The following is a 144179-nucleotide window of genomic DNA, read 5'->3' on the forward strand; positions in this document are numbered from 1 at the left end:
ATGTGTGTCTTTACAAAGCTGCACAGAAAATTAGATCAAAGATTCAACACACACAGACACACACCAGCCACATACACAGTGCAACAGAAAAATAGATGCAGTACATTACAGTATTCTACAGATTAAACTGAAAGGTGGGAATATTGCACCTGTTTGCAGAAGATCCTTGAGACAACCAACAGCATGTGTTCACCATTTCTGTTATAGGCTGATCAGTAAACAGTAAAACTGTTGGTTATCTCAAGGTCTAGACTATTAGCTTAGTCCTTGCTCGCTTCTTTTTAAAATAGGCTATTGCATATGAAACTATACACATATGAAATATTGTATGTGCATATACCTTTTGCCATTTTATTTGTATTGTTTAGGCTATTCCCGTAGGCCTAAATCCTGTCTCTCAAAATGTGGTTAATTAATGACTAAACTATTATTTATTAAATATAAATGAATAGTTAGACAAATTGAAACATTTATAAACTAACCCATTACAATTAAGACCTATGCATGATTATTTTTATATCACTGACCCCTTTCCCTTTCAACTGACTCCCTTATATCACTGACCCCTTTCCCTTTCAACTGACTCCCTTATATCACTGACCCCTTTCCCTTTCAACTGACTCCCTTATATCACTGACCCCTTTCCCTTTCAACTGACTCCCTTATATCACTGACCCCTTTCCCTTTCAACTGACCCCTTTCCCTTTCAACACACCTGTTTTATGGACAATGCTGTCATACCATTCGTATGTTAAATTAAAGCACCATTTTAATTTACATGTGCCCAGAATCTCTTTAGTGAATAATGTGATGTGGTTTGTTATTTTATTTTATTTTCACTTTGAAATGCATCTCCTGTAAGAAATATGCTCTATAAATAAAGTTTGATTTATTGATTGTTGAGTGGGAAGGCTTTAAAACATATTTGTGAAGGTATGAATATAAAACTGTTGCAGTTGCTGATCCGTTTTCCTGGAACAACTATGTTGACCAGGACTACTGACAAGAGACCTGAGATTTGATGAGATTTTCTAGATAACTGATTGGGTTTTCTGAATGAGCAACTTCTTGTTTGGGCGGCAGGTAGCTTAGCGGTTAGAGCATTGGGCCAGTAACCGAAACGTCATTGATTCAAATACCAGAGCCAACAAGATGAAAAATCAGTCGATGTGCCCCCGAGCAAGGCAATTAACCATCATTTTCTCCAGGGGTGCCATACTACTATGGCTGACCCTTTGAAACAAAACACTTCACTGCACCTATCCAGTGTATGCGACAATAAAACGTTGTTATTATTATTGTGCAAATTTGTGTCTTTAGTTGTAGTTTTATGGATACTATCTATACTTATACAGTACCATTCAAAAGTTTGGACACACCTACATTCCAGGGTTTTTCTTTATTTTTACTCTTTTCTGCATTGTAGAATAATAGTGAAGACATAAAAACTATGAAATAACACATATGGAATCATGTAGTAACCAAAAAAGTGTTAAACAAATCAAAATATATTTGAGATTTGAGATTTTTCAAAGTAGCCAACCTTTGCCTTGATGACAGCTTTGCACACTCTTGGCATTCTCTCAACCAGCTTCATGAGGTAGTCACCTGGAATGCATTTCAATTAACAGGTGTGCCTTGCTTGTGGGAATTTCTTTCCTTCTTAATGCGTTTGAGCCATTCAGTTGTGTTGTGACAAGGTAGGAGTGGTATACAGAAGATAGTCCTATTTGGTAAAAGTCCATATTATGGCAAGAACCGTTCAAATGAGCAAAGAGAAATGACAGTCCATCATTACTTTAAGACATGAAGGTCAGTCAATGTGGAACATTTCAAGAACTTTTAAAGTTTCTTCAAGTGCAGTCGCAAAAACCATCAAGCGCAATGATGAAATCATGAGGACCACCACAAGAAAGGAAGACCCAGAGGTACCTCTGCTGCAGAGGATAAGTTCACTAGAATTAACTGCACCTCAGATTGCAGCCCAAATAAATGCTTCACAGAGTTCAAGTAACAGACACATCTCAACATCAACTGTTCAGAGGACACAGCATGGATCAGGCCTTCATGGTCGAATTGCTGCAAAGAAACTACTATTAAAGGACACCAATAAGGAGAAGAGACTTGCTTCGGCCAAGAAACATGAGCAATGGACATTAGACCCATGGAAATCTGTTCTTTGGTCTGATGAGTCCAAATTTGAGACTTTTGATTCCAACCACCATGTCTTTGTGAGACGCCGAGTAGATGAACGGATGATCTCCGCATGTGTGGTTCCCACGGTGAAGCATGGAGGAGCAGGTGTGTTGGTGTGGGGGTGCTTTGCTGGTGACACTGTCAGTGATTTATTTGGAATTCAAGTCACACTTAACCAGCATGGCTACTACAGCCTTCTGCAGCGATACGCCATCCCATCTGGTTTGCAGTTAGTTTTTCAAAAGGACAATGACCCAACTCACCTCCAGGCTGTGTAAGGGCTATTTGACCAAGAAGGATAGTGATGGTGTGCTGCATCAGATGACCTGGCCTCTACAATCACCCGACCTCAACACAATTGAGATGGTTTGGGATGAGTTGGACCACAGAGTGAAGGAAAAGCAGCCAACAAGTGCTCAGCATATGTGGGAACTGCTTCAAGACTGTTGGAAAAGTATTCCAGGTGAAGCTGGTTGAGAGAATGCCAAGAGTGTGCAAAGCTGTCATCAAGGCAACGGGTGGCTACTTTGAAGAATCTCAAATAGAACATTTTGATTTGTTTAACACTTTTTTGGTTACTACATGATTCCATATGTGTTATTTCATAGTTTTGATGTCTTCACTATTGTTCCACAATGTAGAAAATAGTAAAAATAAAGAAAACCCTGGAATGAGTAGGTTTGTCCAAACTTTTGACTGGTACCGTACATTGTCTGTAATGTCTATTTTAATGTTTTTAAATGTATGTACATTGTAAAGTATTTTTCTCAGTAATGTCTTTTTCGTTATTTATCGGACCCCAGGAAGACTAGCTGTCACCATTGTCGTCGGCTAATGGGGCTCCTAATAAAATAAAATCAAGCAATTTGATTTATTAAATGTCAAACTTAACCAATTATTACTTTAACTGACAGGCCAAGCTGATGCAAATGTCTTACAGAGATGGTTATAGAGGCATAAATATAGTACATTCATTACAAGTACGCCTAAAGTCTACAGACAACCATCGGAAATGTTGCAAATCTTTCATGAAATGTGGAATTAAATGTTTTCTACAGACATTTTACAATATCTTATGACCAAAATCTCAGTTTTTAAGCAGACTGGGCATGAGCCATGACTACACAGTAAGCTACAGTAGTATTTCAGTGACTATAGTTATGATTGTTGGTGTGTATACTGTAACTAGTACAGTGATTTTAAGATACATTATTGTCAAATGTATTTAATTTGTCATGGGACAAGTTTGTCAATATCCACTCTGACTTTTTAGGACATGCACCATAAATTAATATATAGACATTAACTATTATACTTCTTATTTAAAAAGGTTTCTACTATTGACAAGATACCTATTTATTGTTTGTTTCAATATTCTGTTTTCAGTAGCCATATTGATTTACTTAATTTTTGGGGGGCAAGGTGCAATTCTAACATTGTACAATCAATGACAAATGAGTGGACACGGGGAATGAGTGGACTCTTCAGTGGACACGGGGAGCTCAGAGGAAGAAATGACGAGTCACACAGATATTTCTCAGCTTGCCTACAGTAACCTACACCTGTAGTACTGCATGAGCAGCCTCGTTAAACCAACCAGGGGCCTGAAAAACAGGAAATGCAGGCCCTAGCAGACTTTTCCTGCAGGAGGATAAGTTCAAGGCTGCTTCTGAAAGGTTACTACTTTAGTGAACAATATAGGACATAGGAGGTCATTTCGTGCAACTTCCCCCCTTGTTTACCACAAAAAATGTTCCCCCCCCTTGTACAACACCAGACATGTTTTCCTCCCATGCAGAGTGAATGTAAGTCCACTTCATCATTCTTCATCATTCTGGCAGTAGTACTAACATGCCCAGCCGCTTTAAACTGACTGACTCATGTTTTGCACTTAAATACATGATCATTTTGATCCTATTGTAGGGCAAGACACAACAACCCCGTTGACCCTAGCAGTGACATCGAGAGACAAGATTTAATGAGATTACCAAGGCAGAGTGTGACAGTCTGTTGGTGACGTCTTTTATCAGATTCCGCATTCAGGCAGCCATTCAGCCCCCTGGTCATGTGACGAGATCACTGAGGTTAGGAGAGGGGGATTACTTGGCGGGCCGGGGTGATCGGGTTCGCCAAGCCTGGGACTCAGGGCAGAGTTACGTGCTCTGTATAAAGAAAGATTGTAAGGACTTACAGAGCTAGAGGTTCTGAAAGGAACACACTGTCTCTCTGTGTTTGTAATGAAATACTAATACATGGGAATCAACAGTTCACATCGCTTTTGGATCATTCCAATATTGCAATTCCTGATGCTCTTGTAAAATCCTTTGTTGATAGCTATGCTTTTTCTTAGAACTGCATGAATGTGTCTTAAGTTAGTCAGGTTGTTGTTGATGTGCTCAGGGTGGGAAGGAGCACATTGCAGGGTGGGTGCAACAGCCCTGTAGTGGTGTGACCGGGAAGAAACACTGGGGCGTCTCTTCATCACTGGTCAGGATTAAGAGGTCTCCCAGACCTAAAGCCCTGTAGTCGTAGTCTTAGCCTATGCTGCATGTTATCCAGGAACAGATGTGGTGGGAGAAAGCATGGATTTACGGAGTGCTGACACAGGCTCCACAGGGAAAGTCTACTTTGGAAGCTCCACAAGGCTTTACTTTGCCCCACCATGCGCCCGCCCACCCCACAGCCGCTCCGGCTCCCTGCTTCCAATACAGCCATGGAGCCATCCGGAAGAATAAAGACAACTGTGGAGCGTCTTGTCAAACCAAGGCACTGCTGTCAACAGGACATGCTGCTGCACATTCAGGAGATTCCAGCTGTACATCAATACGTCTGCCTTAATGTCAGTTTATTTCACTGTTAAGCCTTGTAGTCAATGTTGCAGGAGCGAATGAACGACAAGTACGGAACAAAATGAAAGGGGATGGAGATCTAAAATTTCCACCTTGTTGATTTCCTTGATGTTGAAATAGAATTAAATGTGAATTTAGACCTAATCCATATTTGTTATGGTTGAATAGAAAGCCTGTTTTTATAATGCATGGACACATGCTTCCCTTAGCCCCATGTGCTGTGCAGCTCTAACTATAGACAATGAGCTTCTTATACGGCCTAATCAACAGGTCAGACAACACTCTTGCATATCAAAATACAAAACCACTAGATATTTAGTTTAAGGATTACAACTTACCTGGTATTCATGTCACTCATGTGAACACCAACTCTGAGAAGTGGTGAGGTCTATTTTTAACTGTGGTGAGATGTTTGCCTTAATTACCGCTTGACCCCAGACTGTCTGGAGGCTCTATACACAAGTCACACTAAGCCATACTTATTTGTAAAGTTCTCCATGGCTTCCCCTTGTAAAGGAGATTATTGACAGGGCCACAAGTACAAAGTTACCACTCTCTATTGAGTTTGGGCTCTCTGTCTGCTGCTTACTACTAACCAGTATAAGTGATGAAGGCTGAAATTGTGTTTCTTTAGTAACTCTGACATTCGCATGAATTGCACGTTGATGGGATTGGTTTCTGTATACAACAGGTTGAGTAACAAGCATCCCCATTTGGGGTTTCACCTGAAGAATCCGTCCGCAATAACAGTCCCACCCACAGACCACAGGGGAGCTTTCTAACAACAGATTGCATAAAGATGAACAGGATTGTAAACCAAAAAACTGGCATCAGATCCAAGTTCTGAATTCAAATCAAAATCCAATCAACATTTATTTGTCACATGCTTTGTTAACAACAGGTGTAGACTAACAGTGAAATGCTTACAGTGAAGTTATTGGAATTTAACTTTCTCACATAAACCAATAAACACATCACATGCTAGTCTGTTAACTCTGGGAGATAGCATCTTATGGAAAACACGCTCATTACACTCCCAGCAGGGTCCCCTACATGGGGCTTCACCCCATGTCAATGACAGATGCATGAATGACTCAATATGTGTCTGGATTTGTCAACCTGCAAAGGCTTAAGCAAGAACCAGGGAGACAGTAGGCAACTTGAGGGGAAAGCTGCGCAGCCATGCAGTCTAAACAAAATCTTATTGTTCCTGTTTTCCATAGCTGTGGGGGAGTGGGGGCAGACATTCCCTCCCCGAAGCCTCCCTAATACACTCCCTCTCTGTCCCAGTGTCCCCACTGCCTCCCCAGTCTCCACAATGTGCTCCCCCAGCTCAAAGACTCCCTCTCCGCCCTCTCCCTCCCTAGTCCTCTGTGTCCACGCTCTGCTCCCCCAGCCTTCTCTTCCCTCTCCCTCCTTCCCCAGTTTCTCTCCACGCTATGGTCTGCCAGCTCTGAGGCAGTTACCAGACTGGTAATTAAACAGTGCCTCCTCTCAGTGTCTGTGTCTGTGTCTCCGTGGGGGGAGTCCCTCTCTGTAATGCACCCTTCGTTCTGGATCCAGACAGCCGTTGATGGGGGATTATCTGCTGGTGCAGGCACGGCGTACTACCCTGCCATAATCTTCAATTAGTTAAATTCACGGCAGGCACGTTGGGTGGACCTGCCACTACCTTTCCCACGGCTTCTCATTTTAAATGCTTTATTGAATCCACCAATCACATTTCATCACAAAGGACTCAACAATTTCAAGGGTCATTGAGACAAGGACACTCAAGGGAACAAAAAAGCACCATTCTCCAGACAGCTAGGCTGCCCATAACCGCCGAAACAGAGCAGTACGCACATTAAAAAAAAGACTATAGTATACTACTATGGTATAAATACTATAGTATTCTCTGTAGTGTTTTTGCAGAATTTACTGTAGTATTCACTGTAGTGTTTTTGCAGACTTTACTGAAATAATCAGTACAGTGTTCATGTTTTATTATAATTTTATAGAAAAGTGGTGTCAGAGTTTTGAATGACGCTTCTCCCCCTTTTGCTTCATGCTGGCTGAAGACCTAGCTAGCCTGTAACTAGCTAACATCAGACACAGATGAAATGGTAAACATATAAGTATCTTTGTCAAAGACGAATAGGGTAAACTTTTAATTATTTTTGCTGACACTCTACAGTGGAATTTTGGCACCAGTAGAGTAGCTATATAAACCACGCCCTTGTACAAACACGCTTTCTCCGATGTTGGATACAAGGCGGTACTGATTTAAATTAGGTAAGAGAATATCATGTCACCATTGGTGTATTAACATGAGAGTTAAGGTGATGTCACCTTGTCCCCCTAATAATAAATCCAAGTGTTTGTCAAACCATTTGACGTGATAAAAGTGTTTTGTTGTTGTGCCCTCCTCAAACAATAGCATGGTATGTTTTCACTGTAATAGTTACTGTTAATTGGACACTACAGTTAGTTTAACAAGAATTTAAGCTTTCTGCCCATATATGACTTGTCTATGTCCCTGAAAGTTGGCTGCTGTATACAACGTCATTCTAGTTACATTAGCGCACGTTAGCAACAACTGTCCCGATTTAGGCACACCCATCACGTAGAGGTTAAAAAAGTGTAGTGTTTTTGCAGACGTTGCTGTAGTATTTACGACAGTATTTCTTTGGCGGATAATACTGTAGTATTAACTATAGTATTCTACAGTATACTACAACATTCTATAGGAAGTAGTACACATGATCGAGGGATGCTACAGTGTGTAGTATAGTATTCTACAGTATACTACAGTTTACAATCAAATTATATAGTAAGTACTGTAGTATTCTATAGTAAACTGTAGTATTTTTTCATGTGGGTACCTAGCCAGCTGCCTTGCTCTGGTCTTAGGCAGGCCTGCAATCTGGAGGCCTTGAACAGTAAGCTTACGTACGTGGCCGAGACTGCCAAATATCAGTGCCACCTACCTTCATCTGTATCCCAGGCTGTCTAGTCGTGATATGAGGGGCTGGTTTTGAGGAGCTTGTCTGCAAAAGCAAACAGTCGAGTGAGCAGCCCACTTCCAGAATCACCATCTCCCTCTGGCCTCCCGCCAAAACAACAATATCTTGCTTATTCGGCATATAAGAAAATCATCTACACATTATCATCTACATCAAACCAGGCTCCTCTGACAGGAGTATGTGACAGGAGTATGTGTATGTGCGCTGTTGGTGAGACAACTTGACTCGCCTCAGTAGCTACCAGGTCGGCAAGGTGGTCATATCTTGCAATGCACAGGTCTTTGTATGAACGGCAACCATTAACAACATGTGCAACAGACTCCATTATATTTAACTCAGTGTGTAAAACACCGAACGGATCATGGTTTGCAGGGTACTACAGTGCTAGGTTGTATCTTGTTGGTAGAACCAGCAGCCTCGCCATAATATTCAATACACACAAACACACACCGGCTCTCTTCACCAGCGGAGTACTTTTACTAGTACCAGATACTCCCCTGGATTTGACCAACAGGCCTCTAGGCTTAACTATTCTATATCACTTACTGAATTGATCAGTCTCAGAGTTTCACGTTTCAAGTTTTAATGTCACATGCACAAGGTACAGTGAAATGCCTTTAGGCTGTACTCTATTAGGCTATATAATACAGCATGAAGCTCAATATGGATGAAATTCATAGAATTTTGCTGATGAAGATGTTTTTTAACATGTCATACTTCAGGCTGTATGCCCCTTCATACATCAGTTGATTATTATATGGTTTTCATCTTATTACTGTAAATTGTATGGTAACATTGGCTTGCAGGCATGCATTCCACTATAATTTTGCAGGCCTCGGAATGCCCAGAAATCCTTTAACTTGGTCATATTAATAATCAGTCTTTCAGCAGGGCTCTCGTGTTCTAGGAGTTTGAATGTTAAAAGGAAGTTGGTTCTGGATTGAATAAGTGGCAGTGTTTGGAAAGGAACACAATCTTTTGCTGCACCGCTTCACACAGCTATAAACCTGGCCTGGGTTAATATAGGAGAGCTCTGGGTCTGATGTGTCACTCAGAACGATCTAACGCCAACAGATTGTTTCACAGTGAGGGAATATAGTGTTTCTGTCACTGCTGGAGAAACACATGATCTGGATCTCCAAATCCTTCACGTCAAAGGCTGTGTCCCAAATGGCACCCTATTCCCTATATAGTGCACTACTTTTGACCAGAGCCCTATTCCCTATATAGTGCACTACTTTTGACAAGGGCACCCGTTTTTTATCCTTCTGAAATTGTAGGACTTTGTCAAATCTGCGTTTATCACAGAAACACAACACTTTGAATGAATAACGGGCAAATAAATGTTCATAACGAGTGTCTATGGATAAACATATAAATATGTGTTCAAAACATGAAAAACATGCAAAAACGTATATTACAGTGCATTCGGAAAGTATTCAGAACACTTTACTTTTTCCACATTTTGTTACGTTACAGCCTTATTCTAAAATATATTAAATCGTTTTTTCCCAACAACCTACAAAAAATACCCCATAATGACGAAGCAAAAACCGTTTTTTAGACATTTTTGCAAATTCATTAAGAATAAAAAACTGAAATACTATATTCACATAAGTATTCAGAACCTTTACACAGTACTTTGTTGAAGCCCCTTTGGCAGCGATTACAGCCTTGAGTCTTCTTGGGTATGACGCTACAAGCTTGGTACACCTGTATTTGGGGAGTTTCTCCCATTCTTTTCTGCAGATCCTCTCAAGCTGTCAGGTTGGATGGGGAGTGTCACTGCACAGCTATTTTCAGGAGGAAAAAAATGTATTTAATCAATTTTAGAATAACGCTATAACATAACAAAATGTGGAAAAAGTCAAGGGGTCTGAATACTTTCCGAATGCACTGTACGGTATGCTTGTTTTTTTTTGAGAATTTAAACCATTGACTTGAGTTACAAAAGGTTAATAAAATAAAAAGTGTTACTGCTTTACTCTTTGCAATCATTACCAATTTGGGGTCAGAAATGACTTGTATGGTTAAAATTTATTTCAAGAGTTTTTTTTCCACATGAGACGAAAGCTTGGACTGTGTCCTCATATAAGTTCACTGGTTCATATACTCTAATTAAATCACTTGATGTGATTTTGGATCCTCGAAAAGGAGCTATCTTAGAAGATCTATGTCCTCATTAAAGGTCACTGTTACAGATGCATGAGACTGAAGGACAGCCAGGCAGACAGCAGCTTAGGTAGATTATCATATTGCAGGTTAAAGTACAGATGCATAGAAGACTGAGACAAAACAACAGCTTGGACTGTGACCTCACATAGATTCACATTCAATTATAGTAATGTGCCAGCTGGTGACTTGGCCACTTATGTCACAAGCCTGGTGACTGTGCCCTCATAAAAGTAATGTTTAGTTTATGTATAAGACCAAAGGAAATAGACAGCAGCCTAGGCACTGTGTCATAACTTTGTTGGCACAACCAGCGCACCGGGTCCTCACACAGGTTCATCAAGTTCAATAATTACATCTCAACCTGCCTATATAGCCGCTATAGGGTAAGCTGCTATTGTGCCACAAAGTTATGACACAGTGTAAGCAGCACCATTCAGCTAGTGGTTGAGCCCTAAGGTGTACAGTGGCTCAGATTACATTATCATCATTATCATGGATAAAATACGTCACATAAGCTACAGGCAGAGCTTCGCATAGATGAGTCATCTATTCTTCTCTGGTGGGGTTATCTCAGGTGAAGAAGAGATAATGCAGGCACACAGGGAAGGACCTTATCCAATGATGTGGCAGTGGCAGAACTTGGCCCCAAATGCTGTGGGTGGCTACATTAGCGCTCAGGCTGACAACATGGGTTGATACACAGCCAAAAGCCAGGACATTCAGACAAGTCAGAGGACTGTCCACTACATCAGTGGTTCCCAACTAGGGGTACTGACCCCTGGGGGTGCTTGGACTACCCACAGGGGGTACTTGAGAAGACTCATGAGACCATAGGCCTACTGGTAAAATGCACATGAGGGGGTACTTCAGGGGTACTCTGGGAAGAGCAAGATTCAGTTAGTGGTCCAGTAGCCGAAAAAGGTTGGGAATCACTGCTCTACATCAGGTTTAAAAAAAATAAAAAAATAATTCAGCCTGGGACTCAAATTAGAAATTCAGTGTTTTTCTGGGACCCAAGCACATCAAAACATGCCCGCTTTTGGGGGCCCTAAGTGAGATTCGGTTTCTAGACTAAGTTAACAATCAAAAAATTGTTAGCTGACATAACTAATTGAGTAATTGTCAGTAAGAGAAGAGGAAAAACTGCTGATGAACAACCACATTTTGAAATTGCACCTTGTGTTCTACTATTCTAAATCAATGAGAATGACAGATCTATAACTCACATTTCTATGTGAGTTTTGTTGGGTTGCCCAAAAAGTTACATATTGCAGCCTTAAAGGTAGACTCAGTAGGGCAGATACTGTGTGTGACTATGAAAACGAAGTATTGTATCTCGGTCATCTGCTGTGCTGCTCGTGGGAACTTAATTTCACTGAGTCTACCTTTAAAGCTGCAATATGTAACTGTTTGGCCGACCAAACAAAATTCACATAGAAATGTGCGCTATAGATCCATCATTCTTGTTGAAAGGAAGTCTAAGAAGTGGTAGATATGTTCTATGTGTACTATTTCTATGCTTCCCGTTCTTAAGTTCAGTTTTGTGTCTTTTACTTTCGTTTTTGTACACCAGCTTCAAACAGTTGAAATTACAATATTTTTGGTTCTGGAAAACATATTCCACAGCGGTTAAGATGGTACAATGATTCTCTACACTACGCTTGCTTGTTTTCTCAGATCAACTGAAATTAGGCAAACTATTAGAATTTTAGCAACCAGGAAATGGCAGAGCGGTTTCTGCACGGTGCATCTTTAAGAAAGGCTGCTCTATATCCTTATTCTCTGCTTCCTGTGACCTACTTTAAGGATAACTCTATAGGCTTGCACACATCAGACCGAATGTGGATTTAGCCTTTGTTTGCTGAGGGATCATCCGCTGTAGATGTCTGACTGCAGACATTTTTCACATGGTTCTACATGTAATATCGGTGGGCACTCGGTTTGCAAATTACTTTCTGCGGCGCTAAGTACTCTCGGCCAGCAAACACTACTGGTGTGTCTGAGCCCTAACGGTGAGCTCCCATAGGCTGCTGCCAACTGTCTCTCCTAGTTGTCTCTGCTGTCTCTTGTTTGTTTCCCCTAACTACACAACACAACGACAGGCTTAGGCTGGTTGGCAGATGTGTCTTAACAAGATATCAGGCCCCAGTAATACATTCAAATGAGCTCACAGCCACTCTGGGTCATCACGGGACCCCATGGGCTCGCTCACCCCTGGAAGTAGCAGCTCAGGGAAATCAAACGATTTGCAAGTTCTCTGCAGGTAAACAAATCATCCAAATAAGTTTTACTAGGCCTTCACCATAGCTATAACTCTGTTGGTTCAACACTTGAAAACTCACAGTGGTAGAAAAGAGTATTGAAGACAATCATAAACAAGACCCCCATAAAAGTTAGACAGAAAGCAAATATTTATCACTTCATTCTAGGCTTGGCTTGCGCGTGCTTGAGGGTACTCTGTCTGTAATGTGTGTATATACGTGTATAAATGTGTGCGTGCGTCTGCGTGCATGTGCACGTGTGTGTGGTATGGTGTTGTTCATCTTAAACAACCTTGATCCGTTGTTTCCAGTGGCATTTTCGCCTCGTCCCCGTGTGAGACTCAGTCCTAGGCTAGCTCAGGTCTGCTCCACTCCAGGGTTCCTCCAAGCATCAGACCCGAGATCTGCAGAGATTTAGGCTCGCTGACTGGCCAGCTCCCAGCCTGGCTGCAGTCATTGCACAACACTCTGTGTGTCATTTGTCATACACTGTCACGAGCTGTCAAAGACGCCTTACAAATGTCTAGCATTCTGTTTACCAAACCGATTTGTTGGCTTTGTGGTTTGTCTGAGTTATCATATTTAATTTGAGTTGAATGGATTGTTCACGTTAACTCCCTTTTGAGAATACACCATGTTATAACTCAAAGGCAGGAGGACTTTTCAATGTCTAAGTTGAAGTGATATAACAGATCGATGTCATTTTATCCTTGCCTGTACTTACAGTAAAAACCCTGCTTATAAAACACACAGTCAAGACAATGGTGAAATGAATGGTTATGCTAAGCCTGCTGTGGATTTGTAACTGGGCTGAACAACAATCTCCCTCCCTACAGTAAATGACCTCTCTGAACTTACAGTATTGAGCCAGACACACCCATGGGTACACAATAACATTACTGTATGTCCCATACACTCCCTCTTTGCACCCAGTGATGACAAACATGCATTGTACAAGTGCAGAACCAGAACACTCACTTCCTTTGTGCTGCAGACACTCACGGGTCCAGCAAGGTCAGAGAACTTTTGAGAGCTTCAAAACATTCAATCATGTCCACAGAATCATAGCCATCTACTGTATGTTTATGAAGGAAATTAATTTTCCCCAAAAAGATGGCTGTGACTATTACTGGTTTATGATTCTGTAAGTTTGCTATTATAAACAACAACGTAAAAGTCTTATTTCCATATTACTTCTAATATTTGTTGTACGAATTTGGCTAATAATACTATTTCTATTCACTAATCTAGATACAGCTATGAATCTTTCTCTAACATTCTCAATACCCAAAGCAATACCCAGAGCACCCATCTCACTCTTTAATTGTTGCATTTCCACAGAAGTAGACTGCTGTAGACTGCTGAGTAAACTGCTCATTGGCCAGCTCACCCTCCTCATGAGGATGACATAATCCTTTATGAGGAAATAGCAGGCATTTTTGTGTTTGAGATACAAGTCTGAGGTGGTGTTTTTTTTTTCTCTCAAAATGTATGCTTTGGCCACAAATATGAGCATAGGATGAGTCAACAACACTATTTGGGTATGAGTTAATATAATATTAACTTTTAAAAGTTAGATTTTCACTGGACAGTTACTTTAAGAGAGAATAGCCTGCTAGAAAACCCCTAGAAAGCTCCGTCCCTCCCTCCTCCTCTGTAGATCACACATCTGCCCTGCTGAGCTGCGCCCTTGCATCAGCGACAGAACTCAGTCTCCCCCAATGTCAGAGACAGGAAGGACAAAGGGGTGGAGTAAGATGGTGTATTATATCAGCAGAGCAGGCTCTGAGAGAAGGGGCACTGACCGAAAAAAAGTTTTCACAGAGCAAAACCTTGAGGGGGAAGTAGACAATAATAAAAAATGTTATACCAGGCACAGACGGCACATTGAGATGCAGAAACGGTATACCTGCTGTGTCTTTGTAATGCTGTTTTCCCTATGGGTCTCTGAACAATTCAAAGGTTATATCCAGATCACCCAAGTTTTAATCTCAGAAGTACTCCATTCAAGACAACTAAATGGGTTATGACTGAATACATGTTCAAAGGGTTTGATCTCACACTGCATGTTGGAATGCTAGATCTGAACAAAGGACGGAACTCATCATTCAAACCTGCCAAATGTACAGTTGTTTTGAGCTGAGCTTCCAGCTGGCCCATATGATTAAAAGTAAGATCAAGTGGCTGGGCTAACACATTTGCTGAAAGTCATGTGGTTGACTAGGTTGTGGCTCTGCTGAAAGGTGCCAAAACTAGATTGCGAGCGAGAGGAATTTGATTATGCCGGGGTAGTGGAGTGCACACATGTAGTATAATTTTTGGGGTCATCAAAATTCTGCTCGCATGTTGAGAGAAAGCGCAGTCAGACCGCATTTATTATAATCATTCAAAACCTTATGTCAAGACACCCTCTGTACACTCAGAAAAAAGGGTTCCAAAACGGTTCTCCGGTTGTCCCCATAGGATAACTCTTTTGGTTCCAGGTAGAACTATCTGTGGAAAGGCTTCTAGATGGAACCTAAAAGGGTTCTACCTGGAACAGAAAAGGGTTCTTCAAAGGGTTCTCCTATGGGGACAGCCTAAAAAACCTCTTAGGTTCTACATAGAAAAAAAGGTGCTAAGAGTGTACTACCAGTATTGTTTCATGTCTGGCTGACAATTCTTTTCAGCTATTTAAGTATAAGATAAGTATTTCTTCTTAACAGTGGGGCCTCATTTCCTTACAACTGAATGTGCTAGAAATTCCCTCATACAGCAGAGAAGGAAAGGATAATGAATTATACAATGTACGTGTATTGCATGATTTCAATCAAAGATAAGAGGGGACAGCCTAGCCTTTTCATTCCGGTGCAGAATAAACTAAGATAGTTGATTTCCTCCAGAGTGAAACAGACCCTTTGGTCCGGTCTATCAATAATAACATGTGATAGCCAACACGTTAGCATACTTCACCTTATAATAGATTCTGTCTTCATGCAGTGTGTGCAGCGTCAATCTTTGATCATTTTAAAGTCTTTGAACCCTTATCGAGGTTAGGAACCCAATCTGCACAGTGGGAATGGTGAATGGTGTGGGTGTCCCAAGCACGCATTGTTCCCATCACAGTGGAAGGATGCAATTGGAGGAGATGTGTTTTCTGAACCCAAGGGGTGGATGCAATCAAGAGAGCCCCTGTCTTGCTCACACACATGCGCAGACACACACATGCATGTAGGCATGGATCACACACACACACACACACGCACAGTGCGTTCAAACACACACAAACACAGACTCGCACACACACACTCACACACTCCTTAGCTAGCAATCCAACCATGGCCTTGGCTGTAGTCAGGAAGCACTAATGAAGTTATTAATGATATGCATGTGTGCTGCGGTGCCGTGCAAGCCCTGGCTCCATGCCGTGCAAGCCCCAGGCAGATGGTAGCTCCTACTCAGCTTTGGTTAGTGGTGATTAAAGAGCGACTGAATTTAAAAAAAGTATCTGGCTGTAGTCATAGTAGTGAGCAATGTTCCCTCTAAACTGCACGCGCGCGCCTCAAGACTGCCGCGTAGAAAAATAAGCCCACAGAGAGAAGCACGTGATTGAACTTCACTCAACTTTCTAGAGCAGTGGTCACCAACCGGTCAATCGCCAAACATTTCTGTAAAGAACCGAAAGATAAAGCCTTGGGTTCGTATTTTTTTTTATTCATCTCGGGCTGTTGTCAGTACGTGCACCCGATTCAGCGGCACTGCACGCCGGGTAGACGAACTGTTGCCATTTTGAAACATTTCATATGTCTGAAGGTACAAACTCAGCCTTCCCGGCGGGCCCAAAGAACAAATCAAGTGCACTAAAGGTCTACCGCTGGCCAATCGGATGGCTCAGATGAGCGTGTCTGCAGTATCGTAGCACGCATAAAATAAAAGCTACAGCAGTTTATACGGTGAGAATTAAAAACATGGCTAGATAGAAACTGTCATGAATGTACATGTACTTACCTGGAGTGCCTGAGGGTGGCGCTATTACTAATTACTACGTGTGATCATCTGTACTTGTGCTTGACATCTGATAAACTTTGTTCTTCCACCTGCATCCCTGCCTCAATGTGCTAATATATTACATGGTGTCAGAAGTTTAAAAGTTATACAAGGAAATTGCAACATTCAGAAACATGGAACAAATGAGACCACCAACTACTCTGAACATAGAGGGAAATCTAGTCGAAAATTGGAGAGTGTGGATCCAGAAATTCAACCTTTATATCATCGCCAGTGGCATCTCCTAGAAATCCAAAAGTGAAATGTGCCACATTCCTGCACGTAGCCGGAGAAGATACAATGAAGGTATTCAATACTTTTGACAATGACGTTGATGACTTGGATGTATTAAAAGAGCTTTTCCGGACGTACTTTGAGCCAAGAAAGACTCTGACGTACCTGAGGCATATGTGTTTTAATAGAGTGCAAGGACAAACAGAGTCAACTGACACTTATGTGACTGATCTAAAAAATAAAGACTGAGTTTCAACAACTTACCGAGTCACTGATACGGGACAGAATTGTGTGTGGAATGACAAATGACCAAGTGCGAGACAGATTACTCAGAGAACCAGATCTCCTGCTAGCTAGAGCAATAGACATTTGCCCGTGCAAGTGAAGTGAGCCAGAGCTAGCTGAAAATGCTTCATGATGAAGTTGAGATACCCGTTCACAAGTTGCATAAGCAAAAGAAAACACAGCAATGGCAAAGAGACATATACACTGCACAGCTAGTAAAATAGAGGTCGCAGGGAGAATGCTCACAAAAAAGTGTCCAGCAGACGGTCAGATAAGCAAAGCATGTCACAGAAAAAATTATGACGGCAAAATGTGCTCTACACGCACACTGAGAGAAAGTCTTAGGATTCGGGCATTGACAGGGAGATGACAGCAGGAAATGAGGACATTGGGACAATTGAAGTGAAACATAACAAAGTACAATGTGTAGATCAGTGGATGTCAATGAGAAAAATACTGAGAAAGAGCAGTGGACAGAAACACTGAAAATAATCAACCACAAATGTACTGTTAAACTGGATACAGGAGTCTGTGAGAGACTTGAAAATGCTGAAAGTGAACGTGATGGGCGACTCCATGCAAAAATCCAACTGCAAGTTAGTGACATATTCTGGCCACCAGATGGAGCCAAAAGGCAAGACAACACTTGAATGTCAATTTAAAGAGAAAGTGTTTGAACTGGAATGTCAAGTGATAGAACAAGATGCACCTGCAATACTTGGAAGATCAGCTTGTCTGCAATTGGGCTTAATAGAGAGAATATTCAAGCTTGAACAAAGGACAGAGACTGACATTTTGAGTGAATATGAAGATTTATTCACAGGGCTTGGATGTGTTCCAGGAGTCCATCGCATACAAACAGACCCAGAAGTCACACCAGTGGTTCACTCACCCAGAAAAGTGCCTGTAGCACTAAAAGAAAAACTGGAAAAGGAACTGAACCGCATGGAAAAGATGGATGTTGTCATCAGGCAAACTGAGCCTACTGAATGGGTAAACAGCTTGGTGACAATCGTGAAGCCAAACAAAATATGGGTATGCATGGACCCACAGGATCTAAACAGAGCCATCAAGAGAGAACATTATCCTTTATGTACCATTGAAGAGGTAGTTGCTGAAATGCCTAACGCAAAGGTATTTTCAGTAGATGATGCAAACCAAGGATTCTGGCAAATCCAACTGGATGACTAGAGACTGCCGTTTGGAATCTCGTCCTCTCCAGAGGTGTTCCAGTGTAGCCTCGCCCAGCATTTGGAAGGTCTGGAAGGTGTCGTTAACATCATGGATGACATTCTTGTCTGGGGTGATGACACAGAGCAGCATGACCGGGGACTGAGACAGCTACTAGAGAGACTGAGAAGCATCAACTTGAAACTGAATAAGGACAAATGCAAAATCAGAATGACAGAAATTCGCTACATTGGACATATGTTACGCGAAGAAGGCCTGAAACCAGATTCCAAAAAGGCCAGAGCAATACAAGAAATGCCAGAGCTAGAGGACAAAGCAGCGCTTCAGAGGTTCATGGGAGTGTTGCAGTATCTCGCGAAGTTCATCCCAAATCTCTCAAATGTCAGCGCACCATTGAGACAACTGCTGGAAGGAGAAGTTCATTGGCACTGGGAGTCTGCAAAGGAACAGAGCTTCAAAAGCTTGAAAACACTTGTCAGCAATGCACCAGTGTGAAAGTACTACAATGTAAAAAAAATAAAAAAAATTTAAATTAAAATAGGGACTCTGTGGATGCAAGCTCAGAAGCCTTGGGAGCTGTGATCCTGCAAGATGGTCAGCCAATCGTATATGTGTTAAGATCCCTCACAGACTGTCAAAAGAGATCGAAAAAGATCTACTGGCGATAGTGTAATGACTGTGAGAAGTTTCATCAATACCTGTATGGAAAACAGATCCTGGTAGAGTCAGACCACAAGCCCTTGGAAACAATTTTCAAGAAGTCGCTCCAGAAAGCACCAGCCAGAGTGTAGAGCATGCTGATGAGACTACAGAGATACAGTTTACATGTGACACACAAACCAGGAAAGGTGAAACACATCGCTGATGCACTGAGCCGAGCGTGCCTGAAGGAACAGAGAGAGAAATTGCTGGATGGTGAGATGGATGTAAACTACATTGCTCATCATCTTCCTGTTTCAGTAGAGAAACTGCAGCAATTCAAAACAGCAACAGCAGAAGATGAAGAGTTAAGACTGGTCACAGAAACAGATAAGAAAGGATGGCCATACACGAGAGGGAAAGTTGCAAAGAAAATACAGCACTACTGGACCTTGACATACTCAGATGGACTGCTGTTCAAAAGTTAAAAACGTGTCATTCCTCAGAAAATGAGAGATGAAATTATGAAAAAAAATCAATAAAGCACACATGGGAATTGTAAAATGTAAGGAACGAACAAGGGATGTTCTGTTCTGGCCAGGCATGCCTAAACAGATTGAATATGTTATAACAAAATGTGCAGTCTGCAACACACACAAAAACAACAACCAAAGAGAGCCGCTCACGTCTCATCCTGTCCCAGAGAGAGCTTGGACCAAAATTGGAGTGGACCTCTTCCATTACAACGACACCGAATATCTTCTATGTGTGGATTACTTCTCAAAATACCCAGAAATCTCCATGCTCAGTAGGACAACAAGTAAACACATCTTTACAGCACTAAAGTCATAAGGCATGTTCACAAGGCATGGGTTGCCAGTCGTTTTGTGCTCCGACAATGGAAGACAGTTGGTGAGTCAAGAAATTTCACAGTTCTCTACCAGCTGGGAATTCAAACATGTCACGTAGAGACCTAGATTTCCACAGTCAAACAGCCAAGCTGAGAGAGCAGTTCAGACTGTGAAGAACCTGTTGAAAAAAGCACAAGACAGCAACGGAGATCCTTACATACCTCTCCTTGAGTACAGAAACACACCTGCCCGCCCATCCTGCGTCACTACTCTGGACGGTTCTGACTTAGAATATGTGGACAACTACAAATACCTAGGTGTCTGGTTAGACTGTAAACTCTCCTTCCAGACTGTGACGTTCGCCGTTAGGAGTAGACCAAGGTGCAGCGCGTTGAGTGCTCATGATAAATATTTATTATTAACTCAGAACACTATACAAAAACAATAATCAAAGAAACACGAGCGTCACGTTCTGCAGGCTTCACTGAGCAATACAAAAACAAGATCCCACAAACCCAGGTGGAAAAAACCCCTACTTAAGTATGATCTCCAATTAGAGACAACGAGGACCAGCTGCCTCTAATTGGAGATCATCCCAAACAAACCCAACATAGTGTGGCAAACCTCTTCAAAGTTAGGAGCGTTTGTCACAAATTAAGTGGGAAACTGTCACCAAAGTCAGCCCAGAATTAAAGTTATTTCGAACATGACAGTACCTGTGTGTTTGTTTCTCTGTCCTGGTCCACCCAGGCTGCAGGTAAGGTCAAGGATAGCAGGGTTCGGTACACAAATCTGGTTCTCGGTAGGTCCAGGTCTAAACGCCAACAGGTAAGTCCAAAACAGTCCAGCTCGTATACGGTAAATCCAGCCAATGTAGATTGTCTCTTTCTCTATGGTTCATCGATCCTTCCCGCCCTCTCTCTCTCTTCCTGGTTTTTCTTGACCCTTAATCTGTGGGTCGGCTCCACCTTCTCAGGGTTCCCCTTGCTTCTGGGAATTGTAGTTTTGGCAGTCGGCCATTTTGTGATCTGTAGTTCTGATCGGGGTGGCCATTTCAGTGATCGGGCAGAGCCCGTTTATTAGTTCTGCCCTCACATATCTGCCATTTATCACTCGACCCCCTTCTTTGCCACACATCTCCCCCCCTAGATCCGACCCCCTAGGTCGGGCTACCGCAGCAAAATATGCGTGCATGCGGGATAACCCATCCACATTTCACATTTCCTTTCCTGCTCTGTGTTAAGTCAAAGTGAAACGGTTGGAGACTCAAAAACCACCGCATCACCCGAGCGTTCTTCTCTTTAGCCCTATGCATCCAGGTGAGTGGTGCATGGTCACTGATGAGGGTGAAGTGGTGCCCCAGCAGGTAGTATTTCAGGCTTTCCAGAGCCCACTTTACTGCCAGCGCCTCTTTCTCAACAACTGAGTAGTTGGTTTCCTGTGGTTCCAGCTTCCTGCTTAAAAACAGGATGGGGTGTTCCACCCCTTCTACCTCTTGGGATAGCACTGCTCCCAAGCCGACCTCTGAGGCATCCGTCTGAACCACAAACTCTCTCTCAAACTCTGGTACCACCAGCACTGGATTACAGCAGAGGGCCTCCTGTAATGTCCTAAATGCTTTGGTGGCCCTTTCATCCCACTTGACCATGTTTGGCCCTCTGGCTCTAGTCATGTCGGTGAGTGGGGCGGCCACTGTGGCATAACTTGGGATGAACTTCCGGTAGTACCCGGTCAGCCCTAGGAAGGCTCGAACCTGCTTCTTATTTACTGGTTTCGGCCATTCTCTAATTGCCTCCACCTTCTTACGTTGGGGTTTGATTAATCCTCTTCCCACGGTGTATCCCAGATACTCCGTTTCCTCTAACCCCACGTAACACTTGGCAGGGTTTGCCGTGAGCCCTGCCTTTCTAAGGGCGTCTAACACTGCCTGTATCCGGGGTAAGTGGGATTCCCAATCTGGGCTGTAGATCCCCACGTCATCTAAATAAGCTGCGGCGTATGCTTGGTGCGGTTTTAGGACCTTGTCCATGAGCCGTTGAAAGGTGGCTGGGGCCCCGTGTAGGCCAAATGGCATGACGGTGTATTGAAACAAACCGTCAGGGGTTGCAAAGGCTGTCTTTTCTTTGGCCCTGGGGGTCAGAGGAATTTGTCAGTACCCTTTTGTCAGGTCCAGGGTCGTAATGTACCGAGCTTTACCAATTTTCTCCAGTAGTTCGTCTACCTTAGGCATGGGGTAGGCATCAAACTTGGAGATTTCATTTACCTTCCGAAAGTCGTTACAGAACCGCAAAGACCCATCAGGCTTGGAGACCATCACAATTGGGCTAGACCACTCACTATGTGACTCTTCGATCACTCCAGCTGTCAACATTTTCTCCGTCTCTGCTCTAATCGCTGCCTGTCGAGCCTCGGGTACCCGATATGGCCTCATGCTCACTTTTCTCCCTGGTAGGGAAACGATATCATGAGCTGTAACCTCAGTTCGGCCGGGTACCTCTGAAAACACATCTCTGTTTTTCTGGATCAGGGTCTTTACTTCCTGTACTTGTGCTGGGGACAGAGTAGGTGAAATATTTACTTCGGCTGTCTCCTGAGTGTGTGTGGGGTACGTGACCATTAGTGTTTCTCTCTCTCTCCATGCTTAACAGGTTTATGTGATAGATCTGTTCCTGGGGCCGTCGACCTGGCTGTCGGATCCGATAATTAACTTCTCCTATACTCTCCAGTACCTCATATGGTCCTTTCCATGTGGCTAGTAGTTTGCACTCTACCGTGGGGATCAGCACTAACACCTTATCTCCCGGTTGAAATTCCCTCAGGGTAGCCTGCCGGTTATGAGTGTGCCGCTGGTGCTCTTGTGCTTGTCTCATGTGTTCTCTGACGATGGGCATGACTGTGGCTATCCTGTTTTGCATTGCCGTGACATGCTCTATGACACTAGTATACGGGGTGGATTGGTGTTTCCAGGTTTCCCGGGCGATGTCTAAGATTCCCCGGGGGTGCCTCCCATATACCAGCTCGAAGGGAGAAAACCCCAGCGAGGCTTGAGGAACCTCTCTAATGGCAAACATCAGATATGGCAACATGCAATCCCAGTTTTTCCCATCCTTGTCAATTACCTTCCTGAGCATTGACTTCAGGGTCCAGTTGAATCTCTCAACCAGCCTGTCCGTCTGTGGATGGTAAACCGATGTCCTCAATTGTTTCACCTGCCACAATTTACAAAGGTCCGCCATAAGGCGGGCCATAAAGGGGGTCCCCTGGTCAGTAAGGATCTCCTTTGGGACCCCTACCCTGGTGAACAATAGTACTAGTTCCTTGGCGATACTTTTGGAAGCCATTGTCCGAAGTGGAATGGCTTCTGGGTAGCGAGTGGCATAATCTAGAATGACCAGAATGTATTGGTGCCCTCTGGCGGATTCGGGTAGTGGGCCCACTATATCCATCGCTATCCTCTCAAATGGCGTTTCAATTATGGGGAGTGGCACTAACGGGCTTCTAAACGCTGGTCGGGGAGCTGTTACCTGGCACTCCGGGCACTCTCCACAATGCCGAGCCACTTCAGCCTGAATTCCTGGCCAGTAAAACCTCCTTACAATCCGGTCTCGGGTTTTATCGATACCAAGGTGTCCACCCAGAATGTGCCCATGAGCTAGATCCTGTACCGTCTTCCTGTACCGGGTGGGGACCAACAACTGTTCCACCACATCAACCCCTATTTTTGAGACTCTGTACACCAAACCATTTTTCATGATGAAGTGGGGAAAATTATTAGGTATCATCCCATAATTTATGGGAGTACCATCTACGACCTGCACGTCTGCTCTGGCTTGCTGCAGGGTTGGATCCTGGTGTTGGGCCGTCCCGAAATGAGTCATGGACCCTGCCAGGTCTGCTGGTTCTAGATAGTCGTCCTCTGGATTCAGATCGACCCCAGCCCCACTAGTACTGGGCTGTTCATTATCAACGAGGTTTGCCACTTCATCCTCATCTACTAGTACCTGTGAGGTTGGCCCCTGGGAGACCTCTTTTCTTGGCCTTGGTTGAAGGCCCCATGCTTCTTCCTGCTTGGTCAGGGTTGTTGGCTTCTGAAATATGCCGTTCTTTTGGCCTAACTTTGCAAAGTTAGGAAAGTATCTACCCAATATTACATCATATGGCATCTTTGGGACCACGCCGACCTCATAATCCAGCAGACCGTCCTCTGTTTGTATGCTCACTAATGCTGTGGGGTACAGACGTGTATCCCCATGAATGCACGTAACACTGATATCCTGACTTGTATTCAGTTTATGAGTCGGCACTAGGTTTGCAACGACCAGGGTTAGCATGCTGCCGGAATCCAGTAGTGCTTCAACCTCTTTCCCTTCAACCTTCACCCTGCACATATGTTTGTTTCTTGATCTTTCAAATACAGTGGTTACCACAGGACATGCATACCATATCTCATCTTCTTTTTCACCGAGGTTACATTGCATTGGTTCTTCTTTAATAGGGCAGTAGGCTGCAATATGTCCCGGTCGATTACAATTGTAACAGATAATAGGGTTTCGGGGGGGAGACCTCCTCGACCCCCAGTCCCGGTTTCCGGCTTTTTCCTTAGTGTCTCGGCCCGATTCTGATTCTTTCCTCATGGCCCCACGCTGCTCTCCTCCCCCTCCACCTGTTGGGACAGTCTTACCCTGTCCGCTGTTTCGCCCAGGCCTGGGGAATGGGAATCTTTCCTCCTGCGCCTGCTCAGCTGTTCCTGCCGTACAATACCGTTCAACCAGGCCCACGAGATGGTCGGCAGAAAGTACCTCGTTCTGGCCAACCCATTGTCGCACTTCTTGGGGTAGACCTCGCTGAAACTGGTTGAGTACGATGGTCTCGATGACCTCGGCAGACGAACGGGTCTCTGGTCGCAACCATTTCCGTGCCAGGTGAATCAAGTCGAACATCTGGGTTCGGGGGGGGGGGGTTGTCCCGGTCTGTAGGACCACTGATGGAAGCGGTGTGCCCTCACGGTATCGGTCACTCCCAGTCTAGTCAGAATCTCTCCCTTGAGTTAATCGTAATCCTGTGCATCCTTCAACTCCAGGTCAAAATATGCTTTTTGTGCGTCCCTTGCCAGGTATGGTGCCAGAAGCCCTGCCCATTCTTCTTTCGGCCACTTCTCCCTCTCTGCCGTCCTTTTGAAGGTGGTAAGATATGCTTCCACATCATCCTGCGCTGTCATTTTTTGAAGAAAATGATTGGCCCACCTTTGGGTATTTGCAGCTGGTAACTGAGCCCCAATTTGGTCCGCTAGCCCCTTTAGGCCTTCTCTTAACTCCCGGGTGTTTCTCTCTTGCTCTTCTCTGAGCAGCTGGTTGGTGCGGTGCTGGACCTGTAACGTGTCCTGATACATTCGCATTGCATCCTGATGAGCTATTTGTTGAGCTCTAGTTGCCTCTTGTTGGGCGGCCGCCGCTTGTAACAGGTCCTGTATGGCTCCCTCCATACTCATTTTACTGAAAAAAACTGTCCTAACCAAACAAAGCCCCCCAAAAAAACCTGACTCCCCTTTGGAGTGCTAACTAAAAATGTTTTTTTCTTCTACCTAACCAGCGGTACGGTTAATCCAGTGCCCACATTCTCCACCACATGTGGCAAACCTCTTCAAATTTAGGAGCGTTTGTCACAAATTAAGTGGGAAACTGTCACCAAAGTCAGCCCAGAATTAAAGTTCTTTCGAACATGACAGTACCTGTGTGTTTGTTTCTCTGTCCTGGTCCACCCAGGCAAGGTCAAGGATAGCAGGGTTCGGTACACAAATCTGGTTCTCGGTAGGTCCAGGTCTAAACGCCAACAGGTAAGTCCAAAACAGTCCAGCTCGTATACGGTAAATCCAGCCAATGTAGATTGTCTCTTTCTCTATGGTTCATAGATCCTTCCCGCCCTCTCTCTCTCTTCCTGGTTTTTCTTGACCCTTTATCTGTGGGTTGGCTCCACCTTCTGAGGGTTCCCCTTGCTTCTGGGAATTGTAGTTTTGGCAGTCGGCCATTTTGTGATCTGTAATTCTGATCGGGGTGGCCATTTCAGTGATCGGGCAGAGCCCGTTTATTAGTTCTGCCCTAACATATCTGCCATTTATCACTCGACCCCCTTCTTTGCCACAATAGAAATAGAAAACTAGAACCTAAACATAGAAATACAAAACATAGAAAAAACACCCCCTGTCACGCCCTGACCAGTCTACCATAGAAAATAACAGCTTACCATGGTCAGGACGTGACTCAGACTCACATCAAACATCTCCAATCCAAAATTAAATCTAGAATTGGCTTCCTATTTCGCAAACAAAGCATCCTTCACTCATGCTGCCAAACATACCCTCGTAAAGCTGACCATCCTACCGATCCTCGACTTTGGCGATGTTATTCACAAAATAGCCTCCAGCACTCTACTCAACAAATTGGATGCAGTCTATCACAGTGCCATCCATTTTGTTACCAAAGCCCCATATATTACCCACCACTGCGACCTGTACGCTCTCGTTGGCTGGCCCTCGCTTCATACTCGCCGCCAAACCCACTGGCTCCAGGTCATCTACAAGTCTCTGCTAGGTAAAGCCCCGCCTTATCTCAGCTCACTGGTCACCATAGCAGCACCCACCCGTAGCACGCGCTCCAGCAGGTATATCTCACTGGTCACCCCCAAAGCCAATTCTTCCTTTGGCCGCCTTTCCTTCCAGTTCTCTGCTGCCAATGACTGGAACGAACTGCAAAAATCCCTGAAGCTGGAGACTCATATCTCCCTCACTAGCTTTAAGCACCAGTTGTCAGAGCAGCTCTCAGATCACTGCACCTGTACATAGCTCATCTGTTAATAGCCCATCCAACTACCTCATCCCCATATTGTATTTATTTATTTATCTTACTCCTTTGCACCCCAGTAGCTCTACTTGCACATTCATCTTCTGCACATCTACCATTCCAGTGTGTAGTTGCTATATTGTAATTATTTCGCCACCATGGCCTATGTATTGCCTTAAATCCCTTATCCTACCTCATTTGCACACACTGTATATAGACTTTTTCCTACTGTATGTTTGTTTATTCCATGTGTAACTTTGTGTTGTTGTATGTATTCGAACTGCTTTGCTTTATCTTGGCCAGGTCGCAGTTGTAAATGAGAACTTGTTCTCAACTAGCCTACCTGGTTAAATAAAGATCAAATGAAAATAAAATAATAATAAATTGTTAGGAGCCGTCTCACAAGCAGACAACAGAGACAAAAAAACGACTTTGACCAAGGCACACGTAAGCTTTAGGTCATGAAGGAAGGAGAATGAGTCAGGATCAGATAAGACAGCAAATGGCAACCAGCAATTGTACCTGAAAAACATGACCAGCCAAGGTCATACGTAGTACAAACACCAAACGAAAGAATCTACCGAAGGAACCAGAGACTCCTGTTAAAAACACATGAAACAACATACCCAGAGAGACACTCAGAAACCATAGTGGACTTACCTTATCCTGTGGAAAGAGAACCTGAAACAAGTGTTAGCCTGGAAGAAAACTACTCACTTGTGTGTTCTCCAGCACCAACAACACCAAAACAAACAGTGGAAAGCAACAATGTAAACATTGGCACACCAGTGAAATCAACTCACTATGATTTCACTATCAGAATGCCAAAATGCTACCAGTAGTGAAAAGACTATATTGAAAAGTCTGTTAAACAAATAAGAAGAAAATAATAAATTAAACATTGAAAATACATTAACAATAACAACGTGATGACAATTTTAATGTCTTAGGTTATGTTGAAAAAAAGATGATTGTTTTGCATATTGTTTGCAATGTGAAACAATGAGTTGAAAGAAAGAACATTAAATAGTAAAAAAAAAGGGAAATGTCATCTATGTACATGTACTTACCTGGAATGCCTGAGGGTGGCGCTGTTACTAATTACTACATGTGATCATCTGTACTTGCACTTGACCCATGACATCTGATGTTGTTCTTGTAAACACATCCCTGCCTCAGTGTGCTAATATATTACAGAAACTGTCAACGAACACAGCAAAGAGATGCTGTTCTTATGAGTGAGTTCAAGTTTAAGTTCTTACTCAGCACTGCCACACTTTTATAAGCCCTAAAATGCACATTCTTCTCATTTCTACTCAGCGCTACAACAAACAGTGCAGCAGTAATGAATGAGTGGGGAAGTGTATCTACTGTATATGCTTGCGTTGTTGTTATTATTAGCTGCATGAGTCTTTTTTAATATCGAGGAATATTTCACTTTCTCTGTTCATAGGAGTAACAACATGAATTTGTGCATGAGGCAGATGCTTCTCGAGTTTTGCCATCAGCTGGAAGATAGTAATACTTTCTGGTCAGTGTCAGTGGAGGAATGGGAGAGAGGAGGGATGTTGAGAGGCGGACCCCTCAGTCTGCTGCTCTTTCCCTCCACTGAGACTGACCATCAGATGCAGGCATACAAAAATAAAAAGCTAGCTATTTAAACGTATGCTCACTCAGCTAAGCTTCACAAGTAATACAACAACAGATCTTCTACCGGTGTAATCATATAGCCTACCTCATTTTAAAATTATAATTTACAAAAATAGCCCGAACAACATTGCTTTGGCAGGGCAATTCAATAAATATGAGGTGATAATGTATTGGACCTATAGCTTACTCCACAAACCTCATTGCTACAGTACTGTTTTTAATTGGTTAATGTCGCATAGGCCTACTCTTTTTAAGTCACATTAATAAAAAATCTGAGCAGTAGATCTCGGCTTGCATTTTGACTGAAAGTGATCTTGACCCAAAAAAGGTTGGTGACCACTGTTCTAGAGTTTTCCCTGTTAACACTATCAACGTTTACCTTTACTGTGACAATTGTGATCGAATCAACACAATTTTAGCCACTTTCAATGCAACATACTGAAACAAAATGAATTATTCAAGAGATTTCATTGTAGGCAGAACGCATTGGATAGGATTCTATTGCACTGACACGCACTACTCAGCCCATACTCTACACAGACCAGTGCAGCATAAACAATCAGAGCTGCAGTAAACCTATATAAAAATAGACCATTGCCATATATGGATGTGACATTTACTTTGAACTGGACTATGTTTACAGCATGAGCGGTTATAAGTAGATTCGCTTGTTTTTAGATCAACGCAAGAGCTGCATGTAGCCACATGTGCACATTTTGTTAAAATCCTTTGCTATTTAGTGAGTTATTATCCCAGTTATAGATCATTTGTAGTCAGCAACAAGGGAGTGATTGCTTCTTACAAGAGCAAAAAATGTGAACATTTCAAGACATATTTGAAAAGCGAGTCAGGTAAAGAGCTTTTTTTTTTGTCTTGTGTTGTATTTTGAGACAGGCTTGAATAAACTAAGCTAAGATAAGCTATAATTTGTCTGATTCTCTGTAATAATGGTGTGGGAAAAATCATTTATTTTGAAAAGTGGTTTCTTGCAACAACATTTTCAGTCACCCCCTCGTCTGAATGACAAGTGGATGAACAAGTTAATGTCAAGCCCTGCATTTTTTTCTCAAAAGTCTAATGGAATGTAGGCTTACATTGAACACCACACATTGGCTACTACTGTAGGCTGAATGATAGAACAGCTATATCCTGTTATGGATAGGGGGCAGTATTTTCACGGCCGGATAAAAAACGTACCCGATTTAATCTGATTATTACTCCTGCCCAGAAACTAGAATATGCATATAATTATTAGCTTTGGATAGAAAACACTCCAAAGTTTCTAAAACTGTTTGAATGGTGTCTGTGAGTATAACAGAACTCATTTGGCAGGCCAAAACCTGAGAAGATGGCCTTCTACACTCTCTTTATTGAAAACTGAGGATCTCTGCTGTAACGTGACACTTCCTACGGCTCCCATAGGCTCTCAGAAGGCGGCAAAAGGCTGAATGATGTCTTTGCAGGCCCAGGCTGAAAAACAGTAGCGCATTTTGATAGTGGTCGATCTGAGGACAATGAGACTGAGGCGCCTGCACGAGGCGACACCATGTTTTTATTCTTTCGTCTTTGAATGAAAACAACGACTCCCGGTCGGAATATTATCGCTTTTTTACTAGAAAAATAGCATAAAAATTGATTTTAAACAGCGGTTGACATGCTTCGAAGTACGGTAATGGAATATTTAGAATTTTTTGGTCACGAAACGCGTCGGGCGCGTAACCCTTCGTCACCCTTGGATAGTGTCTTGAACGCACAACAAAACGCCGCTATTTGGATATAACTATGGATTATTTCGAACCAAACCAACATTTGTTATTGAAGTAGAAGTCCCGGGAGTGCATTCTGACGAAGAACAGCAAAGGTAATCCAATTTTTCTTATAGTAAATCTGAGTTTGGTGATGGTAAAACTTGGTGGGTGTCAAAATAGCTAGCCTGTGATGGCGAGCTATCTACTCAGAATATTGCAAAATGTGCTTTTACCGAAAAGCTATTTTAAAATCGGACACCTCGATTGCATAAAGGAGTTCTGTATCTATAATTCTTAAAATAATTGTTATGTTTTTTGTGAACGTTTATCGTGAGTAATTTAGTAAATTCACCGGAAGTGTTCGGTGGGAATGCTAGTTCACAACATCACATGCTAATGTAAAAAGCTATTTTCTGATATAAATATGAACTTGATTGAACAAAACATGCATGTATTGTATAACATAATGTCCTAGGCGTGTCATCTGATGAAGATCATCAAAGGTTAGTGCTGCATTTAGCTGTGGTTTTGTTTTTTGTGACATTATATGCTAGCTTGAAAAATGGGTGTCTGATTATTTCTGGCTGGGTACTCTGCTGACATAATCTAATGTTTTGCTTTCGCTGTAAAGCCTTTTTGAAATTGGACAGTGTGGTTAGATAAAGGAGAGTCTTGTCTTTAAAATGGTGTAAAATAGTCATATGTTTGAAAAATGGAAGTTTTGGGATTTTTGAGGAATTTGTAATTCGCGCCACGCCTATTATTGGATATTGGAGCAGGTGTTCCGCTAGCGGAACGTCTAGATGTAAGAGGATATCCATGCATATAAGATGCATTTTCTCCATATGTTTTTGATGGTAGGACACTGTGGTAGGCCTGCAATATGATCAATTAGCCACAGTAGCCTACACGGCCACTGTCGAAACTGTAACTTAAAGCTGGTACAGCCTCAGTGTTCACAGTCAACGCGTGCTGGAAGTTGCACAGAACTTCCACATTGTTCAAGTTTGCGTTCAGCAGACCTTCAGAGGGAAAATTAGAGGGAATATTGGTGGTGAGTTTTATCTCCAGTGGTGCTTTTACATGTTGAATTTGTCTTAAACATGAGTTGGTTAAAAATAACTGCTTATTAAAAGAAGAGGAGGACAATCACTCACTGTTCATTGGTACACGTTGAGAAACTCTATAGTGTGTACTATAGTATGTACTATAGTGTACTGCCTATGTTATGTGTCAGTAGCATGTAAGTAGCTAGTTAGAAACTGTCCGTGTTGGTTCCTAGCTAGCCCCATAGATCTATCCAAAGTCAGCTCCAACTTTGCCACGGTTGCACACCGGCCGGCTGAAGATAATTGGAGAAAGAAGTTGGCTATTTCCAGAGACAAAATGTAGTTAGGCTGTTTCAGGTTATCCAGAAGGGTGAATGACTGTAACTGTATACCGTTTTGGCAGAGTGAATGTACAAACACTTCCCACATGCAAGCACACACACATAGGAGACACCCACATCAAAACACACCTTCGTGACCCAAATCTCGTTCTCAGTTGCGTTTCCTAGTGAGGACGATTGAAACCGAGGCTATATCTGTAAGCTTAGACCCACTTTAACAGTGAGACAGAAAGAGGTGGAAGGGGGAATCAAAGTACCCGGCCAGGGGGAGAGAGGAGTTGAGGGTGGGGGGAGATGAGGCTTTCACCAGACTTTGTGTTATGCAACACCAGGGCTGCATCCCAAATGGCACCCATTCTCTTAAGTGAACTACTTTTATCCAGGGCCCATAGCACTATAGGGAATAGTCTGCCATTTGGCACACACAACAGCAGTCTCAGAGAAAGGTCTCAATGACCAACTGAGAAAATACTGGGGTTGATATACAATTTTAAATAGGGAGTTTTTATCCAGATACTCTGTGAGCCTGAGGACAAGGGAAGGTAGTGCTTATTATACATTCGTGATAAATGATTATATACAGACAGTGAGTTCAACCTAGCCTGCACATGTTGCCTGACTGTAGCAAATAAGAAGAAGAATATGGAACATATGTGCTCTTAACCAGAGTGTCTTTAGTGTACAGTAAGCATATGCGAGGATAATAATGAACACAAACGATGTAGAAAGTCAATGGAACCACCACCCACCCCACCCACCCATTCACACTTCATAGAAGTTAAGTCCCTGTTATTACGGTGAGTAGCCGTCGATGTGGCGTGAAAACGCCTCGATAATGGCGCGAGACATTCCTACTAACACCGCTGCAATTAAGATGGCGGAATGACTGGAGGACGGTTTTAACTCCAGCTCAGATCCACTCCACGGTTGCGGGTGTTTGAATCAGGACCTCCTGCTTAACTTACTGTGAATACTTAGGGTAGACCACCCTCTGGTGGGCATTTTGAATAAAACTTCATATGAATTCAAGGCGTTAATACGAATCTTGTGCTGAAAATAAATAGCATTGTAAAATCTAATGCACCTTGTCTTCCATTGTGTGTGTGTGTGTGTGTGTGTGTGTGTGTGTGTGTGTGTGTGTGTGTGTGTGTGTGTGTGTGTGTGTGTGTGTGTGTTTGAATTTCTGCAATAGTTCAGCCACTTGGCTTCTCAAACTAGAACACATGCAATATCATCCAATCTATAGCACATAATACAAATCACGTTTCTTCATCTGTGGTGATATTACTTGTTAGGCATACAGCGATTTTCTCTTTCAAGCCATCACTCAACAAGCAGACTGACTGATCTCTCAATGCAACAGTGGAGGACAACTTGATTGCAAAATATTTGACTATGGCAGTGGATGTGTGTGTTACTATGACATTACAGAAGCATGCATTCACCAACATACAGTAATGGCCAGTAAAAGGCAACAAAATACAGAGGTTAAATATGGAAACATCTAGTGTACAACATATTGCTTTAAGACTTCAGTGTATAGAACCACACAGACATGATGAGATATCTTATTTTAACATGCATAGAATGACAATGTGCATAAAAGGCAGGTCTGAATATCATGTAAGACTGCCAGGGTTAAACCAACCACCCGCTAGCTTCAATATATCCCTAAAATTATTAAATCACTCGGTTATGAAATTATTCATCTGTCCAACAACACTCGGCGCCAGATTTGTGTACGTTCGGGAGCCATTACAGCCATGTTTTAGTAAAACATTATGATCAAATAAATACCAGTTTATTGTTCTGTTCTGTTCTCTACTATATAAAAGAGAACCTCACTGTCCACAGACAGTCCTATTTGCCACTTCCTGTGAGCTTTGTGTCCATGTTCATCACTGCCAACGACTCAGCGCTAGCTACAAATTCCACTGGATTCCAGTAAGTAACATTTGACAGCTTTCCTGGGCTTAACGGGAAATCACTCAATGGGACCCAAGATTATAACCTCTGTAAACCGCTGGTCAATGGAAAAGTCTTAATCCACTCATAGCCAACCACTCCCTGGTGTAACATTGACTTCGCCAGATACGGAGGTGGCCGATTTGACCATAAAGCAAATAAATTCAGTGAAGAAGAAATACATTCCCAGGGGAACAGTGTTTGGAGCCACTGCATGCTATTTCTAGCCTCTCTTCACAACAGTCACTTCAGCATTTATATGTGCGTCTGTATTTATTTATTCACAGCAACAGAGGCTAAATGAGGTATTATCTAAACTAACCGTTTCTTAGACAGTGTATCACAAGGTAAGCTGTGTCTTGTATATCGCCATCTGGTTTTAATAGGTTACTGTGGGCCTCAGTATACTAACTATACTAACTATTGGGCTAAAGGGCTTGTAAGTAAGCATTTCACTGTAACCTGTTGTATTTGGCGTATGTGACAAATCAAATTTGATTGGATTTGTTGCCTAATTATGCTTACTATACTAATTATTGATCCCAGCTTGTTTTACAGTGTAAAAAGAAGGCCCCTAGACTCGGAATAAAGACTTGACTTATTACATTTAACTTCTAGTGGAGCAAAGGGCCTCAAGAGGGCCTCTGGAATAAAGTCATTGCAACTTATTCCACATAAACATATCACACTGTATAACAACATGGCTCCCCAGTGAGTCTCTCTAGATGGGCCTCATGCATGCAGGGCCTGACAGTGGCATGTTTTACACTTGAGTGTGGCCTCTGAGTAATTGTTTAGCTATAGACCAAACTGTCTTCTTAATTCTCAAAGAAAACACATGTAGTGAACTCATGCACCACAGCAAAATAAAACGAAATGGATGCCTTTCATGTCAAACAGCTCCAGTTTATAGCTGAGTTACGCGGTGACTGAAAATGTCATTGTCATCTCTGTGGCAGCTGAGGTAATGGCTTCGGCGTAGACTTGAAGATGGCTCCCTCTCTGAGTCCGTCTCCATCTGTTGTCACCTCGGCCACACACTGGAGAGAAACAAGATGGAGACAGCAGACTGAGCGACACAGATGAAAATAAGAAAAAAAATAGCCAAGAAGGATGGGAGAGGAGAAAATAATCGTCACCGCAACCACAGACAAACTCCAACAACAGAACCCAAATGTGTCCTTTGACCTTCCGTCACCAAAACCCCCAGAATGCTTTCTGCTTGCAGTTCCACTAGACTTCAGCCTCTCGGTGGGGAATCTGGGTCGCCCATAGTGACTGTCACTCTTCTGTTGCTGCGGAAACTGTCTACTTTCCATCCTCAGTCTCACATGGCTAAGGAAAAGCAAGGGGGCAAATAGACAGATAGACAGGAGGACAGACAGACAAACCACAAGCACTAAACTGTCTTGAGTTGAAATAACAGTCATTTCTGTGAGGACGTCAAGCTCATTGTGACGCTCCATTATTGAAACACAACAAAGCAGTCTTTTCATCAACTCACAAACACTGGGAGGAACTTGGGGTTCACCACGGGTCATCTACAAGACGGGGGATGAAATAGGGTGTGTGTTGAGTACAAATGGTAGCTAGAAGACATTGAGAACTTTTTGTGTCTTTTTTAAAGTCATGTCCTCAAACTTAACATCAAATCCTGTGAAAAAAGTTCAACAATCATTCTACTGTAGAGGTTGAAATCCTTCCCTGACTTGACTGGGATATCGTCAGGTTGCTGTTGCGAGGTCCCAGACAAACAAGCAGTCAGTGTGTAATATATCCCTCTAAACATTCCTTTGTGTGTGAAGCCCTGTGGAGGCAGAAGCACTCTCCTGGACTGCAGACAGACACAACAAAGGCACCTGTGTTTGACATACAGCACCATACCAAACCTGAGGCCAGAGAGAACACACACACTAGGTCTAGGACACACACTAGGTCACACTAGAACTAAAGAAGGCTAGGACATCCACCTCACTTACAATACTGTAGGTCAGAAGCAGAATAGCAAGAATAGCACAATACTGCAGTGTAAAATATTGACTATCATAATTTTTACAGTCAATCACTGGCAGCATAGAAGGCTTTATTGAAACACAAATTTACAGCCTGTTACTGGAGCACCTGACAACAGCAACATGTTGTATTTCGTGAATTTACAGTGGCCTACAGGAAACGCAGTAGATTGGAAACCGTTGCAGATTTACAGCGCAGGCAGCTAGTGCCAATGATGGGCAGTATTTCTGTGACATGTATTTGATAAAGGTGTTTCAATAGTTTATATACTTATTTTGCCATTTCTATTTCATTGGTCTTAACTGCAACTCAAGTATGTTATTACAGTTTAATTTGAATACAGTAATTCAAATACATGTATTTTATAATATAGCAGTAAATTTACAAGTAGCCCGATTAACTACAACAACATTCTCGGTAACGGAAACGTCATATTTTTGCTTGCTATGACTGTGATATGTTCTTGTTTATCTACCATAGTGGAATTCACTGAGGGTAAGTCGCTCTGGATACGAGTGGCTGCTAAACGACCAGAACGTAAATGTAAACATGAACACTTGCAAAGCACACTGCTGGGTATTATTCTAATGACCAACCCCCAAAGAAGCCAAATTTGATCAAAATACAAATAGTTTGAGGGCGGAGCTCATTAGAATTATACCCAGCAGTGTGATTTGTAAGTGTTCATTTTACATTTACATTTTGGTCATTTACCAGACGCTCTTGTCCAGAGCGACTTAAGCTAAGGTTGATTAAAATAACACATATCACAGTCATAGCAAGTAAAACATTCCTGTAAGCATTCTTCAAAGTGTTTTGTATTTGAGTCAGTCTTTACCCTACAAGGTCATGTTTAGTATATATCAGTTATCCTGTTAGAGCGTTCGTGGCGAATCAGGTGCAACTGTTATGGTTGTAGAAGTGTGTAGGAGGGATATTTCAAGATGTGGGAAGTGCGCAGGAGGGCATGGGATAGAGGATTTTGTAGTTTCGGTGAATAAAGTTGTGTGTGTCAACGGTAGGGGTGCACATTTTGCTGGGGATGGGAAGTGTCCAGTGCGAGAGAGGCAGTTTGAAGTGACCAGAGTCAGAGTAGTGCAGAAGGTGTCGTATGCTGAGGCAGTGAAGAAAGTAGAGGACGAGTCAAGGGTGAAGGATTCTGAATAGTAGATATGTGCCAGTACAGAGGGACAGGCCAATGAGTGGTATATGCTTCAGTAAGATTGGCTTCTTAGCGTTCATAGGAATGGCTATCAACAGTACTGCAGAAATGGAACGTAAATGACAGAAAATAGATGTTGTGGTGGCAGCTGCAGAGAAGTATTTGGGGGTACGAGATTTGACATAAGAAGAGTTACAGAGTGTGTTGAGTGGTAGTGTCCTGTCCTCTCAGGCCATTGGCGATGGGTTTTAATGAGTATTGGTAGGGTAATTAAAATGTATGTATATTTTATCTTAATTATATTTTTGCATCCCAAAGTGTAATAGATCTATACTATAGTTCAGTTGGGATCGATAATGCAACATATTGGAGGCCAACCGCAGTTAAAAATCCCCGAAGAAGATGTCACCAGCTTCCTGTAATTTACTGTAATATCAGAACAACGATACAGTACAATACTGTAACATTATCAAACTATACTGTTAGAAAGTAAATGTTCTGATGTTACGTTTGAGGCATGTGTCAAAATCACTAAGCAGTTTACTTCGAAGCAGTGTGCCTGTATCACTCTATCAAAAGCACGTGATGAATGACCTCTGAAGGTTACGCTGCGCACGTGCTAGGGAGTGTGGGATGTCATCTATAATAATTTGGCTGCTCTAAATTATTTAGACCAGCAGGTGCCACTAGTGTACACTGTGTTGTTCAAAGCCTTGCGTAATGAACCTATTTTTGACACAATTGGCTGTAAAGCTTCAATGCTTCAGGATGCTTCGTTTCACTAGGAAATGCGACTGTAATCATATTTTTATTTTACTGTAATTACATGGGATTGGTGCATGCAGGTTGGCTGTTGGTTATTTGTATATTAGAGCATATGTATGATTAATTTTGTTTTAACCACTTGCACTTCTAGAGGCCTGAACAAAGGCTTTCAAACTGGCCCTAATTAAAACACACAACCAGTAACAGTTTAAGACTTGCTGCCACTAATCTGATCCCTATACACATTGAATTGTTAGGGCACTACTGCCACATACAGTTGAAGTCGGAAGTTTACATACACCTTAGCCAAATACATTTAAACTCAGGTCAGTTAGGATCACCACTTTATTTTAAGAATGTGAAATGTCAGAATAATAGTAGAGAGAATTATTTATTTCAGCTTGTATTTCTTTCATCACATTCCCAGTGGGTCAGAAGTTTACATACACTCAATTAGTATTTGTTAGCAGTGCCTTTAAATTTTTTAACTTGGGTCAAACGTTTCGGGTAGCCTTCCACAAGCTTCCCACAATAAGTTGGGTGAATTTTGGCCAATTCCTCCTGACAGAGCTGGTGTAACTGAGTCAGTTTGTGGGCCTCCTTGCTCGCACACGCTTTTTCAGTTCTGCCCACAAATTTTCTACAGGATTGAGGTCAGGGCTTTGTGATGGCCACTCCAATACCTTGACTTTGTTGTCCTTAAGCAATTTTGCCACAACTTTAGAAGTATGCTTGGGGTCATTGTCCATTTGGAAGACCTATTGTGACCAAGCTTTAACTTCCTGTTGATGTCTTGAGATGTTGCTTCAATATATCCACATAATTTTCCGGCCTCATGATGCCATCTATTTTGTGAAGTGCACCAGTCCCTCCTACAGCAAAGCACCCCCACAACATGATGCTGCCACCCCTGTGCTTCACGGTTCGGATGGTGTTCTTCGGCTTGCAAGCCTCCCCCTTTTCCCTCCAAACATAACGATGGTCATTATGGCCAAACAGTTCTATTTTTGTTTCATCAGACCAGAGGACATTTCTCCAAAAAGTATGATCTTTGTCCCCATGTGCAATTGCAAACTGTAGTCTGGCTTTTTTTATGGCGGTTTTGGAGCAGTGGCTTCTTCCTTGCTGAGCGGCCTTTCAGGTTATGTCGATATAGGACTAAAGTTTAAAACTTGCTACCACTGATCAGTCCACAATAAATTGCTAGGGAATTACCACCACATTTCAGTTAACTTGGTACAGCGCTCTCACTAACAGGTACAACAAATATAACCTCTTGCGAGGCACGCCTCAAAATATGTTAATGAGATGGAAATAAGAAAACCATGCACCCACAAGCATTCAAAAGGTTTTTGGTGCTGCCAAAATATGGTACGGCATTGTATTCTGCGAGGTGGTAGTGAATTACAGTCAATTACTGGCAAGACAGTAGCCAGTAAATTATTGTATAGTTACAAGAAAACATTTTCAAATCTAAAAAATACAGTACTGTGTTCTGTGGGGTACAGCATTCTTACTAACGGGTGCAACATACGAGGCACGTCTCCAAATATTTTAATGAGCCAGAGTTTTTCCCCCGCCCACAATGGTGTAGTGGAATGCCATTGAGCCCCCATAATGCATTGCTCTTTACAGTACTGTACTGTGATATTGAATTACAGTAGATAACTGTAAATGTGTTGCTGTAAATGAACATCAATTTGTTACAGTGTGTTGTGTAGACTGCTGTGAAGTACAGCACAGTACAGTATATTCAAACTATGTGTTTAAGCACAGGAATAGCAGTTTTGTCTGCCCATGTTACCTGACCTTGAAAACTTTTGTTGGCTCTGTGTAGGCTATAACCTTTGCCCTGTAGCAATAGTGTACTGTAGCATAAAAGCTGGCTTGAAGTAAACTTGTTAAACAAATTGTGGACTATGTATGTAGTGTCATGCCCGTGACCTACCATGCCCTTGAGCTTTGAGAATGGCATGGGCTTAGAAGTCAGGAAAAACTGTCTGTACTTTCTCAATCCTGCAGTAATACGTTAGTCCAATAGAAGGCTCCCTCTCTTGCTGCGTTGCCAAGCCATCAATGGACGTGAGGACATAACAGAGGACCTGCCGGCCGTGATATCAATACGCCGTGTTTGGAATATTGGAATAAGATCCTTAAAAACACCCAAGTACAATGTTAAAGATAAACAGTGAGAATCAATAAAGGACAGGGTAGATGTTATAGTAAGAGAGTGAGACGGAGGGGAACGAGAGCAAACCGTATGCTGAAACAAGCTGAAAAGTAATATAATTGATTTGACCTAGCACTGTACATATCTCTCGTCTGCAGAGCACCCAAGACATACTCAGAATGCTCATATGGTGTGAGAAAGTGCTTGGAATACCAACACATTGTCAATAGATGACACAGAACGTTGAGAGAACATATTCGGTACATTACTAGGATTCCGATTGATTTCTCAATGAACTGAGACTCTTGTTTTTCAAGTAACTCTGCTCTTAGGCTTTCTCTCTCTCGCTGCAGTGTGTGTTAGCAACAAAAGCCAAGCTTTGAGTATGGTTGAATGAGCTGGGGATGGAAATATTGTCTGTTTGAACTGGACGCGGAGCAAACACAGACAGTACACGGGGCTATGGTGTGAGAGAGACTGGAGAGGAGAATAGGTGACCCACTCACACAGCAAACACCCCCAGCTGTTCAGAGGGAGTGGAGCGTGGTGTGTGTGTGTGTGGGTGTGTGTGTGTGCGTGCGTGCTCTAGCTCGGGTGTGTGCGTGTGTGTGTCGAGAGGTCCATCCGTAACTGCGGTCAGGTACGATTGCAGTCAATGAAGTCTGTTAGTCTTTTTCAGGTATGTAAACTCATGCAGACTCCCATTCATTTGATGTATGCGTAACTATTGCCCAAGGAATGACAAAGAGTTCAAAGTTAGTACTGTGTCCTACCGCTGAAATAAATCAATACTAACAAAGCAACACATTAATATTACTTGGATGACAGTAGGTTTGTTTCATTGACATTACTTTACTGGATAGCCTTAAGACTTGCAACAGTGACACAACTATGGAAATCAGCACAATCTATTAAATGTAGGTAATTATTGTCTATATCTGTCATTCCGTCTACAGGTATTGGAAAATAAGACTAAAATTAATTGTATAAGGCTGGGGGAGGGTAGGATTGGGGGGTTTAAGCAGGTTTTAAATGCTAATTTGTAGTGACTTTCGAGAAAAGGATAGAGACAAATCTTAACTTACAAATGGGCAAATCTACAAGAATAAGGGGGGGCCTTGCAGAGGGGCACTTACTCTGGTAGTCCAATCAGTCTGAGGGCCATTCATACTGTACCGAATACCAGTGTGACTTAATGTGGACATGTTCAATTAAACTACCAATTTGAACTCTTTCTCTACTACTGTATGATTCATTTCCTAGTATTTTTCTACTGCTGCTCTACATACTTTTTGGTTTGAAACATAACGGGATATTTTCAACTTAGAATACAGTTATTATACTGTAATAATAACCCGCAACATACAGAGTTAACTTTAAAAAATAAATAAATGTTAAGTAGATATTAAAGCTCAAACTGAAATGAATCAATCTCTGTAACATCATCATGGCTGCCTCTCTCCTGCATGAAGTTGACACATGCAATACATACCTTCTCAACTTAAGATGCTATCATTTCATCAGAGATCGTATACAGTATGATAACTCATATGTATTCACGCTATGACAGATCATCTATCTATGGACTCTATCAGCTTTGAGAACTGAGATGTATTCACGCTATGCCAGAACTAGCCAGCGTTAGCTAGTTAGATATATCCTGGCACAGCTAAAAATGGCTCAAATGTAAATGTAAAGCTAACAAGCTACTAGCCAGGAGAAAGCTTATAGTTGCTCGTGTTCGTTCTATTTCAAAATGTATTCACATCCATAAACTTTTTACTTAAACTGACTTTGTCATTGCAACAACAACTACTTTACCCGGTACGGTGAGTAATGAAGGTGGTGCTGCACAGTGCTTTTTCTCTCATTCACACACTGCCACACTGCTTGTAGAGTGAGAACAAAGCAGTCAGTGGGGGCGGCGGAAGTGACACAAGTTCCAGCAACAGAGGCTTTTTCAAAATAAAAGTCCCTCGACAAATCTGGCGACTAATTTTTCTAAATTAAACTCTTGCCTATTATTATTATTGTTATTATTATTTTTGTATAATTATTCATTTTACCTGCTTCTAACATTGGGGGGACATGTGTCTCCCCCCTGTCTCCCTAGGGCTCCTACGCCCTTGCCTCTGGACAGAAATAAAAATGTATAATGCTCGTAAAATGTCATTACATTACATTTTACTTCACTAAATTACATTTATTTGTCTGTTCTAAAACTTTCCCTCATATACAGTGAGTTATTAACATAGAACAGAGATGCATTGGGCGTATTTTCTCAACTGCACATAATACCCTGGCCCTTAAAGATATAAGCCATATGTCTGTCAGATTTTATTGTGAATGTAAATTCTTCAGTTCCATTTGCAGACCAGCAAATGAATGCGGTTTCAGTTTTTTGGGTAAGTGCAATCATTTTTTGTTTTGTTTTTTGAATGATGAACTCACATATGACTACAGTTAGTGATTTCTGCCCGTGCCCGCTATTAGACGAACTGGACCCTGTCCATAGGCAGCATATGAAAACAGGAGTAACTAAAGCTGAATGCAGTCATTTGTCTACCGCACATCCCAAAACACAACACACATGCTCATTTATGGACGTCCTCATTCCATCAGACAATCCCCGTCCACAAATGTGGCGATGGCCTCTTGTCCATCTGATCTCAATTGAAACATCTGCATACACATTGTTTCTCTAACTATTGCAGAGGCCCTGCGAGCAGAGATAGGAGACTTCTCTCCCTCGAATGAATTGGAGTATTGATACATAATGACGGGATCTAAGGGGCTTAAGAGAAGCACATTGTGTCCGCATGCGGCGGGCACTCACATATTCGACATGGCCGGGAGACGATGATTAAGTGGAGGTCTGGCATGCTGCAGGGAGTGGGACTCATGCAGTACTACGTATGGTCAAAGTGTTTGTTGAGTCTATTATCTCAGAACTTTGGTGAGGACACGTCACACAATGAACTCCCAGACGGGATCATAAGTCATCAACTGACTGTTTTCCCCTGTAATCACTATGACTAATGAGGTAATGGGGTAATGTGGGATGTGACCAGTCCATCACTAGAGAGTAGGGTGTCCAATCAAATAGCATCTTTTACCAAATTTCGGGCGGCAGGTAGCCTAGTGGTTAGAGCGTTAGACTAGCAACCGAAAGGTTGCAAGATTGCATCCCCAAGCTGACGAGGTAAAAAATCTGTCGTTCTGCCCCTGAACAAGACAGTTATCCCATTGTTCCTATGCCATCGTCGAAAATAAGAATTTGTTCTTAACTGACTTACCTATTAAAATTTTAAAAAATTGAAAAATTGACCAATGTGTAAAATAATATATTAATTGTGTAGATAATCCTCTAAGAAAACCAATGGTCTGAACCTTATGTCTCTATCTGTCACGTCCTGACCATAGAAAGCTTTTATTTTCTATGGTAGAGTAGGTCAGGGCGTGACAGGGGGTTTTGTCTAGTTAAAATTTTCTATGTTGGGTGGTTCTAGTTTCTGTATTTCTATGTTGTTGTTTTTTGGGATGATCTCCAATTAGAGGCAGCTGTCATCGTTGTCTCTAATTGGGGATCATATTTAAGTTGGTGTTTTTCCCACTAGGTTTTGAGGGAGATTGTTTTGAGGTAGTGTATGTTTCACCTCTTTGTCACGGTTTGTAATTTTGTTTAGTAGTTTATTTGCATGTATTGCATAGGTTCACAGTTATAATAAAAAGTGGAACGATACACACGCTGCGCCTTGGTCCGCTCCTTCATACGACAAACGTGACACTATCATAATTTGTTCAAAATGTATTGGAGTTTTACCCTTGTAGGACTGACAGAATTAAAGTGACTAAATCAATTGAGACCAGAGAAAAAAAGTGGTCTAAAATTAAGAAAATTGCATAGCGTCAGCTGGGCTGAATCTTCTTAGGGATAGGCATCCCGTCAACGGGACAGTTGTAAATCATGTAGTGCCGTGAGTCACGATCAGAGATTTTAGAGAAACATCAAATGTCGGTTCATAAGTGTCTTATATCGGCTGAAAGCTTAAATTCTTGTTAATATAACTGCACTCTCCAATTTACAGTAGCTATTGCTGCGAAAAAATGCCATGCTATTGTTTGAGGAGAGCGCCTAAAACAAAACACTTTTTTACACCGCGATAGGTTTGATTGTTTTTTTTAATCCAAGATGGCGTAGCAGTTCAGACGTCCTTTACCCTCCTCTTGTCGTGTCCCGTGTATATATATATATTTACATATTTTTTTCTTCGCATATCTTTTTACATTGTTTCTTCTAAAAACTCAACCTCAAAGCACTCTCCTGCAACCCGTCTCACCAATTTAAAAAAGAAAGTATTATTTACCTCAAATCTGAAATCCACAACAGAAGCTAGCCAGAGGTTAGCCATTTTCACTGGCTAACGTTGGAGTTCAGCTAGCCACGGTTAGCGGTCATCAGATATCCATTAGTTCGAAAAGCTATCGCCAGTCTTTGTACAGCGCGACTCAGACCAGAGCATACCGGTCCTATTCTCTCTCCTTTCCCAGGATTTCTACCGCATGCTCTGGACATTTCCACCTGGATCTTGCAGCTAACTAGCTGCTACCTGAGTGACTATTGGCAACATCGGTCCCGGAATTAACACACATTATTCCTGAGCTAGCCAGCTGAAGTGTCTCCTGGGCTACAATCACCTATCCGGACCCGTTTTACTGCCGATGCGGAGCCCCATCTGGCCTTCACGACTGGACCACCGACGTTATCTGCCACTATAACTAACTATTTTGCCAACTTGGACTGGTCCCCCCTTCCACACGGAACCCCACTAATCCACAGACGGAAACGCACGAGGTGGCTAAAAACAGACCTCCCTCCATCTTCCACCAGCTTGCTACCTATGGCCCGGCTAGCTGTCTGAATCTCACTGGACCCTTTGATCACTCGGCTAAGCATGCCTCTCCTTAACGTCAATATGCCTTGTCCATTGCTGTTCTGGTTAGTGTTTATTGGCTTATTTCACTGTAGAGCCTCTAGCCCTGCTCATTATACCTTATTCAACCTCTCAGTTCCTCCACCCACACATGCTATGACATCTTCTGGTTTCAATGATGTTTCTAGAGACAATATCTCTCTCATCATCACTAAATGCCTAGGTTTACCGCCTCTGTATTCACATCCCACCACACCTTTGTCTGTACATTATACCTTGAAGCTATTTTATCGCCCCCAGAAACATGCTCCTTTTTCTCTCTATTCTGGACGTCACAGACGACCAATTCTTATAGCTTTTAGTCGTACCCTCATACTCATTCTTCTCTGCTCCTCTGGGGATGTAGAGGTGAATCCAGGCCCTGCAGTGCCTGGCTCCACTCCTACTCCCCAGGCACTCTCTTTTGATGACTTCTGTAACCGTAATAGCCTTGGTTTCATGCATGCTAACATTAGAAGCCTCCTCCCTAAGTTTGCTTTATTCACTGCTTTAGCACACTCTGCCAACCCGGATGTCCTAGCTGTGTCTGAATCTTGGCTTAGGAAGTCCACCAAAAACTCTGAAAACTTCATCCCTAACTACAACGTTTTCAGACAAGATAGAACGACCAAAGGGGGCAGTGTTGCAATCTACTGCAGAGATAGCCTGCAGAGTTCTGTCCTGCTTTCCAGGTCTGTACCCAACAATTTGAACTTCTACTTTTAAAATCCACCTCTCCAAAAACAAGTCTCTCACCGTTGCCGCCTGCTATAGACCACCCTCTGCCCCCAGCTGTGCTCTAGACACCATATGTGAACTGATTGCCCCCCATCTATCTTCAGAGCTCGTGCTACTAGGTGACCTAAACTGGGACATGCTTAACACCCCAGCCATCCTACAATCCAAGCTTGATGCCCTCAATCGCATACAAATTATTAATGAACCCACCAGGTACAACCCCAAAGCCGCAAACACTGGCACCCTCATAGATATCATCCTAACCAACGTGCCCTCTAAATACACCTCTGCTGTTTTCAACCAAGATCTCAGCGATCACTGCCTCATTGCCTGCACCCGTAATGGGTCAGCGGTCAAACGACCTCCACTCATCACTGTCAAACGCTTCCTGAAACATTTCAACGAGCAAGCCTTTCTAATCGACCTGGCCCTGGTATCCTGGAAGGATATTGACCTCATCCCGTCAGTAGAGGATGCCTGGTTATTTTTTTTAAATGCCTTCCTCACCATCTTAAATAAGCATGCCCCTATCAAGAAATTTAGAACCAGGAACAGATATAGCCCTTGGTTCTCCCCAGACCTGACTGCCCTTAACCAGCACAAAAATATCCTATGGCGTTCTGCATTAGCATTGAACTGCCCCCGCGATATGCAACTTTTCAGGGAAGTTAGAAACCAATACACACAGGCAGTTAGAAACGCCAAGGCTAGCTTTTTCAAACAGAAATTTGCTTCCTGCAACTCAAACTCTAAAAAGTTCTGGGACATTGTAAAGTCCATGGAGAATAAGAACACCTCCTCCCAGCTGCCCACTGCACTGAGGATAGGAAACTCTGTCACCACCGATAAGCCCACTATAATTGAGAATTTCAATAAGCATTTTACGGCTGGCCATGCTTTCCACCTAACTACCCCTACTGCATTCAACAGCACTGGACCCTCCACAGCTACTCGCCCAAGCCTCCCCCATTTCTCCTTCTCCCAAATCCATTCAGCTGATGTTCTGAAAGAGCTGCAAAATCTGGACCCCTACAAATCAGCTGGGCTTGACAATCTGGACCCTTTCTTTCTAAAATGATCTGCCGAAATTATTTCAACCCCTATTACTAGCCTGTTCAACCTCTCTTTCGTGTCGTCTGAGATTCCCATAGATTGGAAAGCAGCTGCTGTCATCCCCCTCTTCAAAGGAGGTGACACTCTTGACCCAAATTGCTACAGACCTATATCCATCCTACCCTGCCTTTCTAAGGTCTTCGAAAGCCAAGTCAACAAACAGATTACCGACCATTTCGAATCCCACCGCACCCTCTCCGCTATGCAATCTGGTTTCAGAGCTGGTCATGGGTGCACCTCAGCCACGCTCAAGGTCCTAAACAACATCGTAACCGCCATCGATAAGAAACAATACTGTGCTGCCATATTCATTGACCTGGCCAAAGCTTTTGACTCTGTTAATCACCACATCCTCATCGGCAGACTCAGTAGCCTTGGTTTCTCAAACGATTGCGTCGCCTGGTTCACCAACTACTTCTCTGATAGAGTTCAGTGTGTCAAATTGGAGGGCCTGCTGTCCGGACCTCTGGCAGTCTCTATGGGGGTACCACAGGGTTCAATTCTTGGGCCAACTCTTTTCTCTGTATACATCAATGATGTCGCTCTTGCTGCTGGTGAATCTCTGATCCACCTCTACGCAGACGACACCATTCTGTATACTTCTGGCCCTTCTTTGGACACTGTGTTAACAACCCTCCAGACGAGCTTCAATGCCATACAACTCTCCTTCCGTGGTCTCCAACTGCTCCTAAATACAAGTAAAACTAAATGCATGCTCTTCAACCGATCGCTGCCTGCACCTGCCCGCCTGTCCAGCATCACTTCTCTGGACGGTTCTGACTTAGAATTTGTGGACAACTACAAATACCTAGGTGTCTGGTTAGACTGTAAACTCTCCTTCCAGACTCACATCAATCATTTCCAATCCAAAGTTAAATCTAGAATTGGCTTCCTATTTCGCAACAAAGCATCCTTCACTCATGCTGCCAAACTCACCCTCGTAAAACTGACCATCCTACCAATCCTCGACTTCGGCGATGTCATTTACAAAATAGCCTCCAATACCCTACTCAACAAGCTGGATGCAGTCTATCACAGTGCCATCCGTTTTGTCACTAAAGCCCCATATACTACCCAGCACTGCGACCTGTACGCTCTCGTTGGCTGGCCTTCGCTTCATAATCGTCGCCAAACACATTGGCTCCAGGTCATCTACAAGAGCCTGCTAGGTAAAGTCCCCCCTTATCTCCGCTCACTGGTCACCATAGCAGCACCCACCTGTAGCACGCACTCCAGCAGGTATATCACTCTGGTCACCCCTAAAGCCAACTCCTCCTTTGGTTGTCTCTCCTTCCAGTTCTCTGCTGCCAATGACTGGAACGAACTACAAAAATCTCTGAAACTGGAAACACTCATCTCCCTCACTAGCTTTAAGCACCAGCTATCAGAGCAGCTCCTAGATCACTGCACCTGTACATAGCCCATCTATAATTTAGCCCAAACTACTACCTCTTCCCCTACTTTATTTATTTTATTTATTTTTGCTCCTTTGCACCATATTATTTATATTTGAACTTTGAACTTTCTTCAAATAACAAACCTACCATTCCAGTGTTTTACTTGCTATACTTTATTTACTCTGTCACCATGGCCTTTTTTGCCTTCACCTCCCTTATCTCACATCATTTGCTCACATTGTATATTGTCTTATTTTTTTCTACTGTATCATTGATTGTATGTTGTTTTACTCCATGTGTAACTCTGTGTTTTTGTATGTTGTCGAACTGCTTTGCTTTATCTTGGCCAGGTCGCAATTGTAAATGAGAACTTGTTCTCAACTTGCCTACCTGGTTAAATAAAGGTGAAATAAATAAATAAAAATAAAAAATTCACCTCTGAAGGTGAAATGTGTACTTACATTCTGAAATATTGCTCTGATTTATCATCCAAAGGGTCCCAGAGATAACATGAAGTGTCGTTTTGTTAGATAAAGTCCTTTTTCATATCCTAAAAAGGTCCATATAGCATGCACGACCAATTTTGTATTTCCACTAGTTCAATTTGCAAAGAAAGGAATCTGTGAAAATCTAACCCTAAACGTTGTTTCAACCTGTCAAATCACGTTCGTATTTAATCCTCAGAGATCCTAGAACGTAACCAGACTTCACTATATCATTAGGAGTGTAGTATACCCTATAGGACACCAAATTTTGTAAATCAAAGTCCAAGTATACAGATCTGATGATATTGTTGCAGAAAAATTTAATGTAAATGTAAATGTCTCCTTCACAATTTGCCCAAATGTACCTGAGTGACTTCACACTAAATGTCATGTAGTTTGCTGATACTTCCAGTTATCTGTCTGAAACTTTGCACATACACTGCTGACATCTTGTGGACACCATCGGAATTACAACCAGAGTGATGGCTAGATATGGGACCTTTCTGATGCATTTCAAATATGGTGATAGAAAAGAAAATGCTGTTTTTTTCTTTGTATTTTCTTCTACCAGATCTATTGTGTTATATTCTCCTACATTCACATTTCCACAAACTTCAAAGTGTTTCTGTTCAAATGGTACCAAGAACATGCATATATCCCTGCTTCAGGGCCTGAGCTACAGGCAGTTAGATTTGGGTATGTCATTTTAGGCGAAAATGTAAAAAAAGGGGGCTATCCCTACTGGCTACAGGCTACAGGCTCACATTAACGTTGAACTCGCAATCTTTCTTATCGAATCCGCAGGACATAAAACAATAGAGAGGTAAGATGGATTTTGAGACATGACATAATTTACTATATGCTTTTCAATTCTAAATTCCTGTTCTTTTTCAAAGATTTCGAACAAAAAAGAGGGGTATCTCTGTAAAAAATGTACGGAGCACTGATTGCATTCCAAGCTTTTATTTTCACAGTCTTTTACATTTAATTCAGCTCCTGTCATGCTAATTTAGCTTTCTGCGACCCACAGACTACAAAATGTTTAAAAAAATATATACAGTACCAGTCAAAAGTTTGGACACCTACTCATTCAATGGTTTTTCTTTATTTTTACTATTTTCTACATTGTAGAATAATAGTGAAGACATCAAAACTATGAAATAACTCATATGGAATAATTTAGGAACCAAAAAAGTGTTAAACAAATCAACATCTATTTTATATTTGAGATTCTTCAAAGTGGCCACCCGTTGCCTTGGTGACAGCCTTGCACACTCTTGGTATTCTCTCAACCAGCTTCAACTGGAATGCTTTTCCAACAAAATTGAAGGAGTTCCCACATATGCTGAGCACTTGTTGGCTGCTTTTCATTCACTCTGCGGTCCAACTCATCCCAAACCATCTCAATTGGGTTGAGGTTGGGTGATTATCAAGGCCAGGTCATTTGATGCAGCTCTTCATCCCTCTCCGTCTTGGTCAAATAACCTTTAGACAGCCTGGACGTGTGTTGGGTCATTGTCCTGTTGAAAATCAAATGATTGTCTTACTAAGCTCAAACCAGATGGGATGGCATATCGCTGCAGAATGCTGTGATAGTCATGCTGGTTAAGTGTGCATTGAATTCTAAAGAAATCACAGACAGTGTCACCAGCAAACGACCCCCACACCATCACACCTCCTCCTCCATGTTTCACGGTAGGAACCACACATGGAGCTATCATCCGTTCAGCTACTCTGCATCTCAGAAAGACATAGCGGATGGAACCAAAAATCTCAAATTTGGACTCATCAGACCAAAGGACAGATTTCCACTGGTCTGATGTCCATTGCTCGTGTTTCTTGGCCCAAGCAAGTCTCTTCTTCTTATTGGTGTCCTTTAGTAGTGGTTTCTTTGCAGAAATTCGACCATGAAGGCCTGATTCACGCAGTTTCCTCTGAACAGTTGATGTTGAGATGTGTCTGTTACTTGAACTCTGTTAGGTGCAATCTGAGGTGCAGTTAATTGCCACTTTCTGAGGCTGTTAACTTTAATGAACTTATCCTCTGCAGCAGAGGTAACTCTGGCTTCCATATTGTGGCGGTCCTCATGAGCGCCGGTTCCATCGTAGCACTTGATGGCTTACGCGACTACACAAACTATCAAAGTTCTTGAAATCTTCCGTATTGACTGACCTTCATATCTTAAAGTAATGATGGACTGTCGTTTCCCTTTGCTTATTTGAGCTTTTTTTGCCATAAAATGGACTTGGTCTTTACCAAATAGGGCTATCTTCTGTATACCACCCCTTCCTTGTCAACTGATTGGTTCAAACGCATTAAGAAGGAACTGTATATTATGAGACACCTGCACCGCTATGTCAACAGAGCTTGGTGCTTATTATCGGATGTATTAGGTTATGTTAATGACAGGGGCGCAACTTTGGTTTTCAAAGCGGTGGGGACATAATATATATATATTTTATCCAGTCGGATAAACACTCCAAACAGCCTACCCGGCCGCTCGGAGGCGTATGCATGGTCCTAAAGCACACCGCTGCCGCATTTTGTATCACATTTCGATGATAAAACTGGGGGAGACAAAAATGCAATGTCCCCCCTGTCCCCAGTGAAAGTTGCGCCCCTGGTTAATGATATGCTAGCGATAGACCCCACTGAATTAAGTGAAATGTCATAACCAAAGCGGTGGAGGCTGCTGAGGGGAGGACAGCTCATAATAATGGCTGGAATGGAGTCAATGGAATGGTATCAACCACATGGAAACCACGTGTTTGATGTTTTTGAAATAATTCCTTTGACTCCATTCCAGCCATTACTATGAACCGTCCTCCCCTCAGCAGACTCCACTGGAGGACATCCTATACAGAGTCACCACTCTACATATGAGGCCTTTAGTTAAATCATGGGAGCATTCTGTTGTACTGAGTTGAGAAATCTCTGGTCACTCACCTCAGAAGAGAAACTCTTGATGTGACCTGACCAGGAAGAACAAGTGTTTTCTCCTAATCAGGTAATTTGTTCTCGAAAAACTTCTGAACCTACTCAACACACAGCGCACCATGATCACGACAGAGTAGTAGCAGCCCATCCTAATATCATCTCAGACAGAGAGAGCTCCTCTCCAGTTTGAAACCAAACACTTTTTTCCCTCTAAGCCACCAGACCATTTTTGTGTATGTGCTCTTGAAAAAAGGGCTTTGGCTTTGAGTCCCAGACTGTCAGATCTGGGTAAATCGATCCGGGTCTCTCTGCACTGTCTCTGAGATCGGCTGATCAGAAAAACACACTTGAAAGATTGGCAAGGGGCCTCTGTGAGAAGTGAGCCATATTTAAAATAGCAACATCGCAGATTAGCGTTTGAAGGTTTAACATGAGCAAAAACACCGCTGACTTTAGATTTTTTTATTAATCTTTATCCAAGCACTCGATGTGGCATTCGGCTCTGGCACGCAACGGTGAACCTCAGAAAACCTGCTTTCCATCGAGAGGGCATGATGGAGCATTTCAGCTTGCACTAATCAGCCAGTGGAGCTAGCCGGGCCGCATGTGGACACAGTCTGGCATATCTACACACACCCAGTCAGGCCCCTTCCTCTCAGGACCCAAAATATAAGTGGGCATGTTGGGGAATTAATCAGGCCGCACTCCACTCCACACCCTCATATGGGCATCCACAGCTGTGCCCGACCAGAAAAGGAGGAGTTCAATCACATCTATCTGGTCAGGAGGAGTGGAGGACCTGTTGGGGCAGTTATTGACATTTGACCATTGAATTGTGAAAATACCTCACTGTGTGATGTACGAGGTGATGTTGTCTGCCAAGGTCATCCAGGTCAGGCACTCTCTCGCCCATTCTGTATCTGTCCCTTTCTAGCTCTGTCTCGCTCTCTTTCTCTCTCTTTCCCTCTCTCGCCCATTCTGTCTCTGTCCCTTTCTAGCTCTGTCTCGCTCTCTTTCTCTCTCTTTCCCTCTCTCGCCCATTCTGTCTCTGTCCCTTTCTAGCTCTGTCTCCCTCTCTTTCTCTCTCTTTCCCTCTCTCGCCCATTCTGTCTCTGTCCCTTTCTAGCTCTGTCTTCCTCTCTTTCTCTCTCTTTCACTCTCTCTCCTCTCTCTGATGTGACCCATATCCTGGTCTCAGTCTCTTCTCTCTCAGGCAGACCATGGGCTGGGGCCCCCTTTCAGGGATAGGAAGACCCCTTTCATCCAGACCTTCTCCGTGCCAAACGAAATCTTCCCTGGGCTAATTGAGGGACGTGTTAAAATCTGGAGGCAGACAGAGTGTGGAGCTGATGGAGCCCGGGCCATCAGGGAGCAGCATAATAGCCCGGTTGGTTCCCCCTCCTGCCTGAGTCTGCCTGGGGCCTTGTGTAGATGTGGCGGACCCAGCCCCAGACGCCGCTCCATGGTTTGGCATGCTGCTGCATTCATCCATTTCAGTGCATTGCTGCAGCCGCTTTCCAGCTGACAGGGCTCCCACACAAACATATGGATGCCCGGTGGGTTTTCTTATTTAGTTGTCGGTCAAGAGTACTTAATAATATTCAAGAAGACAGTACGACATATCATCTGACGTCTGCCAAAATACAGACCGAGATTTTTTTTTCACTTTCCTTCTACCCTCCTGCAGTTTTAAAAGATCGTAAATTTAAAGAAGCAGATACAATTGTGCAATCGTCAAACTTGTTTTGCTTCACATTGGAAAGCAACGCTGGCTAGAGGAGCAAACTGTAGAGATATCAGAACCTTTCACGGGACAGCCTTTGGAATTTAGAAACACAATATAATTGGGCCAAAACGGTCCATACAATTTAGTGTATTACATGTGCAACACAATGTTGGTGATTAGGTCAAATAGTGACTCTATCTACAGGTAAGAGGAAGTGGTCAAAAAGACAAAACAAAACCAAATAGGCCAGGAGTTTTCCTGATTACGTAGTTGAGACCCAAGGTTTTGTGGTCAGGAAAAACTCCTGGCCCTACATATGATATGCACTGTAAATACGTAACTCATTTGACAATCATCAATATCTAAATGTTCTTGACTGTCTGCAACTGTCTTTGACTGTCTTAATGAATTATCACATGAACTACAATCACATGAATGTCACCACAGTTTTCCCTTTCAAACCACTCGGTGCATTGTGTTATGTGGCATAGGACGTGGCTAGATTGATGAGTACTCCTGGTCCCAAATACTCTTTGTGTGTGTGTGTGTGTGTGTGTGTGTGTGTGTGTGTGTGTGTGTGTGTGTGTGTGTGTGTGTGTGTGTGTGTGTGTGTGTGTGTGTGTGCGTGCGTGCGTGTGTGTGTGTGCGTGTGTGTGTGACATGTCTGCAATGACAGTGGCGGGTGACAAATTGTGTCCCTGCTGGTCTTTGATGATCGGGCTTAATAAAAAAAAAAATCGCTCCTTTGAACATTTTAATTCAACTAAACAGGACCATCCCCACCCAGCCTTTACCAAGATTTACATTTGAAGAAAGAGAAATAAGTCCATCTTTTACAGGAATACATCAAATACGTGTCTTTTTATGTCACCCTGGGTCTTTATGTTGACATTCATTATTTCAGAAATCCATCTGGAATTTGGATGCACGTTTTGAAGAAAAAGGCCCCGGAAACCACAAAGCAGGGATGTCTTGAAACAATGGTTTCTGTGGTTTGTCTGTTTCTTGTGGTCAACAACAACTCTCAGAACCAAATACATGGGTCTGATGTCTGTAATTTTAGTTTATGCTGTAATTATTATTCCAGTTTAGACGATTTCATGCGTATAGTTTTGTTCAAATATGGTATATCACTTACGGTTTATGTGTTGTTTTAACAAAGTGCATTATATAATCAAAAATCGTATAGAATCTTGAATAACGAATTACATTTCTTTGCAAGACCATTCACATGCAGCAATATAAAAAAACATAAATTAACAGGACCATATTTAAATTCATTTGCACATTGCATATTTATGGTGATTTACACTTTCTAAAGATTACACAAGTGCACATCATGTTCAAATATAAGTGCAGGAACTTATCCAAACTGTCGGCATACAAAAGCACACTCACTCACGTCATACAGGCCTCTATAGTAACACGGAAGACACCTCCCTCTACCAGTACAACAGTTGTCTCCTGTAGCCACCAGGGGGAGTATTATACACCAAAAGAGCACCACAGGGGACAGACACTCAAGAAGCATCAAGATTGTGCGCATCCTGAAATGATGGTCCCCCTGTGCAAAGTCAACTGCCTATTTTTACATGTTGTTTTAAAACGCATTTGTCATAGTAGGAAATTCTGTCGCCTATTTGTTGAAAACGAGCCCTATGATTTGATGTAATAAATGATAAGAAATGCATTTCTTTGATGAGCTTTAAATATTGTCTATAGATTAATTCATAACAGGTGGCAAACAAGTAGAATTAGTGATCGGTTATGCTATACATATGAAATGCCACAGAATACTCTAGAATTCTACTCAAGGTTCATATTGTAAGCTGGTGCATGGACTAATCGCTAGCATTATTTGTCTACTTGATGAGAGTAGTCTAGTATCTCCTGTTGTGCAATACCCATGGTTGCAACCTCAAATAGCCTATATAAGGAAGTTTCGGTGAGTTTCGCTGTATGTTACTGTAGCTGTACAACAACTACACGTGTTCAGCTCAACCCAGAAGCCCGTCCCAATCCTTGCATATCCATACCAGCTCAAAGGAGGAGGCGTGGATAGGGCTTTTGTTACCTGCATTAGAATACCTGCAGCTACATGGAAAGAATTTAAGATGTCGTCAAAGGAGAGGAACTGCAACCGATGTGTTACGGCCTCAATACAGACGAGAGGAGGACACGGAGGACATTGCACCAGGTGTAAATGTACCTGGCGCACGCAAGAACAAGTGAGAATACATAACTTGTCCTACTTTGATACAAAGGACGAAATATAAGAATGGTTCACTGGAGAACTCATCTTACTCCTCGACCCATCGCTCTCTCATAAGTGTTTTGTTGTCGAACTCTTTTAACGACCACGTTTTGGATCACCATCACTCTCTGTCTCACCTGTTACCCGTTGACTATGGATTTTAAACGGAGAAAGATTTCAAAGGAGTTTAGATTTGACATTTTGGAAAAGAGAAGTTATATCTGCATCTGGAAAGGTTAGATACTGTAGTGTTGCCAATGTGAACGCAAGAATGACCACTTCATTCTAGTGAATGGCCCGTCCCAGAAGCGGTTATGATCATGCACAGACCCCTCCGAAGGTGGAATTTGTACGTCTTCTTGTGCTTTGGCATCATCTACTTAAGGCTTGGGTAAGTGTAAATGTAGTACTTATATCAACTGCTTATATGTTTATGTTACTTTCTTGTCTGTATTATTATTGTTGTTTTAAATATAACCTGTAACATACTGAGCCTCGTGGGTAATCTGAATGCTCAGCCACATGTATTTTCTGAATGCCCATATAAATGCAGTGTTCTTCTGCGGGCGGCAGACGCAACTGCCCTTTTGACCTAACTAACTTTTACAAAACAATTTCAAAAACTCAGTGTGATGCTAGCCTAATCCACCCATGTCAGTGTTGAAATGAACCTGACACCCATAGCCATCAAGGACAACGGCTGGATGTGCGTAAAAGCTGTGCACATTTTTTGTCGTTGTTGCTGTTGCGGTTGGCCAAATAGTAGATGAATTCATATTCAGTCTCGGTTGTGGTTAATCTGCTCAGAGTCTTGTTGGTTTGTCGCTCTATAGATCGTTTGACCCCTCAGCCGGGCTCTGGCTCACTGCTGCATACCTTCATTAATAGAGGCAGCCTGGCTGAGTTGTATTTCCACATTCCACAGCCCAGATGGAGTTTTTACTTGTTTTGCAATAGCTCATCTTGATGTATAAAAAAAACGGAGGAATTATATATGCTGTGTGTGTGCAAAAAGAAAAACGGATAACATGAGTAATACACCTTTTTGGACTTTATTCTATTCCTACCCAGGGTACTGTTCATTTCTATTTGCATACATACAAACGATATTACACAAACGGTTAGATACTTTTGATTACCTATCTCTGTTGTAGGTCTGTATTGTCTGCAAGGTAGCCTACCCCGATGGTTTGGACTGAATTGATATGAGTAAAAAATATAATACACCCAGTAAAAAAACGTTTTTATACACAACGTATATAACGTTAGGATATTTCAACAAGAGTCAAACCTTGGACAACTCTATGTCCTGTTTTCTTTACTCCTACATTTTTTCCAGGCTAGTGTTCCTCATCATCCAGACCAGTCAGGGTTATCTAAACAAAAACAACAGGTGTCATCTCCCAGCGCGTTCCATTGGTGGGAGCTCACCTTTCCTTCTCCTACACCAGCCTTAAGAGAAATAGGCCTAACGGGTAACCTCCACAGGTATTCATATCTTAACAGTTCAAATAGGGGGGGAATCACACCAAGTGAAGCATGACGAGATATCTCAGGTTTTTATCAAGCCAAACCAGTTAGCTCATTCCCGCGCTTGCTTACCCCCCCCCCTTCTTTAGCCTGGGAAAATATTTCATGATACCCTCTTCACACACAATGACTGGAGTCTACAGGTGACGAGTGACATCACTTTGTGCTGAAGCGATGGTGCAGACAGAGCCTTTCACTCACCGGGTTCAACGCCAAGATCGCCCTGTAGATCCTGTGTTAAAACCGCAGGTTGATGTTTATTGTCATGAATCTTGTCACAGAAGCGAAACTGAGCGATTTCACCTTATATAGGCCAGCTGGAAAGTCAAAATGGTCGATATTGTAAAAATGAATGAAAACTTAAATGAACTTTTTGGTCTTAATTTAAGGATAGGTTTAGACATTAGGTTTAGCAGTGTGGTTAAGGTTAGGGTTAGGTTTAAAAACTGATTGTATGACTTTGTGGCTGTGCCAGCAAGTGACCTACCTCCCTGCAGTACTGCCTCCAGAACAAGATGCAAAACGCTAACCTGCTTTAAAACCTGCAGTAGCCTACTCTTTGATTGATAAAGTCATTAATAACACAACATACCAAGTGTTCATTTATATGTTGTTACGTATTAGGCTATTCACAACGTTTTTACTTTTTTAAAGGATTGGATAAAATGTGTGCGAGACCAATTGCTTTATGCACATTACGCACATACGTTTTTTTTTTTTTGCCTGATGATGGGTTAGTGTGAAGCAGCAGGCCTGAAGATGAAACAGTCAGTCAGTGCGCCAGTGTTTGTTTACTTTTGGGCCTGATTTGATGAATGAAAGGCAGCCCTGTCCAGGGGAGCAGCGGATCACTGGCACCCTATTGTCCTGCCGTGGCGCAGAAGTGGGCGGATAGCAGTGTCTCTCTCTGCCCAATGGCAGCCACGACACTCATGAGTGTGGAGAAAAGCACTTTTCTGCCATCCAAAATCCCTAAAACCATCATCATTCCGTCTCGGGAACCACACTCTGTAACAGCCTCTACCGCTGAGAGATGACAGAGCCAATCTCCGCGCCCGCTGCACACTCACGGCCCTGGGACTGGGAGCTAGGAGCTGCATAGCACCGCCACTCAAGCGAGCACCACAGACGCATCGCACCAACGCGGGTGTCAGCTCTTTGATTTTTGAGCAAAGAGGAACTAAAACGCGCGACATCAAGGATTTAAAGAGGACTCTATCCCACTATTTTTTTCTCACTCCACCAGAAAGCGGCCATTTGTTCAATGTCATCATGATCATCTTGTCGTCGCGTAGTGTACTACTGTCAGTCTACTATCCACAGATCTTCCTCATCCTTACGAGTGGGAGCTACCTGTAAGTTTACTCAATCCCCCGACCCCTTAGTTGCCTTACTGGTGTGATTTTGTGTGTTTGGGAGACATACTAAGAATGAATTTCATTTTCGATTATATGTACTCTGCTTTATAGTTGTTATTGTTAAATCTTTCTCCGAAATATTACCGCAGGTTGTTGGTTACGGTAGCCCATGTTGATGATGGATGTTTGCTTCACAGTGCACATGCTAGTCTAATCCAAACGGTTTTAATATAAAATATAGCCTACAACATGCTTGACTAGAACTAGTAATTTAAGACAACTAGGCTATAGCAAAATGGAGATAGAAAGCGATTTCGATATCTTATTTTTGTGCACTTGGGTGTGTATTTTACGCACCGACTTTGATGTATTACTTTGTATTTCCCCACATTCGATGATGTTCTAGACGTTACCGTTTAAAGTGACTAAAGGATACTCGAAATACATTCATTATCAATGCGTATGCTTCAGGTAGGTAGGACATCCCTCCGGTCCACGTGGGAAGCAACGGATGAAGTCGATGTTAATTACCTGACGTCTTATTTTATGGGCAGGTCGTTCGATGAGGTGACATACTACAGTATTTCAAAAAAAAAAAAAGTTAGTACCCAAATCCTCTTTTACGACATTGTAATGACGGTTGGACACGGTTTCATTTGGCCACAGAGTGGCAGAGATGTTCAAGACAATTGAATGAAGAGTGAACAGTATTTCATTAATTCCCCTTTATGAATAGCTTTTACGCATGCGGTGGATGATTACCTGTCACAATTTGTGGATAGGGATTATGCTTTATGCATTACATCACCATAGTCTCATGCAGATTTACCAAGTTACAATTTAAAGCCACATCTGGAAAAGTAGCTGTAAAACATCGGTCTATGACACGCACATGATTGACACGGGTCATAATTGTATCATTGAATTAAAAGAACGAGTTGCTCACGCAGGAGGACGTTTTATTTTTTTCCTTCAAAAATAATTACCGAACCATACGTTGTATCCATCCCGGTGCTGGAGACCCCAAACTTAATGTTAAAATAGATGTGGTTTATGGTTGCAGTTAAAAGTGGCTGTGATCTATCTTTAGTAGCCTATTCGTTTGCACATTATAAACTACATATATCATTTTGTTTTCATAATTTAAACATGCTTTATTACAGTACAGTGCCGCAAATGAAATCGGTTTTTAGGGATGAGGATGATTTTAAAGTGGAATAAGAAACGCGGAGGAATGTGATCCCCCATCCTCCAAAGTGTTCCTTCCTCTCTCATTACATGTGCAGCTAAATGCGTGTTAATCTAACAGTGAAATTCGGTGAACTACATGGGTGGCAAATGACTCATCCTCAGACAGAGGTATTAGTCAGAACACGCCGTCATTCCATGAAGAAATATGCAAATGTTAGGTGAATCACACCTTTAAAGTTGTGATTATTGCACCACCTCACTAAATATGATCAGTATAAGGTTTTTAAAATGGGGAACTTTAGAAATAGGTTTTCGATTTCCATTTAAACCTTAGTAACATCAAAGTGGAATAAGACATTTCGAATGAAAACAAGCTGCACTGTTAATTTGTTTAACTTGCCCACAGATTTGCTATAACCTACATATATAACACAAATACATACAAGGGTGTTAGACTGGACAGTCAAGTTTTAAAAGCTTTTGACTACAGAAAAATTTGTTTTGACTTAAAGTAAATTTTATGAATTGATATCATATCTTTAGCTTAGACAAATCTTGTAGATTTGTTTTGTTTTCACAGTTGCTATTTCATAAAATTTGGCCAAGAAGCTATTCTGACAAATCTCACCAAATAAATCCACTCGAATTCCCTGCCTCATGAGACAATTGTGACTGAGATATTTCTCAGTGAAACATACCTGTGAGATTAATGCTGTGTCACATCAAAGGCCTTCGACTGATGGAATAGGTGTGTGTGTGTGTGTGTGTGTGTGTGTGTGTGTGTGTGTGTGTGTGTGTGTGTGTGTGTGTGTGTGTCGGTGTGTAGAACCATGCGTCCCTCCCCTTTACAACACCCTGTCATCGAACCCACCACCTTATAACGTAAGGTTTGGGGGAAGGTTATTTCGCTTTGGTGGCCTGCGAGCACTATAATATACTGTGGGAATCCCTGGATTTGCTATTGTTAACATCGCTACATACTGTAGCCTATAGCATATGGAGAATAATTGTTTGTAGCTATCGTAGATGATACATCTGTATTATATATATATACCTCTTTAAGGAATACCTGGGATAGGATAAAGTAATCCTTCTAACCCCCCCCCCCTCCCTTAAAATATTTAGATGCACTATTGTAAAGTGGTTGTTCCGCTGGATATCATAAGGTGAATGCACCAATTTGTAAGTCGCTCTGGATAAGAGCGTCTGCTAAATGACTTAAATGTTAAATGTAAATATATAAATGTGTGTGTATATAATGTGCATTATACTTGTATTAATATACAGCATGGTTACCAATTTACATATTTTGCTTGTGATCTGTGTTTTCTCCCTTTGTATCTGTCTATTGGAGTGCTAGCTGTTCCCGAGCTGACACTGTGCACACAGAGTTGCCACTAAGCAAACATAATCGCATTTGTGCACTTTGATGCTGCAGGGATTTAACAGCTTAACTGAGGAATGCTCTGTTTTTTTGCATTGTCTGATGCTTTCGCAAGCCCATGTTAGACAGTGATGCTGGGAATTGGCAGGTGAACATGGCCAGGATATCGTGATCCAGGAGAGTAGTAGCAACATCATCATGTCCTAATTACCATTTTGACAGACAGTGAGCTGCACGGTGACTTGTTGCTGACCGAGAAGATGCCGAGAGGTGTTACAGTTATTGCTGTTGTTATAGGATATTTAGGATCTATGCACGTGATGTAGTCCAGAGCATCTGTGTACATTCCTAGAGCATCAGTTACAGTGCACCTGACCTCATGAATAGTAGCATCATACAGTATATGAACCACACATTTAAACCACAAACTCCATGGGGGTTGTTTTACGATAGAGAAGGTTGGTGGAGCATTTTGATTGTTTTGTTCAGTAGACGTCAAGGAACCAGAGGGTTTGAGAGGTATTAAAGAGTTACTTTAGAGCTTTGTGCTTCACCAATTCTTTGCTTTGTATCTCAATTTCAGTTTTGAACTGATGTAAATGAAAAATATACCGTATTTTCAATTACATTTGAGAGCGTTCTAACGGCATTTGCCAGACTTGGATTGATTATACACCTAATTCTCAATGCCTGGTGATGGTGATTATGTCATCTTTGCAAAGATCAAAGCATTGGTGAGCCTAATTTATCATATCATTTTGGATATGGAAAGGGGAGAGGTCTACGCTGTTCATGGTGGGATGCCTGAATCGTCTCCCTCGAACCACTGAAATCCTTTGCAGTTCCTTTTTGAATTCACTGGACTCAAATGTTTACATTTTTATGCATTTTAACAACGTTTGCAAGGATGGAAAGAACTGACACTTGCTCACATTACATCCATAGTACATTCTCCTCTAGTGCAGATGAAGTACCAAACAGTGTGAATAAGAAAAAGCTCTGTTTTGCCCAAAGATGTTGCAGTTATAGTTTCATTTGAACATGTCATGTGGTTTTGCATTCGAGGTTTATTCTTTTTGTCTGGAGACAGCTAATCTAGTAAAAGGCATAAGCTTTAACCAGCACGAAGAAGAAAAACACATAGAAAATGTCTGCACTCACTACTGTAAGTCGCTCTGGATAAGAGTGTCTGCTAAAGGACTCAAATGTAAATGTGAGCTGACACACAACCCAAAATGTTTTACGGAGGTGTGGACTAACGGAGAGTAAACTATTGAAAGAACGAAAGAACGGAAGATAGAAAGACAGCTAATCAACAGAAGAGGAACATGTTGGGTCAACGTTCACTCTTTTTGTTCTTTGAGTCATAAGGGCAGTATGGTTTTGTTCCATAATCCTTTTTGAAGGGTAATCCACAAATGCAGTCGACCTCTTTCTCTCCCTCTCTTCTCTCCCTCTCTTCTGTCTCTCTCCCCCTCTCTCCCTCTCTTCCCTCTCTCTCTCCCTCTCTTCTCTCCCCCTCTCTCTGACCCCCCTCCTTCTCCGCCCCTCTCTCTCTCTCCTCTGTCATTTTTTTTGCTGACACACAACTTGCCTGCATCAGCCTGCCCTGCTTGCGGTAAAGCCCTCGGAGGCCCTACGTCATACATCAAAGCTGGCATTCGCCTTTATGCTCTTTTACTGCTCCTTGTCTACTGACATGTTTGAAAGGCATGTATCTGCAGGGTTTGGATGGCTATAAACACACTGATGGAGAAATAGCCCCATTTGTTAAGCCGTCTGTTTTCTGGTACGTGACTGTTCTAAACCCATCCAACATGTGTCCGGAACCGGGATTATATTAACTCCCAAAGCCACGATCAGTTGTAGAAGCTCCTAGGTGTCTTGTCATGGGTTAAATGACTGCTTCATCTTTACGCTTGGAGGAGCAACACTTCATAAAGCGCGCAGGAGGGCTGGTGTCGGAAACCTTGCATGCTAGCCAGGCATACCGTGGCATTGCTCTACAAATGTGGATAAATGAAAGACGTCTCGCACAGGAAATATATTTGTAGGCAGTGTGTTATGCCGCATGTGTGCTTTAAACTCATACATATCAAATGCAATAAAGATAACATAGTTGTGTGACTTCTTGGTTGAGAAGTGAACCATGCCTAAATTTGAGAAGCCCAGTTACAAATGGAAGGCACGGCTTGCCCACGCCTGGAAACAGTTCTAACCACGTTACCTAACAATTAACGCAAAACCCCAACTCATTTCTCTACGGTCACGAGCCAAACCAATGCGGGGAGAGGCATGGTCAGCAAGCAAATAAACCCAATGTCATTTTCTGCTTTGGATCTGTTTTACCATGCTGTGTAGTGTTGTTATTCAGCTTCGCATCGGATAATGGTTTCAGATGCTCTCTTTCATTCACCTCTGATCCATGAAATTGTAATATTTTTAGCAAGACAGCACTGAGTACCTACAGAATGCTCATCATGGCTTTGTTTGAATTTAATCCTGGTCTGGAGAGGCCTAAAGTCTATGTAATGTGACTCAGTCTATCTGTCCTCCAGTACCGCTAACTGACTATGTTTGTGTGTGTGTGTATGTTTACCTCTCCATTCATAGGGCCCTGTCTTCCGTGGTGGCGTTGGGTGCCAACATCATCTGCAACAAGATCCCTGGGCTGGCGCCTCGCCAACGGGCCATCTGCCAGAGCCGCCCGGACGCCATCATCGTGGTAGGGGAGGGCGCTCAGCTGGGCATCAATGAGTGTCAGTACCAGTTTCGCTACGGCCGGTGGAATTGCTCCGCCCTGGGGGAGAGGACTGTCTTCGGACAGGAGCTGCGAGTAGGTTAGTCTGGGCACCTTGGGAGAGTTCGTTGTCTTCTGTACCGTGGACTGACGCTGTAATGTCCACAACTCTGAAAGACATGTTCGCAGACATAGACCTAGTGTAAATGTGTGGCGCAATACGTTTGCTACATTTTGTGGGGAGGCATAAGGCTGACGTTTCAAGAGCGACTTCAAATCTTATTTGCAGGGAGGACTGGATCGCAATGAAAGTCATTGGTCATTGCTTTCGGGCAAAGTATTGAAGCTGTGATGTAAAACAGGTTACATTTTGGATTGAGGATGTCACCATCTCCTCCAAATGGTAGCCTGAGAGTAGAAATCAATTCGCTACCAAGCCCCGACCACCCAAGCCTCTTCACAAGCCAAACCCAAGCACATCACAGAGTCAAACGTCAACCAACTGCACACAACGTCTCTGACTCTCTATTGTATAACAATACACGTTGGCAAACTCAAACTCATGTGTTACCGTTACAACAGATTCCAGTCCGATGTGTCCTCATTTCAGTTCACACCGTTACATTTCTGCAGCGTGGCTTGATTTCTTTTGACTTAATGATTTGCGTTGAACTTCTGGTTAAAAGCATGCCATACATTGCTGGCTGCAGCAAAGTTATGGAAAGGTTACCAGAAGCACCAAAGTCTAATGGGGAAAAAGTATGGTTGAAAAATGATATAGCAAATGAGGAGACAACTAATGGTATTATTGTAGAGAACGTTGTTGAACTGAAATAGATGGACACATCTGTTGTTAATCTTAGGAAATTGGTTGTGTCCATTGCTTGATTCGTGTGTGTGTGTGTGTGTGTGTGTGTGTGTGTGTGTGTGTGTGTGTGTGTGTGTGTGTGTGTGTGTGTGTGTGTGTGTGTGCATGTACAGACAGTCAGAACGAGCTACAAGCAGACAGACATTTACATTTACGGTGCTTTTGTTTGAAACGGAATTCCGCAGACCTCTTTTGTATGGCTTTTTTTACAGGGACTTTTATACATTTGTTTCATTTAGAAATGTTTGTCGCTGTTAAAGTGCGGTTCGACTATGCATTTAATCCAATAGTTCTGTTAACAATCACTGCTATTTAGGAGCGGCTGACTTAGCTCCAACCCCTCTAAAAGCGTTTCTCTTTGTTGTAAATCTGGCGCTTTTGTAATGGATCTCGTCTCATTTTCTTCTGCGTTCAGCATCTCTTTTGCGCTCCTTTTTTTCATATTTTCTTTTTTGCCAAGTTTCAGGGAGACTTGAACTGAACAGTACCACATGTCACGCCTTGCTTTATCACTGAGAAATCGATCCGGTTACTGATACTGCATGTGAACTACGCTGCTTATGTTTTTAGAACATTTGAATGAATTATTCGAACTACTTGACTCATGAACCAGACACATCTCTGGTCAAAGCCTTTAGTTAGCCGTGCGATTGAACTTTAGGCGGATGTTTTCCTCCATCCTACACCCCCGGAGAGAGAGAGAGAGAGAGAGAACCTCTTCTTCAGAGGAGGCAGAGATGAGACAGATGTGTTTTTTCTCTCTCGTACCGTGCTACCATACTTTCCTCCATGATACTCACTGACAGCGAAACCAGGGATGTTTCACTACGCTCTCTCAGAGCTAGAGCCAGACAGTGGGTACTGGTACTGTAGAGATTGACTCATACTGGTTAGTGATTGGCTGCTGCCATGGCCAATTACCCGTGAGATCAACAGCTCCAGTACTGTAGGAAGAAAGGTCAGTGGATGGATGTGACCATTTGTTGAGTATTTAGCTCAGGGTTTTATTGTCAATACTCCATGGGTTTTTCTATGTAGATTGTTTTTGATACTAATTTGATTTGTGCAATTAGTGAATGACGAGAGTAGCCGTGTTCTTTAATTATGTTGTATGTATGACAGTAGTGTTGTTCAGGGTGGCATATGAAGTCATGGAATAGACCTCCTCAATAGACAAATGTTACAGTCCGTCTCCTCCCGAATCTGCAAATTCCCACATAATCATAATCAACTGCAAGGGGGAAAAAAATGCATATTCCACTCCCACTGAAGTTTTTCATTTAAATCCCCCAAAATGATGAACACTAAACCTTTCCTATTCTCAATGATCCGGTCTTAGTTTTGGATCGGGGGAGATGCCGTTGTTTTCTGAAGAGTTAAAGATCAGGGAACCGCAAGCCTAATGCTTTCTCTCTGCGCTGCTTGCACTTAGATGGAGTCGGTCAGTTTGGCCGGGTTCCTTGGTATTACATTCGGTTTCCAAGAAAGGACATTAATAGCTGGGTTATTGAGTAGGACAGAACCCCAAATATCTTGATTCAAGGAAAGAATCTGTTTAAAAAAAGGCCATTCATTTGATATTTATTTCTGTGTTATTATACTGTAAATATAGATATATACTGTATATATATCCTTTATCTGCTGATGCTAACACAGCCTTCCTTGACACTGGCAGCTCCGTTAGTTCGATGGGACTTTAAAGGATGGATGGAAACATGGATGGAACCATACTCATTACGGTCACGTCCTTCAACAGTCCCTCTGTTGTGCAAAAGAGTCGTTGGCTCTCTTGTTATGTTCTAACTGACACATTGGAGAACAAGGCCATAAACACTGAATGCTGGGTATTAAAATATGTTTGTGTTTCCTCCTCTGGACACAGAAGCTATAGCAATCTCACTCACTCACGTTGTAATGTGCCTTAGCAGAATGATATTGGCACTGCTCTGTACCTTGAGCCCATAAAATATGGAGTAAATTATCCCGTGCTAACAGAAGTGGGTGTTATTGAATGGTATATTACCCTCTATTAACAGTAAATAATACAACTGAAGTCAGATCCATCATCAAGGCAGGGAGGGGCTATGGATAGTCAAAGCAGATAGTTGCAGTAGGGCTGGTTGGAGACGTGGAAAAGGCCAGGATACATGGCAAGAGAGTGATACTCAGCTGTAAGGTTTTAATACAGTGCTGAATAAAAGTGATGTATGGTGGGGTTGATTACAACCATAATTATAACCCTAGTTTTTCATAAGCTGTGGGAAGTCAACACCTTATCAGTTTTAACACTGCTGTCTACGTTGGCCTTGTTGCTCACTGGTCAGTTAGGATGAAAAATGCCGTCTTCAATTGGAAATGTTATCTCATGTGATATATGGTAGATTGTGGAGAGCATCTACACCAGAGATCTCCTGAGCCCCCGAGCCTGAGCACCTTCAGCTTTCACAACCTGAACAGAAGAGCAGAGCACTTGACGTTAGCGATTATAGTATGAAAACAGACACCTTTCAACGGCTACACTCAGCATCAAAGGCAGACGTAGGCCCCGTCGTATAACTGCCCTGCTCTGGTTACTTTCTGTTTAACTTTCCAACCAGTTTGTCACCATAGTGATTCATGCTTTTCATCTCAAAGAGGTTCTTGTTGTGCTCAGCGGTGAAATATTGCAAAAGTTCAATCACTCTGGCCCCTGGCTCATTGCACAAGAATGGAGAATGGATGCAGGACAGGGGCAGGTGAACCTCTCAGTGCACGACATAGGAATGCTGCTTTTATTTCATACCAACACTAAAAAGCCTGGGCTGGGGAATCCACTTGTTAGAATCTATTAGAGACTGGAGAACTCAATCTACATCCTATATTTAATGACAAAGCAATGCAGTAGAAGTCCCTTCGTTTTATTTGGACCAGGTTGCTTTTTAACACAAAAACATCTATTCAATCATCAGAGAGGAGAATCTGTCAGACTAGCAGGCCGTTCTGCTCTACGGGCTACACTGCATTGCCTCCTGCTCTCGCTGCACCTTTTCTTAGAAGCAGCAGCCTGAAGGCAGCCGACAGACAGACAGGCAGGCAGTGAGTTGAGTTATAGCGCTGAGCCTGACTTCATGAGTACAACTCTGGAGAGAGGCACTTCGAGGCACGACCAGCTAGGAGGCAAACGGACGGCATGAAAAATGCCTAGCAGCTCCAACCCGCTGGTTAGCAAGTGAACGAGAGGTCTGGGGGATTTTAAAAGAGGGAAAAACTTAACTGGGGTGGAATGTGGGAGCTGGTGGGGGGGTATCAGGGAGGGGATGGGGGTGGTTCCGTCTCTATTTCCCCTCGCCCGGGCGCATACAATACAGTATCGTCTCCCCAATGAAGCGCTCTCTCACTCCCACACATCCCCCGGGGGGGGTGAGGGTTGTAGAGGGGGAGTGCTACTGCTGCCCAGCGGCCCGGGAGGCTGTGGTAGGCCCGAGCCAAACAGACGTCTATACAGATAAAAGATGTGGAAGTCAGCAGGTTCATTGGAAGCCACTTGAGAGGAAAGGGTTAGGACAGGCACATACTTGATCAGGAGCTGAAGATGCAAACTACTACTCCTTTAAACAGACCAGCTCCCCCAGATCAGACAGGGAGGGGAGGGGTCACGGTCAACAGATCACCTCGCTCCATAAGTCAGACTGATTAGAGTGTTTTTTTTTTCTCTGTTTAGAAGTGGGCTGAACAGAGGAAAGGTGAATAATGTTCACGTTTTGGCTTAAACAGGTGACTCACAAGCAAAAATGGTGTATATTTTTGCCACTGGTCAGATGCAGAAGATGCTTCTCAGTTTTCTACGCGTTTATTTAAAGGAATACTGTGCCTGTGCACGGAACATGCGTTTTCTGCAGTATTTTTGGCAAATGTTATGCTAATATCAGCCCGCAGCGTAAATGAATAAAATCAGTGATGAGTTGGTTGGGTTTGTCTCTCGTTCCACAACGGAGGTTGTTTTCATGCAAATCATGATTTTCTACAAGTGGCTCATGCATCTGTACATTGACAAGTCGTGGAAGGAGTGCTATCAGCTGTCATCCGTTTAAAGGATTCCACTGCTATACTGTGATGTACTATATGAGATTGAGCCGTCATAGGCTAGCTAAGCTCACAGAGGCTGAAGTAAACAATGTCTTTATTTGCAATTCAGTCCAAATGAATTCATTGTCATGTAATGTCTCCCAATTATGTCACATTATTTCCTGCGGTCCTTTTAATGAGATAAGATGCTATCATTGAAGTAGCAATACATTTCAGGTGTAGAGTTGTTATTCTTGTTCATTTGCAGTTTTACTGCCAACAAAGAAAGTATAGCTTTGTCTCATGTACTGTAATATAGCTGAAGGTCACAATTGCAGGGCAACTAAATACTCCATGCCAATTGTAAATGAATTGGTAAGATTTCCTTCCTTTTCTCAGGATCACTTCGTAATTTGTGGTGAAACTGTATCGTAAAAGAATGCAAACACAGACAGTATCTCCATAGAATCTGATCCTAATTATGTGTGACTATCCTCCCAAACCTAACAATGTATTTAAAAGCACTGCTATGATCAAAACATACACATATGGTTTAATTTATGCATGTGTTGCATGATTTCATCCAATTTGACTAAATTAAAGGAAAGGCATTTTGGAATATTCATAATGACCAGCTGAAGTTTTCTACAACCACTATTTTTTTCATTTAAATGGAAAAGTCAAATACAAATCTGAAAAGAAACATATTCCCTTCAAATATAAACATTTGGGAACACCCCCCCCCCCCCCCCCCCCCAAGGCATTCTAAATGTAAAAGAGCATAGAGAGTCGGTCAGAAAAGAAAATGTCAGCCTTTGCAAAGTAAACACTATAAATTAGTCATTGAATCCCAGGAAGGAGTGAATGTACATTATCATATGATAGTGGTCATCTATTTTTTACGTTTATTGGCTTGTCTTCTCTCCCCATATTTTACATCCAACGTGACTGGTGGGGAGGGAAATGTAGTAATTAAATTCTTGCTAGAATAATGATTTGATGCCCCATCTGATTGCAAAAGTCTCTGCCGACACACAGCTCGTAACCTAACACATTCCATTCTACAGCCAAGTGTTTAACCAACCCATCCTTGTTTAATGTAGAGAGGAAAAACACATTTTTTAAGACTGTAAGAGCAACGTAAGTGGATGCTTTGACACCGATGAACTCTCCCAAAATATCATTCATCACTTTAGTGGTATACAACTACAGAGGCCATTCCTTTTAACTTCACTAGTTATAATAATATATGCCATTTTGCAGACACTTTTATCCAAAGCAACTTACAGTAATGTGTGCATGCATTTTACCTATTTGTGGCCCCGGCAATCGAACCCACAACCCTGGCAGTGAAAGCGCTATGCTGCACTAACTGAGCAATACTGGACCACTCTCCTCTTCCTGTTGGCTATATTACTCTCAAGCAAATGATTGGAATCAAAGCTGATATGCTATCATACTTTCTACAGCGTTATCACGGAAAGATGAGAACGCTGTAGAACTTGATTTAATGTGCTACATAACGCCCGTACAGCGCTCAGTAAACGGAGTCAACCATAGCCAAGTAACTCATTTCATGTGGATAACCCTATGCAGATGATGCGTGCATTGTGCTATGCGAGACTGGTGGTGAATAAAATACCTATGTTTGGAGCCATCATCATGTGGGTAGGCCTAATCCGCTGGCCTTCTCCTCCTCCCTGTCAAGCCACTGAGGCCAGGGGAAACAGAATGGGACGAGGAACTTCTGATGGAAACATGTAGAATGTGTATCACCATCTGTAGGCTTTATCAGGGTCATTGGAGTTGATCGTTGGAGTTGATCATTGGAGTTGATCACATTAGAGTTGATCATTGGAGTTGATCATTGGAGTTGATCCTTGGAGTTGATCAGTAAGAGTCGATCATTGGAGTTGATTATTGGATTTGATAATTAGAGTCGATCATTGGAGTTGATCATTAGAGTTGATCATTGGAGTTGATCATTGGATTTGATAATTAGAGTCGATCCTTGGAGTTGATCAGTAAGAGTTGATCATTAGAGTTGATCATTGGATTTGATAATTAGAGTCGATCCTTGGAGTTGATCAGTAAGAGTTGATCATTGGATGTAATAATTAGAGTCGATCATTGGATTTGATCATTAGAGTTGATCAGGTACTGTGCTGTTATGTGGTGAGTCTGGCTGTGTTCCACTATAGTGTGGGCTGTATCTGTAGCTTTTATCAGGTACAGTAGTCTGGCTGTGGGTTGACCTACAGAGAGTGGGTTGTTAGTCCCCAAGGCATGGCAAAGGTTGATATGTGTATCACCATCTGTAGGCTTTATCAGGGTCATCAGGATCTCTTCCGCCTTAGACACTGGGCAGTGTTTTCCATAATGAGTTTGTTGCCTAGGCAGGCCTCACCTCCTACGTCGGGGAACCAGTTGTGTCTGGTCCCCACGGCTGCTCTCTCTCTCCACCTACCCCTCTCCCCCTCTCTCTCAGACAGCATTGGGGTCCCCTCTCCCCTACAGTATACTGTCTGCTGACAGGAGCTGGGCGTCCTGACCTGCCTTACCCCTCGGCCCCCCGGGGGCCTGATGCCATGGGCCGGGGTGGGTGGATAACCCGCGTGGTGTTATCGTCCGCTGGGATCTGTGTCCGTCTGTGTCCGCCTGGCCGCCAGACGCGGGGGAACAGGATGTGAGAGGATCAACTGTAATCTCAAAGCGCGCTTTGTTCCACACAATCCCAGCACTAACTGTATCCACTACACGCAGGTCGGCAGAGCACATTTACATGTGCCAACAATCACAGCACTATTGAACATTAAAGAGAGTTGATTGAGAGACAGATACAGAGAGGTTCTGGAGGTGGACAATATTCAAGAGGCTTTAACCCCTTATCGAGGTGACAATATGAAAATGGGAGACTTTGCATGTTGTTAATGTCGGGACGGCCAGATATCCTCTGAGACTCAAGTGAGTGGTTGAGTTACAGTTTAACCAGTCCATCGGATATCTAGGCAGTGTACTACTTGACAGTTGACACACAAACAAGATGTCAATCATTCAAATTGACTAGAACCTCTAACAATGACATCAAATGAACTACTTTCTGAGTTGCTCAATTAGATGAGGTCTTGAACTGTCCCGACTCATTACAGGATTTTCCGTTCAAGTTCGTTTGATGGATTTTGGCAAGTTTTTTGGCAGAGTCATCATTGTGTCAAAATCTTTATCTTCACCTCGGGGAAGATAGATGGGAGAAGTGCGGGCACACGAACAGTGTTCCAACTGTAGGTCTTAGAGGCAGATTGGTTGGCTTCCCAGTATTTAAAACCGTTACGCCCCAAATGCCCTCATATTGTTTTTCAGTTCTAACTAACACTTAACTCGTTCTCTCTTCGTCATCGTCCTATGGACCAGAACTTAAGACTTAATCCGCCTGCCTGAGTGTGTGACTCCCACAGCATTACAGTATATATACGCGCTTTGCAATGTGAGTGTATTCAGTATGTACTTCTGGTAAAACAATATTATTTTATTGTACAGGAACATGGCTGCACTAATTCCTCTTGCTGCAAACCTCACGGACCACAACTTTGTCTATAATTTGCTCAGAGCATATGTTCATAGCAACGGTACATAAAGCGGAACGAAAAACAGTAGTACAGAGTGCATTAGTCAGCTCGGGGAGAGAGAGATAGAGAGAGAGAGAGCCAAAGTGAGAGAGAGAAGGAAAGAAAGAGAGAAATTGGTTGGTATACAAAGCAAGGGTTTTCCTCTACTGGGGCCCTGGAGAGAGAGGGTAAATAACAGCACTAGAGCACTGCAAACTCACTGGGTGCAGACTTCACTGTGTGTGTTGTTGTTTTGGGATGTACAGTGTGGAGTACATACATGTATGGCATAAACTTCTTGGGTCATCATTAGAAACACTGATTTAGTATTAGTATTTAGTCGCCTTTCCTTTTTTCGGGATAATGCTCAACCCTTTTCCTAGTGGCACTCTGACTCTCTGAAACCGCAATGCCTTTTCATGCCTGTGTGGTTGCAGTTGAATTGCAAACACAAGCAAACACAAACCACACTGCCTAACTGCAGCACCTTGTGGCTACCAGCAGGTGCCACCTTTTTTCTTTGTTCCAAGTCAATGATTACATGTGTGCTGTACATTATGGGCTCTCAGTCTGTGCTTTAACAGATCACTTCAAACTAGAACTATAGAACTGTCCTCCTCAACTGTAATGCTTCCATGCTGTAAGCAAGACACTCTTCCTCTCTCCTCCTCCTCCACCTCCTCCTCCTCTCTGAGCGCATTCAGAGAGAGGGGCTGTTATATCTAGCCTAGCTGTAGAAGAACGCACATCTGCACGGTTTCACATTGTACATCACTCTGTCGTTTAATGACATGTGCCACTCATCCTGACAACCCATTCATCCGTAAAGCAGCACACTGTCGTAAACCATAACAACGTACAGTATGACGTACAGCACGTCGTACCATACATAACATTTCCCCCCCTTTCCAAAACCAGAGACTGGTACCATATATAAAATGTCCATAGGGCAAGAACCTAGAGTGATACCTGTAAGAAATAACACATTAACCCTTAAACGGAAGGACTCTCCAAACTAGCCAGTTCAGTCCATTAACCTGGAGGTTGACTAAGACACCTAAGAATGAAAAGAGGTTAAGTAGTCCCCCAGATGAGCAGGGCGAGTTCGTGCCCGCATAGGCCTTTCTTCAACCGCCACCGCTTGTGGCTCTGGCCCTTGGGGAGCCCACAGAGGCTGGGGCTCGAGTGGTAGTGGTGGGGGAGGTCCATCCGGTGGCGTCTCTGGCCTGCATATCTGTTCTGTGTGCATTCATATTCCTTGAGGGGCAGGGACTTTTCTGAGGCGGCTGGCGTGCCAGCGTGATCCATTGCTCAACATGAATGTGGCGGGCCCCAGTTGTCGACTGACCTGCAGGGGGTCCGACCAGAATGAGGCCATTTTGTTGCACCGCTGAGGCCGTCGGGCTCGGACCCAGTCAGACACTTGGATGATCGACTTCTTCACCCTGTGTGCCTTGTCAAAACGCTGTTTCATTTCTCTTTGGTGCCTGGTCACTGCCTGCTGTTCTTGGGTGCACCTAGTCACCGGTTCTGCAACTCTCTGTGTTCTGAGTCTGTCCAGTGGCAGTTCCATCTCACGACCTAGCATGAGGGATGCCGGGGAGGCCTGTGTTGTTGTGTGTTTGCTTGCTCTGTAGTGCATTAGCGTTTGATTCAAAGCAGTTTGGAACGTGCACCCCTGGACCAGGTGCGCTCTGATGCCGTTCTTCAGCGTTTAGTTGAAGCGTTCCACCCCTCCGTTAGCTTGTGGGTTGTAGTAGGCCGTGCGTATGTGTTTGATTCCCTTGTTGCTGAGATATGAGGAGAACTCGGCAGAGATTAGCTGGGGTCCATTGTCCGTGGTAAGGGTGAGGGGCAGGCCCCACCTTGTGAACAGGCTGTCTAGGATGTCCACGATGGTCTGTGCTGTGACAGTTCCGACAGGAACCACTTCTGGCCACTTAGAGTGGAGGTCATACACCACCACCAGAAAGCACTGATGGTGAGGGACTGCGTGACCATGGATCTCGCCACAGATGTCCAGTTGGATGTGCTCCCAGGGGCGGGACGGCCATGCGAGAGGCTGCAGGGGGGGTGGGGCAGACTGTCCTGTTTTCCCACTGAGGAGGCATGCAGCACAATCCCTGACCAGGGCTTCAATGTCGTGGTCGATGCCTGGCCACCACACAAGGTCTCGACATCGCTGTTTGACCTTCACTATGCCCAAGTGCCCCTCGTGCGCCATGGATAGAACACGCGCACGCAGACCACTTGGGACCACAGTGCAAAACCCTCGAGAGACACAGACTTCTTCCCAGCAAGACAGTTCGTATTTCACCCTGGCGAAAGTCGCCAGCTCTTCCGGCACGTGTGCTGGCCATCCAGTGCGTATGTAGGTGCGCAGGGTAGACAGTGTGGGATCCTGTTCCGATGCTTGCTTCAGCTCCTCCAGTGAGACGACTGACTGAAGAGGAGCGTAAAGCATTTGTATGAGCTCTGTTTCGTTGTCGTCTGGCAAGACGGTCGGAGTAGGAGCGTCAAAGGAGCGTGAGAGGAGGTCTGCCACCACGTTATCCCTCCCTGGAGTGAACTTCAGCTGATAGTCGTACTGTCTGAGGCGGTCGGCCCATCTGTGCAGCCGAAGTGGCTTGTGGCCAGTTCCTGATGCCGACAGTAGCGTTGTGAGGGACTGGTGGTCGGTTCGGAGCGTGAACAGACGGCCATAGAGGTAGAGGTGCCAACTTTCGCACGCCCAGACACAGGCCAGTGCTTCTCGTTCACCAACAGAGTACCGTTGTTCTGTGGGGCTCAGGGCCCTTGAGGCGAAGGCGACGGGCCTCTCAATGCCATTCTGCAGCTGTGAGAGGACAGCTCCTAGTGCTCCAGCTGAGGCGTCACAGGTGACAATGGTGGGGCAGACGGGGTCAAAGTGAGCCAAGACTGGGGCTGTGGTGAGCTGGCTCTTCAGTGAGCGGACCGCGTCTGAGCAGGCTGCCGTCCAGGCCCATGGCTCATCCTTCTTGAGGAGCTGGCGAAGGGGCGCTGTGGTCTGGGAGTAGTGGGGCAGAAACCGGAGGTTGTAGGCTGTCATGCCCAAGAATGATGCCACCTGAGAGGCTGAGGTCGGTTCCGGGATCCTGTGGACGGCTTCAATGCTCGACATGAGTGGGACAATGCCTTTGGCCGACAGGCGGAACCCCACAAACTCGACGGCTGGAGCTGCAAAGGTGCACTTTCCACCGTTAAGGGTCAGGTTGTTCTGCAGTAGAGCGCTGAATACTCTGTGGAGTCGATAATCATGGATGTGGAGGTCAGGACCGTGGACCACGATGTCATCCAGATAGACCGCCACCCCAGGTATTCCAGCGAGGATGGTGCTCATCACCTTCTGGAAGTCCAAAAGGCATGCGTGTATATCTGAACACGCCAGCATGTGTGACAAAGGTAGTGAGATCTCTGCCAGCTGCATGGAGGGGTACCTGAAGATAACCCTGACGAAGGTCAAGCTTCGTGAAGATCGTGGAGCCATGGAATTGTGCGGTCAGCTCCTCAGCTGTAGGCAAGGGGTACTTATCCGGGACAATGGCCTTGTTTACAGCACGAAGATCCACGCAGGTCCGGATTCCACCTGACTTTTTGGTTGCAATGACCAAGTTTGAAATCCAGGGGGCAGCGTTGACTGGCTCAATGATGCCTGCATCCAACTGTGCCTGGAGATCTTTTGTGACGTCATCACGCAGTGCAAAGGGAATGCGCCGCAGGGGCTGCATGACTGGGGTCACTTCCGGTTTCACTAGGGGCCTGTGAGTAAAGGCTGTGAGGCAGCCCAGTCCATCAAACAGAGTTGGCCAGTTCTGTTGCCATGTGCAGGTAACCTGGTGGATAGCTGACCCACTGTCATCTCTCAGCGTGAATCCCAAGCCTGTGAAGAGGTCGAGGCCCAAGAGGTTGGCACCCCGCTTTGCAACATGAAATGTGAATGATGGCAGATGCTTGGTGCCGTAGTGTACTGGGACCTGGAGGGTGCCTACAATGTCTATCTTGGATCTACCGTACCCACACAGGGCAGTGGAGGGCTGTTGGAGTGGTAGGTGACTGAAAAACTTGTAGTAAGTGGCAAGGTTGAGCAATGACACCGCAGCGCCAGTATCCAGCAGCAAAGGCAAACCCACCTCACCCAGCTGCACAGTGCATGTCCTGAATGACACATGGTTGGTGGAGACAGTTCGGATTTCCGTGCGTTCATGTTGAGAGTGAGATGAAACTAAGGGCCTGTGCTGGGTGGAGCTAGTAGCTGGGGCAGAACGACACACTTTCGCAAAGTGATTGTATTTTGAACAGTTCTTGCATATTTTCCCACGGGCTGGGCAGTTTGAAGCCCTTGAATTGTGAGAGCTAGCCCCACAGTTGCCACAGCTACTTCTGTTCGTTTGTCTGTGTGCCTGCTGCACGGGCATGCCGGTGTCTGTGTCCATGCAGCTATCAACGTGGGAGGCCATGCGCAGCGCATGATCGTTGTAGTGCGCCTGCTCGGGCTGAAGCTGCTGTGTGAGAATGGCTGGGGGCCGAGTGTATGCTGCAGATCTGTCTGTTAGCATAGTAGAGCATTCCAACGCCGCTTCAACCTGGAGTGCTATTTTAATAGCTCCATCTAGTTGTAAATTATCCGATTCCAAAAGCAGTTTCTCCCTTGTCTTTTCACATAACGTCCCCTCTATCAACTGATCCCTGATGATCTCGTCCTGAAGTGTCCCATAGTTACAAGAGCTAGCCAAATCCCTCAGATTAGCCACGTAGCTTTGAATGGACTCACCCGGCCGTTGGTGTCTCTTCCGTAGCCGGTAGCGTCGGAGGAGCACTCGCTCTTTCCCGGGGAAGTGGTTCCGTAGGAGGCTGACTGCAGCAGTGAATGTAGGAGCCGATCCAAGCGCTCTGAAAATCCTCTGTCCCTCTGTACCGAGGCAGTGACGGAGCAGTGCTGTCCTCCGCTTGTCGGAGATTGTAGAAAAGTCCATAGCTTCGATATAAGTGTTAAAGCTATCAAGCCAGTTATTCCACGGGACTGGAGGTTCGCCAGGCACGGCGAGGAATGGTGCCGGCGGTGGTAAACTGAATTCAGCCATCTTCGTCGCCAATGTTATATCTAGCCTAGCTGTAGAAGAACACACATCTGCACGGTTTCACATTGTACATCACTCTGTCGTTTAATGACATGTGCCACTCATCCTGACAACCCATTCATCCGTAAAGCAGCACACTGTCGTAAACCATAACAACGTATAGTATGACGTACAGCACGTCGTACCATACATAACAGGGGCCTTCCTCTCCGGCAGCCAAGACTTCCCCACCCTCTCTTTTACAGGCGCTGGGCTTGTGTGTGGAGGCCACTGGTCTGCACTGCTGAGCTCAGTGTGCGTGTACGTGTGTGTGTATGTGTGCGTGCGTGTGTGCATGGGTATATTGATGTATCTGTATCTGTCTGTGTGTATGTGTGTGCGTGAGTGTGTGTGTGCTCTGCCTCTGCTTTGCTTGGGTTCCCACCCTGATTCCGTCCTGGGCCCACTCCCCCTCTCCTAAGTTCCTCCTCCTCTTTCTTTATCCCTATGCCCCGCCCCAGAGCAGTGATTAAGTCATTCGTGTGCTCTGTGACTCACTGGGACAGCTCTCTGTCTGACCCACTGAGGTATAAAGAACTGGAGACCGCGTCCAAGATGTCCGACCGTTGTTGTCAACGTAATCTACTCACGTTCACATATGCCGATTCATAGACTGTCTATGTCCAGGTTGCATCTGGTTTACGCAGCCCAACTTTACATGTGCATACAGGGGCTGCGGTCCAAACGTGATTTAGACAGCCCTCGGACCTCAACCCTCAGCCCTTGAATGACGTTTGCCATCGTCACAACCGAGTGTACCTTAAATGTCCCTTGCCCAAGCGAGGGAGAGTGATGATCGGTGGAAATCTTGTTGAGCCTAAAAACAACCAATCTGAAGCTATTGATGTACCTAGCAAGCTAAAATAGCTAGCTAGCACTCCTGTCAGGTAGCTGGCTAGCTAGATTCATGGTCTTTTATTCCAGTAAATTTCAGAATTCCAAAAATATGTTTATGAAGTCACTTTGAGCATCATATTCCCATTTGCCATCGCTAAAATCAATGTCATCTATATATATTTTTGTCTCACGTGCCGAAAATGCAGCGTGTTGATTAAATTTGACACTTTGCGACCGCTGAAGTTTGACATGTGACTACAGTTTGCTTTGAATTGTTGGTCTTATCAACCCCAGAAGTGATTAAAGTTGTTCACTCTCGCCCTCGAGCTAATTTGAGGGCCGAGGAAGAAACTTTTGTGAATTGGACCGCCACATAAGATGTCAATCAAACTGCATCCAGTTTCGACCGGGATTCCCCTGAGGGAAAGTGGCTAGCGCGAGGGCTGAGGGGGTAAAAATAATATGATTAGACCGCAACCAGGGAGGGGCGCGACGACGTCATCACGTCATCCAAAAACATGGCAGACATCGGATGAATATAAAATGTTAATGATGGGATAAAAAAAAATCAGCCTCAGCGACAATTATTTGAATAATTCAATGGATGTTTTGTGCACAAAGGTAATGACTAAAGTGTCTTATTAGGAATTTTCCAGTCTGACTTCTCTATGTGGCCACCTATGCAAATTCTTTCTGAACCCGGGACTCAGTTAAATTGCAGTACAAGACTGAAGGAGCAGTCGAAACCATGCTTCTAGACCAGAACCCTTGCCCCTTGGTCTGATCCTCTGTCCCCATCATGTACACTGCTCTAAACAAACACAGGCTCTAAAGAGGAAGCACATTGCCAGTCCATAGCACAGCGATGGTTAGTTGTAGTGTTTCCAGGCAGCACAGTGTCCAGGCCAGGAGCTCACCAGAGGGCCAGGGGCTGGCAGTAACCTCAGGACTGGTGAACCAACCGTGGTTTCTACGGCGACTGTCCCCAATGTGTCCTTTCTGTGTCCCTTTGTGTCCTATTCTCCTCCCTTGTCAACAACATCAACAAAGGCCTGGCGTGGCGGGGATGCTGAGGCCAGAGGTCAAATCAAATCAAATGTTATTAGTCACATGCACCGAATACACAGGTGTAGACCTTACAGTGAAATACTTACTTACGGGCCCTTAACCAACAATGCAGTTTAAAAAAATACTGATAAGAATAAGAAATACAAGTAACAAGTAATTAATTAAAGAGCAGCAGTAAAATAACATTTACATTTTAGCAGACACTCTTATCCAGAGCGACTTACAGTAGTGAATGCAAACATTTTCATTCAATTCATGCATTTTTTTTTTGTACTGGCCCCCCATGGGAACCGAACCCACAACCCTGGCGTTGCACACACCATGCTGGCGTTGCAAACACCATGCTCTACCAACTGAGCCACAGGGAGCCTACCTAACAATAGCGAGACAATATACAGGGGGTACTTGTACAGAGTCAATGTGCGGGGGCACTGGTTAGTTGAGGTAATATGTAGATGTAGGTAGAGTTATTAAAGTGACTATGCATAGATGATAACAACAGATAGTAGCAGCGGTGTAAAAGGGTGAGGGGGGGCAATGCAATTTAGGTGTTCAGGAGTCTTATGGCTTGGGGGTAGAAGCTGTTTAGAAGCCTCCTGGACCTAGACTTGGTGCTCCGGTACCGCTTGCCGTGCGGTAGCAAAGAGAACAGTCTATGACCAGAGTGGCTGGAATCTTGGACAATTTTCAGGGCCTTCCTCTGACACCGCCTGGTATAGAGGTCCTGGATGGCAGGAAGCTTGACCCGAGTGATGTACTGGGCCGTTTACACTACCATCTGTAGTGCCTTGCGGTCGGAGGCCGAGCAGTTGCCATACCAGGCAGTGATGCAACCAGTCAGGATGCTCTCGATGGCGCAGCTGTAGAACCTTTTGAGGATCTGAGGACCCATGGCAAATCTTTTCAGTCTCCTGAGTAGGTTTTGTCGTGCCCTCTTCACGACTGTCAAGGAACTTGAAGCTCTCAACCTGCTCCACTGCAGCCCCGTCGATGAGAATGGAGGCGTGCTCAGTCCTCTTTTTCCTGTAGTCCACAATCATCTCCTTTGTCACCAGGAGAACTTTGCTAGTGTAGCCTAGCACTGTCTGTACTGTCTGTACTCTCTCAGGCTGTGTAACTCCATTGCAGTGTCATGTGAAATTTGTTTTGTGGTGCACTCGCCTCCGTTTTAAACACAGATTGATGTAAATGCGTCTGGCTACCACATCCAGAAATGTTTGGGTCCATTTGGTACGGCAAGACATGACAAACACGCAGAGGCCAGGCTGTGGTCAGCTTATGGGAAGGCCACACTCTCACACCCACTCCATACAAGGTGTAGCGAGCCATCCTGTATGGCCCCGGATGTTGACTGGTACCTGCTCTCAGGGAAGAGCTTGTGCCTTCCTTCCCTTCCTTAGTTTCCATCTTGGACACTGTCACAGACACTTGCCACTGAACTCCATTAAACATCTGGTTTAATATTCCCCTATTCTTCTCCCCAGACGGTTCCAAGTTCATTGAGGTTTTTCTGGTCAGTCCAATTTTCCACTGGCAGCAGAGAAGGCTATCCCAGGGTGGTTCTTCCTGGAATCCTGTCAGGACTCTGGGGCCTGCTGCCTCTTTAGCCTTTTTCTCTTTCATAAACCACATTCCTGTTCATCAAGTGGGGTCTCATTGTACACAACTTCCATTCATACTGTACATCTATTTGAGCATCACGCCCAGCACACCCACACAGTGTTGAACATCTGGCTTATCAATACAAAATAAATCACCTCACGGATCAATGATGAAACGTCATCACCAACACTACTCCAACAAACCTTACACTCACTGATACTCAGAGACTCAAACACAGAAATGGAGCATCTCAAGCTTGCAGCATCAAACATCAAACATCTCCTCCATGGAAGCAGTATCAACATGTTATTCTGCTAGCTAGTCCAAGCATCAAGCAACTCCCTAGGGTCTTGGGTCTGCAAACATTCCTTGCACAGTTGTAAACAGTCTGATTCAAGAATACCAGTTGTGTGAATTAAAATGTGAATAAAGACACGCAAGCATGATGTTGACATCATTGTGTGATGGATAATGCTGATTCCCACAAACGGAACTCCCGAATAGGATCACTGCAGCAGAATAAAGTGGGCGCTGCTTTCCTACCATTTTCTCTCGTTACTAGACTAAGCCCTCTTAGCGTTGGCTGGCAGTTCCGTGCAGGGCCATAACTACATATGAGGACACCGAGGTCTGGACCTCCGTAAAAAAAAAATATATATATAGAAAAAAACTATATTTTGTACACATCTAAATATTGCTCCCAGCGTCGATCAAAGCTCAGAACACTTATGCTCATGATCTACTGACTTCTCATTGCGCCTGCCTCTTTGCGAATGAGTGAGACACGAAACAAACTACCCCAACTACCCCAAATGTCTCCGGGCTCAAGTTGGCAACTAGAGACACTGCTGACAGTGTGTCTGCGAGATGCTGGACAAAAGGCCATTTTAAAACCGACCCACGACTCCTGTCGTGTGTACAGACAATCCCCCAAACAAACAAAAACTGACTCTCGGAGAATGAGTGCACACCTGGTAAATAGTCGCTTATATGTCAGTCAGTCAGGTGGCTAGCTGCCGTAGAGACGTCTATTGTAGTAACATTTAAGGGCTCTGGCTAGTATTACTTAGCCAGCTAGAAGGAAGAACTAAGAAGCTAACATTAACCAGACCCTACCTCAGCAGGAGCAACAACAAAAAATGGCTACTAAGTTCTCATAATAACTTGCTTTACAGAGAGTAGATTACTGAGACAGACAGTGATGTGGCGCTCATTGGTGAGGCTGAGGCAGACTGCAATGCATGCGGGAGGATGCAGAGGAAACAGAGAGAGAGAGAGGTTAGTATAGTGGTTCCTAAACTGGGGTTCAGTCCCCATGTTGGTTCCCCTGAGAAAATCTGTTCTAATCTTATCAAACAGGTTAGTAACTTAAAAATATACACTGCTCCAAAAAATAAAGGGAACACTTAAACAACACAATGTAACTCCAAGTCAATCACACTTCTGTGAAATCAAACTGTCCACTTAGGAAGCAACACTGATTGACAATACATTTCACATGCTGTTGTGCAAATGGAATAGACAACATATGGAAATTATAGGCAATTAGCAAGACACCCCCAATAAAGGAGTGGTTCTGCAGGTGGTGACCACAGACCACTTCTCAGTTCCTATGCTTCCTGGCTGATGTTTTGGTCACTTTGAATGCTGGCGGTGCTTTCACTCTAGTGGTAGCATGAGACGAAGTCTACAACCCACACAAGTGGCTCAGGTAGTGCAGCTCATCCAGGATGGCACATCAATGCGAGCTGTGGCAAGAAGGTTTGCTGTGTCTGTCAGCGTAGTGTCCAGAGCATGGAGGCACTACCAGGAGACAGGCCAGTACATCAGGAGACGTGGAGGAGGCCGTAGGAGGGCAACAACCCAGCAGCAGGACCGCTACCTCCGCCTTTGTGCAAGGAGGAGCAGGAGAAGCACTGCCAGAGCCCTGCAAAATGACCTCCAGTAGGCCACAAATGTGCATGTGTCTGCTCAAACGGTCAGAAACAGACTCCATGAGGGTGGTATGAGGGCCCGACGTCCACAGGTGGGGGTTGTGCTTACAGCCCAACACCGTGCAGGACATTTGGCATTTGCCAGAGAACACCAAGATTGGCAAATTCGCCACTGGCGCCCTGTGCTCTTCACAGATGAAAGCAGGTTCACACTGAGCACGTGACAGGCGTGACAGAGTCTGGAGACGCCGTGGAGAACGTTCTGCTGCCTGCAACATCCTCCAGCATGACCGGTTTGGCGGTGGGTCAGTCATGGTGTGGGGTGGCATTTCTTTGGGGAGCCGCACAGCCCTCCATGTGCTCGCCAGAGGTAGCCTGACTGCCATTAGGTACCGAGATGAGATCCTCAGACCCCTTGTGAGACCATATGCTGGTGCGGTTGGCCCTGGGTTCCTCCTAATGCAAGACAATGCTAGACCTCATGTGGCTGGAGTCTGTCAGCAGTTCCTGCAAGAGGAAGGCATTGATGCTATGGACTGGCCCGCCCGTTCCCCAGACCTGAATCCAATTGAGCACATCTGGGACATCATGTCTCGCTCCATCCACCAACGCCACGTTGCACCATAGACTGTCCAGGAGTTGGAGGATGCTTTAGTCCAGGTCTGGGAGGAGATCCCTCAGGAGACCATCCGCCACCTCATCAGGAGCATGCCCAGGCGTTGTAGGGAGGTCATACAGGCACGTGGAGGCCACACATAGTACTGAGCCTCATTTTGACTTGTTTTAAGGACATTACATCAAAGTTGGATCAGCCTGTAGTGTGGTTTCCCACTTTAATTTTGAGTGTGACTCCAAATCCAGACCTCCATGGGTTGATAAATTGGATTTCCATTGATTATTTTTGTGTGATTTTGTTGTCAGCACATTCAACTATGTAAAGAAAAAAGTATTTAATAAGATTATTTCTTTCATTCAGATCTAGGATGTGTTGTTTTGTTTGAGCAGTATATATATGTTTCAGTATGAACATCTCAACATGGCCTAGGCCTACATTAAAATGCAATCAAAATGCAAACAATACAGTTCAAAGTTGTCATTACCTTTTTGTTTATATCGGCGGTTGTTCGTCTTATCCCGATCACCCACTGCAGTGTATAGTTTATCCATTACCACTACATCACTGATATTAATACAGAAAACAGAAGTAATATTGTATTAATTCATGTTAAAGTGATAAAACTCTCATCTGTGTGCTCCGTTGATGTCTGTTTGTGCGGAGCTTGATTAGTGTTGCCTAGGAAGACATACGCGAACGCTATGCAGTTTGAGAAAAGAGATATCTATGTAAAGATTTGATGATTTTATGCAATTCATCATTACAACCGACTGAACAGTTACTGATGCTACGTGCCAGTGTGAATCATTTCTCATATTTCCCCTCTTTCAGGGGTATAACATTACAATTGTATAGGTGATAGGTAATGTGTTTGTAGATCGACTGGGGTGAATGAACCTACAGCAGCCAAGGTGATAATGGGGTAAATTTTGCTTGTTTTTCCTGTTTTCCAAATAGCATTTTAAAGTTGTTTTATTGTATAGAAATGCAGTAAATGAGCTTCAACATAAAAAAAAAATCCTGGGACCTCACTAAAACTCAATCCCTGGTTCCGGTATGGTTCCAGAGCCAACAGGGGTGTCAACCAATACCAGCTCACCCAATCATCATCATTTTCCCCATGAGCAGTTTTAGTGCAGGCAGAATGGGCCCAGAAACAGGCCTGCATCTATGGCACAGGGAACCACCCTTCCTACCCTGGAAACTCCAGTATCCATTCTGTTTTTACCATTACACTGCCCCGCCGTGTGTGTGTTCGGTGTGTGTGTGTATTTTGAGTATGTGTGTCTTTGTGTGTGTCTGTGTACATGTGACGTTGTGTGTGCGATTCTGTGTGTGTTTCAGTGTGTGCGACTGTGTGTGTGAGGTGGGGATAGCTCAGCAACAAGATCTCATGGTTTTACCAGTTTTAATTCAGATTCTGATGTTTAACCATGTTTGTTCAAACGTCGAATTTTGAAGTTCCACCAAACGTCAAATTTCAAAGTGTTTTTTACACCCCAGATTGCTCCTCCTACTCCACATCATTCCAAATAGTTAGGTTAAGGGTTAAAGTTTTTTGGATAGGGTTAAAACATTACGTTTAGGCATTCATTCCGAATGGTTAAGTTAAGGGTTAACGTTTTTGGATAGGGTTAAAACATTAAGTTTAGGCATTCATTCTGAATGGTTAAATTAAGGGTTAATGTTTGCAATATGGTTAATACCCCAAAATGCAAAACGAGTGTCCACCACTCTGATTGAACACACATATTCACAAATTGGGGGTGGGAACATTGTGGTGATTTTCAGGTGGACATGTAACAACACCCTGAGTGCATCGGACACAAACCAAAACATCAATACATATGTAACAGTACAACAAAATAAACAATCAAGTTTGTGGAATCCATTTCCCCACAAGTTCATCTGACTCTGGGGAAATAGATAAAAGTCCTCATTGCCAAAATCCGAAGTATCCCATTAAAACCCAAACCTACTTGATGGTAATAGTGCTCCCTGTTGCCCCTAGTGGCCGGTTTTGAAAGCAATTCCCGACGTCCTCAGGACTTGCACAGACATCCAATTTCGAAGTCAATCTGAGCTGTAAGTAACCACAAGCTGGCAGGTCACATCTCTGTTGGTAACCAGGAAGGCTGGTGGTTGTGAGTCATTCCTCATACAGTACATACGGCAGGCAGTGGGCAGGCAGTGGGCAGGCAGTGGGCAGGCAGGCCAGGGCATTAGCAATAGCAGCAGTCATGGCCGGGGCTAGCTCCAGTACGGACTAGCAGCCTCCACTGGCTGTGACCACAGTGTTTGGGGCTGTAAAATAAGGAAAATTAAGCAGTGATTTTACGTCTAGTAAGTTTCTAAACTGTAAAATATTTATTTGCTAAGGCAAATAACGTATCACTTTTCACGTTTGAGGTATGTCGTGTTTTTTCTGTCATTTTGGCTAAATATATTACAATATGGAGTGGCCACACGTTGCTGAACGACAAAATACTTTCCCCTTCCCTCATGCTGGTAGCCTGGTACAGTAGGCCATATGGACCAGACAGCAGAAAGTACACCGGTCCGATCATAAAATCTCTTTGATATCTGAAATACTTGATTAATATTATTCACGTGAGACGGAACAAACGTTAGAGTAAGAAGAAAACACAAGCATGAGTTCTACAGCGTGCTTGCTGTGACGTTACAGGGAAAAGTGTGTTACGTAAAAGAAACAGGAACAGCCATGTAAAAAAAAGAAAAGATCCCACACTCCCCCTCATAAAGGCTTAGAGGCCCACTAAAACCCACTGGTTAGTCACCAGTAGCGTTTGTTCTCCCTCCGCCTTCTCCTCTTTGAAGCGCAGAGCCTCTCTACTCTCTCTCACATTAAGGACGGCTCAGGGGACACCTGGGTCACTCACAGTGACAGCACAGCGCCCACGGACCCTTTTAGAGCACAGCAGTCTTTTAAAGGCTGAGCACTGCCTACTGACCATGGGACAGCACTAGGGGGTGCGTCCTTGAAAAGGGATGGTGGAACAAAACATCTGCGTTGACGGCCCTGAACAATAAATCTCACTGGAGGAAGTACTACATATGTCACACGGCATCACTTTTGCCTGTTGATTGTCCTCTGACCTTATGCGTACATGGCCTTAGCCTTTACCAGCAATACTGAAGTCCTAACCACTGCAAACTGTACTGTAGACAGAGAGAACACCGGAGAGGGAAACCTTTGCTGCCAGGCTACTACAGAGAGAGAGAGAGAGAGAGAGAGAGAGAGAGAGAGATAGCCAAGAAAAGGAAAGTAAGTGCACTAAGCAGCCAGGCAGACCTGCAGACCACAGCTGTAGTAATGTGGGCAGCAGTACAAGGTGCTCGAGGAGAGGAATTCAGCACTTTGGACAGCACCTAGCTACAGTACTCTCCTCTCTCCACTCTGCCTGGAATCACAGCACCGCATACTTGGAGGCTGTGCCTAAGGACTTTGTGGTCTGCGCTGTGACCACGTTACTAAGGTGCAGGAGGGTAAGGAGGGAGGGACGCAGGGGAGGTCTTGCCTGGAGGTTTATGCCGGATTTCCGTGTCTAGATCAAGTGGGAATAAGATAAAAACGGGAGGAACGAGGTCACAGTACACACCAGCTTCTATAGTGTTCAGTTGTCATCGTTGTAGTTCTACAACTATTTAACGACCTAACTCTCTCTCCCGTCTCCTCTTCTCAGGTAGCCGGGAGGCTGCGTTCACGTACGCTATCACGGCCGCTGGCGTAGCCCACGCCATCACGGCGGCGTGTAGCCAGGGCAACCTGAGCCAGTGTGGCTGTGACCGGGAGAAGCAGGGTTACTATAATCAGGAGGAGGGCTGGAAGTGGGGAGGCTGCTCGGCGGACATCAAGTATGGCGTGGAGTTCTCCAGGAGGTTCGTAGACGCCCGCGAGATCAAGAAGACCACGCGCCGGCTGATGAACCTCCACAACAATGAGGCAGGGAGAAAGGTAAACACCCACATAGAAGAAATGCATCTTTGTCTTTTTAGTTTGGTGTCTGTGCGCATGCACCCATGTGTAAACACCCTAGGCCAGAGAAAGAGTGGAAACCTACAGACTGGTGGCGGGAACCCCTGATTGGGTGATGTGCTGATTGACAAGTCCCAGTTAGCCTCTCAGCAGCTTGTTTTGCTTTAGCTCAATTACTGTTTTTTTTCCTACCATAATGGGGTGTATTTTTCTCTAGGAGTGATCTGGCACACTTGGGCCATGTTTGTTTGCTATTAGTCATCCCAGAACACAGAACAACATGAACCATAACAGAGAGAGGGAGGGAGGGAGGGTAGAGAGAGAGACAGAGAGGCATAGTGAACAACAGAGAAAAATGAAGAGAGAGAGATGTAGAAAGAAGGAGTGAGAGAGTGCAAAAATGACATAAAGATGACAGAGGGAGAGAGAGAGAGAGAGAGAGAGAGAGAGAGAGAGAGTAGAGAAAGAAAGAAAGAAAGAAAGAGCGAGAGAGTCTGACTGCCTGCCTGTGCTTCTTTGGCATTCTGGTGACAAATGGATCTAATTAATAAGTTCAGGGTTTTATCGTGTGCTCGCTGCTCGCTGGGGAAGCGGAGCGCGGCCGGCCGCCAGCTGCCAGATGGAGTTCTGCCACGGCCCTCCATCCAGCCCTTTCATGGAATTATGAAGTGTAAAGTCAGGAACAGGATATTATTGCAGTTCTCTCAGCCGTACCAAAAACACAGCACTGCTATTTCACTGCACCCATTCTGTTTCTGAAAGCACAGCGACAATGGTGGAGTTAACGCAGGCAGACTGATATGAGGGGATCGCGGTCAGGTGACCTGTCTGCGTCCTGAGTTAGGCCTGGCAGAGGTTTGGTATGGATGATGGGATTCAATCAAACACACGCTGTGGAAACTGGATTTCTAGTGCAATCTGTTGATTAACGAGACAAGAGGGAAACTCAACTCAACATATTTCCAGTTTGAATGGCTGCATTTTCACAGCACAGGAATAATGTCCTTTTCTTTACAGTGTTTGGGGTTTGATTGAAGCTGGCCCTAGACCATTTAACGAAATACTCTCGTGTCTAACAAGTTTGAGAGTCTACTACTCTACCACTACAAAGATCGCTCTGCATCTAGAACATTCCGACACAAACACTGTAGGCTCCAGTTCTGTAAATCCCAAATAAATACAGACAAACCCATGGAATTATTTACTCTCTCTGTAAGTTTGACCAGAGATTTTTTTTTCGAGGAAATCTGGTCATATCTGACTAATTGGTAGCAGACAAGAGGTTTGATGGACACAGTGTAAAGTAAATGTTTCCAACCATTCAGTCAGCCTGTTTCACACAGACAATCATTGTGGTTTGTGCCGCCGTACGTTTTTGGAAATCCTCATTCTGAATCACCATGTGTGATGAGATTGTTGGTTGACCCTCAACTCTTTTACCTTCTCCCCACTCTTTCAATCGAATATCTGCTAATGAGGGATTTCAAATGACATACAGTGTGAATGTAAGAGTCTACCGGCATGTATTCATCGATAACTCAGCGTACAAAGTATCTGATAGAAGTGTCTGTAAGTGTCTGATAGAAAAGGATGACTACTGCTGGCAAGGCGTCGTGCCAGGAAAAAAACTGCCCTGGAAAAATGCCCTGCCAACAAAACGGAACATCTTATACAACAAATACATGCTTGGTTCTTACAAGTAGAAGCGCCCAATTAGGTTGAAAGAGTCATGTTAAGACTACTACAGAAGTGTTAATGTATTCCATGTCTCATAGAAGAGTCTCACAGTCTCTTATTTCTCAATTACTTGATCCTTTCTATTCTCTACAGAATACAGTTTGTACTGTAGTGGTAGAACGCAGTACTACAGTAGGTTACTAGAAGCCTGTTGTAGAACAAGGATTGCCTCATTCCTGACACTAAACTGCCGTGGACACCACACAATACTTCCCAGATGCCCTAGGATTAGGCATTTAGTAGGAGTTCTCTACTACACTGTGTGCCACATGTTGGAGCTGAAGATGAGTTTGGTGAGGGCGTGGGGTTAGGGGAAATGAACCAGTGTTAGTGCATTTGGAAAGCGATTCAGTTTCTAAGAGATATGTCTGCTATCTGAACATGTAAGAGTGTTTTGATTCAAGATAAGAGACTTTGAAGTGTTGGCTTGGAGGGGCTGTTTTGTTGCGACATCCAGTACTTCATGCATCGAGCTTGTTCAAACCATGATCCCATTGTACACCGTGATCCAGATGCAAACAGTTAATGGTCATCTGTCGAGGATGTCTGCCCAACGTATCTGCAACAAATAAAATAGCCGAATGATCCACATTTAACTCAAGTGTAATGGTGTATGGTTATATGAGATTTAGATTTATTTTCCTCTGCTTTTGATGTGGTCTTCAGGAAGGTAGGGATAATTACATGGTAGAATATTACCAGTAAATGCATTTTTCCTCGCTCTACGGCCCGTGAGGGGGTCTTATCCAGCCAGGGGGGGGGGTTTGAGTTAATAAAATATATTGAACAAATCTATATTGTATTGAGAAAAAAAATTGGTGGTGGAAAACAAACTCAATATATTTTAAAATAACTAAAACCAACTCAAAACTGTGCAGTAATGATAAGGACCTACATTCATACAGTTTCTGGACTGTGTCCAGTTCACTGATAATCACTGAAATGAAAGCTAGACAGGCAGCATAGAACATTTAAAAAACGATAGATATAGAACAATTTTTTCAGATTTTGATGGCGAGGGAATATAACACATTTTCAGTGCGGCCCTCCAGACCTCCTTGAAGACCGAATAGGGCCCCCCGGGGCCAAATTGTTTTGACACCCCTGCTCTATGCTTAGCCAGGATGCAAATGTTTGACCCTTAGACGTAAGTGGATGTGGCACAACGCACACAACAAACAACAAGTGTGAATTCAGATAAAACAAAACTCCCCATTCTATAACACAATATTAAGTAAAATACTTCAAAACAAATGTGTTTGGAATTCCACAGATCTGTCATTGTGGACATCCGTTTCCACTTACAGGGACTCCTCCAAACAAAGAGTGCATTTACCAACCATCTTCTGCCAACTCTTGGTTATTCATTAATAGACCCAATACTGAACTCAAATAAATATGTCCTCTTCACTCAGATTGTCTCTTGGTCTTTCTCTAAAGGATGTATATGTAACACTGAAGAAAAAACAAACTAGGAAAGCACTGGTGTGAACTGTGAAGCTGATGTAATATCAGAGAAATACCAGCATCCATAGAAACATGCCGTCCAAACAGTGCTGCAAATACAACATAGACAACAGTTGTCTTTTTCGCCCATGCAACAGTGTGGTATGTTCCCAGACTTTTATTTAAAGAATATCAAGTAAACTCTTATAAGGAGAGATGTTTAAACTTGATGGTTTCAAGTATTCAAGTATGATTATTATCTGAGTATGTCCTTTTAAAAATGTCAAGGAAGACTTTAAAGCATTTTGATTCATAAGTATCATTTTCTCATACTTTTACCAAGCCCAATGGAGGATTTTTGGACAGAATCCTGTCACATTTTCACCATGCATTAGACGACTGTGTTTGGGAGGTCAGTACAGTGGCTTGCGAAAGTATTCACCTCCTTGGCATTTTTCCTATTTTGTTGCCTTACAACGTGGAATTAAAATAGATTTTTTTAGGATTTGTATCATTTGATTTACATAACATGCCTACCACTTTGAAGATGCAACATATTTTTTATTGTGAAACAAACAAGAAATAAGACAAAAAAAACAGAAAACTTCAACTATGCACCCCCCCAAAATCAATACTTTGTCGAGCCATCTTTCTCAGCAATTACAGCTGCAAGTTTCTTGGGGTATGTCTCTATAAGCTTGGCACATCTAGCCACTGGGATTTTTGCCCATTAAAGTCAAAACTGCTCCAGCTCCTTCAAGTTGGATGAGTTCCGCTGATGTACATCAATCTTTAAGTTATAACACCGATTCTCAATTTGATTGAGGTCTGGGCTTTGAATAGACCATTCCAAGACATTTAAATGTTTCCCCTTAAACCACTCAAGTGTTGCTTTAGCAGTATGCTTAGGGTCATTGTCCTGCTGGAAGGTGAACCTCCGTCCCAGTCTCAAATCTCTGGAAGACTGAAAAAGGTTTCCCTCAAGGATTTCCCTGTATTTAGCGCCATCCATCATTTCTTCAATTCTGACCAGTTTCCCAGTCCCTGACGATGAAAAACATCCCCACAGCATTATGCTGCCACCACCATGCTTCACTGTGGGGATGGTGTTCTCGGGGTGATAAGAGGTGTTGGGTTTAAGCCGGACATAGCGTTTTCCTTGATGGCCAAAAAGCTCAATTTTAGTCTTATCTGACCAGAGTACCACCTTCCATATTTTTGGGGAGTCTCCCACATGCCTTTTGGAACACTAAATGTGTTTGCTTATTTTTTTTCTTTAAGCAATGGCTTTTTTCTGGACACTCCTCTATAAAGCCCAGCTCTGTGGAGTGTACGGCTTAAAATGGTCCTATGGACAGATATTAAAATCTCCGCTGTGGAGCTTTGCAGCTCCTTCAGGGTTATCGTTGGTCTCTTTGTTGCCTCTCTGATTAATGCCCTCCTTTCCTGGTCCTTGAGTTTTGGTGGGCGGCCCTCTCTTGGCAGGTTTGTTGTGGTGACATATTCTTTCAAATGATTAATAATGGATTTAATGGTGCTCTGTGGGATATTCCAATTTTTTTTAAACAAGTTTCTTTTTTTCTCTCACCAATTTGGACTATTTTGTGTATGTCCATTACATGAAATCCAAATAGAAATCCATTTAAATGACAGGTTGTAATGCAACAAAATAGGAAAAATCCCAAGGGGGTGAATACTTTTGCAAGGCACTGTAGTTATTGCCAAACACACTAAAATAGTATCCATTTGTTGGCTCAAGAGGTAATTAATTAGGAGTTTTGATAAAGGTGCGGTGGTTGAACAACATTTGAGAACGGCTTGGTGTTTTATTACAGACTCTGATCTTAATATGATATTATACCATGGTCCATCTTTTCTCACTGACCTTCTGTTGACTGTTTTTCCATCATTCATTTAGCAGAAGAGTGAGGAAACCTCTTCACCCTGGCCTTGGTTTCTGTTTCCACCCTAGTCAGGTCATTCCAGTATTTTAACGTTGGGCCTGCCACAGGAATGCAATGTAATGTCATGTAACGCCATGTAACCTCTTACAACGCTCTCTTCCTGTGTGTCCATGCAGGTCCTGGAAGAGCGGATGAAGTTGGAGTGTAAGTGTCACGGCGTGTCGGGCTCCTGCACTACCAAGACCTGCTGGACGACCCTGCCCAAGTTCCGAGAGATCGGCTATATCCTGAAGGACAAGTACAACGAGGCGGTTCACGTGGAGGTGGTCCGAGCCAGCCGACTACGCCAGCCCACCTTCCTCAAGGTGAAGAAGACCCAGGGCTTCCGCAAGCCCATGGAGACCGACCTCGTCTACATCGAGAGGTCGCCCAACTACTGCGAGGAGGACGCGGCCACGGGGAGCGTGGGTACCCAGGGGAGGCTGTGTAACCGCACCTCGCCCCACACGGACGGCTGCGACCTCATGTGCTGCGGCCGGGGCTACAACACGCACCAGTACACCAAAGTGTGGCAGTGCAACTGTAAGTTCCAGTGGTGCTGCTTTGTCAAGTGCAACACGTGCAGCGAGAGGACGGAGGTGTTTACCTGCAAATAAAGGGGTTTGGTATAACGGACCTACAGTACGGTACTATGACGGGGAGGGGCGTAGCAGGACTAGTTGGATGAGGAGGAAGACCCCCAGAGGAAAGACAAATGGACATGGCTTGGAACAGAAACAATGAAAGATTTTACAATAAAAAAGGAATGGAATTTTTCATGTCAGCTCTTCATGGCATCGTTTTGCACAGCAGAATCAAAATTTGCTTTTTAAGAAAGTAAAGGCTAAATATCAATAGGTAATAATACTACCCCAAATCTTTGACTGACTGAGACAAAATAGTGTGCTCATGTAGTGATATATTCAAAGTGACTCTAAAAGTCGGGACTACAGGAAACAAATAGTGCCTGGACGGGAACTGTGCATTGCACTCTGGGATTTGTAGTTCTTTATTTCCCGGAATGGCTTCCAAATGGAACAGAAAGAGACTGGAGATGTGGTAGAAAATTACAGTAACTGTTGAGGGATGAGACTCTGGGAAAGAGTAATCTAAAAGTCTTCTAGTAAGAACTCTTTGGAGTTTTCTTTTGTTTTTCCACAGCGGGAGAGAGCAGAGGTGAATATTTTAGCCCCCTAACAGGAGGTGTTTTCTTTTTGGAGTTGTGTAGACATGAAGAACGCTGTGTTAGCGTGGTGCCTTGGGGCGCACCGAAAGCTGAGTCTCTATAGTAAGCCCTCTGCTGCCAACTGGAACAGTATGTCCGTTTTCCAGTCACACTGGAACTGTCTGTTTGAACACTGAAAATAAATGGTTTATTTATGTTATAGTATCTTAAAACAAAGCACTAACGGGTAGAAATGTCTTTTTTGAACTAAGTGTAAAAAATACTTTTTAGAAAACTCTGACTGAAGATTATGCGTGTCTTTTAGAAAATGGTACCTATCCCACTATCAATCCCCCTTTTTTCTAAAATGGTTTCATTGCTATTGGTGTGTTGACTACAACAACAAAAAAATCAACATTAAAGTGTATTTTACAATTAGAATCAGTTACATCGGTTCTATTTTGCTGTAGCATAGCTTTTGTTTGCAGTCATTTATGAACCAGATGGTAGGCCTACATCCTGTCTGGGTTATTTTGCATTTTCAAGCAAAGACAGTAGCAAGAGGACTCCTTTCTTAACCGCAAAGATCCTTCCTCAATTCATTTAACGTGATATTGACATGTTGCTGCATGTGTTGTCGAGATAAGCCTCAAATGAAAATCATATTAACTCCAATTTGACTGAGTTTTGAAATGTATTGCAAAGAAAAACAAGACTGAGAATCAAAGTGAGTGAAGTCTGCTGGTCTCGAGAGGAAATACAAGGCGTCAGCCAATGGCTTCATTAATTCACTGCATACAAAGCTGTGATCTCATTCTCATCTGTATTCATTGGTTGCGGTTATGCTATACAAAAGTGTCCGGTTCCGTAGAGTTTCAGTGACATAAAACATCAGAACACATCATTTAGGCACTTTATCATAATCGATCATGATGCTCATCATCTATTTTTTTCATGCTTAAGCTTCATATGTTGATATGAGACTATTTTTTCTCTTTCTGCTGATTTGAGATCATGACGACGCAAGGTCTACTTCTCAGACGGGCCAGTTTCTTTCTTGTTTAATTTTCTTGGTTTTTCATGAGATAGACAGATCTGTCATTGTGTGCACAGTGAATAATAAACGTTCAATTTAGGTGAAAGGTGCCGTTTTATTGTAGTAACGATGCAAATCTAGTGCTTTCATCGTTTTCAATGATGGTATCAATGTAGGTGCTACTCAAATACAATACTAGTTTAATTAACCGGATAGTCTGCTGACTAAAGCAAACTATTTAACGCCATCTAGACCTGAAGGTTTATCAAATGAGTATGTGTTCTAATGTTGATTAAAAGCACTGCAGCCTGTTACTCTTTCAAGATACAGTATAAACTCACAAACAAAGGGATAAACGCGTGAAAATGATCCGATTTATCTCTCAGATAGTTTCTCATTGCTACACCCACATATTAGAAAGACTAATCCCGAAGTTACTGATTAACATAACTGGAGTCAATTGTTTTACTTTGCCATGTTTAAGTTCTCTACGATATCCAGAGAGTTATCTCAAACTTTTATGGCAGAAGACCATATATTGTTTGGGCCAAGTGCATGTTGATTCACATAATATTGCGTGTCAGTGCTCATCTCAGTTGCCCATGACAACTGTTCCACCAAATATCCAAAGGGCTTATTATTTGGGCTCTGACTCCCTGCAATGGAACACATTCTTAATATGTCTGGCCATTGTATGTAGAGATTTTAAGCCGCCATTGTCGATATAAAAAATGTCCCTTATTCAGAAGTTCCAACCACCGTGAAAATGGCTATTGGCGTTGCGAAGGAAGCATAAATCATTAAATATCATAAATAAATAAATCAACCAGCTTGCTGACTTTGACATTATTTTGTACACAGAACATGTTCATAATAATCTGTGGTTCGTCTGTCTTGATTATGGTACGCACAAAACAAAAGTAAATTATCTCTCGCAGCCCATCGCTGAGTCAGTCAGTCACATGCGTGCGGCGAGTGGGAGAGTGAGTCTTTCGGTTTTCTAAAGCTTCATAGGGAGTTCTGATGTTGCCTTTTCTGGGTAATTGGGGTTGTCTGGCTTGGATTGTCAGAGCAGCCTGTGAAGCCACATCTTCTCACTCTATCATTGAATAATCGGTCTAACTCAGTCACCATTTGCTGCACATGTTCTTGACTGTATGCCTGCTGTAGTCAATATATCACAATTTGATATGAGATACTATTAAATGTTATTGGTCACATACACATATTTAGCAGATGCTATTGCTGGTGTAGCGAAATGCCTATTATTGATAGTGTTAGGGCAACTACTCTGGAAATATAGTTTACCAATCTACCAATTACTTCACACTGGAAGAAGTTAAGCTACCCTTAAAGAAACATATAGTTTACTTAACTAAAGTTACTTTGAAAAAGTAGTTCACTACATCCAAACGACTTCGTGAGAAATTATCATAACTAAATCTTGAAATGTCACAGAATACAAATTGCAAGAACAGATCTCTCTGTCGTCAGATGTTAACAGTGTAATTTAAACTACTAAACACGAAATATATGTTTCACGGGAGAATTAGGCAGATCTGATGCCGAAAAAGAAAGGAAATTGTTGCCTACTTCACACATATTTGATTTAAGTTTTGCAAAAAGAAGTAGTGTGTAGGAGTTCCAGAAGGTAGCGTGGCAAATAAAGTAATTAACTGCTGAAAACACTACCTACATTTAGATGAACTACCACAAAGCTACTGCAAAATGTAGGTTATTACTAGTTGAACTACATGTAACTCACTATTACCCAACACTGATTATTTATATCAATAAGTACATTTCAAGTGTTATGGATGCCTTTACATGTTGATGGAGTACCTGTACAGGGATTACCTCAACTCTCTGAACCCTCGCCATACTCTCTGTGTTGGCAGCATTGGCCCCTAGAGTCACTAAATACTATAGGCCATTTAGCAGACACTTTTATCGAAAGCTACTTACAGTCATGCGTGCAAACATATGGGTGCCCTGGAAATCAAACCCACAAACCTGGCGGTGCAAGCGCCGCTCTCTACCAACTGAGCCACACAGGACCACAAATGGGGAAGTGGAGCTCCATGCAAATGACCTGTGCTGAATAAGAAGTGCTTCATTTGGCCTCTTGCTTTTGGACACAAACGAGTGTCATTCTTTTGTGAGTGTGTTTTTCTAGATGGATGGGAAGGCTGGATGGAGCAAGGATGTGCATGTGCAGTCGGAAACAGCAAGTGAGAGAGAGTGTGGGCATACTGTTAAGGAAGTACAACATTGGGTCAAGCTGGCAGTTCTGTGGAGGAGAGAAATTGGTGTGAATCACATTTGTGTTGTCTTTTCATAAACTGAAATTCTTGTGTTCTCTAATAGTTAATAGTCAAATCCACTTAAGATCAGATCAAAAAGTAAGATAAAAACGAATAGCCTACTCGTCTTTGAACCAATTCATTTGTAAGGTATTTGTTAGTTCCCTTGTTGGTTGTTGATAGTTCATTTGAATTTTGAATGGATTCTAATATGGACTCTGAAAGTCAGTCACCCAGATTTGGGTTTGTTTACTTAGCCCAGCTTGAAATTAGCATTTGAGGAACTGAAAAGAGTTATGTCATTTTCTAAATATCCATGACAGATTGATGGGGTAATTTGGATGAATGTTGCATTTAAAATTGAGAACTTGTTATTTTAGCAATGTCAATATGATTGATATAACAAATTAGTTATCAAATCAAATTGTTTTTGTCACATGCTTTGTAAACAACAGGTGTAGAATAACAGTTCCATGCTTACTTAGGGGCTCTTCCCAACAATGCAGAGAGAAAAATAATAGAAAAATATCACAAGGAATGAATAATCAATGAGTAACGATAACTTGGCTCTATACACAGGATACCAGTACCGAGTCAATGTGCAGGGGTACGAGGTAAATGAGGTAAATATGTACATATAGGTAGGGATAAAGTGACTAGGCAATAGGATAGATAATAAACAGCAGCAGCAGCATATATGATGAGTACAAAGAGTTAGTGCAAAAAGGGTTCAATGCAGATAGTCTGGGTAGCTTTTTGGTTAACTATTTAACGAACTGTTTAGCAGTCTTATGGCTTGCGGGTAGAAGTTGTTTAGGGTCCTGTTGGTTCCAGATGGTACCGCTTGTTGTGCGGTAGCAGAGGGAACAGTCTATGATTTGGGTAGCTTTTTTAGGGCCTTCCTCTGACACTTCCTGGTATAGAGGTCCTGGATGGCAGGGAGCTCGGCCCCTGTGGTGTACTGGACCATAAGCCCTACCCTCTGTAGCGCCTTGCGATCGGATGCCAAGCAGTTGCCATACCAAGCGGTGATGCAGCCAGTCAAGATGCTCTCAATGGTGCAGGTGTAGAACTTTTTGAGGAGTCTTTTCAGTCTCCTGAGAGGGAAGAGGCGTTGTCGTGCTTTCTTCACGACTGTGTTGATGTGTTTGGACCATGTTTATTCCTTACTGATGTGGACACCGAGGAACTTGAAGCTCTCGACCCGCTCCACTACAGCCACGTCGATGTGGATGGGGGCATGTTCGACCCTTTGCTTCCTGTTGTCCACGATCAGCTCCTTCATCTTGCATTGAGGGAGAGGTTGTTGTCGTGGCACCACACTGACAGGTCACTGACCTCCTCCCTATAGGCTCTCATCGTCTTCGGTTATCAGGCTTACCACCGCTGTGTAGTCAGCAAACCTACTGATGGCGTTGAAGTCGTGCAGGGCCACGCAGTCGTGGGTGAACAGAGAGTACAGGAGGGGACTAAGCACGCACCCCTGAGGTGCCATGTGTTGACGGTCAGCATGGCGGATGTGTTGCTGCCTACCCTCACCATCTGGGAGCGGCCCATCAGTTATCCCAGACATAACAAAAAAAAACATGAAATTTACTTGGGCCAAATTGAGATAAAAAAAACAAAATTACCAGAAAATTCCGATACAAAATACTATTTATATCCAATACATAAAAATGGTGTCAACATGACTATTTTTATTCACGATTGTGAGTTATAGTCAATAATTCCATGGTTGTTGTTGTTGAGTTTTATGGTATATTTTACATGTGCTATATTTATATCTACTGCTTTGGAACAGACAAGGGTCCACCTTTATTTGTACATATTATGAATAAATCGATATAAAGACAATATTTATGAATAAGTCTATTACAGAACAGTGGTATATTTTGACCTTTGTACAAAATATACTCCAGAACGACCAGTTGTTTTTCAAAAGTACATTTTATTGAAAACAAATCTCATAATTATTTTGATTTTTTTCATGATGTGAAAAGTATAAATGGTTGCTGTGTGTTAAACGTAATTTTGATTCAGATCTTTTTATAAAGGAGCGCTACATACTGTGAAAAGAGCCATGCTACTTTATTCATTTGGTGGGCGCTCCCACTCGTTCTCCTGTATGTGAAAAGCATAACAGCCGGGCAGCAGAGCAGAAGTAAGATGTGTTTTGTTAGTTGTCTGAAACCCTGGGGACCGGAACCACATACGCTCCCCATACTATACCCTTGATGGAGAAAAATAAATCCATTTGTTTCTGAAAAACATTAAAAAAATATGAGATAGAAAAACAGACTGCTGTGTGTGTGTGCCTTCTTGTAAAGCAGCTATTGTTTAGTTGACAGAATCATTAGTTCATTGGGTTATATTCTGCAAGCTAATGCATCTGGCCTAATTCACACTGGGAGAGCGCGACGTGTCTGCTTTTCCAAATCAGGGACCGGCCGGGGGAGAGAGAGTTGCAAAGTAACACAGCCATTGAAACAAGTGAGAATTGACACTGGTTGTATCTGCTCCCGTGTATCTGTAACCAGCCCACATCTATGGTCATGATTAAGCGTTTAGAGAGGGGACAAACAAAGAGGGGGAGGTCCGATACGATGTACACCATTTTGGCAAGAGAAGCGGATCCTTTAACTTAAAGACGGCGGAGAATGTGTCCCAAATGGCACCCTATTCCCCATGGGGCCTGGTCGAAAGTAGTGCACTTAATAGGGAATAGGGTGCCATTTGGGATGCAACCTGAGTCTAAAGAGCATAAGAGGGGCCCAAAAGGCTGCCAAGTCTCATTTGAACCCAGTCAGATGCCCACAGAGCAAAAAGAGGATGAAGAGAGGACAGGAAGCTGGACGCCCACCCTCGTGAGGTCCTGATCCAAACGAGGGAATGTTTTCGCTCCTTTTCTCTGAAAGTCTTTGCTGCTCAATGCCAAATGAAGTGCCTCCGCAGATCGACACTGCAGTGTTATCCTCCTTCAGCTGACAAACATCCTGATTCACTGCTGCTGGAAATGGGGCACCGTTACCACCTATGGTCTAATGGGCCTGAGCCAGAGGCACATGAACCAACTGTCAGCTTCAAGTATCAGACCAGCTCAGGCCTCAGGGAGGCCCTATGTAGAATAGATATGGGGTGGCCACTAAAGAGGTAACAAAGACACACTAGGCGGTCCTGCCTCGCACAGAACTCCCGGAAAAACACCAGTTTCGATGCCAGGGTGTCCTGTCTTTTCCTTTAACATTTCTGAATTCACAAAAGCACTATAGATTCCTCTAGCTTGGCTCAGGGGATCTGACTCCACCCAGTCATTTGTAATTTCAGTGAAACAGAGGAGAACCTTTGGATCAGAGACCCGGCCCTTATAGATAAGACACAGCTGCAGCGAAGGGAGAGAGGAGAGGGTGGCGAAAAATAAATTACCTCAAAACCAGGAGGGGAGGGGGGGGGGTTAAAATCAAGGAGTCGTTGGAGTTGACATTTGAGATTATCCAGGGATCCAGGGAGAAGAAAGGAAGGACTGTTGTCTTCCAGACACTGAACATCAATTACAGTGTGCCTGGGAGACACATAGAGGACATATGTAAAATTCCCTAGAGTGATGTATCATTCTAAGGCATTCTTCCCTGTCTTGTTTGTTATTCGAAGAACATGTTGGCTTGGGATGAGCTCATAAGAGAGTCTGAAGGCACTACCGTGCTGCTGAACCCCTCCGTCCTGGTATGATAGCACACTGTAACAATGATTTGGGAAGTTTTACAGCATACCATACAATTTGATTGTGATCTTAGTTTGACTTCAGTGTTTCTGTAAGAAAGGTAAATCAGCTGAAGTCCAAGGATCTCAATTAGCTCAAACATTTTTTCAGCTCTAAAATGCATGTTGTCCTATTATGTGATCTAAGAACACACCAAAACTCATGAAGTCTACTTGCGATGAATGGAATCAACAGAAAAAAAGGTACCTATTTGAGTGCACCAAAGATTGCAACAGTTCTAAAAATCTATGTGGTCTTTTATCTGCTGTTAGGTTAGAATGGTGTTTCTCATCAGTTCTTTTACATTGTTACGACCGCTCGTCTTATTGAAAGACCAACATTTTGAGGTTTCGCATCATCTGTTTGATATTAGTGGCGAGGAACACATGGCTATTCAAAGGCAGAGGCCTAAGTGACATCATAGACCGCATGGCGAAGCCAGGATCGTATCGTCAGAACCCAGTCAGAGACTTCTCAAACATACCTGACTACCCCCCTACCCTGTGTCTTACTACATTGATCTGTTGGTGTAGTCTTCATCTATGGGATTTACCTTGGATTCTCCCTCAAAGACATTTCAATGACCTGCATTTATTCAACAGTACCACGTACTACAGTATATGTAGTCTTCTTGAGTACAAACTTTACCACACAATACTTGTGTTCAGAAGGCTACATCCCTGCATGCATAATTGCAGGAAACGGTCAACCAATATCAATGAATAGCATATTCATCCTAAGTAATCATTGCCTTGTTGAGACTAACAAAAACACAAGGTGGGGGTTTGTGATTGAATAACAGTCTGAACAAAACTCTAGAATGTTAACATGAATGTGTAATTCATTGATATATTACATACTAATACAACATGATTTACTCATATGTTTCAGGGGGAATATGTTAAATAATGGATATGTAATAACTATACGTAACTGAAACTGTAAATAATTTCAGATTCGTAGATATTGTGAAAGTGAAAGTTATATGTACTGTATGTGTGGAGACGGGACATTAGCCTAGGGAGTAATGACGCCCAATTTGGCCAGCACACCTGTTTATGTTGGACAGAGGCGGTAAGCGGTGCTTGTAAAATACGAGCGAGGTTAATACTTATGCTGTGACGCCCTCAGTCAGGCCCCACAGCTACAGTAAGGACAACATCAGCGCTCTTACATGACAGGATGGGTCTAACCCCAGGCTGAGCAGAGAGTGTGTGTGTGTGTGTGTGTGTGTGTGTGTGTGTGTGTGTGTGTGTGTGTGTGTGTGTGTGTGTGTGTGTGTGTGAGAGAGAGAGAGAGAGAGAGAGAGAGAGAGAGAGAGAGAGAGAAAGCGAGAGAAAGGAAGAAAGAGAGAGAAGAGGAGAAACAAAATAGGAGAGCAGTACATTCTAAACTTCAGAAGAGGGAATGAGAGAGCGAGAGAGGAGGAATGAAAGAGAGAGGGGAATGTGTGGCTGTATCTACAGTTAGTCTGTATCTCTTAGTGTCTATATGCATGAGTGTCGGTATATGTGTGTTAGTGTGTGTGTCTGTGCGGAACAGACAGACAGATCCCTTAGGGAAGTGGGTTTCTACATGGAGACATTGGTGGGGAGAGTTCGAGGACAGCCCACACGCGCTTTGTGCAGCGCGGCTCGGTGTCCAGTGGTTGGCTAGGCCACGGCTTCTCCTTGAGGATATTTCCTTCCTCGCGTTTTGTTTTCATGAAGTGAGGTTGGGGTTCTAAAAGCAGACTCCACCTAGGGAAAACTCAGAGAGACCCTTCACAACCCTTTTCATAGCTCATCCATTTAAACTGCCCCTCTCCTCTAAACCCCAAGCCCACCCTTCTCAAAAGAAACAGGGGACAAAATACTTTGGAACTCACCAGTGACTGTTTGACCAGTAACAGGCATGTAAAACACCAGAAAAGAAAACACCATTTTGTCAAAGGTAATAATGCTAGAATAAAACAGGAACAAGAAAGAGAGACAGAAAGGAAGGAAGGAAGGAAGGAAGGAAGGAAGGAAGGAAGGAAGGAAGGAAGGAAAGAAAGAAGCAATGCTGTGTTTTCTAGCATTTACAAACCAAGCCCAAACCAGAAAATGGCCCAGAACGCCATGCTCTGAGTGATCTGTTCTGAATTGATAAAACAACATCAATGTGCTACACAGCTGAGACCACAGAACTCTATACCCCACAGCCCAAATCCCTGGACATTTGGAAAATATTTAAATTTTCAACATTTTGGTTAGCTCTCACAGCACGCAAGATGTTGTCAACAAGCAAAAAAATTATCTGCCGACATTGAAAAGACATCTGACTTTACATTCATTTCAATGAGGCACTTTTGGTAATGGTTAAACTAGAACTCAGATACAGTTGAAATGTTTTGTATCAAACACTGATTAAGGAATTGACTTACAAAACATTGTATATGACAGCGCTACATGCCGTTGCCTCGTACTGGTGCTGGGTTGGAGTAAAGGGTAGCTTGTGTACAGAGATGGGTAAACTCCAGTACTGAGCATCCCCCTTCTTTATGGGTCTGACTGGCCTGTCTGTGGAAAGAATAGCGGCGGAGGTGGTGATTACAGCCGAAGCTACTGATCTGGGTCACTAACTTGGAAATAACTGTTTAACCCCCCACTGCTTTTCCATGGGGATGGAAGGTCTAAAGACACAAACACGACAACACCACAGTTCAGCATGAGGTTACCACGACATAGAGGCCTACAGTATGCAATGGAGGTTGTGCCATCTCACCATTTAACTCTCCTCCTGGGTGACGGGACAACTGACTCACTATACTACATGATTCCCTTGCCGTCATGACTCTTTTGGATAACAGAGACATCGTTCTGATTCAAACCGTTGTCTGCTTTCAGCCAGTTGGCGGTGTTCCGTATGAAAGTAAAATACGAGTGGACTTGTCTATCTCTATCTTCAGAAGATTGATGGCTAACTCTTTCTGTCAGCAGAGCACACCACACCGATGGAAACATCAGAGAGACCCGTCGCCGCCTGGCGCTTGTATATTTCGGTCTCCATCTGTGTCACAGGGTTGGAGCGGGCTGGAGTACATGCCTTTGAATATGTAGGGCATTGGACATGAGCGTCATGTGGTTTTGGAGAAGTAAAAAGATGGTTGGGTTGTAATCCAGTCCCCCCCCACTCCGCCTCCACCCAGTTTTCCCCTCTTGTCTATGCTGGTCCTATTCACCCCCCCCCAATCCCTCCGTTCCCCCCAGCCCAACCTCACCAACCCGTCCGCTTCTAGCCGCAATCCAGAACCCTAATGTCTGACGGATGCACAGAGGTCGCACTGATGATCTAACAGAGCCCTTTGGTCCATCGCTGGGCCTTTGATCACAGCGTTGAACCCCATCTCCCTCCCCCAGCCGCCTCCCCCTCTCTGCCCTCTGTGGATGAGTGTGTGTGGGGGATCGAGTTACACACTGCTGAGGAACAGGCTGCTGACATCTTCTGGCAACACGTGTCTTTGTTTAAGACTCTCCTCTCTGCAGGCGGACAGCTCTCATTCGCTCTGGCACAGTAGACACTGCTTTGCCAAGCTCTGCTGTGCCCTGCCCTGCCCTGCCTGGTTGCTACAGAGGGGGGATTCTGTACTTGCCTGTACAGCCTGGGGAGGACAAACCTTAATGCTCAAGAAAGGCCTAATACCTCTGTCTTAACTTGTTTATATTGTGTCTTAAAATGTAACTTTACTGATCAATGAAACCTAACCAAACAGATTACTTGAATGGAACTCTAGTGCACAGACAACATGAACTGGACACAAATCACATCCTGCAATACAGGATGTGATTTGATGCCCCCCTGCACACATCCCTCGCCAGCTCAAGATTCACACAAGAAGGGAATAAGCCGTGACTTGTTTCTGGATTGCTCTGGCAGGTCACCCGGTGATGGGTGAACTCACAATGAACTATTTCACATTCTCCATAATAGTTATTTACTTAAATCTTGTGCCACAAAACATCCAGTAAACATGGCTTTCTGACACTGTTTGGAGTCAAATGAAGATGCACACTCTCCAGCGGTCTCTACTTGTGGTGCTCCGACAGCTTAACAATAGATGCTGTTTGGTCAAAGAGATACACAAGGTTGAGTCAGGGGCAAATTCATTTGACTGTCTAATTTGACTGTTTGTTTAGACTTGAAAAAAAACATTTGTATTTATTGGTTTTAGAATCACAAAACATTATTAAAAATGTTTAACCTAAACAGGCCAACAAACAGCATTTCATAAGATACCCTTAATTGATACTATGGTACAAGTAATTTTTGACTAAGAAATAATAATAACAACCGTTTATATCCTTTGTTTGGCGTTGGCTTGGACATTGCCCATGCATCTGAAGTGTTATTGTTTTAATTTATGTATTTCTTTTTTGGCTAAATCGCCTGGTGTTGTGTTGGTGTCCTTGCATCCCCTATCTACATTACGTTTTCGCCTGTGGCACATCATCACACACATGCACACACACACACGTAGATGTTTAGACTTTTTAGTTCTGTGGGTGAGAGATTGCAACACATCACGAATATGCCACCACATGTGTTGGAAATGTAAACCAAGGTAATGCGTTATTATGGGGTGTTAATGAACTCCTTTGTTATGAGTCCTCACGACACAACACGGCAAATACAATGTGGAGCTTTAAGCCGTTTGTGAAAATAAAATATCATAAACTCTTTGAGTTGACAGACTAATTGACTTTCAAAGTCACGCCGATGCTTTTGACTGCAGATGTGTCGTCTTTCAATGCATGGTTATGTGTTCATTTTAAAATCACCTTACCAGTTGTCGGATATGTTTGTTCAATTAGCGGCTTGAGGCTGAAAAGCAAGGAAAAATTAATGTGTTTCTAATTTTAATGTCTTCTGGTTTTTACATGTATGTATCATCTTTCCAAAGAAAACTTCTGCCCTTACATTTCTCTGTTTTATTGAGCAGAATTGCAATAAAACAGAATCCACGAATACATAAACGCATTAGACCTCATTGGGAAGTGCCATTAGGTCTCTGCAGCAGCAGTAAAATCCATTTTTAACTCCCAGCCAGTTAGTTCACTGCTCCCTGCCTGGCTGGGCTGCCCTGCGACCCACAGCTACACCTCTCATCACCCCGGGCCATAAAAGCCTTCTCCCTGGGCCATGTGGACGACTATGTGGACAGGATGATGGGGCTCAGAGGCAGGCCCAGTCAGACACAACCAGCCAGGCAGCCCAAGCCCTGTCTGTCCTGTCCCCTGCCCAGCCCAGCATCTGTCTGGTTGGCTCTAGCCAGGCTTTTCCGATGAGTCCAGGTTGGTTTGAGAGGGGAGCTGTCAGACAGTGGTTGTAGGCAGGGCGTGGTGCCTGACCAGAGGGCCGACTGGTCGACCATACAACGCGTGCTAGCTGAGACGTGACCTGGGAAGCCTGTCTACCGGGCGGTGGGTGAGGCGGCAGTGTGGTTCTCATCTCCAGATGGATGACAGCATGGATAGAACTCCTCAGCCTGGACGGACAGAGGTCTGTCTGTGGCCAGGTTTCCTAGTGTGCTGCCTTCATCAGAGAAGGCTAGGAAAGAGGTGAGGTCTTCTGACCATAATTCAAACTATTTCAGAAAATACTGGTAGTTTCAAAGACATTTACAGTGTTGATCAAATGGTTCTGTAGAATATTCTGTCTTGACTCTTCAAACACATATTTGTGCTGTGATTGACTCAAACATCAATAGACTGAATAAAACCTAAGCCTCCTACTTTTTAATCATACTCCTACTACTCACTTTTATGAATGATAAACATTAGACTTCCCTTTTGACTTCCTCCAAGAAACGTGCCCTGATTTGGCCAGACGACAAAAACACTGCCACGAAATGGAGGTGGTTAGAGTAGTGTGTGAGTGATGACTGTCACTATGGCAACCTCCTTGTGTTTTCAGTTTGAAGCTGACATCTCAATAGCTCCTGTTGTGCTGACATGTGGGACAGTTAAACGTTCTGTATGTCGGTCATTCCACGAAAAGAGTGCCTTTTGCATCCCTTTGATATTTTAAATATAAATTGTGCACCAATATTGAATTTTAAAAGCCTCTTATATTAAATGAAGCGCCCTTTAATATAGACCACAAGGAGAATTTAATAAATCATTTTTTTTGTATGAATAAAGACTGGCAAAAAAAATGATTTTGACATTACCCTCCGTGCACCCGCTGTGATTTTAACCCACTTAACATCAACATTTCACCAAGTTCTCACCATCATCGTAAAGCTCTAGTTATTTTGTTGCTTTCCAAAGTCCTTCCTGGAGATAATTTCGTGATTAGTGGTTCATTTATGTCTGTCCCTCATTTTAAGGTCAACACTGTTACGTGAACTGAACTCTCGTTTAAGGTGAAACTATTTTTTTATTTTTTTATTTTTTTTCAAATTATAGTGCAAAGTAGGTGAGCTGGTTTAACTTTTTTTGGCCATTTTCCAATGTTTTGTGGTAGAAACCTGAGCGAGTCGAGCATAAAACGTCATCCCTATTACCCATAGATAGACAGGCTAGAAATGATTGAAGAGTTTAAATATTTTGGTGAAGCTTGCATTCAATTGTCGCTCCCTGCTGCACACAACAAGCTTCCATTCCTCCTGTCATAACGGGATTTATGGCCGATTTAAGATGAAGTTGTCAACCCTGTTACTATATTTGCACTTAACAGGCACTTACACATTTTTTTATGTAACCTCTTGAGATGGGAAAACATGATTTTTATGAAGTTGAACATGTGCTATTTATGACAGAATGTTAAAATTAGGTGAAATCAAACGTTTTGTTTGACCAAGTTACACTTCTCAAAAGACACCAAATTGGTGGAACGACCCACATACAGTATAGTATGAGGTGAAGTATTAGGAAGCCTGTTAATTACAGGGGTAGAAAAGGGTATAAATTACTCCGATTACAGGCTGGATGCAGAAGCAAAACAAACCGTGAGCCCAGACACTTCTTACATTCAGACCAAGCTTTGGCAGATGGATCTAGCCTCAATATCAAGGTTGGAATGGAGAACTTAACCCCTCATTTCACAACTGAACACAGAATTAGCTAGACTGCAAACCCCAATCTACAGGGCAGTGATGGCCATACACTCTTAGAAAAAAAGGACGCTAAGTAGAACCATATAGGGTTCTACGGTTTGTTGTCATAGGGGACCCCTTTTTGGTGCTAGGTAGAACTCTTTGTAGAACCCTTTGAATATAAAATAGTTTGTGCTGTAGCTTGGAAAATAAATAAATGTGACTCTGGATGACAACATAATGATGTTTCAATTCCTTAACATGATACCGTGTGTCGCAACATGATAATGTGTGTTGCAATACTGGTATCGTCCCGGCCCTACCAAGAACCTTTATATTTTTGAAGGGTTATTTCTAGAACCCTCTATGAATGGTTCCACCAGCCTTATTAGCCTTTAAAATGTAACTAATTATGAAATACATTATATATATCATATCACAAGGCCTTTCTTTGAGGGCCTAGTTATACCCTAACACAGTGGTTTTAGTAAACTCCTGGTTTACAGGCCACATCAAGCCATCAAGTCACATGATGCTGGCTTGCAAAGTGCTGTGTAATTCTATTGGAATCCAGCCAGACTGAGGATATCCAACAATTTGAACATTTTATTTGGTTATTCCAAAATGTATTACAGTTTAAAATGTTCAACAAGTTAAAATTCAATCCATCATTAAATGTATATTCCGAATAATAAACAATTCAATCAATAAGTAATCAATTCAAATTAGGCAAAAACAAATGGTTATCCAATCAAACAAAAGCAAAGCAAAGGCAATCAACTAATCAAAAAATAATCAGAAATATCTGTCAGTCCATTCAGTCAGTTAGTTATTCCACAATGTGTCTTTGTGTTGGGTGAGGGGTGGGGTCTGGGCTGGCAGTGGCTGAAAGGAAAATGAATTCGGTGCTGTGTTCAGAGTTGGTGCTGGTGTTGTGGCTTGGACATGAAAAACATGGGTTGGTACTTCTGTTGGGACTGGGACTGGAAATCGTGCTGGGACTGGAGGCCAAGGGTTGGTGCTGGGGACCGGGGAAAAGAATTATAAAAATGTTATTGAAAGCAAATAACAGGAACCAGGAACTGGGGCTGCTGCAGGTGCTAAGTTGGGATATGAGTCTGTAGAAGGTAGGAAAGACAACCTGAGGAGCAAGCAGACATACAAGGGAGTCTTAGACCCAGAGGTCAATTGTGGTACTTCCCTGTGACCTGCTCGCTCCGGGTGAAGGTCTGGTGTTGGACCCTCCTCCGCGCCTCTTCCGGTGTTCTGGTGCTGTGACTGGGTCTGGTACTGGACCTGGGTCTGATGCTGGATCCGGGACTGGAGTTGGATCTGCAGATGGAAGGAAGGACAACCTGAGGATCGAGCAGACACCTGGAAGCACAAAACCTGGAGGTCAGTGATGGTACTCCCCAGTTGCCTGCTCGCTTCGAGCGGAGGTCTAGAGATTTGGTCCTTTCTCATTGCCTCATCTGATGTGGGGATGAATGGTTCCTGGTTCTGTGAGAAGGATAAGTGTAGAGGGAGGAAGGGGGAAAGGGATGGAGAGGGAGCAGGGGTGGTGGAAGGTATGTCCATAGGCCTGTGTTGGAACAGGAGCAATTTGACATTAAGGCTGGAAGACAGAGGAAGCAAACAGGACACAGACCAACCTGGACACAGAGCACTCACAAACAGTTATCCAGGTGTGTTCAGTGCAAGTGCCTCCATGGGTTTTTTTTATCACCCACAAGCTGGATTCAGAAAGACTGCCAAGGCAGAGAAGATATATAAATGAAACTATGTAAACCATCTGGAACAACCGTCTCAGCAACAGGTTAAATAAATCCAACTACTAACAGATTTGATTAGTTGAGAAAAATGTATGTTATTTATCTTAGTGTAGCATAAGATCAATCAATCAATCAATCAATCAATCAATCAATCAATGTATATGCAAAACCACATTCATTAACCCTTTTTTTCTAGGAGTGTAGTTATGAAGGATGAGAAAAAGAAAAATCTACACGTCTTGAATTTAAGCTCAGAAAGTAAACTTAAAGTTTTGAGATGTGTGTGTAGACAAATAAGGTCAACGGACAGCAGAAGGGGTTCAATCTGACACAATGACAAACGAGTCCAGATTACATTATTCATTGGGGAGGTACACCTGCATACCGTTTATTGCCCTTATAAACAATATCACATAAAAAACAGCAGTGGCATATTGAGCAACACAGGCCATTGTGGCATGCATACTTATTCCTTCAAACTGAAGAGTTTGTGCAGGGGGGGAGAGGAGACGGAGAGACAGACAGGTCTAAGAGCTGCAGCATTCACACACGATGTGCACTGAGAGGCTCCTTTCTCCCAGTGGCAGGCCCTTTCACAGGTCCCTCCTCTCCCCTGACTGGCCCCTGAAAGGGAGTCGAAGGCCACACCGCCCAGGCGGGAAGGGTAAGAAGAAGCAGTGACAAGTTAGTCTATGTATTTTCCTTTCCCATCATTCTCTCCCTAGTGCACCAGCTGTTACATGGCTGTGGCGTCTTGTCTTTATTTGGCTGCTTTTACAGTATAGGCCTAGTCTGCTCCAGTTAAAGGGCTAGTTGAGAGACAAACATTATACAGTTGTTTAAATGTAAGGAATACATTCACATCTGTAACAAAATTATTGTAAAAAAAAGAAAACACCCCAAGTGCAAGGCATGAGCTCAGCAACCAATTATGTTAAATCTAGGACAGCAATGTGATACGTGAACCCACTGCACCCTCAATCTCTCTGAAGAAGACATGCCATCATCAGCCACAGTGTTTTGGCCATTTCTGGGTTTGGTCTAAACAGGTGCACCACCGCCACCACCACCACCGCCACCACCCTGATGGATTGGAACGAGTATTATGTCTCTTACTAACCCCATATCACTCAGAATCCACATAAAGACCTTGTGGATTTTTCAGAAGGGTAGTGATGACATTCCATGAAAAAGTGAAAAATTCTTATAGCATACTGTTAGTGTTAGTGGGCCTGTGCCAGAAGATAAATGCAAAAGAATCCCCATGTGTGGAGGTGGTGAGCTAGGAAACCTTCAGAATGTTGGCAGAGAGGTTCCGCATCCTGACTGCACATGTGCAGTAATCCAGCGGATTATGTTTCCACTCGCTTGATTTTACGCCACACACACTTTACTGTCTATCTCGTATACAACTCCAAAGAATTGACATTTGTGCACATTTCATTTTCACCCGGTTTACACAACGTTCTACATCATCATGAAACAGTAACTAGATTTCACTTTGTCAAAGTTATTATTCACACATAGAAGCTGTACCGATGTTGGATCTTAATTTGAGATAGTTTGCTACAGCAGGAAAATAATCCTGCAGCAACAGGACATTTGAATTATTATGTGGATTATAAATAATGGACATTTTTGTAGGGGTTGATACATTTTTTGTTAGGGCAAATTTTGTCAATTGGAAATTACAAACTTTAGAAGCCTTTATAAACCTCAGATAAAATACAAGTTTTTTCCTGCTGTGCAGGAAAATTCTCAGCAACAAAAAAGTGATCAAATGAAGGTGCCACTGGGAGAAAAGAGCCTCTCAGGGCCCGTTGTGTGTGAATGCTGCAGCTCTTAGACCTGTCTGTTTCTCCATCTCCTCTCCAGTGCTCAGGCTATCAGCCTCCTCCTGACACCCCCCCCTTCTCTCTCTCTCTCTCTCTCTCTCTCTCTCTCCCCCAGCAGGAATGTTTGTGTTTTTTTGTTTGTCTTTCTTTATTTCCCCCACCGTTGTGACACATTTGTTAAGACCGCATGCATAGTGCGCATACCCCACAACCAACCTCAAATGCACTATACATTTACTCGTTCTTGCTTCCCAGGTTCCTCTAGATGATCATCTGTGGCCTAAAGTATTTTAGAGTTGGTCTAAGGCACTGTAAGTGTATCGGATTAAGTGACATAGTCATTGTTCCCTGCCAAGGTATTCAGCTGAAGGCTATCCAGTCCTACCTGTGACACTTGGACACTCAGCTTGTCGCCTGCAGAAAGCATTCCGTCTGTCAGTGGTCAAGGCAATTAGACAGTTGATAAACACTTATGCTTGTGTACAGGGGGTGACTTGCATGATCAAAGCAGCATACCAAGACTGTCGTCACATTTGGCCTAAATTGGTTGTTCTGTTGTTGTTGATTTTGTTGCTAGCTCTGTTTTGCATTGTGAGACTTGAGAGACTCTACATCATGTGACTACACAATCCTGTATGTCCTGATGTAATGAACTGTGTGCATGTTTCGGTCTGACACTGGGATGAAGCTGGGATGTGCTTCATTGCCACAGGAAATGAGACGTGACATTGCGTACAAAAAAATAATTTATCTGATTGTGACATAAAAGGTGGCGAAATTTAGACATCTCACGTCACAATTGCTAGGTTGGCACCGAACTTATGTTTATATGACTGGAGGGTGATAATGCAGTCACTGGTGGTGAGTGGTGGTGAGTCAAAACAGGACAAACATAACAGAAGAGGGTAGACAGGGTAAGTGCAAAGTAGTTGCTATTGGAGGAATTTGGGCACCAGTTTATGCAACCATATAATCTGCTCAAATATATAAGGGTTCTAACCTGAATTGACTTCCCAAGCTAACAGTATGGGTGAGGTCATTCCATGCCTGCTGCCTATTCAACAGTTGACACTCGTTTCGTGACGGTTGACAATAGAAAGAGCGCATCCCCACTCCAAACTATAGCATTTTTTTTCTCCAAAACTTCAACTCCCATACCACAGATATTTTGTATCCCTTTCTATTCTCGTCATTTTAGTAACTTTTCAATACTCAAGCGGACAAAAGTTGTCTAGGTAAACCTTCACATTGCTATTCTTTCTCACAACTTGGTCCCACCGTGGCTAATGCATGGGATTTCCAGACCACTCGCCCGTTCCCATAAGTAGCTGTGCCGGTCCTAAGGCCCAGGCAGGTCAAGACATCCATTCTGCAGCGCTGCGGTCACCATGGTCCAATTGATAATCATTGAGTATGTGCCTTGTGCCGACACTAAGTGGTGAGTCAGGTCAGCGGCCATTCACTGGAATTCCATCCTGAGCATTCCGATGGGCATTCCAATGGTAATATTCCCCCAGGTTCAGGCCAGGAGGGAGGGGAGGGGAGGGGAAGGGGACAGGTTATAGGTGGTTCACGGCTCTCTCGCAGCTGCCTGAGATATGAGTTAAACATGTGGAATGTTAAGCTGTCAATGTGTGGCCATGGTCCTATCTTAACTGGTTGTGATTTGAATCACGAGTCCCTGCCTGTTGTGTTTCTCTCCCTCCCTCAGCCATCCGTCCTTCGGTCCCCACCCATCAGCTGTGATTAAAGGTAACACACTCTGACACACTGATGGCCGTGAGAGGCATCCTTGGCTGGGCCAACAAAGCCACATGTCACACACTGACAGGAGGCCATCTTGTTTTCTATCCACCAGGCCTGTGGAATGTAGTTCATCCCCTCGCCCTCCTCAATAAGCCATTCTAGAACATTCAGGTTGAGAGGCCATTGTTTATCCAACTCTTAAGGGGATGCAAAATACCCCTCGCCATGAGAAACTATGTAGAATGAATGCATTTCAGTGCCTGCATTATCCACCGTTGAATAGACTGTCTTCTCACTTAAACCAGAGTGATCCGAGACCACATCTTAGTAAACGTCTTGTCCAAAACAAAACAGTGAACCAGTGTTGAAGACAAATGCATGGACCGATAAACTTCCCAAAGGAGAAGTGTTCATCCCCCCCCCTTTCCTTGAAAATCAATATCAGAGTTTTGACATTTTACAAACATTGCCAACATTACTCAAGAGTAATGAGTCTTTGGCCCCAAACACAAACACAAGAGTCACAACCTCTTTCGTTGCTTGTTTTAAGGAAGTGAAGAATAAATGGTTTTTACTCCCAATACGCTCGGATAAATCTATACCATGTTGGAAAAACATTTGTACCACAGCTCTGGTTTGTGGCGGGCTATTGTACCCAGAGTGGTATTTCACTTATGAAGTGATTCCGTTACAGCTGTCCCCCCCCAAAAACCCTGCACGCACTCACTTACTCACATACAACCACACACACACACACACACACACACACACACACACACACACACACACACACACACACACACACACACACACACACACACACACACACACACACACACACACACACACACACACACACTACTTAAAAACAGGTTATTTTAGAAATTACTCAATATGCCAAGTTGCACATCTGCAGAGCGGAACTGCCAGGCCTGGCCATGTGAAACAGGATCTAATGTCGGCTTGCTCGGTTTCCAATGAATGACATCCTCACTCTTTTATCTGATGAATATTGAGTTTCAATTGCCCTTATATAGCTGGGCTCTCTATCAGGGGAAACAAATCTTGAAAGTATTATTGAATTGACTTTCTTTGGCTGGGCCTAGAATTGATATGGGGGGTAGTTGTGGCTTTTGTGGCCTTGTGTTTATTGTTTATGCTTTGTTTTTGTTCTTCATGCTGTGTTGACGACCACTATCGCAGACACTACCTTATAATGATTGAGTCTCATGCAATGTGCGGGTGATTTCCCTTTCCATCTCAAGGCCACGCCGCGGTGTGGCGCAGAACGATTCCTCCTGCCCAGCATGTTTCTCTCTCTCTGAGTTCAACTCGCAGAAGAAGACAGATGCGATAGAAAAACACACACCAAACCAAAGAATGTCAATCTGCGTCCCTCTCCTCTTCAAATGTGCTCTGCTCTTGGACTCGTTCCCCATGTTTTCAGCATGCTGTACTTCAGAGACAAGAAAGTTCAACAACTGTTGTATATTTAAGCAATAAGGCCCGAGGGGGTGTGATATATGGTCAATATACCATGGCTAAGGGATGTTCTTATGCACGACGCAACACAGAGTGCCTGGATACAGCCCTTAGCAGTGGAATATTGTCCATATACCACAAACCCCAGAGGTGCCTTATTGCTATTATAAACTGGTTACCAACGTAATTAGACCAGTAAAAAGAAATGTTTGTTATATCAGTGGTATATGGCTTGATATACCACAGCTGTCAGCCAATCAGCATTCAGGGCTCGAACCACCCAGTTTATAATATAATATAGTACTTTTGCACACTTATCCAACTGCCAGGGGGCAAGCACATGCTAGGTCCACCCAGGAGGTGTAGGGGGTGCGTACTGGCGACAGAGAAGTCAGGCGCAGGAGAGCAAAAACTGATTTACAACGGCGCAGTTTAATAAATAAAACCACGGGAAAACAGAACAATCAATCAATGGGTAAACAAAACACGTTACACACCAGCATAACGTGCACAAGCACTACAATAAATAATTCCGGACAAGGACATGGGGGGAACAGAGGGTTAAATACACAACATGTAATGACTGAATTGAAACCAGGTGTGTGGCAAGACAAGACAAAACAAATGGAAAATGAAAGGTGGTTCGGCGATGGCTAGAAGACCGGTGACGTCGACCGCCGAACACCGCCCGAACAAGGAGAGGGACCGACTTCGGTGGAAGTCGTGACAGTACCCCCCCTTTGACGCGTGGCTCCAGCAGCACGCCGACACTGGCCTCGGGGACGACCCGGAGGGCGAGGCGCAGGGCGATCTGGATGAAGACGGTGGAACTCCTGCAGCATTGAAGGGTTCTAGTTTTTGTATTTCTATGTTGGTTTGTTTGGAATGATCTCCAATTAGAGGCAGCTGGTCCTCGTTGTCTCTAATTGGAGATCATACTTAAGTAGGGGTTTTTCTACCTGGGTTTTGTGGGTGATTAATTTTGAGTTATGTATGTGTTTATCTCTGCGTCACGGTTTGTTGTTTTTTTCATTCAGTGTATTTATGTATTGCATAGTTTCCACAGTATAAATAAAATGTGGAATGACACACACGCTGCACTTTGGTCCTCTTCTTCCTACGACAGCCGTGACAGAATCACCCACCACCAAAGGACCAAGCAGCGTGATCAGGAGTGGACCTGGGAGGACATTTTGAATGGAAAGGGATCCTGGACGTGGGAGGAGATCCAGGCTGGATGGGATCGCCTCCCATGGGAACAGGTGGAGGCAGCGTGAGCAGAACGGCAACGTTACGAGGAACTAGCACGGCAACACCGGAAGCACGAGAGGCACCCCAAAAAAAAAAATTGGGGGGGCACACAGGGAGTTTGGCAGAGTCAGGCTGGAGACCTGAGCCAACTCCCCGTGCTTACCATGGGGAGTGAGTGAAGAAGCAAGCACCGTGTTATGTGGTGATGCGCACTGTGTCGCCAGTGTGCATTCACAGCCCGGTGCGATCTGTGCCCGAGCCCTGCATTTGCCGTGCTAGGTTGAGCATTCAGCCAGGAAGGGTGGTGCCAGCTCAGCGCTTCTGGTCTCCAGTTCGCCTTCTCGGTCCAGGATATCCTGCGCCGGCGCTGCTCACTGTGTCACCAGTGCGTATTCACAGCCCAGTGCGTCCTGTGCCTGCGCCCCGCGTTTGCCGGGCGAAAGTATGCATCCAGCCAGGACGGGTTGTGCCAGCTCTACGCTCGAGACCTCCAGTGCGCCTCCATGGTCCAATATATCCTGTGCCTGCCCCACGTATCCGGCCTCCAGTGAGTCTATCAAGCCTGGTACGCCCTGTTCCTGCTCCTCGCACTCGCCCTGAGGTGCGTGTTACCAGTCTGGCGCCACCTATGCCAGCCCCACGCATCAGGCCTCCAGTGCGCCTGCCCAGTCTGGGGTGTCCCGTTCCTGCTCCCCGCACTCGCCCTGAGGTGCGTGTTACTAGTCTGGCGTCACCTGTGCCAGCCCCACGCATCAGGCCTCCGATGACAGTTCCCAGTCCAGAGCTTCCGGCGACAATTCCCAGTCCAGAGCTTCCGGCGACAGTTCCCAGTCCAGAGCTTCCTGCGACAGTTCCCAGTCCAGAGCTTCCGGCGACAGTTCCCAGCCCAGAGCTTCCGGCGACAGTTCCCAGTTTAGAGCTTCCGGTGACAGTTCCCAGTCCAGAGCTTCCAGCGACAGTTCCCAGTCCTGAGCTTCCGGCAACGTTCTACAGTCCGGAACCTCCTGAGACGGCCTGCAGTCCGGAACATCCTGAGGCGGCCTGCAGTCCGGAACCTCCTGAGACGGCATGCCGTCCGGAACCTCCTGAGACGGCCTGCAGCCCAGAGTCTTCGGCGCCGGCCTGCAGCCCAGAGTCTTCGGCGACGGCCTGCAGCCCAGAGTCTTCAGCGGCGGCCTGCAGCCCAGAAACTCCAGCAGCGGCCTGCAGCCTAGAACCTCCAGCGGCGGCCTGCAGCCCAGAACCTCCGGCGATGATCTATGGTCCGGTGGCACAGAAGCAGAGGGATCAGCGGGCGGAGCAGGGGTTACGCCCCGAACCAGAGCCGCCTCCTCTACTGGAGGATGCGCTGGATGATAAGGTTCTGGGTACTGCACCAGAGCCGCCATAGACACTGGTTACCCTCCCTACCCTCCCTTTTGTTTTTTTTGTTGCATTAGGAGTCTGCACCTTTGGGGGGGTACTGTCACGTCCTGACCACGGTAAGCTGTTATTTTCTATGGTAGAGTAGGTCAGGGCGTGACAGGGGGGTTTATTCTATGTGTTCTATTTCTATGTTGTTGGGTTCTAGTTTTTGTATTTCTATGTTGGTTTGTTTGGGATGATCTCCAATTAGAGGCAGCTGGTCCTCGTTGTCTCTAATTGGAGATCATACTTAAGTAGGGGTTTTTCTACCTGGGTTTTGTGGGTGAATAATTTTGAGTTATGTATGTGTTCATCTCTGCATCACGTTTTTTTTTTCATTCAGTGCATAGTTTCCACAGTATAAATAAAATGTGGAACGACACACCCTGCACTTTGGTCCTCTTCTTCCTACGACAGCCGTGACAAGAGGGGGCTGAGGAACCTCCTGCACCTCAGACTCCTGGAGCGGGCCAGCCACAACCGGCCTGAGGAGAGACATGGAATGAGGGGTTAATACGGTAATCGGGGGGAAGCTGTAACCTATAACAAACCTCATTCACTCTCCTCAGGACTTTAAATGGCCCCACAAACCGCGGACCCAGCTTCCGGCAGGGCAGGCGGAGGGGCAAGTTTCGGGTCGAGAGCCAGACCCGGCCTCACTGCGGTGACGGTCTGCATTCTCTTTTTGGCGCAGCACGGCCCACTGAAGGTGAACACGGGCAGCTTCCCATGTCTCCTCCGTGCGCCTGAACCAGTAGCCCACCGCAGGAGCCTCGGTCTGACTCTGATGCCAAGGCACCAGAACCGACTGGTACCCCAGTACGCACTGGAAGGGAGAGAGATTAGTGGAGGAGTGGCGAAGCGAGTTCTGTGCGATCTCGGCCCAGGGCACGAACGCCGCCCACTCCCGGCCAGTCCTGGCAATAGGACCACAGAAACCCCGGCCGGTCCTGGCAATAGGACCGCAGAAACCTGCCCTCATCCTGGTTTACTCTGTCCACCTGCCCATTACCCTCGGGGTGAAACCCTGAAGTAAGGCTGATCGAGACCCCCACGTTTCATTAACGCCTTCCAGACCCTAGACGTGAACTGGGGACCTGGCTCAGACACTATATCCTCATGCACCCCGTAGGGCCGAAAGACGTGCGTAAACAAGGCCTCCGCAGTCTGTAGGGCCGTAGGGAGACCGGGCAGAGGGAGGAGACGACAGGACTTAAAGAACCGATCCACAACGACCAGGATCGCGGTGTTACCCTGTGAGGGGGGAACATCGGTAAGAAAATCCACCCACAGGTGCGACCAAGGCCGTTGTGGAACGGATAAGGGGTGTAGCTTCCCTCTGGGCAGGTGCCTAGGAACCTTACACTGGGTGCACACTGAGCAGGAGGAAACATAAACCCTCACGTCCTTAGTCAAGGTAGGCCACCAGTACCTCCCGCTCAAACAGCACACTGTCCGACCGATCCCAGGATGACCAGCGGAGGGTGACGTGTGGGCCCAATAGATCAACCGGTCACGAACAGCAGATGGGACATACAGACGCCCAGCTGGACACTGGACGGGAGCGGGCTCTGCACGTAACACCTGCTCAATGTCCGCGTCCAGCTCCCACACTACCGGCACCACCAGGCAGGAGGCGGGGAGTATGGGAGTGGGATCCATGGGCCGCTCCTCTGTGTCATACAGCCGGGACTATGCGTCTGCCTTCACGTTCTGGGAGCCTGGTCTATAGGAAAGGGTGAACACAAAACAGGTGAAAAACATGGCCCACCTTGCCTGGCGAGTGTTCAGTCTCCTCGCTGCCCGAATGTACTCCAGATTGCGGTGATCAGTCCCGATGAGAAAAGGGTGTTTAGCCCCCTCAAGCCAATGTCTCCACGCCTTCAAGGCCTTGACGACAGTCAACAGCTCCCGGTCCTCCACATCATAGTTTCACTCCGCTGTGTTGACCTTCTTCGAGAAGAAGGCACAGGGGCGGAGCTTCGGTGGCGTACCTGAGCGCTGAGAGAGCACAGCTCCTATCCCAGCCTCGGATGCGTCCACCTCCACTATGAACGCCAAAGAGGGATCCGGATGGGCCAGCACGGGAGCCGAGGTAAACAGAGCCCTCAGGTGACTAAAAGCCCTGTCCACCTCAGCTGACCACTGCAAACATACCAGGCCCCCCTTCAGCAGTGAGGTAATGGGAGCCGCTACCTGACCAAAACCCCGGATAAACCTCCGGTAGTAGTTGGCAAATCCTGCTGCACCTCCTTTACCGTGGTGGGAGTCGGCCAATTACGCACGGCTGAAATGCGTTCACTCTCCATCTCCACCCCTGAGGTGGAAATGCGATACCCTAGGAAGGAGACGGACTACTGGAAGAACAGACATTTCTCAGCCTTGACGTACAGGTCATGCTCCAACAGTCGACCAGGCACCCTGCGCACCAGGGACACATGCTTGGCGTGTGTAGCGGAGTATATCAGAATGTCATGAATATACACCACTACACCCTGCCCGTGCAGGTCCCTGAAAATCTCATCTACAAAGGCTTGGAAGACTGATGGCCCAATCATCAACCCATATGGCATGACAAGGTACTCATAGTGCCCTGAGGTGATACTGAAAGCCGTCTTCCACTCGTCTCCCTCCCGGATACGCACAAGGTTGTAAGCGCTCCTGAGATCTAGTTTGGTGAAGAAGCGCGCTCCGTGCATTAACTCAATCACTGTGGCTATGAGCGGTAGCAGGTAACTATACCTCACCGTGATCTGGTTCAGACCCCGATAGTCAATACACGGGCGCAGACCTCCCTCCTTCTTCTTCACAAAAAAGAAACTCGAGGAGGCGGTTGAAGTGGAGGACCGAATGTACCCCTGAAGCAGGGATTCAGAGACATATGTTTCCATAGCCTCCGTCTCCGCCTGTGAGAGGGGATACATGTGACTCCTGGGAAGTGCAGTGTGTACCAGGAGATTTATCGCACAATCGCCCCGTCGATGGGGTGGTAATTGAGTCACCTTCTTTTTGGAGAAGGCGAGAGCCAAATCGACACATTCAGGGGGAAGGCGCACGGTGGAGACCTGGTCTGGACTTAGTAGCACCAACGGAATCCCCTAAACACCTCCCCGAGCACTCTTGCGACCACCCCGTGGGTTCAAGACAAGCTAACCAGGGTAGGCCTAGCACCACGGGAAATGCAGGAGAGTCAATAAGGAAGAGACTAATTCTCTCCTTGTGACCCCCCTGCATCACCATGCCCAGAGGAACGGTGGGCTCCCTAATCAACCCTGACCCTAATGGTCGACTATCTAAGGCGTGAACGGGGAAGGGTACAGCCACGGGAACAATGGGGATCCCTAAACTATGGGCGAATGATCTATCTATAGAATTCCCAGCCGCGCCGGAATCGAAGAGCACATTATGCTGGGAATGCGGGGAAAACTCAGGAAAAGTGACATACACAAACATGTGCAACAGAGGGCTCTGGATGAGAATGGTGCCGGCTCACCAAGGGTGATCCCAGAGCGCCCTGCCTGCTGCCTCGATACCCAGAGGAACCAACCCGGCACCGACCGGCAGTGTGAGCTCTGCGGCCACAGATGGTGCACGAGCTGGAACCCCCTCCGGTCACCCTGCGCATCGCCCCTCCCAGCTCCATGGGTATCAGAGAGGGGGTGCGGGGGGATGGAACCAACAGACCCCGATCTGAACGTCCGCTGGTAGCCAGCAGGTTATCCAACCGGATGGACAGGTCCACCAGCTGGTCGAACGTGAGGGTGGTGTCTCTGCAGGCCAACTCGCGACGGACGTCCTCGCACAGACTGCAGCGATAACGGCAGATCAGGACCCTGTCGTTCCATCCCGCGCCGGCAGCCAGGGTCCGAAACTCCAGGGCAAACTCCTGGGCACTCCTCGTCCCCTGCCTCAGATGGAAGAGGCGTTCACCCACCGCTCTACCCTCGGGCAGGTGGTCAAAGACTGCCTGGAAGTGGCAAGTGAACTCCTCAGACTGGTCCAACGCCACATTTCCCTCTCTCCACACGGTGTTGGCCCACTCCAGGGCTTTCCCGGTGAGGCACGAGATGAGGGCGGACACCCTCTCGCGGCCCGAAGGAGCCGGGTGGACGGTTGCCAGGTATACATCCAGCTGCAACAGGAACCCCTGGCAGTTCGCAGCCGTCCCATCGTATTCCTGGGGAAGGGAGAGACGAATCCCACTGGGTCCAGGAGAAGGAGGGGCGTGTAGTGGAGACCCCAGTTGTGCTGGTGGAGGTCCTGGGAGAACTCCCTGTCTCTCCCAGCTTTCCATTTTCTGGACAACGCGGTCCATGGTGGTGCCAAGATGGTGGACCATTGCTGCATGCTCCCGGATGTGCTCCTCCACCTCTATACCCAGGGTACCTGCTCCTGCTGACTCCATAAGTTTGAGGTCCGGAATTCTGTAGGGGGTGCATACTGGTGGCAGAGAAGTCAGGCGCAGGAGAGAAAAAACTGATTTACAACAGCGCAGTTTAATAAATAAAACCACCGTAAACAGAACAATAAATCAATGGGTAGACAAAACCCGTTACACACCAGCATAACGTGCACAAGCCCTACAATAAACAATTCCGGTCAAGGACATGGGTGGAACAGAGGGTTAAATACACCAGGTGTGTGGGAAGACAAGACAAACCAGGTGTGTGGGAAGACAAGACAAAACAAATGGAAAATGAAAGGTGGATCGGCGATGGCTAGAAGACCGGTGACGTCTACCGCCGAACGCCGCCCGAACAAGGAGAGGGACCGAATTCGGCGGAAGTCGGGACAGGAGGTTCAATTCAGGTCTCAATGACCCACTATTATGAAAGTCTCTGTCTCCACAAGTATTGTCTTCAGATGATGTGTTCATTGACAGATGATATGATCGATGGGAAGTGATGATATGTGATGGTTGCCGAAGTAGTTATTGAATTCCGAAAGGACATATGTGACTTGTTTCAGGAAAGTAGGCGTATGTCGCAGGCATTTGAACGTAAACATTCATTTTTTTGGGTCAAAATGCATTTATTTTGGCAGAAACTCCATCTGGAACATGTGCACTTTCATGTTCCTTAATAACAAATGTGTATGACATCTCTAAATATGAATACATTTTTTAAAATGCAATCTTAGTTGGTTTTGCCACAGAAAAAGACAAGAACTTTCCCGCTAGCCAGGCTTGACTGAGATAACGGGTGGGCTGGACATAACGAGCGATGAGTTCGGATTGGTCTGCCATGAAGCATGCTTTTGTCTATAACATGAGCTGCTCAGTATGTGTAGGTAATCCTTTCTAAGACTGCTTTTTTTAAAGATATCTCAAAAAACTGCAAAAGTTTTGCTAATGCTCTCCACTTTCTGGACGACGATCGTGCCATGCTGACTGTTTCTGACTCTGAAAATGAATCAGACTATGAGGAACTCCCTGATTTAGGTAAAAACATTTTAATTGAACCAGACATTGTAGAGTCTTCTGAAACAGCGATCAACAGTGTTGTTGTCACGGAAGAAGTTGACTGAGTTTTGAAATCTGTAGAATGCCCAGTGGAAGCAGAGTATGATAGTTAAGGAGATGGAGAAAATTCCGGCGTTTGATTGCAAATATGTGGAGGGAGTCGAAAAAAGTACACACAGAAGGAAAATGTATAAAACATCTTCAAACTAAGGGCAACCATGGCACCGGTGACAGTGAGGGAGAAGCGTTCATCCATGTATATGGGAAGAGAGTCTAGCTAGCTACATTTTCAGTTATTATACGTTTCTGACTTTGGCAGAAAGTATTTTTCTTTGCAAGTTAAAGTGTACTGATAGCTAGCTAGCGTTAGCTGGCTGGCTCACTAGCTAACGTTACATGTATGATCTGTGTAGTAATATTATTTGTATCTCAGAAAGCCATTTGCATTGCTAGTTATAGCCTAATGTTAACTAGCTAGCTAACATTGAACCTAGTTGGTTAGCTTTAGCTACCTGCAGATTCATGCATGGCAGTAATGTTATGAGTTGGGATTATGGTTCATTGTTTAGCTAGCTAGCTACATGTCTAAACAAAAGACTCCATTATGCAAGTAACCATTTCACTGTACAGTTTACACCTTCTGTATCCTGTGCATGTGACAAATAAACTGAGATGTTATTTGATATAGTGTGTGTTACACAGAGACGGTAATGTGAAAACAACATGACTTGCACCAAAGTCAAATTAGGATATAACCTTAGGCCAACGAGACAGTGTCCAAGTTCTAAAATTCTCTTGTAGAATGCCCTGCTTTTATTTCACCACACTCACAACCGTAAGCTATTTTCTGTAATTAGCTCAACATTAACTTGTGAATAATGATCTTGTTGTGAGTTTATTTTCCTGTAATACTAAATATAAAAATTAGCTAAGGTTAAGACGTTGTCAGCTATGATATGGGCATTATTTGAACTGGCTAACCAGCTAAGTTAACGTTTGCTAACAAGCTAGAAATGAACCACAACATTGTTCAGAAAGTTGCTTTTAGTTGTCTGGTTTGCTAGATTGACATACAGTGTACACTAAATACATTTTTAAACGGATGGGTTTATTGGTGTTAAAATACACCAGTTATGCTATTTTGGACCACCAGGCTGCTGATGTCATGCAGCCTGTCGTTTTTGTGTTTATAATTTTTCATAAAGACAACGACAATTTTGATGTTGGATGACAATAGAATTTTCATGATGTCACTGCAACAACTGTCTGCAGACATGTCAATAGACGTAGTATAAACAAGACTTTAGTCTTGAAATCTTTGGTTGTTTAGTACACTACTCTACTCACTCTGTTTAGCACATGGCCTCGTAATATCTAACAAGTAATCTAACAATTTTGGCTTGTCACCAAGCTGGCTAACCAGCTAAGAGCAATGCTGAGCAGTGCTGAATGGGTGAAGACAAAGAAGAGCGCTCCAAAAGGTGTACCAAAACATTCAAGGGACATTTTGTCAATAGTGGGGTTACAAGTTTATCATTGTTCAAAGCAGAATTACTTCCCCATTGTTCTTCAACTGTAGTGTATGATATACCATGTTCTAGCTCTGAGTCTCTACTTCTATCCAATGTGAAAAACACAATTTCAAATTGTGCTACATGACCGTACTAAGCCGGTCGGTCACATATGGCTGTCGAATGGGGTAGTCCGATGCTACACTGCTAAAGCATCAAAGGTGATCGACAGTGACGTTTCTACAAACTGACAATGGCATGATGGTAGTTGCTTGGGTCAGGGCAATTTCTAGCACATCTCCTGACTTTCCTTAGTAAATATGACCCTTGGTTACTTTCAATATGGCGTAGTAGTGGCAATGTTTTCTATGTTGAATGTTCTGAATTAAAATATTCTTCTTACTCAATAAAGAAGTTAAAGACCCTTGTGACTTTTCCAGTCAAGCATGGTGGACTGACTTTGTTGGAGATATATTCCTTCTATATTAGTAGTTGAAGAACTTTGCATGTCAAGCCTTCATACTACCCTAGAGAGGAAAACAGAACACTGCTATGGTTGGTTTCTATCCAGGGTCAGAGTCTCCCTGAGGGAGAGCAAGGGTTTTTGCTCCACCCGCTGACTGTAGCACAGGGCCCACTCCAGAATGTATAATCTGTGATGCACAGCTGCCCTTTACTACATACTACTGTCGCAGCAGTCTCCCAGCCTCCCGGCAGCCCTGCGGTTTGGGTGGTGCAGGCCCTGGAAGTTTTGTTTTTGTCCCGCAGGCCCTAAAATCATATCTCATCACCCAAGGACAGGAGCATTTACTATTTTGATTCACTAGCGTGTGGAGTTGTTCCATCTCAAAAAGCACAAAATATTGGGATTTCAACACCCACCATCTCAGATTGTTCTGGGGGGTCCGTGGGTGTCTTTTGACCATTTAGTTGGATTCCTCAAGTCTTAGTCATTGTGAAGAAGTGGTTTGGTCCAAATCGGATGTTGGGTATTATATTTAATGAATATTATATGAATCCTATAAATTGAAATGAGTGCAATCAATTAGCTTAATTTCTCAGAGTTCATATTGTCTTTCAACAAAATAATGTTGCAGGAATGCTTATCTTATCGGTTTCTAACTACAGATATAATTTCAGAACAATGAGATGAGATGGTGGGTGTCATGGCTTGCTGAAATGAAATGACCCTTTGGTGAGATAATAGAGCTTGGAGAAACATGACATGATAAAAAAACTGTAACTGTAATCAGGTACAGTACATTACCAGCAAAAATATTGTAATCAGATACTTTTGAATCATGAGAATTTCTTCTTGGATTACTTTTAAATTCAGAAAAAAAACAATATTATAACAGCTTTCTGTTTTCTCAATGACATTCAATTCAGCATTGATGTCACGACTCCCGCCGAAGTCGGTCCCTCTCCTCGTTCGGGCGGCGGTCACCGATCTTCTAGCCATCGCCACTCCACCTTTTATTTTCCATTTGTTTTGTCTTGTTTTCCCGCACACCTGGTTTACATCCCGTCATTATCCTCTGTTCCCCCCATGTCTGTGTGTGGTACTGTTCGTTCGTTATGTGTGTGACGCTACAGGCTGGTTTTGCGCCGGGTATTGTTGTAACCCGTGGTTTTGTTATTTGTACCTATTTGTGTAATTTGTGCGGTATCCTTTTTTTTCCCTGGGCCGGAGTGTTGTGATGCAGTTGCGTCCGGCTGTTTTCCTCTGCCTGAATAAAGTGTGCCTGTTCACTCATCTCTGCTCTCCTGCACCTGACTTCCTTCGATCAGTTGCGCATACTCTCACATTTGAAAAAAGCGGAAAGTTTAAGTTTGTTCCACCTGAGCGAGTCTGACGACAAGTCAGAGACCACTATGATGACACACCAAATACATTTGATGGATGTTGTTGTCTTCTACGAATGCCTTTTGGACAGGTATCTAGTAACTCTAACAGATTACAATAACCCCCTATGGTCGATGTCCTCGCTCCCGTGGAAATCTAATTAGCATAACAAAATAAATCCCCATCGAAATCTGTCAGTTTAAGCTAAAGATATCTGTTTTTGCATTGGATGCGTCTCAATCCATCGCATTCACCTATGTCGCACTTTGCAGTGAAAGGTGACAGAGCTAGAGCGGTGTTTGTCAGACCATGAGACATCCGGAAATCGGTCTTCTCACAAAATCATCTGTAGGGTCCGAACGGTTTGGCCTACAAGCTTAAAAAAAGATGAGACTCTCAGGAACACAATGGTGTTCTCCGTTTTGCTCTACGACCCCCACAAGTGTCTTGGGACTCGTAGGAAGTTGGTACAGCCGATCTGCCAACTTCTAAATATAGCATCCGAACAGTTGGGGCTACACACTAATATGTGCAAAGGTATGCAAATGTGAGACTCTCAACAACACGCACACTACCGGGCAAAAGTTTTAGAACACCTAGTCATTCAAGGGTTTTTCTTTATTATTACTATTTTCTACATTGTAGAATAATAGTGAAGACATAAAAAATATGAAATAACACATATAGAATCATGTAGTAACCAAAAAAGTATTAAACAAATCAAAATATATATATTTTTTGAGATTTTTCAAGTAGCCAAATAGCCAAATAGCCCCCCCCCCCAACCCTCTCCACTCTTCTCCTAACTTAGACAGGGTTTATACTCTTTTAAGAAAGTAACCTAACACTGGATACGACATTTACATTTTAGGTACGTTTGAGATACACTACATGACCAAAAGTATGTGGACACCTGCTCGTTGAACATCTCATTCCAAAATCATGGGCATTAATATGGAGTTGGTCCCCCCTCCACTATTCTGGGAAGGCTTTCCACTAGATGTTGGAACATTGCTTCCATTCAGTCACAAAAGCATTATTGATGTTGAGAACTGATGTTGGCCGATTAGGCCTGGTCCAGTCGGCGTTCCAATTCATCCCAAAGGTGTTCGATGGAGTTCAGGTCAGGGCTCTGTGCAGGCTAGTCAAATTTTTCCACACCGATTTCGGAAAAAACATTCTGTATGGACCTCGCTTTGTGGACGGGGGCATCGTCATGCTGAAATGGGAAAGGCCCTTCCCCAAACTGTTGCCACAAAGTTGGAAGCTCAGAAATGGCTAGAATGTCGTTGTGTGCTATAGAGTTAAGCTTTCCCTTCACTGGTACTAAGAGGCCTAGCCTAAACCATAAAAAACAGCCCCAGACCATTATTCCTCCTCCACCCAACTTTACAGTTTGCACTACGCATTGGGGCAGGTAGCATTTTCCTGGCATCCTCCAAGCCCAGATTCGTCCGTCAAACTGCCAGATGGTGAAGCGTGATTCATCACTCCAGAGAAAGCGCTTCCACTGCTCCAGAGTCCAATGGCGGCAAGCTTTACATCACTTCAGCCAACGCCTGGCATTGCGCATGGTGACCTTAGGCTTGTGTGCAGCTGTTCGGCCAAGGAAACCCATTTCGCGAAGCTCCCGGTGAACAGTTCTTGTGCTGACGTTGTTTCCAGAGGCAGTTTGGAACTCGGTAGTCAGTGTTGCAACCGAGGACAGATGGTCCCGTTGTGTGAGCTTGCTTCGCGGCTGAGCGGTTGTTGCCCCTGTATGTTTCCACTTCATAATAACAGCACTTACAGTTTATCGGGGCAATTCTAGCAGGGCAGAAATTTGACAATCCTGTGACGCTGTCACGTTGAAAGTTACTGAGCTCTTCAGTAAGGCCATTCTACTGCCAATGTTTGTCTATGGAGATTGTATGGCTGTGTGCTCTATTTTATACACCTGTCAGCAATGGGTGTGGCTGAAATAAGCCGAATCCACCAATTTGAAGGGGTGTCCACATACCTTTGTATATAAGGTGTATCAAAGGAGGGAATTAAAAGTTGGCAATTTAATCAAATGGCGTTTATCCTACATGAGTCTATACCCAGTGTCATAACACATTACGACACGGTCATAACCATGTCATAATATGTCTTAACAGCTGACTTAACTTGTCACAACCTGTTATAATATGGTCATAACACTGTCATGCGACATCTATTTAGACCTGCTGTGGCATATATTTCACTATGGCTGTTATGACACCGACAAAACCGACCACACAAAGCAAAACATTACATTACACCATACCCTGCTTGTCATCAGTATGTTTATGTAATAGTATATATTTTTTATTCATCATATTAAATTATCATTGTAATTGCGCACACATTGATGTCAGACATGCATCTACCCCAAAGCTATGTTGCTGATGACTGGGATGAATGCAGGAGCAGATTTCAGGAGCAGGACAAGACACCCTCTTTTTGACTGATGACTGATATAAGGGCATGTAGGTGTCACGGTTGTCGAAAGGAGAAGAGGACCAAAGTGCAGCGTGTGTGTGTCGTTCCACATTGTATTTATACTGTGAAACTATGCAATACATAAATACACTGAATGAAAAAAAAAATAATGTGACGCAGAGATGAACACATACACAACTCAAAATTAATCACCCACAAAACCCAGGTAGAAAAACCCCTACTTAAGTATGATCTCCAATTAGAGACAACGAGGACCAGCTGCCTCTAATTGGAGATCATCCCAAACAAAACTCCAACATAGAAATACAAAACTAGAACCTAAACATAGAAATAGAAAACATAGCAAAAAAACCTGTCGCCCTGACCTACTCTACCATAGAAAATAACATATTTCTATGGTCAGGACGTAACAGTAGGTGATAGGCCTATCTGGTTTATATGATTATGATGGTCATAATTCTTCTTGACAGTGTCATAAAGTGTATTTTCTTATTCCAAGTAAAGTGACACATGATGACCACAACGCTTCATGACAGTGTCATAAAGTGTATTTTCTACAAGTAATTTAAAATATGCTGAAGAAAAAAAAATGACAGCAAATAATTCATTACAATAACAACAAAGGATTTAAGAAAGAAACTTTAAAACAAAAGGAAACTCTTGGCATGGAAAAAACTAAATTGAACAAATGTGGGTTCTGACACTCTTATCTAGGTGTGAACCAGCCATAAAATAACACAGTATTTGTCACAACAGGTGTAAATATATTGGTCATGACAGTGTTATGACCATATAATCACAGGTTATGACAAGTTATGTCAGCAACGACACATTTTGACATGGTTATGACTGTGTCATAACGTGTTATGACACTTGGTGTGAAGTAAAGCGTTACCAAATAATCATATATTACTAGATTGGATTACATCACACAGACTTGCCCTCTTTACCTATAGGAAATCTATGGACCCATGGCAGTAATCCTGAGAAGCTAGAAGGCTCTTGACCTGCACCCTGTAACCTCTGTCTTGTGGCCAGCCCTGTTGATATGTGGGGAAGGGAGCAGCCTGGCTGGTCAGGGAGAGGCTGGAGGGAAAACAGCAGGGCCCAGGCTGGAGGCTGGGCATAGAGAGAGAGACAGCCTAGCCCCATTCCCAGTCCCCATCTCTGTCCAAGCAGCGGCTCGCTGACTGAGCTTCCTTCACAGTGCCCACTGCAGCCCAGCACCCGCTGCTCCCTCTCCCTTCGCGGTGTGGCCAATACCCAGCCACAGGAAGTGTCTCCCACCGCTCCCTCTCTTTTCCTCCTCTCCACCCCTCCCGGCGTGGAAACTATTAGCAGGGCAGGGTTCCATGGAGCTGTGTGGGGAGGTTATCGTTCAGGCAGCTTGCTTTCTCTCTCTCTCTCTCTCGTTCTCTCTCTCTCTCTCTCTCTCTCTCTCTCTGGCCGGCCCTCTCTCGCTCTCTCTCTCTCTCTCTCTGGCCCTCTCTGGCCAGTAAAGTAAACCCCACCACACAGCCCAATATAGAGGGGAGACTCACTACACTTTGGCTTTGCCCTCTTTTTTTCAACCTCCACACCACAGGGTAAGGATTTTTCCTGATACGCGCGTGGTGAAAATGCGTAAGACCTGACCTTTTTTCTGCTCCCTTGTGTGTCACAGGCAGGAGTGACATGGGAGGAAGGAAAATGTGATCGCAAGCAAACTGCAAAACAGTTAAAGTGTCAACTCGAAGACAGAAAAGAGTAACAAGGGTTAGGGTTACAACAGGACAACTTGAGAGCTGAATGTAATGTACCTGCTCTGTGGGTACTGAGTCCAGTCCAGTCTGTACTGCTCTCCTCTTATACCCTAATCTTCCTCCGCTTCTCCTTCTTCAGAGGCTCATGTTGCATTGGGCAGCCTCACTGAAAGACCTCCATTTAAACACACACCTGCTAACACACGGCAACAATGGCGTGCATGGCTGCCAGTTCAGTGAGCTACTTACACTGACCCCTCTCTCTCGGCCCCCTGCCGGATATTAGACTGCCTCTATTTACCCAGATTGGCACACAGCTCAGCTCACAGCACAGCAGTACTGTTAAAGCACAGTGCAGGCCCCATCCCCACAGAGATTTGTCAGGGGTGTCCTCAATCGACCATTGTCGAAAGACTGAGAAGAGTCTGCTAAGAATGCTAAGGTAAAACTGAGGTTTAGATAATTCTGAGATTTTGGAGAAGACCTTGGGAAAGGCATATGAATAAATCCTTGACAAAAAGGTACTACTTCACTACTTCTGCAGGTGCTCAAAGATGCTGTGTCTAGCTTGCTATTAGCAATGAACTTCAGGGGTCAATCCCCATGCTATTACCATTGCTGTAACTCTCCTCCCTCTCTTTCCTATTGATTATCGGGACACATGTATTTATCACTGTGCTTAAAACAGAATAAAGGAGTTTCAACATGTTCTTCAGTAAGTTGTAAAATGAGAACCATGAAATGAAAAGATTGCCTGTATTGAGATAAACTGTGTCTCCTCCTCCTTGGTGGACATACAGGGATAAAGCCACACTGGGAGCCGGTAACACCGATGGCTACCATTCTTCAGATGGGACCATTCTCCAGCACAGCTCAGCCCTGGCCACTCCTTTTGTGTGCTCTGAGGGGGGCGACCCATTCAGGCCTATCTGAGGGATAATAGCGCACTGGCTCACTCCCCTCAGCAGCCCCATCCTCCCATCAAATTCCCCTCTTTAATTGCGTTCCCTGGAAGCCAGGAGGAGAAGAAGGAGAGGAAAAATGCAAAGGAGAAGAAGAAAAAAAAGAAGAATCTATAGCGGGGAGGCTTTATTCATCCAAGACTACACATTGTTTTGAAACAACAAACTGTGAACCCAGTTTCTATGAAGAAAGAGGCACAACGGTCAAAAGGACCATGTGAAGGACTGGCCCACCGGTTTCCAATTGAGCCGGGCCTGGCTTCTTTAATGACTGATCGGGTTGACAATTAATCCCCCCTGGCTGGTAATAGAAGTCTCTTTAGAGGCTCAATTGCCATTGGTGGGACACAGGGGGACTGTTGTATCCTGGGGATTAGAGCCGGCGGGGGAATCAAAAGGCACTTTACAATACAGTAATCAGCATGTTTTCACTCTGAAAAGCCCTCCCAGTCCCCCATTTAGAAAACACAGAGAATTACCCCTTTTCTGCTCTCTGCAAACCCATTCAGTTACCTGTTTTATTATATGGATTACTCCTATGTGTTTTGTGGACCCCACTGCTTGGCAGGCCGGGGCGAAGGTGAAGAAGTGTACCACTCCAGAGGGGTGAGTGAGTGAAGGGGAGTGAAAGGGACAACCACTGCCTCGTTCCTCCCCCCCCCCCCGAAGTTAACCCTTTACTGTCTAGACTCAGTTCAACCAGACCTTCTCCCAGCACGGAACCACAACAAGCAAGTGGTGGACAGTGGTCACGATGTGGACAATGTAATAATCATCAGATGTTAGGTATCAAATCCAAGCCCTTGATAATGTTCACTGAGCGTTAAAATGTGAGGGTCTTTCAATTTGGTCAGCTTTCATATAATCAAAGAAAGGAATAGGGAATCTTCCCAAAGCCGTACAAGTTCCTATTCAGCTTTAGTTTGATTGTTAATAATCTGTACCATAAGGTAACGACAATACTGGAAAATGAATAGCAGAATACAGAGCTGCATATTTTAAAGAACAGAGACTTGAGAACTAAAAGTAATTATATGGGTAGAAATGTTGAGTGATGAAAAAACGGCATGCGACTGAAAACAAGGACCATCTGGGAAGAGAGGAGGAATGGAGGAATGCACCACAGCAACGCATAATGATATCAAAGCTGCTATTATGCTGCCCATCGTTACAGAAGCCTGATCTGGTATCATGAAAGCGGAACCCCTTGTGCCGGGATGAGGACAGGAAGTATTCCATTTCTCTGTTCTTCAACTTCCTGATGAAAACAACCACGGTCCATCTGCCTTCATTTACAGTACATCACCACCCACCAGTCTCATTGATCTCTGTAACAAAACAAGCACTGTGTATGTCAGACTGAGACTTAGCTATAGGCAAATCACAAACTCCTCCCTACCCTTGACTTTTTGACACTCCTCGACCAATCAGAGGCATCGGAAACAAAACACTTCAGAATGTCAAGGAAAGGGTATTTCATAACCAAATGGACACATCTTGAACGTCAACAAACCTGACATCTGCAACAGTAAATGCAGTGAAGCGTTGACCTGTTGTTAGCTCAACCCCTTGCTCTATGAGCCGCCGCTTGTGGACTAACAAACCATTAACATACCAGAGCCAACCAACGCAGAGGGAAAGTGGAAAAAGACACTGTCATGTTTGCTTACCCTACAGCCTGCCTATTAGGAGGTGTTGTGAACAATACAGCTCAGATGAGTCATGGGGTTTAAAGACGTAGCTAGAGAGGAGGAGGAGGAGGGCAGTGATGCAAAGACCAGGCACAGACCAGGTTCACAGAAGGGCAGAGATGCTGGGTAAACCGACCACTGAAAGGAGAAGTTGGTCAATGATCAGAGATCAGAGATCCTCAGTCCAGACCTCTTCTGTGGGATCACACTCCAAAGGTCAGACCAGAGCCTTTAATAGAGAATATCATAACATACTGTAAGGCTCTGGATTAGACAGGTGGACTGAGGAAGCAGACAGTCTCTGTGTAAAAGTTCCTACACTCTAAAAAATGCTGGGTGTAGGGGAAATAGTGGACAGAACACATGTTGGGTTATTTTTGACCCAGACAGTTGGGTCACTTAGTTGGGTTATTGAGCTATGATCCACCGGGTCAGATCAGAATACTGGAGGCGTGGCTTAGTAGGGGTGTGTCTTTCAGGTTTTCTGGCCACCCGTGAGAGTAAATCCCGGTTCATCTGTTCTGTTGTATTGTCAGCACATGTTAAGGTTGAGCACTAACACTTTTGTTGTTTAGAGGCTTAAACAAGTTAAGTGCCTATGTGTATCCCAATGTTAAGATAATTAGTACTTTGTTGTGATATTTAAATAATAATATTATAAACCCATTCTAACCCATAGCAACTGCCAATGGCCGTTCATTAAATTACCATAGTGGCTGCGAACGGACTAGTTTCTCTAACAATAATATCTTTGTCAAAATTGCTACATTGACTTGCTAAGAACTTGCTATCTTATTCACGTGCCTGTTGTCATCAACCGGAAACAGGGTATGCGGTCATATTACTTTTTACTCAAAATGACGGCGCAAATTTTAACAGAGCAAGAGGCTATACAGTTGAAGTCGGAAGTTTACATACACTTTTGCCAACTACATTTAAACTCAGTTTTTCACAATTCCTGACATTTAATCCTAGTAAAAATTCCCTGTCTTAGGTCAGTTAGGATCACCACTTTATTTTAAGAATGTGAAATGTCAGAATAATAGTAGAGAGAATGATTTATTTCAGCTTTTATTTCTTTCATCACATTCCCAGTGGGTCAGAAGTTTACATACGCTCAATTAGTATTTGGTAGCATTGCCTTTTAATTGTTTAACTTGATTCAAACGTTTCGGGTAGCCTTCCACAAGCTTCCTACAATAAATTGGGTGGATTTTGGCCCATTCCTCCTGACAGATCTGGTGTAACTGAGTCAGGTTTGTTGGCCTCCTTGCTCGCACACACTTTTTCAGTTCTGCCCACAAATGTGCAATAGGATTGAGGTCAGGGCTTTGTGATGGCCACTCCAATACCATGAATTTGTTGTCCTTAAGCCATTTGGCTACAACTTTGGAAGTATGCTTGGGGTCATTGTCCATTTGGAAGACCAATTTGCGATCAAGCTTTAACTCCCTGACTGACATCTTGAGATGTTGCTTCAATATATCCACATAATTTTCCTTCCTCGTGATGTCATCTATTTTGTGAAGTGCACCAGTCCCTCCTGCAGTAAAGCACCCCCACAACATGATGCTGCCACCCCCGTGCTTCACGGTTGGGATGGTATTCTTTGGCTTGCAAGCCTCCCCCTTTTTCCTCCAAACATAATGCTGGTCATTATGGCCAAACAGTTGTATTTTTTTTCATCAGACCAGAGGACATTTCTCCAAAAAGTATGATCTTTGTCCCCATATGCAGTTGCAAACCGTAGTCTGGCTTTTTATGGCGGTTTTGGAGCAGTGGCTTCTTCCTTGCTGAGCAGCCTTTCAGGTTATGTCGATATAGGACTCGTTTTACTGTGGATATAGATACTTTGTACCGGTTTCCTCCAGCATCTTCACAAGGTCCTTTGCTGTTGTTCTGGGATTGATTTGCACTTTTTGCACCAAAGTACGTTCATCTCTAGGAGACAGAACACATCTCCTTCCTGAGTGGTATGATGGCTGCGTGGTCCCATGGTGTTTATACTTGCGTACTATTGTTTGTACAGATGAACATGGTACCTTCAGGCATTTGGAAATTGCTCCCAAGGATGAACCAGACTTGTGGAGGTCTACAATTATTTTTCTGAGGTCTTGGCTGATTTCTTTAGATTTTCCCATGATGTCAAGCAAATAGGCTTGAGTTTGAAGGTAGGCCTTGAAATACATCCACAGGTACACCTCCAATTGACTAAAATGATGTCAATTAGCCTATCAGAAGCTTCTAAAGCCATGACCTCATTTTCTGGAATTTTCCAAACTGTTTAAAGGCACAGTCAACTTAGTGTATGTAAACTTCTGTATGGACCTCGCTTTGTTTCTGTATGGACCTCGCTTTGTGCACGGGGACATTGTCATGCTGAAACAGCTAAATCTGCACAGTTGGAAAACTAGGATTTCCAACTATTAAACAAGTAGCCATGTAATTGTGATAATGATCAAAAATATTCTAAGAATAGCCTAATTATAAAATAATTTGCTGTGCATAGATCTCCCCCAAAGCAGGTGTAACAGTGTAGGTTCCGTCCCTCTCTTCGCCCCAACCCGGGCTCGAACCAGGGACCCTTGCACACATCAACAACTGACACCCACCGAAGCATCGTTACCCATCACGCCACAAAAGCCTCTATGGACCTCGCAAGGGGAAACCCTACTTCAAGTCTCAGAGCGAGTGATGTCACTGATTGAAATGCTATTAGTGCGCACCACCGCTAACTAACTAGCCATTTCACATCGGTTACACAGGAATAGTTGAGCATTGTATACAAACATGTCTAGTCGGTTACCTTGCTTCGAAGTGGCCTACCTTATCCATTTGATCCCTAATTTATTGAATATGGGAATCATTAAATAAAGACAAAAGTGTTTTGTTGTAATGTTGAAAAAGCCAAGCCTGCACACCCAGGAGCTCTCATTTTACATTTTAGTAATTTAGCAGACGCTCTTATCCAGAGTGACTTACAGTGGTGAATGCATACATTTCATACAATTTCATACATATCATACATTTTATTTTATTTTTTCTTTTTTTTTTCTGTGCTGGCACCCCGTGGGAATCGAACCCACAACCCTGGTGTTGCAAACACCATGCTCTACCAACTGAGCTACAGGGAAGGCTCTCCAGGTGGAGGGTTGACCACATGTTGACAACATGTGAATAAGGAGAAAACTGATGATGGATCAACAACATTGTAGTTACTCCACAACAGTAACCTAAATGACAGAGTGAAATGAAGGACGCTAGCACAGAATAAAACATTTTCCAAAGCATGCATCCTGTTTGCAATAAGGCACTAAAGTAAAACAAAACAAAAATGTGGCGAAGGAATAAACTTTATGATCTGAATATAAAGCATTATGTTTGGGGCAAATCCAAGACAACATATTACTGAGTACCACTCTTCACATTTTCAAGCATCATGTCATGGGTATGCTTGTCATCGGCAAGGACTTGGGAGTTTTATATGATAAAAAGAAATGGAATAGAGCTAAGCACAGGCAAAGCCCAGTGGAAAAAAACCTGGTTCAATTTGCTTTCCAACAGATACTAGGAGAAAAATTCACCTTTCAACAGAACAATAACCTAAAACACAATGCTAAATATACACTGGAGTTGCTTGCCAAGATGACATTGAATGTTCCTGAGTGGCCTAGTTACAGTTTTGACTTAAATTGGCTTGAAAATCTTTTGCAAGACTTGAAAATGGCTGTCAAGCAATGATCAACAACCAACTTGACAGAGCTTGAAGAATTTAAAAAAGAATAATGTGCAAATATTGTACAATCCAGGTGTGCAAAGCTCTTAGAGACTTACCCAGAAAGACTCACAGCTGTAATGACTGCCAAAGGTGATTCTAACATGTATTGACTGTGGTGGGAATACGTATTTAAATGAAATATTTCTGTATTTAATTTTCAATACATTTGCCAAAATTTATAAAAACATGTTTTCACTTTGTCATTATAGGGTATTGTGTGTAGATGGGTGAGAAAAATACACTACCATTCAAAAGTTTGGGGTCACTTAGAAATGTCCTTGTTTTTGAAAGAAAAGCAAATTTTTAGTCCTTTAAAATAACATGAAATTGATCAGGAATACAGCGTAGACATTGTTAATGTTGTAAATGACTATTGTAGCTGGAAACGGCATTATCAGCAACCATCACTCCTGTGTTCCAATGACAGCTATCATTTTAAAAGGCTAATTGATCATTAGGAAACCCTTTTGCAATTATGTTAGCACAGCTGAAAACTGTTGTGCTGATTAAAGAAGCAATAAAACTCGCCTTCTTTAGTCAGCGTTTGTGGGTTCAATTAAGGCCTCAAAATGGCCAGAAACAAAGACCTTTCTTCTGAAACGCAAATCAAACTGTATTTGCCACATGCGCCAGATACAACAAATGTAGACTTTACCGTGAAATGCTTACTTACAAGCCCTTAACCAACAGTGCAGTTCAAGAACAAGAAAATATTTACCATGCAGGCTAAAATAAAAAGTAATAATAAAAATTAACATAATAGGAATAACAATAACGAGCCTATATACACGGGACACTGGTACCGAGTCAGTGTGCAGGGGTACAGGCTAGTTGAGGTAATCTGTACATGTAGGTGGGGGCGAAGTGACTATACATAGGTAACAAACAAACAGCGAGTAGCAGCGGTGTACAAGTGGGGGAGGGGAGGTCAATGTAAATTGTCCGGTGGTGATTTTTATGAATTGTTCAGCAGTCTAATGGCTTGGGGGTAGAAGCTGTTGAGGAGCCTTTTGGTCCTAGACTTGGCGCTCCGATACCACTTGCCGTGCGGTAGCAGAGAAAACAGTCTATAACTTGGGTGACTGGAGTCTCTGACAATTTTATGGGCTTTCCTCTGACATTATACATGTCCTGGATGGCAGAAAGCTTGGCCCCAGTGATGTACTGGGCTGTTCGCACTACCCTCTGTAGCAACTTACGGTCAGATGCCGAGCAGTTGCGATACCAGGCGGTGATGCAACTGGTCAGGATGCTCTCGATTGTGCAGCTGTAGAACTTTTTAAGGATCTGGGGACCCATGCCAAATCTTTTCAGTCTCCTGAGGGGGAAAAGGTTTTGTCGTGCCCTCTTCACAACTGTCTTGGTATGTTTGAACCATGATAGTTCGTTGTTGATGTGGACACCAAGGAATTTGAAACTCTCAACCCGCTCCACTACCGCCCCGTCGACATTAATGGGGGCCTGTTTGGCCCACCTTTTCCTGTAGTCCATGATCAGCTCCTTTGTCTTGCTCACATTGAGGGAGAGGTTGTTTTGCGGGTACTATTTAATGAAGCTGCCAGTTGAGGACTTGTGAGGCGTCTGTTTCTCAAACTAGACACTTTAATGTACTTGTCCTCTTGCTCATTTGTGCCCCCGGGGCCTCGCACTCCTATTACTATTCTGGTTAGAACCAGTTTGCGCTGTTCTGTGAAGGGAGAAGTACACAGTGTTGTACGAGATCTTCAGTTTCTTGGCAATTTCTCGCATGGAATAGCCTTCATTTCTCAGAACAAGAATAATCTGACGAGTTTCAGAAGAAAGTTATTTGTTTTTGGCCATTTTGAGCCTGTAATCGAACTCATAAATGCTGATGCTCCAGATACTCAACTAGTCAAAGGCTAGTTTTATTGCTTCTTCAATAAGCACAACAGTTTTCAGCTGTGCTAACATAATTGCAAAAGGGTTTTCTAATGATCAATTAACCTTTTAAAATGATAAACTTGGATTAGCTAACACAACATGCCGTTGGAATACAGGAGTGATGGTTGCGGATAATGGGACTCTGTATGCCTACGTAGATATTCCATAAGAAAATCTGCGTTTCCAGCTACAATAGTCATTTACAACATTAACAATGTCTACGCTGTATTTCTGATCAATTTAATGTTATTTCAATGGACTAAAAATGTGCTTTTCTTTCAAAAACAAGGACATTTCTAAGTGACCCCAAACTTTTGAATGGTAGTGTATATATAATACATTTTGAATTAATTCTGTAACACAACAAAAATGGGATTTGATTGATTGAAGGTGCTGTGTAGCATCATGATTTAGTGTAGTTTATTAGGATCCCCATTAGCTATTGCCCATGCAGCAGCTATTCTTCCTGGTGTACCACATGCTGATACTACATACGGTGCGTGTGTGCGTGTGCACGTGTGCGTGTGCGTGCGTAATGGGTAGCTAACCCTTCCCCTAACCATAACACTTTTAGCTAACCCTTCCCCTAACCCTAACCTTAACCATTTAACCTAACTCATAAAACTTAACCCTAACCTTAACCCTAACACCTATCCTAGCTAAAGTTAGTCAGCTAGCTAACATTAGCCACCTCGCCAGAATTTGTAACATATCATACATTTTTTACATTTGTAACATATTGTTAATTTAGCAAATTCATAACATATTGTACGTTCTGCAAATTCGTAACATATAATACGAATTATAATTTGTAACATCCAGAAATGAATACATACCATACGAAATGTAACATATCATACTAAATGGTGTCTCGGATTTACTTACAGAATAATACGAAATGTACTGAGACTATGTTGCAGCTAAAAATACATGCTAAAAAGCAATGAATCTGATGCAACAGATCCGAACTTTTAGCTTAAAATGTTAATTAAACAGCAATAATGAAAGAAAGTTGAAAACCAATAGAACATGAGAAAAGTAAGCTACTGGTTTTAATGGCACATGGAAGTCTTTAGAAAATAATTGACACGGATTTTGTCGGATGCCTTAAGCTACTTTGAAGCAAGGTAAAACATGCCTCATAATATGTAGCAAAATATTCAGGTTTCAAACATTGAAGTATCTACAGTACATGTTTTCTAAATGCATACTGCCTCCAGCTCATTGCAAAGTGGTATGTGATGCGTTGATGAAGCCTGCCTTCCATTGCCTATGCATTTGAATGGCAAATGGGAGGCGCGCCTCAATTACCAGTTGAGAAATAAAAATAGTAGCTCTTTTTAATCGTGGCCAAAAACATTTTTTAACACACAATTGCATTGAGAATTGTTGCGCAAAGATTGGGTTTATAAAAGCGCTGTCTGACAGATTTTCCGCTCAAAGATTCAGTCTGTACGCTGTGCATGTGTGGTAAGATACATGTGTGATAAGATACGTTTGAAGGGCGCAAGAGAAGATGCGTGGTGTGCATCCAGAGTGGACGCAGTGCAAAGAGTGGGAGATGTGTAGAAACCTACTTTGGGAGCTCTGTGTGTTCTGTGCTACTTTGCAGGATGGGGGCGTGCTTCAAGAACTTCCATGACATATCATAGGCAAAATGCATATACTAAAGTGACAGTGTGAAGTATTCATTTGTCCTACAAATCTTATAGGGAAATTGTGTACTTTTGGAAATTGTCTCTGAACAGTTGTTGTGTTTTGGATCTTCTCTTGTTGTCAAAGTAGGCTACTATTTCTGCACTTTGTCAGGCCTAGTCTGTACTAAATTTTAATGAGAGGTTTTCAACATTTTGAAATGGTCTCTGAATAGTTCTTTGCAATTTTACATTGTTACATAAGTAACAATGTTTGTCAGTCCAGTAGCTTACTTTGTGTGGGTTTTGAAATACTTTCTGAATATTGTCCTAAATAATATGTGTAAGTGTAATATATTATACCTGGTACATTTTGACCGAGTAATTCAGCCAAATTTACTCCAATTTAAATACTCAAGGGTTTTTTGCTGTGTTGAGTGTTACTAGTTTTTTGATAGTGTCTTGACAAAAAAAACGACTGTTATTCCTATTGACATTAATGTGGTGTCATATTAAAGAAGAGGTTCTGCTCTTTAAAACTAAGCTAACTTGTAATTGTCATTTGTTAAACATTTTTGCTATACCTGTTTATTTTAAATGTGTGCAAAAATGTGCTTTATCTTGAAAATTGTCAGTAACTCACAACAGCAATTCTTGTCACGACTTCCGCCGAAGTTGGTCCCTCTCCTTGTTCGGGCGGCGTTCAGCGGTCGATGTCACCGACCTTCTAGCCATCACCGATCCACTTTCCATTTTCCATTGGTTTTGTCTTGTCTTCCATCACAACTGGTTCCAATTCCATCAATTACATGTTGTGTATTTAACCCTCTGTTCCCCCCATGTCCTTGTCCGTAATTGTTTATTGTAGTGCTTGTGCACGGTATGCTGGTTTACCAGATTTTGTTTGACCCATTTCATGTATTGTTCTGTTGACGGTGGTTTATGTTTATTAAACGACACTGTTGTAAATCAGTTTTTGCTCTCCTACGCCTGACTTCTCTGCCGCCAGTACGCACCTCATTACAATTCTACTGGGGTGTAAAGGGTCAATTGTATATTAAAATATGTAATGTGCAAAACTATTGAAGAGCAATTTATACTTGGGGTAAACAAACATAACATGATAAACAGGAGTGAGATTTACTCTCACGGGTGGCCAAAAATACCTTTCTGGAAGACATGCCCCAATAGGCCATGCCTACTGAAAATAACCAGTAAATTACATTAAAAAAAGACCCATCTACTGGCTCAACATGAAAGTGAATAAAAACCCAACTGATGGTTAACCCATGTTCAGCCCATGTTTGTGTAATCCAAAGGTGTGGCCTATCGGGGACGTAGCTTTCAGATAATTATTTTTGGCCACCCGTGAGAGCAAATGTCATTCATGTTCGTCATGTTAATTTTTGTACACCACTAATTTTATTTTACTACACATTACATATTTTTTTCTATTAAATTAATAACATTATTATTTAAATATTATAAATAAATATCCCAACATTGGGATATGAATAGGCACTTAAGGAACTTTTGTGTTAGCCTTATTAAGCTACGAAAGTGTCAGTGCTCAACCTTAACTGGAATGACATTTACTCACTTGTGGTGAAAAAGCCATGCCCCTACTAAGCCACGCCTACCATCTTCTGAGCTGACAATGTGGATCATAAATCAATAACCCAGCATCAACAACTAAACTTAAAGAAAACATAGGGTTGTTTGTGACCCAACTGGCTGGGTCAAAATAACTCAATGTGTGTTCTGTCCAATATTTACCTAGATTGGGTTGTTTTTAACCCAACATTTTTTGGAGTGTACAATAGAAGAAGACTGCGAAGGACAAACACTTTTTAGACATTTTTGCAAAGGTTTTAAAAAAGACTCGAAATGGAGCTCACTTGCATCCTGTTTCCATTGATCATCCTTGAGATGTTTCTACGACTTGATTGGAGTTCATCTGTGGTAAATTAAATTGATTGGATATGACTTGGAAAGGCACACACCTGTCTATATAGGGTCCCAAAGTTGGCAGTACATGTCAGAGCAAAAACCAAGCCGTGAGGTTTAAGTAATTGTCCGTAGAGCTCCGAGAGAGCATTGTGTCGAGGCACAGATCTGGGGAATGGTACCATAATATTTCTGCAGCATTGAAGGTCTCCAAGAACACAGTTGCCTCAATCATTCTTACATGGAAGAAGTTTGGAACCACCAAGACTCTTCCTAGAGCTGGCCACCTGGCCAAACTGAGCAGTCTAGGGAGAAGGACCTTGGTCAGGGAGGTGACCAAGAACCCGATGGTCACTATGACAGAGCTCTAGAGATCCTCTGTGGAGATGGGAGAAACTTCCAGAAGGACAACCATCTCTGCAGCACTCCACTAATCAGGACTTTATGGTAGAGTGTCCAGACTGAAGCCACTCCTCAGTAAAAGACACATGACAGCATGCTTGGAGTTTGCCAAAATGCAGGTAAAGACCCTCAGACTATGAGAAACAAGATTCTTTGGTCTGATGAAACCAAGATTGAACTCCTTTGGCCTGAATGCCAAGCGACACATCTGGAGGAAACCTGGGGCCATCCCTACAGTGAAGCATGGTGGTGACAGCATCATGCTGTGGGGATGTTCTTCAGTGGCAGGGACTGGGAGACTAGTCAGGATCAAGGCAAAGATGAACAGAGCAAAGTACAAAGAGATCCTTGATGAAAACCTGGTCCAGAGAGCTCAGGACCTCAGACTGGGGCAAAGGTTCACCTTCCAACAGGACAACGACCCTAAGCACACAACCAAGACAACGCAGGAATGGCTTCGAGACAAGTCTCTGAATGTCCTTGAGTGGCCCAGCCAGAGGCCGGACTTGAACCCAATTGAACATCCCTGGAGAGACCTAAAAACAGCTGTGCAGCGACGCTCCCCATCCAAGCTGACAGAGCTTGAGATGATCTGCAGAGAAGAATGGGAATAACTCCCCAAATACAGGTGTGCCAAGCTTGTAGTGTCATACCCAAGAATACTTGAGGCTGTAATCGCTGCCAAAGGTGCTTCAACAAAGTACTGAGTAAAGGGTCTGAATACTTATGTAAATACTTATGTGAACAGTTTTTAAAAACAGTTTTTGCTTTGTCATTTTGGGGTATTGTGTGTAGATTGATGAGGGAATAAAACAATTTAATCAATTTTAGAATAAGGCTGTAACATAACAAAATGTGGAAAAATTCAAGGCACTGTATCTATTCAACACCAAGACGGGATAGTCTAAGTAAAGACAAACGTGTATAATTTTCTAAAATCTCCCACACATTCCTGACTAACCCCCCTCATGGACTTCTTCTGTGAGCGTGTTGCAATAACCTCAGTGGTGACCCATTGCTTAGATCAGAGATGAAAAATGCAGAAGAACAAAATGGTGGTACTGTACAAGTGTTTTGAACGAGGAGGAGGAGGACGATAACGTAAAATAATATCCTGAAGGCCATTGCTGTGTGTGGCACGCAGTGTCATGACAGACAAGCAACTTTACTTCACTATTCCACTGTCTCTCTTCCCTCTGTGAATTGTGTAACCTTTTTAGGAAAGGAGGAAGGGGGTTTCTCACTTGCTTATTTTTTGGCTGATAAGAAAAGAGCTTTCCCAATGAGAGAAGGAAAGAAAGAGAGGAGAAAGGGTCTGAGGTGAGTTTGGCAGCTTTCCATAGAAACCATTAAAGGTCCAGTGTGTGTAGGACGTGGTGCACTCCTCTCTTCCCTTTCCCAGGTTACCACTTTAGTTACGTCCCAAATGGCACCCTATCCCCTATATAGCGCACTACATTTGACCAGGGCCCATAAAGCTCTGGTCAAAAGTAATACCCTCTATAAGGAATAGGAAATAAGACCTGTGCATTGTGCCATCACTGCCTTCCATTTGAAATTTTAAAACAGATCACATGGCCCCTGGCTACCCTCCCGCGGTATGACACTCCTGGTCCACTACTGGCTCCCCTCCCGCGGTATGACACTCCTGGTCCACTACTGGCTCCCCTCCCGCGGTATGACACTCCTGGTCCACTACTGGCTCCCCTCCCGCAGTATGACACTCCTGGTCCATTACTGGCTCCCCTCCTGCGGTATGACACTCCTGGTCCACTACTGGCTCCCCTCCCGCGGTATGACAGTCCTGGTCCACTACTGGCCCCCCTCCCGCGGTATGACACTCCTGGTCCACTACTGGCTCCCCTCCCGCGGTATGACACTCCTGGTCCACTACTGGCTCCCCTCCCGCGGTAGGACACTCCTGGTCCACTACTGGCTCCCCTCCCGCGGTATGACACTC

General features: G+C 43.8%; 1 protein-coding gene and 1 long non-coding RNA gene across 3 annotated transcripts; one reads left to right on the top strand and one right to left on the bottom strand.

Annotated features, from left to right (window-relative positions):
- Window positions 1-33887: 33887 nt before the first annotated feature.
- LOC115196972 (uncharacterized) lies at window positions 33888-41367 on the bottom strand. Its single transcript, XR_003878939.1, has 2 exons — window positions 41233-41367; window positions 33888-34341 (listed from the first exon to the last, which is right to left on the bottom strand). It is a non-coding gene; the product is annotated as an uncharacterized LOC115196972 (long non-coding RNA).
- Window positions 41368-54718: 13351 nt separating this feature from the next.
- Window positions 54719-96675, top strand: wnt7bb (wingless-type MMTV integration site family, member 7Bb). Of its 2 annotated transcripts, none has more exons than XM_029758054.1 (4): window positions 54719-55425; window positions 63111-63337; window positions 86654-86925; window positions 92210-96675. In XM_029758054.1, exons 1-4 carry the CDS (start codon window positions 55349-55351, stop codon window positions 92687-92689), a joined length of 1056 nt encoding a protein of 351 aa, XP_029613914.1. In that variant the 5' UTR covers window positions 54719-55348; the 3' UTR covers window positions 92690-96675. The 2 variants fall into 2 exon arrangements, with proteins under 2 accessions (XP_029613914.1, XP_029613913.1); XM_029758053.1 differs by lacking the exon at window positions 54719-55425 and adding an exon at window positions 57518-57919.
- Window positions 96676-144179: the final 47504 nt, after the last annotated feature.

This window comes from Salmo trutta, chromosome 7, assembly GCF_901001165.1.
Source record: "Salmo trutta chromosome 7, fSalTru1.1, whole genome shotgun sequence".
Taxonomy (NCBI): Eukaryota; Metazoa; Chordata; class Actinopteri; order Salmoniformes; family Salmonidae; genus Salmo; species Salmo trutta.

What these genes read in the sequence shown, in the direction of transcription:
- wnt7bb (XM_029758053.1), top strand. Translation starts at nt 57,837, where the DNA reads ATGATCATCTTGTCGTCGCGTAGTGTACTACTGTCAGTCTACTATCCA. An exon ending in CTTACGAGTGGGAGCTACCT is followed by an intron (nt 57,920 to 63,110) that starts GTAAGTTTACTC and finishes CTCCATTCATAG; the next exon opens with GGCCCTGTCTTCCGTGGTGG. An exon ending in CGGACAGGAGCTGCGAGTAG is followed by an intron (nt 63,338 to 86,653) that starts GTTAGTCTGGGC and finishes TCCTCTTCTCAG; the next exon opens with GTAGCCGGGAGGCTGCGTTC.